Below are 140,338 nucleotides of genomic sequence, written 5' to 3'. Positions count from 1 at the left end.
AAAGCTTGCATGCTGCTTCCATTAATTTTCCAAAGTGTCCAGTCTGCCTTTTGGACTTTCACACCAAGCATCCTTCAGAGACACATGCTAGCATATTTTTAGCCACAAAACATGGAGATGCTCACACACGTTTCTATATCTATTTGAGTGTGTGTGTGTGTGTGTGTGTGTGTGTGTGTGTGTGTGTGTGTGTGTGTGTGTGTGAGAGAGAGAGAGAGAGAGAGAGAGAGAGAGAGAGAGAGAGAGAGAGGAGACTCAAATCATACAGCCACAAAAGAGCAGAGATTCAGATACACACAGCTAACTCTGCACAAAGACATCCACTGATTCAATCACACACAAGGTCAGAGTCACTGCTGATTAAGATCTGAGTGCACTACCAAGCAACCAACCCAGGAGAGGGCTGAGGATGCGGACCACACAACCACAGGCGACACACTCATAGGAACACAGGAAGCTGCCTTATAGAGAGTGGGACTCTTGCTCGATCTAGGTTAGTATTGTCTACACACCAGGGGTTCCCAACACCAGATGATGCTGAACTACAAACCCCATCACCCCCAGTTCAGCAACATCTGGAGCACCACAGGTTAGGAACCCCTGGCCTACACGAACTGGCAGAGTCTCTCCAAGGTTTCCCCAGCCCCACCTGGAGATTGAATGTGGGGCCTTCTGCACGCAAAGCAGATGCCCTCTACTACTGAGCTGCGGCCCCATCCCCTCAGGGGAATATCTCACAGCACCTACACATAGTCCCCCATCCAAATGCAAACTGAGGCATACCCTGCTTAGCCAAGGGGACACTTGAGATTTGCTGTCCTCCCCATACATGGGAGGCCTCCACAAAGAACCAGCACACTGTTTTATGCTCGCAACCCCGAGTGCACATTTCAGGGATTCTTCAGCACACTCTCACCATCCTGTGCTTATGGGGCCTCTTGTACAGACATCGATTACTGAGCATGGATGCTCGTCTCTACAGTACACAGAAAAGGGATTCTCTCTTATCTTCTCTGCTTTGATTTCTCTCCCACACATGGTGTGGGGAGTGTACACCCCTCCCTCTGCTTTCTACATGCTTCTCTGCCCCCCCGAAGGCTCTCCTCTTTCTTACACACACATCCACACTGTGCATTACATTTCCCCCCCTCCCTATATGTACACATGTATTTCTGTCCCCCTGCGGGGCAGATCCCACCCAAGCATTTGAGAACCACCCAAGTGTTTGAGAAGTTCCCCTCATTTTACTGAACGCCCCCTCCCGCCAGACCTAACAACCCATATCTTTAATCCCCAAAGCATATTTTTCTCTCCCCCACCAAAAATTGAAGTGAGAAGTTGCTTCTCAAGTTTCCCCTCTGCCTGCACCCCTATGGCAGTCTACCCACTAAAGCCAAAACTACCTCCCTCATCCATCTAAACACACACACACACACACACACACACACACACACACACACACGGAGTTACCTACACCAAAGCACATCTTTCTCTCCCTTCTTCTGCTCTCACATGCTCAGGGTACTAAGCCCCCTTGCCAGCCCCACCTGCTCTCATTTCCTCCCCGCCCCCCGCAATTCCCCCTGCACGTTGGACGCCTGCCTCGTCAGGAGAGCTTAGCATCTTCCAGCCCTAACGGTGCTCCCTGCCAGATGCATCCCTGTCCCTTCTTGGGCATCTCCGTCTTCAGCCTCCGGGGCGCTCTTGCTCCCGCACTCTGGCCCCGGAGGAGAAGGGTGGCCGTTGAAGCCTTGAAGACGCGGTGCCCTTTGGCAGACCCAGGAGGGCTCCCCCTGGACCTGAATCGGTCCCGGGCTGTGGAGGCGGCCGGCGAGTCCCTAAGGGGTGGTCTCTGCGTCAAGGAGAGGAGGCGATGCCAAGGCGCAGCTGAGGAGGCGGAGGCAGCAGATAGAGAGAGGAGCATCTGTCCTCCTTGCTCCTCCGCTCTCCTCCGCAGCCAGCGCCGAGTGTCCTCTGGCGTCGGCCCCCTAACCTTTCTCCGGCACATCCCCTGAAGGCGGGCGGGGGCGCTCCCTGCCTTTCGCCTTTCTTTGCGCATGGCAGGCCAGCCCCGCTGACGGGCGCTTCAGCACCAGGGAGAGCGGCCGGCGCTCCAGCACCGCGGACAGCTCCCCACTCGCCAGGCGGGACTTCAGCACCGCGGACAGCTCCCACCCCCCCACACCCGCCGGCCGAGCCTTCGCAGGGCCGGACTTCAGCACTGCGGACAGCGGCGGCGGAGAAGGCACCGGGAGGAGACCCGCCGCTGGGAGGGCCCCGGGGGAGGTGGGGGCCGGACTGCAGCGCCACCCAGCCGCCCCTCCCCACCCCGGACCACCAGCCTCCCCCGCCCCCGCCGCTGGAGCCCCCGACGCCTTGGCCTGGGGAACCCCCCACGGCAGGGAGGGCGGGCAGGAGCGATGTGCCCCGCCTGAGCAGAAGATGCCGCCGCCGCCGCCACCCGCCTCTATGGCTCTCCTCGCCTGCCTCTGCCTCTTTGGGATCCTGAGAAGTAAGTGCCTCCCTCCCTGCCCCTCCCCACGCCTTGCGGGGGGGGGGGAGGCCTGGGGGGGCCAGTTGCAACCCCAGCTTTCCTTCCCCACCTCTGCCCCCTTTCCTCGGAGGGCTTTGTTGGGAAGAGGCAAGAAGCACCTTCCCCTCCTCCCTCCCTGCCCCCCACCCCATGGCAGAGCTGTCCCCTGATATGTGGCACCAAGGAGGGGGGCGGAGAGGAGCCATTGCCGGCAGCAGCAGCGAGGAGGAGTACGCTCCTGTTTTTATTGTGCCTCTCTGAATTATGGGCTGGAAAGACGTCAGTTACTCCGCTGGGCTGAGATTTCACACTGCAGGCCCCTGCCGGCTTCGCCAGATGCCTCCTCGTGCCTTCCCAGGGCTTGGGCTGCTTGGGGTCCCTTCCCTTGGGTCAAGTGAGTCATGCTGGAGGTTGGGTCCCACACACACACTCCCCCCCCCCACACACACACACAACCTCACTGCCCTGTAGTCATTCAGAAAAAGGATGAGGAGGGGTCCTTCTTTTGAGTCTAGCCTTCTCTTCCAGCATCTGGCCTGCATGAACTGGGAAGTCAGCGAGCGGGACAGGAGGATGGAAGGGAATCTGCAGGGTTGAAGTTAGGAAGCTGCTTCCTACCGAGTCAGGCCCTTGGTCCACTGAGCGGAGGACTGCCTGCACTGACTGGCAGTGGCAGTCCAAGGTCGCCGGCAGGGGTCTCTCTCCCAGCCCTTCTTGGAGAGGCTGCCAGGGATTGATACTCTCCCACTGAGCTACAGCCCCATCCTCTATACAGGAAGCTGCTTGATACCGAGTCAGACCCTTGGCCCATTTAGTACAGCATTTTCTACACTGACTGGCAGCGGCTCTCCAAGGTCGCAGGCAGGGGTCTCTCCCAACCACAACTGGAGCTGCTGCCAGGGATTGAACCCAGGACCTTCTGCAGGCAAAGCAGACGCTCTGCCACCAGGTTATGGCCCGGTCTCCTAAGGGGAAGATCTTCCCGTGTTCACACATAGTCTCCCGTGGTAGTGAGCTGGGACAATCTGCTTGCTCTCCAGTTTGGGAAGACAGCAGCTGAGCACTTTGGGCTGACAGGCCTGGACCAGTTCTGAGGTCCCTTTCAGTGAGAGGAGCTGGTCTTTGGGTAGCAGGCATGACTTGTCCCCCTAGCTAAGCAGGGTCTGCCCTGGTGGCATTTGAATGGGAGACTAGAAGTGTGAGCACTGGAAGAGATTCCCTTCAGGGGATGGAGCTGCTCTGGGAAGAGCAGAAAGTTCCAAGTTCCCTCCCTGGCAGCTTCTCCAAGATAGGGCTGAGAGAGATTTCTGCCTGCAACCTGGGAGAAGCCGCTGCCAGTCTGGGTAGACAAAACTGAGCTAGATGGACCAAAGGTCTGACTCAGTATTTGGCAGCTTCCGAGGTTCCTAGGTTGTCCCTTCCGCATTAGAAAAGTGGGCCATTCCTTAATTCAAGGGGCCCCAGATGTTGTTGGACTTCAACTCCCATCATCCCCTTGTGGCTGGAGATGATGGGAGTTGTACTCCGGCAACATCTGTGCACCTGAGCTTAAGAATTCCTGCCTTAATTCACAAGACAATTAAGCGCCAAGGCTGCTCGTAGCCCATAACCTCTACACGCAGAGGCTGCAGGGCACAGTCATATCTGGGGCCTGTCTTCTCGTGTTGCATTTCGGGCGTCAAGATCTCCCTGCTCGCTCGCCCCAACACTTCTGGCCGTGGGTCTGCCTGCTGTCCTGCCATCCTTCTCCTCGCCAAATTCAACCTGGCCCTCGCAGGAGCCGGTTGCCTGAGTGAGTTTATGCAACTCGGGGAAATTAAGCCATTCCAGAAGCTAATGATTTCCCTGCAAGGAAATCCTTAGTCTTTAATCTGCGGCCTGCTCCCTTCTGGCAAATAGCCGCGAGTTTTGCTGCAACTATGTGTTTTAAGGAGAGAGACTGAGAGAGAGAGAGAGATCTCATGATATGCTTTCTCCACAAGGCACCTGGCCTTATGCATCTCTCCCAAGCAGCACCTTATAAATACCTTGCAAATTCAGTTTTGGGACACGTGTGCTGGTAGGCAGACACGAGCAAGGTATGCAAAGGCCCCAAGTTCAATCCCCGGCAGTGTCTCCAGTAGGGCTGCGAGAGACTCCTGCCTGCAGCCTTGGAGAAGCCGCTGCCAGTCAGGGTAGACGGTACTGAGTTAGAGGGACCAAGGGCCTGACTCAGTAGGTGGCAGCTTCCTGTGCTCCGGTGCAGTGTTGGAAGCGGCTCTGCGTGCCTCCCTCCGGCGCATGTCAAGAAGCATCACATTTAATTACGTACAGTTCTGAACACCCAGACGCAAGAGGGGATTTTGGCCCCGTTACGGAAGACGGTTAGTGCAGTCTAGTGACCAGGAAGGAAAGCACCCCGCTGGAAGTGGCCCCTGCTGTTTCCCTGCAGCACAAAGAAGTCACGGGGCAGAAAATGATAACGCTCGCAGCTAACAGCTGAGCCACATTTCTTTTCTTTTCTCTTCCCTCTTCTCTGCATCATCCAACCATCCGTCTTCTCTGCATAGCTATCCTTTCCTTGCTTCCTTCCTTCCATCCTTGCTTCCTTCCTTGCTTCCCTGTCTGTCTGTCTATATCCCCTCCAGTGCAGCACCCCACTCAGGGACATAGGAAGCTGCCCTATACTGAGTCAGACCCTTGGTCCATCTAGCTCAGTATTGCCTACCCAGACTGGCAGCAGCTTCTCCAAGGTTGCAGGCAGGAGTCTCTCTCTCAGCCCCATCTTGGAGATGCTTCCAGGCGGGGAACTCGGGACCTTCTGCATGCAAGCAGACAGATGCTCTTCTACTGAGCTATGGCCCCATCCCCTAAGGGGAATCTCTTCCAGTGCTCACACTTGTAGCCTCTCATTCAAATGCTTAAGGAAGGAGACAAGTGGTGCTTGCTACCACAAAACCAACTCCCCTTCAGCCTGCTCGCCACAACCAAACAAATTAAGCAATATAAGACAAACACCACTCAGTTAAAACTAGACCCAGTGAGAACCAAATCTTCAGGTTAAAAGCCCAGTGGAACAAAAGCCCCTCTAAAAAGTCAAGCCTTGAAGTGTCACCTTAGGAGCAGAGTCAATCCTCGTACAACTCTTATGCCAGCAAATCCCACTCCGTCCTTCTCTGGGGAAGGGGCAGCAGCTCACTAGCCCAGCACATGCTTTGCTTGCTGAAGGGCTGGGAAAGACCCCGGCCTGAATCCTGCGAGAGCTGCTGCCTGTCCGTGTAGGCAATACTGAGCCAGACAGACCAAGGGCCAGACTCCGTATAAGGCAGTTTCCCGAGGTCGTATATGTTCATGGTGTTCAGTGGTGCTCACTCCTAGGTAAGCAAGCCTGCATCAAACCATTTCCCCTCATCTCCAACCTGCCCTCCTCCTTGGCAATGGAAAATAATCCTACTGGCCTACCTGAGAAGTCTGTTGTTTGCACCCTTAAAAAAATGTGTGCAACACACATTCCAAAACACACAAAATAATGCATGCTACAAACGCTAAGCAGCGCTCACTGTGACAGGGCAGGCAAAGTTTCGTCAAATTAATCTGCGAGGTAAACTGGTCAAGAAACAGCAGCCCTGATTAACTGGGCAGTGGGTTTTTAAAAAGGTTTTAATTCCAGAATTTTTAATTCTGGAATACTACTTCTGAGACACACACTCACCGCCTCAAGCAGGGCTGCACAGGCTCTTGCAGATGTTGGACTAAACTCCCATCACCCCTGGCTATTGGCCAATGTGGGGGGGGATGATGGGAGCTGTAGTCCAACAACAGCTGATGGGCTAGGGAGTTGTGCAGCATTGATCGAGATTGTCTCCTTCCCCCTTCAGAACGGGCAACTTCACCCTTGTGCACATGTAGGCAGATTTCATCCATCCACACCCCTGCAACTGATCAGCGGAGACCTCTCCAATTGTGCGGCAGCCCTAATGATGTCCTCGTTGCCTTTGGGGACTGGGGAAGTGTCTCCTTCAAACAGAGAGGAGCCCTGAATGCCCTGCTCTCTGTTCCGCTCACATTTTGGAGGGGTGGGGGAGAGGAAGGTTGTGCACACAATCTAGCCACGAAGGATGGAAGAAGAAGAAATGAGAGGGAGTGACAGTGAGTGGCAGATCTTCTCTGAGGCCTGAGTGAGAGGGCCTCCTCATTATCCAGGGGTTATGATGGGCTGGAGGGGTGTTCCTGTGTGGTGTTCCAATTGAGGTCAGACAACTGTGCCTTTGGCAAGGGTGGTTTCCCCCCTCCTCCTTCCAATTTCTGTCAGTGCCTCTTCTGCCTCCCCACCCTGCCTCGACCCATCTGCAAGCTCTTTCCCGTGCCTTCTTAGCTACGTAGCTGCTGCCTACCGAGTCTGACCCTTGGTCCATCTGGCTCAGGATTGACTGCACAGACTGGCAGCAGCTCTCCAGAGTTTTAGGCAGGAGTTTCCCCCAGCCCTACTTAAGGCTGCCAGGGATTGAACCTGGGGCCTTCTGCCTGCAAAGGAAAACCACGCTACGGTCTCATCCCAAAGCTGGCTTCCGTTGAGTTATGTCAGTGTTGACAATGCTGAGCTAGATGGACCAAAGGTCTGCCTCTGCGTACGGCAGTGTCTTAGCTTCCTAGCGCTGGTGGTCGTGTGTGTGTGTGTGTTTAAATGACAGCCCTTTTAGGACAAGGAACTGCCTTTTTTTTTTAAAGCTACGTAAACCGCTTGGAGAATTTTGTTGTTGTTGAAAAGCAGTGTATGAATAAATACTGCTTAGTTATGCACGTAAATAATAGGATTATCATTATGAATAATAATTATTATTATTATTAAAAATGATAATGTCAGCAGCTATTGGCAACCTACCCTCCACGCGTGTTTCCGTTGAGGAGGGGCCCCTAACTCAACGGTGGAGCATACCAGCCGTAGGTCAGCCCTGGCCCAGTTGCTGGGCACCTCCAGTGAAAGGACTGAGTATCAGGGCAGGGAAATGCCCCTCCCCACCCTGCCCCTGGAGAACGGCTGCCGGATGGAGCAGACACACCAGCTACGGCCTCATCTCCACCATAAATGTGTGATTTATGAGTTTGGACAGTGGGGGGCGAGTGACTGAAGTGATCCACAGGGGGCTAAGTGCGCCGCCCCGATCCTCGATATGCTTCTCTTGGCTTGGGTGAAGAGCAGCCAGGTCAGGGGGGCAGCGGGGATAGGCTCGGACCCTCTCCCTCGGGACAGTCCCGGTTGGAAAGGGGAGTCCTGATTTCTATTTGCAGTTCCCATTGGTGGAGTTGCTGGAAAGAAAACAAAGAGTTCCTGAAGGCACCACCATATAGGAAGCTGCCATCTAACCGAGCCAGACCCTTGGTCCCTCCGGCTCAGTGACGTCTACACTGACTGGCAGCAGTTCTCCCAAGGTTTCAGGCAAGGAGCCTGAGACCTTCTGTGTGCAAAGCAGATGCTCGGCCACTGAGCTACGACTGAGTCCCCTAAGGAGAAAATCCTACAGCGCTCACATGTACTCACCCATTCAAATGCAAACCAAGGCAAACACAGATTAGCAAAGGGTGCTTGCTACCGCAAGACCGGCTCTCCACCTCCTAGGCCGGGCGGGGGGGGCAACTTTTGGCACTCTATGGGGATGATGGGAATTGTAGACCATGTTGCCCATCCCTGTCCTAGACTCTAGACCCTTTGGGGAGGCCCCAAGAATGGGTCATCTGCCCCAGATGATGCCATGGGCCATCCTGGCAAGTGGCCACTGCTCACACCGCAACGAGAGAGCCGTGCCTACCTTCAGATCCTGCCTGCCTCTCTCTCTCCCACGCCCCTCTCTGGGAAATATATTTCCTCTCCAGGACATTCTCTCCCTCCCTCCCTGATCGATACTTCGAAGGCCTCTTCACTCAAGCCAGGCCTGTGTTTATAGCTCCCGTCAGCCACTTACCAAAATTGCAATTAAGCTGTCAAGGAGTTACGGAAACGTTTGCGCTTGCCGCCCGGGTGGAAAGAGAGCCCAGCAGAGAGGCAAGTGGGGAGAGGCCAGATGGGTTGCAGGACTGGGACGGAGGCAGGCGGCCCCTGGGCAGGGGAAGGGGCGAAACTTTCCCGTCACTAGGCTAACAGTGTTTGCCCACTTTTTTTTCCTGCCTTCGAGAGCCTTCAAAAGAGGTCCCTACCCTCCTCTGGCCTAACTGGCCTCCCCAAGTTGTTACGTGGATTATTTATTTATTACTCACAATTTTATACTGTCCGCTATTCTAGTGCCCCTTGGAATAAAGTGGGGGACACAGGAAGCTGCCTTACGCGGAGTCAGACCCTTGGTCCATCTCGCTCAGTATTGTCTGCACTGACTGGCAGCAGCACTCCGAGGTCTCAGGCTCAGGGGTCTCTCCCAGGCCTACCTGGAGTTGCTGCCAGGGACCGAATGGAACCTGGGACTTCCTGCATGCCACTGAGATATGGCCCCATCCATGCACAGAACCCTGAGCTCCTTCGAGGAAGGGTAGGCTATAATTCAGACAGAAACCCAACTGGTAGAGCATCCACCTATGGTGACACTGAAGGCTGGGTCAAGCTGCACCTGTTGGATTTCTAGCATGGCTGCTGAAAGCACAGCACCACTGCTGAGGGGCAGCCTTACCCGTTTGCCTCGGCCCTATTCTCTCTTTCCCCCACATCTATCCCCTCTGCCCCCTAAACAGCGGAGGAGCTGGCAGCAAATAATATTTCATTTCCAGCTACTGGCTGCATAGTGCGGGTGGAAATCTATCAATTTATTTATCTAAAATATCTATATCCCATTGCGGCTTGGAGTGGCTTACGGCAATAGCAGAACAAAACAGATAGAACAGTATAACGTGGTTTTTTTTAAACAACAACAACAACAGTAAAACAGGCACAATACTGAACGGTATGAAATTGACAGATGGACTGAAACAGACCCAATCAAAACTGGGTTTAAAAAAAGAAAAAGAAAACCCATTAGGTACAATCTGCATTAAAGACATTACTCTACCAGCGGGGATTTGAACCGGCAACTTTCTGCTTGTTAGTCAAGCATTTCTCCACTGCACCACTTAAAGCATTACCTGAAAGGAACAGGACTCTAAATTTAAGATGACACACACACACCCGCCCCAGTTTTTAACATCAAATAACTTGGAAGCAAATACAGTATAAACCCTCTCTAAATAAATGAGTTACAAGATCCTTTAAAAAAAACCAAAAAAACAGAGGTCATATGGATGTATGGACATTTCTACAGCCTCTCAAAAGATGCTCCATCATGCAGCCCAGACAGAGTAGTCAAGTGCCACTGAGCCCCATGGGACTACTCACAAGTAAGACGACGTCATTTCCCATCATCTCTATACCTTGAAGTCACCATTAATTGCACATAATACTCAGAGTACTTTGTTAATAACTATGAGGCACAGAGTTGCTCGCAAAGAGGGCTTGGATGCCTCTGCCCTCCCAGGACGGGACATGCAGCCAACTTTCCTGCCTTTGTTAATTATCCTGGCGCCCCACGCCGAACGGAGCACTCAGGGTGGCTGACATCATAAAAACGCAGCATAAATACAAAGATGAAACCCTTCCAAGCAGAAACCACGGCCAACTCAGAAAGAAACAAGTTTAAAACGTCGGGAAGGAGAGCAAGGAAACCGAGCCAAGAAGCTAAATGGAACGAAAACACATCAAACTTAGTGCTGAAAGACCATCAAAGAGCAGGTAATGTGGAACTCCCTGCCTCAAGAAACTGCCCTCAGTGAGGGCAATTTCTTGAGGCAGGGAGTTCCATATTCCGGCACCACCATAAAGAAATTGCTCTCAGTGAGGGCAATTTCTTGAGGCAGGGAGTTCCATATTCCGGCACCACCATAAAGAAGGCCCTTTCTTTCCACTGAGCATGCCTCTGGAGGCAGAACATGCAGAAGAGCCACTGACCGCAGAGGGAAATGTGGAGGAACAACCCTTATGGCAAGGGTTTGCAAAGCTGGGCCCCTACATGCTGCTGGACTACAACTCCCATCATACACAGCATACTTCCAGTTTGCTATGCATATTCTCTCAGCACTGGATTCTGCTGTCTTTTAGATGCCAGGAGAAGTCCTTTGATTTTTGCCTGAGCTTTCAATTTGAATTGGCTGCCTGGCTCCAATCAGAGTGCTGGGTAGATGCATTCTCTCTGCTTTCGTTTTGAAAGAGGCATCCACACCATCACTGCATGCAAGGTTGTTTCCAGTTGTGTTTGGAATCTTCCTTGAGTGGCTTTTGCGTTGCTGTCATTGTTATTATTGACCCTTTTATTCCCTCCTATATCCTCTCCCTCGTATTGCCTCCAGAGACATAAGTTTTGGGCAGTATAGAAATATGTTAAACAAATAAAATAAATAAAATATGGACCACGGGCCTTCCAGGCGGGCTTTGCCATGCGGCAGGGTGAAGCGGGCCATTCCAGGCAGGGGATTGTGGGTTATTTGTTCCTGGGGAGGTACAGCACCGTGTGTGTGGCTGACCTAAAGAGGAAGGCAGGCAGGCAGACAAGCTGTTTTTCCTCTTCCTTTCCCAATAGAAAGGAAATAAAGTACTACTACTACAAGTATTTATATACTGCTTTTCAACAAAAGTCCCCAAAGCTGGTTGAGAGAGAGAGAGAGAGGACACGGAAGAAAGAAAGAAAGAAAGAAAGAAAGAAAGAAAGAAAGAAAGAAAGAAAGAAAGAAAGAAAGAAAGAAAGAAAGAAAGAAAGAAAGTAGGTAGGCTCCCTGTCCCCAAAGGGCTCATCATCTAAAAAAGAAACATAAGAGAGACCCCAGCGACAGCCACTAGAGGGATGCTATGCTGGGGATGGATAAGGTCTCTAACACTAGATGTCTAGGGACCAGTTATGTTTGATGAATGGGGCAGGAAAGGCACTCTGCCCATGCGCAGGGGCATTCTCGGTTACTGCTCATGTGTTCTACCATTGAGCCTTACAGGTTCTGGGTCCAGAGGGAGCAGCTAATCTCTCTTTCCCCAGGGCGGGTGGGTTCTTGTCTCTCAGTCTCAAATGAGTGCCTGGAGAACCTGCTGGATTTCTGCCTACCTTAAACTTGTAGAAGGTCTTTTCTTAATTTTATTTTTAATAACCCTACAGACGGAGAATGGGCTGACGCAAGGATTCCCAGCCGTGGGCCTCCCGACATTATTGGACTACAACTCCCATCATCCGCAGGAACTAAGAGAATTCGCAGGGCAGGGGGCACAGAGAAGAGGCTTCTGAAACAAGCCTTAACAGCTGCATGGCAGGCAGGACATTCCACAGAGGAGGCTTTCCCACCACTGTGTGTCCCCGGCCAGGAGAAGCTTCGCCTGTTGGTTTCTGCCTGCCACACAGCTGCTAAAGGCTAAGGGACTTCCCCAAGGGGAAAAAAGTTGGCCAGCCCTGCTCAGTTTAAGACCCAGGGTCGAAACGGGGGTATCGTGTGCAGGGCCAGGGCCAGAAAGGGCAAGCAGACAGCCACAAACCTGGCTCCAGACACGGATGCCGGACCGCGGCGGCCGTAACTCTCAGCAGCCGGGAGCGGGTGACAGTTTAACAGCCTGCCACAACGGGCCTCATGAGCGCCTGGATTAGCCATCCATCAGGAGGCCCAGTGGGAAGCCAGCCAGCCAGCCAGCCAGCCTGGAGGAGCCGGCTGGTGGCCAAGGATCGGCACAGCTGCTGCCCCGTCTTGTGCGAAGGGAGATGGGCAGCCGGGCCAAGGCAGACAAAAGAAAGGGCTTCTTTGCTTTAGGTGGCTTGTGGGGGGCAGGATTTGTCATATTCTCGGAGATGGGGGGCGGGATCCTATCGGGGCCCATTTGCTAGGGCAGCTCGGTGGAACCTGCAGGCACAGGTGCAGTCTACCTGTGACAGCCAGTTGCTGGGGAGGGGCTAAAGCGAGAGAGAGCTGTAGCCTTCATGCTGGGCCCGTGAGCTGCCTGGAACTGCCTGGCTCAGGGTGCTGGGAGTCGACTGGCTTTTTGGTCCACTCTGGCCGAGAGAATCTGATAAGGGATGCAAGAGCATAAGAAGAGCCCTGCAGGATCAGGCCCAAGGAGGCCCATCTAGTCCAGCATCCTCTTTCCCACAGGGGCCCTCCAGATGCCTCTGGGGAGCCCACAGGCAAGAGGGGAGGGCGTGCCCCCCTCCTGCTGTGGCTCCCCTGCAACTGGGATTCAGAGGCATCTCACCTCCGAAGACTAAAACCCCCATCGTCCCCTGCCAGTTGGGGTGATGGGATTTGTAGTCCAGCTGCGCCTGGGGACCTGTTCTGTTCTGTAAGGTGGGAGGCTCTCTGGGCCTTTGTGGGGAGGGGAAGAGGGTGTGCACGGGAACCACTGCTTCTCCTTGGGGTTTCTGAAGGGGGCCCTGCTCAACCTGGGTCTTCTCCCTTCACCCCACAGGGAGCTTGGGGACCGACACGGAAGAGCGGCTGGTAGAGCATCTCCTGGACCCATCGCGCTACAACAAACTGATCCGTCCCGCGACGAATGGCTCCGAGCTGGTGACGGTGCAGCTGATGGTGTCCCTGGCCCAGCTGATCAGCGTGGTGGGTACTGCGGGGAGGGGGTGGTGGGCCCACACGGCCAGGGCCTGGTGTGGGGCCGGAGACCTTTCCTGGTGGGCTTGGTCCCGATAATTGGAATTGGCAGCCGTGCCTTTAAGAGGCAGGCGATGCGCTTCTGTTTGCATTTATATCCCGCTCGTCCGCCAAAGGTCCCAGAGCGGTGGACGTGGTCGTGTTTATGTGGCTGTTTCGATTGTGAGCCCTTTGGGGACAGGGATCGATCTCTCTCTCTTTATTATTTCTCTATGTAAACTGCTTTCGAAACTTTGTTGTTGTTGTTGAAAAGCGGTATATAAATATTTGTTGTTTCCTCACAACAACCCTGTGAGGGGCGGAGAGAGAAGTGGGTCACCCAGTGAGTTTCATGGCTGAAGGGGGACGTGAACCCGGGTCTTCCTGGGCCTAGTCCAACCCAGGGGTGAGCAATCTCGGCCCTCCAGCTGCTCTTGAACTACAACTCCCATCATCCCCAGCCACCATTGCGGCAGCTGATAATGGGAGTAGTATTATTTAAGTTTATTATTGTAATCACAAGTCATACGAAGGCATGATAAAACAAACTTCCCTACGTTTCTATGGGGACGCCTCTGCTAGTTCTGCCTCCAACCATTTCCCAGCAACTGGCCAATCGGGGCAGCCAGTGCAGCAGATCCAAGATGGCGGCAGTCACGTCAATGAAGACCTTGCTTTCCATTTAAAAACTTCACCTGCGAGGACACATCTGGCTTACCACCCTCGGGCGGCTACAATACACTTCGATACCCAACAACCAACCCATCTTCTCCTGGCGGCTTGTTGGAAAAGAAACGGCCAAAGGCTTCCAACTGGCTGTCGATTCCCCTTTTAAAAATTGGCCCAGGTTGTCTTGCCAGCAAAGGCTCCAGTCTTATGCATATTTCCCACACACCCCCCGGAGCCCTCCCCACTGAAGGCAGTGGGGCTACTTTGGAGTCAGTGTGCATAGGGCTGCTGGCAACCCTGTGCTTTGGCTCAACAGGGCTTCCTTCTGAGTAAACAGGCGTGGCAAGCATTTCCCTCCCAAACACAGCTACTACCACCACCCCTCTGATCCTGACCTGAGCCGCCCCGGGGCTCAAGTTTTACATGGGGGTGAGGTGTGTGTGTGTGGGGATGATGGGAGTTGTAGTTCAACGACAGCTGGGTGTGTGTGGTTGTGTGGGGAGGTTTGGTCCACTCATCTGGGCCTTCTCTTGGCAGTTGGGAGTCAGGGAAATGGCCAGCAGTGAGCAGAAGGGAAGCCTCCAGCAATGCCCTCTCTTGACAAGAGTTGCCACACCTGCAGCCAGCCAGGGCCCTCCCCGCCCCACGGCACCCCCCCCACCCCAAGGGGGCACTCACCCCTCTTCCACGGGCTGCTCTGAGGCCTCTTTTCTCTCCCTCTCTTGACAGCACGAAAGAGAACAGATCATGACCACCAACGTCTGGCTGACCCAGGTGAGGCCCGTCTGCTCATTATCCCCTCAGGGCAGAAACAGGAACCAGCCGGCCAGCTGAGGGAGATCCCAGGGCCCCCCACCCCAGCCTGCTCAGGCCCCACAAATGGGTCTCTGCACCTCCTTTTTGCCCAAGGAAAGTAAAAATGTGCCATTGAGTCAATTTCGAATCCTGGCCACCCCCAGAGCCCTGCGGTGGTCTTTGGTAGAGTCCAGGAGGGGTTGACCATGGCCGCCTCCCGCTCAGTGTGAGGTGAGGCCTTTCAGCATCTTCCTACATGGCTGCTGCCTGATATAGTACCAGCGGGGATTCAAACCAGCAACCTTCTGCTTCTTAGTCCAGCATTTCCCTTCCGTACCACTTAAGGGGACCACTACCACTTTCGGAATAGCTGCTAGGAATACTGGTTAGGCTCTGTGTCCTTTTTTTAAATTTTAAAGTTACTAGTCTTGGGTAGCTTGCTTTTGGACTACCACTCCCATTATCCCCAGTCTTCAGCCACGGTGGCCAGGGACGATGGGAGTTGTAGCCCAACGTGTTTGTTTGAACATTTCTATCCCACTCTCCACGTTCAAACCCTGGCAGCATCTCCAGGGAGGGCTGGGAAAGGCTCCTCCTGCCTGGAACCCTCGAGAGCTGCTGCCAGTCAGAGTGGGCGGGACTGAAATAGATGGGCCAAGGGTCTGACTCGGGATTAGACAGCTTCCTATGAGTCTGTGCTTGTTAGGGGAGGAGGGATGGCCTTGTGGTAGCAAGCAGGGATTGTCCCTTTTGCTAAGCAGGCCCCACCCTGGTTTGCATACAAACGGGAGACTGCATGTGCAAGCACTGTAAAGATATCCCCGAGGGGATGGGGCCACCTTGGGAAGAGCACCTGCCTGCCTGCCTGCCTGCCTGCGGTTCCACGTTCCCTCCCTGGCGGTAGAGTTCCCTGTAACGGATTTCCAGATGTTGTTGACTACAATTCCCAGAATCCTTGGCCAAAGGCCACTGCAGCTGGAGATTCTGGGAGCTGTGGTCAACACCATCTGGAAATCCCTGTTACAGGGAACACTGCCTGGCGGCATCTCCTAGACAGGGCTGAGAGAGACTCCTGCCTGCAAGCTTGCAGAAGCCGCTGCCAGTCTGGGTAGACAATACTGAGCTAGATGGGCCAATGGTCTGACTCAGTATATGGCAGCTTCCTATGTTCTTAAGGAGTGGTGTACATGGTTATATTTATCCTCACAACCACCCTGCGAGGTAGGTTAGGCCGAGAGAGAAGGGACTGGAACAGCACTTGCCCCTGCTAACTTGGCAAAGAGGCACCTTTTACTGTGGCGATTCTCTTTATTTAGCAGGGGGAGAGCAACTGGCCCTATCCACCCCTAGCACAGCATCCCTCCAGTGACTGTTGCTGGTGTCTCTCTTATGTTTCTTTTTTAGATGGTGAGCCCTTTGGGGACATCTTTATTCATTTATTTATCTCTTTTGTCAACCGCTTTGGGAACTTTGGTTGAAAAGCAGTCCATACCTATCCGTCTTATTCGCATGATCTTGCATCCTACAGGAATGGGAAGACTATCGGCTCACCTGGAACCCAGAGGACTTTGACGACATGAAGAAGGTGCGGCTACCTTCCAAGCATATCTGGCTACCGGATGTCGTACTCTACAACAAGTAGGTTTCCCGGTATCCTGATCTAGGAGTGGTTTGTGGCTGCTGGATAAATCTGGGTCAATCTACGCAGCGATCCACTCTCTTAACTGGTGGTTTCCAATCTTCAACAGCAAGTCTTTAGGGTCTCAGCTGGGATGCAGAGCCCCTTTTGTTGTTTGCATGGAAAGGAGGGGATGCTTTGGCAGTTCTGACACTTGATTCCAGCATTTAAAATCGGGCCACAGCTGATTTGCTTACCGTTCTTCTGCGACAAGCAGTATCCTCCACCCTTCCTAGCTGACCATCCAGGTTCTTGTGGGTGAAGACCCACATGAGGGCCCAGCTCTCGGTTGGGTTAGGATGCTTGCTGTGGCTTCTTGAAACAGAACCACACACCACCCCCATCTAAGCAGAGGGTGTGGCCAATGGGTGGGCGGGGCCATCAGGGTGGGCGGGGCCACATGTGCTTGTCATGGAAAGGGCTCGCGCACTTCAGAGTTTGTGACAATTAAAACAAGCGTAGTCCTGTTTCCCACAGGGGCCAATCACCTTATCATCAAGAACACGTATACACCGCTTTTCAGCAAAAGGAGTTCTCAAACTGGCTTCCAGAGCCGTAAATTAAATAATACACAAATAAAACCACAGTCCCCGGTCCCCGAAGTGCTTAGTATCCCAAACCAGAAAAAAAGACAGGCTCAGGAAAAAAGGAAGATCTGTGCTACGGAGGGCAGTTTCTTCCCCACTGCTAAATAGGTGAGACCCTCCGTTTAAAAGGGGCATCCTTTGTTCGATAGCTTTGCTCTTCAGTAGTGTAAGGATACCAAAATGAAAAGTGTAACTTTTGCCCACTTAACGGCGGATGTAACTCTGTAGCCCCTATACCCTAGGTACAAAAAGGCAACACTCTGACCCTCCTGAGAACCCCCAGCGGTTGCTATTTAGGGGTATTTTGCTTTTGAACATGGGAGGTGCCACATTTTAATTGTTATCAAAACCCACTGGTAGATCTCTGCTCCTCCACAAATCTCTATCATCCTTCTAACGTTATCTAAGCCACGGGCATCAAATATATCCCATCTATTAATGCCATAGATCACCCCGCCGCCCCCTCCATGTAAATAAGGCTTTTCGCCTTCCAGATCCTTTTTTGTGCCATCTAAGCCAGGGTCACCTCCATATCTTGTATCAGTGAGTTCCACAGGGCCCTTCCCACCCCGCCACTCAGACAACCGGCTCTAAAAGCAGGCTCCCCTCCTTTCTCCTCAGTGCGGATGGGATGTACGAGGTATCCTTCTACTCCAACGCAGTGGTGTCCTACGACGGCAGCATCTTCTGGCTGCCGCCAGCCATCTACAAGAGCGCCTGCAAGATTGAGGTGAAGCACTTCCCTTTCGACCAGCAGAACTGCACCATGAAATTCCGCTCGTGGACCTACGACCGGACGGAGATCGACCTGGTGCTGAAGAGCGAGGTGGCCAGCCTGGACGACTTCACGCCCAGCGGCGAGTGGGACATCATCGCCTTGCCCGGCCGGCGGAATGAGAACCCCAACGACTCCACCTACGTGGACATCACCTACGACTTCATCATCCGCCGGAAGCCGCTCTTCTACACCATCAACCTGATCATCCCCTGCATCCTCATCACCTCCTTGGCCATCCTGGTCTTCTACTTGCCCTCCGACTGCGGGGAGAAGATGACCCTCTGCATCTCCGTCCTGCTGGCCCTCACCGTCTTCCTCCTCCTGATCTCGAAGATCGTGCCCCCCACCTCGCTGGACGTCCCGCTGGTGGGCAAGTACCTGATGTTCACCATGGTCCTGGTGACCTTCTCCATCGTCACCAGCGTCTGCGTCCTGAACGTCCACCACCGCTCGCCGACCACCCACACCATGCCGCCGTGGGTCAAGGTGGTCTTCCTCGACAAGCTGCCCACCCTGCTCTTCATGAAGCAGCCGCGGCAGAACTGCGCCCGCCAGCGGCTGCGCCAGAGGCGGCAGAACCAGGAGCGGGCGTCCGGGAGCTACTTCCTGCGGGAAGGGGCCCGCTCCTGTACGTGTTACGCCAACCCTTCCACCGTCAAGAAGTTTGGGGCAGGGGGCAGTGGCAGCGGGAATGGCGGGGGAAGACCCTTCACGGAAACGGCGGACGGGGTCAACGGTCTCCGGGACCGGCCGGGCCAAACAGTGCCCCTGGGCCACTGCTGCTGCGGTCTCGAAGAAGCGGTGGACGGCGTGCGCTTCATCGCGGACCACATGAAGAGCGAAGACGACGACCAGAGTGTGAGTTGGTTGGCGGGAGGGCGTGGGGCCTCCTTGGCTTAGAGCTTAGTGTGGTGGGCCGTTCTCAAGAAGGGGCTGGAATTAGGGACAGAAGAACCCTGCAGGGCTCTTTAAAAGGAAAAGAGCCCTCTAACGCAGCCTTTTTGGGTGGTAGCACATCTGCTTGCTTGCAGAAGGTCCTGGGTTCAATCCCAGGCAGCATCTGGTTAGGGCTGGGAATGAAAGGCCCCCCCCCACACACACACCTGAAACCCTTGAGAGTTGCTGCCAGTCAGTGTAGGAGATACTGAGCTAGGTAGATCAAGGGTCTGACTCCGTATACGGCAGCTTCCTCTGTTACTATGTAGGGGGAACATTTCCAATTTTCCCTGCATGGAATGAGGCCGGCCAAGCACCTACTTTTCACGTAGAAGGTCCCACATTCAATTCCTGGCAGTAGCCCCAGGTAGGGCTGGGAAAGCCCCTCGAGTCTGAAACCTTGGGAGAGCTGCTGCCAGTCAGTGCAGACAGTCCCGAGCTAGATGGACCAAGGGTCTGACTCAGCAGCTGCCAGCTTCCTATGTTCCTACCGAAGCCCACAAGCAGACAAACTTTGGGTCAGAGCTGGAGGGGTTTTTCCCCTACGTTCTTCTCCAATCTACCAATTAAATCTTACTCAAAAAGGAACGCACAAAGAACTCCCAGCCTGGTGAGCAGAGAATGGGAGAAACTGCCTTAATTTTCCACCCATCAACTCTCTGGCCGCTCGCAGGGGGCCACGTGTGCCGTCCTCCGCCGGAGCCGTGAGTCACAGCACCTTGTCCTTTGCTGACCCGTCTCTCCCTCCCACCACGGCGCGGCGGCGGCCGCATCCTCCAGCCATGCAACCCAACTCCGGAATCGATATTTCACTTCTGCTCGGCTGGATCCCCATGCTGAAGGCCCATGAAATATTCATGCGCAGGGAGGGTTAGACACGTCGCAAGCAGACGACTTTCCCTTTGGGTGGGTGGGGACGATTCCTCAGCAGAGAGGAGCGTAGCCTCCAAGCGTTGCAAAATGGCGACGGGGCGGAGTTCGGCACCCGTGAAATCCCCCCTTGTCCCTTGCTAGCGTGGCCGTCTTCCTCTCTTTCCCTACCCCAAACAGAACGCCTCTCTCACCCCACAGCCCGGCCAGACTCTCTCGCTCTGCTGCAGCTGTCTGAGGCCCGCTGGACCAGAAGGTGCCAAGGTTTAAGTCCTGTGTAGTCGCTAGAGAAACCAGGAAGCTGGAAAAGAGCCGGCTGATGTCAAGAGCTCCAGGCAGTCCTGCCAAGATGCAGGATTCTGGCCAAGCCGCGTGGGCAGCAGTGCGGGGGTCAGACCGAGGAAGCTCCCTTGATGGCCCTATAGGTTTCTGGCGTGTGTGGGTTTCCCTCCCCTGCACAGCCCAAGTGCCAGAATCGGGACCCAGCATGGGGGATAACCTTTGCTTTGATTTAAGATAAAGCTAAGTTGCTAGTCCTTGTGGTCTAGTCCTCCTAGTTCTAGTCCTTGAAGCTAGAGTGGGAAAGTTGTGGTCAAAGAGCAAACAGTGAAGCCGATAAATGCAGGGGGGGGCCTGTTGAGGTGATCTGCACAACTCCAGCATCACAGCCTGTCGTGCTTGCGGGCGCTTTTTTGAATTCATACAAAAGATCGTACCCTTTATTCTATACAAACCAAGGCCGTGTATGTATCCAGTGTCCAGTACTCTCCTCAGCCATAAGGAATATGCTCTTTTAATTTATGTATATAAAATCTAAAATAAAATATTTTTATTTAAAACATTTCTCTACTGCCCCAAACCTGCATCTCTAGGCGGTTTACAACCGTACAGAGAATTCTCTTGTACAGAGAGTTCAGCTTTCATTTAAGGACACTCGGGGGATTCCTGAGCTGAAGGGTTGTGAGAGAAGGGGAAGAGGTATTAAAAAGCAGTTGGGAAGCCCCTGATCTAGCTCAGTCTTGCCTACCCCGACTGGCAGCAGCTTCTCCAAGATTACAGGCAGGCGTCTCTCCAGGGAGTGGGCATGGGACCTTCTGCACGCCGAGCAGACGCTCGGCCACCACCGATGTCCCCCAGGGTGCCAGAGGGCAGGTGGACCGTGGGCGGCACTTACAGAGGAAAGACGGCTCCGGTTGCCAGGGGCTAAGCCTGCTGTTCTTTTTCCCCGTCCAGGTCAGCGAAGACTGGAAGTATGTGGCCATGGTGATCGACCGCCTCTTCCTGTGGATCTTCGTCTTCGTCTGCGTGTTCGGGACCATCGGCATGTTCCTGCAGCCGCTCTTCCAAAACTACGCCACCAACTCCCTCCTGCAGATCAACCAAGGCACGCCCGGCTCCAAATAGAGGCTGGGCCAACCTCTCCTCCACCAGCCTAATTGGAGGAGAGAGGAGGGGGGAGAGACGGCACCCACCAGGCCCCGTTGTGGACACCGTCCCGAGGTGCTCTTGAGGAAGGGCCACGGACCCACCCCAGACCTTGCGCGAGTCCCAGCAATGGAGCCCGGGTTTGGAAGGGCCACAGACTGAAAAGGAGGACACCGGATGGCCCCTCTGGATGGTGGTTCCTGCTGGGAGTGGCCCCAAGGGCAAAACCGGATTTCTGAATGGCCCCTGGGGTGGATTTGGAAGGGCAGCAGGGACACAATCCCCGAATGGCCACTGGCCTGCAATCCTGGCTTCGGGACGGCCCGAGGAACCCCACCCGGCTTCCCAATGGCCACTCGAGGGCACGGGCTCCTTCCAGAGAGCCCCCTTGCCAAATGACCACCGGACGCTTACGTGCCGAGGCGAGAGGGGGCTTGTCCAGTGGGCCCCGGGGAAGGGGCCGCTTGGGAGAAAGACCGCCTCTCCCCCCCACCCCACGCCCAAAGGCCCCGGCGTGTGCCAATTCTGGGGTGCCAGCTCCCAACTCAGGGAAACATAGATATGTACCCTACAACACATTCACCGGAGAGCCGTGGGGTGGCGAGGGGCACTCTCCGTCAGGAAGACACATGCCATTTTTCAGGGTCCGGCTGGAAGCCCTGGCCCGCCTTGGGGCAGTTCAGAGAGCCGCCCTGGGGCAGGCCCGGGGAAGCAGCCTCACCCCTCCTCCCGCAGCAGAAGGAGCCCACCGGCCCCGAGGAGCAGTGAAGCAGGCCTCTGCTGACCCCACATGGAGAAGGGCTGCAGGGGGGCGCGTCTCTTCTCCTTCTCCGTCTCCCCGACCAGATGATGGATTCCAAGATGTCCTTCTCTCTCTCTCTCTCTGTGTGGGGGGGGCATATGCTGCCGCAAACAACAGGGGAGGGGGCGTCCACACCAGACCACCACCACCACCACCACCTTCAAGAGAGACCAACGCATCACCACCGTTCAGCCCATGGACTATTCCGCCCGCCCCCCAGCTCCTGGAATTTGATGCTGTCACCGCAGAAACAATAAAACTAGGTCACTTAGATGGGGGAAAGTGTGCTTTGTCTCGGTTCTTTTGATTATTAAATAGAAGCATGGCCCCACCCCCCTCTAAATGGTGCGTGCAGACCCTGAAACACGCAATCCTTCCGAGAAGCAGGGCTAGAGGAGGTTCTGGAGGGAGGACCAGAACACAGGGGCAGATCATGGAGGAGATTCCCAGTTCAATCCCCGGCACCATCTCCAGGCAGGGCTGGGGGAGACCTGTGCCCGCCTGAATCCTTGGAGCTCACTGGACCCAGGGTCTGACTCGGCAGAAGGCAGTTTCCAATGTTGCTTAGGGACATAGGAAGCTGCCGCATACTGAGTCAGACCCTTGGTCCATCTAGCTCAGGATTGTCTACCCAGACTGGCAGCAGCTTCTCCAAGGTTGCAGGCAGGAGTCTCTCTCAGCCCTCTCTTGGAGATGCTGCCAGGGAGGGAGCTTGGGACCTTCTGCAGGCAAGCAGGCAGGGGCTCACACATGGAGCCTCCCATTCAAATGCAAGCAAGGGCAGGCCCTGGGTAGTAGCAACGGGGACCATTCATGCTTGCTGCCCCAAGACCAGCTCTCCTCCCTTCCCTAGAATTTCAACCTGCTGGTTCTAATTCTGCCCTCAGGAGCAACAGGGAACAACTGTGACTTCCAGAGGATGGGGACAGAAGCAGCTGGGGGCAGGGGGACTGGGAGGCCGGTTGACAGTAAAGCGATCGACCCCCCACATTTCCGGATCAGGAAAAGGCAGCTATTTCTGGAGGACAAGATGCGACACAGCTGGGGAAGGGTGGTTCCTATTGCACGTTGCTTGCTAACACCGGGGTGCGGAGCTGGGTGCTACTGGGAGCCGAAAGCCCTCGCCAGACAGATCCTGGTTAGGACGCCGTTTGGCGAGCTGCCCCTTTTCTTTTTGGGGGGAAAATAGAGAGAGGGGAGGTACCTCATTCTCACTACTTTGGGTTCCTCCCAAGTGGGGACGTTCATTGCCAATGCCTGCAGAGCGCTAAACCCGGAGGCCGTCGTGGTCACAGGTCCGTCGGAGCACAGAGCTGCCATTGCTACAATAGAGCCTCCATGTTCAGAGACAACATACCTCAGAGTACTGGCTGCTGGGGACGAACCAGAAGCGAGGGCCTCCGCGCCCTGCCCAAGAACCTCTGGAGAGCCTGTCGCTTGATTCATTCAAAAGGTCTCCTTCCCTTCCTCCTGCACCCCAGAACCAACAGCAGAGACCAGGGCGGCCAGGGGGGTGGAGCCCCCTCCTGCCTCCCAGGAGCCAGGCCGACCCCTTTGCTGCCTTCCTGGCCAGGAACGGAGCTGGGTGGGACCATGTGTGGCGGGGGGTGGGGGTGGGGAGGGGAGGGGTGTGTGTGCATTTCGACTAACCTGGTACGGACCTCACTCTGCCCCCCTGCCTTTCCTTGCCACATGGTCTGGGACAGGAAGAGGCCCGGATCATTCCGCCTAATCCGAGCACGCTGTGTTTTCTAAGAGGAATCTGGCCCATTTGCTGAACGAGGCTGGAAGTGCCAAGCAAGCTGCATTAATAAAGGGAAACAAACGAACACGACTGTCTAGCCCAACCCTCCCTCCCCCTCGCCGTGTTCTTGGCCACCCCCCTTCCTCCCCCAGACTCACGGTTCTAGAGCTGCCCTTGAAGGGGCCGATGGGCTACTTTAGGGCCCTTCGGTCGGGCCCGCCAGCCTCCCCTTCTGCTCTTAGAGCCAGGAAAGAGAGTAACATAAATCCGGGGAAGGGTGGCACTCACCAGCCAGCTGACATTCCGGCGACTCTGGGCGTGCTTCGGACGTGTCGTCGCAATGACCACGTCTTCTCCGGAAGCGCTTTCATTTCAAAGGCATGACAAAATAGTTGCCAACCCACTCCCTGGCGCCCCTCCCAAAGAATCACACGCCAGGGCAACCGGTACAGAAAAAAAAAAATTTATTTCAGGCGGAATGTGATGTCTTCAAAATGTCAACATGACCGTATCTAGAGGGGGCACTTAAAAGCAGACTTACCAAAAAAAAAGGGGGGGGGAGAGAGGAAAAAAAAACCTGAATTACGACAGTGTCGGCGGCAGAAGAGGGGAGAAGGAAGTCAGATTTTGCTATGAATAAATTTACATCTGCTCGCTAAGAGTCTTCAACAACTAGTGGGGGGCGGAATTATGAACTGCGTGGGGCAGGGGAGCGCTGGGGGAGCATGGCGGAGAGAAAGACGGAGAGGAGAGGCGACCTCCAGGTGGGAGACGGCGTCTGCATAAAGAGGGGTCCCCCAGAAACACCACTACAGCAACGGCCCGGATGCAAGGGGAAGTGGGGAGATGGAGATGGTAGCCTTGGAGCAGTCTGTGGGGATTCTGCCTTTCCGGACATGCCCTTGGAGAGGATGAAGGTGGGGCTGCCGGGAGCATCGGGGCTGGGAGGATTTCACCAAGAGCCAACTTGGGGGCTGCCAACAACCCAAACCGGGTGCAAAGAGGATTTGCTGGGGGTGAGGGGCAGAAAAAACACCACATCCTCCGCGTGTTGGCAGTTGCTAGCTGGACACCTCTCCCTCAGAGAGCCACAGGCTCGTCTGTGCCAACCGCACCTGAAGAGGCCAGCAAGGAGGGACCCTTGCCGAACTGAACGCTAAGCTGTACACACACACACACAGAGACCTCCCCACAGACAGAAAGCTAGCCTGGAGGGAACCAGCATGGCCTGCTTCCTGCCAGCTTAGTTTTCGATGGGCAGGGACCTTCCTCGCTCTTAATCCCGGCGGTTTTACCACAGGACGCAGGAGTGAGGGGGGTAAACAAGAGGGACCTTTCTCCCCCTCAAAAGTCCTCTTTGTGGGGGGGCGGAGGCCGCAGCAGAGCTCTCCCACAGGCGAAGACGAAGAAGACAGAACAGGATTCTCATCGACTGGGCGCGTGAGTCAGTCTGCAGTGCCACAGGCACAAGCGAACCACCGGCCCCTTCCAGCTGCTGCAGCGCTCAGCGCAACCCTCCCCGGCTTCCGTCAAGAGCCTTTCTAACGCCCTGGCCTGGCCGGGGGGGTGGGGAGGAGGAATATGGACGCCGCCCCTCACTCAAAAGGACAGTGCCTGGATCCACCGCCCCCCGAAGGCCTTCTGAATTGCCTTTCGATGGAAGCTCAGCGGAGGGGGGGAAGGAGGTAGGGCCCGCGGGCTGCACCCCATCTGGGAAGTCAAGGCAGCCTGAAGACGACAGCTGTCAGTGCACACCTGGCACCCAGAACGAGAGCCCGGTGAAAAAGAAAAAGCCGGCAAGGACCAAGGAGTTTGAGACAGGCTGGAATGCGGTTGGGGGAGGCTGGGGAATGGGCTTCCGCCTTGCACCTGGGCCCCACGCCACGGCTTCAGGGTTGGGGGCTGACCAGTAGAAACGTCAGCACGGCCTGCTGGTGACAGGCAACGGTGCTGGGGCCCCGAGGAATTGGGAGACGAAAGGGGCAGCGGGGAGGGAACGGCAGCGCACCCCCCAGCTCAGTGAAAGAAGAAAGGGGTCCTGTGACCTCCTCCAGCAATCCAGGCAGGGCAGGACAGCTGCGGGAAAGACTGACAGTGCCGCTCAGACAGTGCCCCGATTCACAGCTTGAAAAATCAAGGGTATTTCAAAGAGTGGATTTTCTGTACAAGCCAGGAACTGGTGGGGTGGAATGGGAGGGCAGCCTCCTGAATCAGGGGGTCACAGACAAGGGTGAATGCTGGTGGATCTCTCTCTCTCTCTCGTGCGCACACTCACACCTTTGCAACGTTTGCCAAAAAGGGGTGGGTGGGAATTTAAACACAGGGGGGAGGAGTTCCCTCCCTCCCTCCCAACCGAGTTAAAACGTGCTGTCAATTGATTTGGAAGGAAGGCCTCAGAAAATCCACCACCCTAAAATAATATCCCTGCTTCCACTGGAAAGAAACAAAAAACCAACCAAAAAAAAACCACCCCACCCTCCCTTCCCCCGCCAGCCACGAAGGGACGCCCGGCTGGCTAGACTTCGGCCAGGCCAAAGGTCTTCTCCTCCTGGGGCTTGCAAATCCAGCTGCCGTAGCCCATCTCCTGCAGCGCCCAGAAGAAGCTCTGCTTGGCACTCTGGTAGGCGGTGGCCGCTTCCTTGGCCTCCGAGTAGACGGTGAGCTTCTCCAGGCCTTTGCGATCCAGCTTGGCACACAGCGATTGGAAAAGGGCAAAGAGGCTCCGCTTGGAGACCCGGGACATGTCCAGTTTTGGTCTGGGGGCGGGGGGAGAAGGGGAGACCGAGGGCGGGGGAGAAAGGCTGTTTAGGTCACCAGAAGGCGGCAAGCGGAAAACTAAAGCGGAAGTCAGATTAAAAACAGACGTTTCCCCACTGTGGGGACCTCCAAACGTGACTGGGCTTTTCTCCGTGCTGGGAGGCCCCTTTAGGAGGCCGGGGAATATAGGAAGCGGCCAACTACCGAGTCAAACCCTGGGTCCACTTAGCTCAGGATTGTCTACACAGACTGGCAGTGGCTTCTCCGGGAGTCTCTCCCAGCCCTATTTTGGAGATGCTGCCAGGAAGGGAATGTGGAACTTTCTGCCCGCAAGCAGCCAGCTGCTCTTCCCAGAGGGGCCCCCTCCCTGCAGGAGAATGTCTCCCAGTGCCCACACATGCAGTCTCCCATTCAACGGCAAACCAGGACAGACCCTGCTTAGCAAAGGGGACAAGTCACGCTGGCTACCACAGGAGCCGCTCTCCTCTCTTAAGCGCTCTAGCAGGAAAGCTCTGGGAGGGACTACACTTCCCAGCATGCTGCGCACGCCTTCCAGGGTGGTTCAGAGGGTCACACACACACACAATTTCTCTCTCTCTCTCTCTCAGACTGCCCTGCACACCAGTGTTCCTTGGAACAGGGATTCCCAGACGTTGTGGACTACAACTCCCAGAATCCCCAAACCAAAGCCATTGCCGCTGGGGATGCTGGGAGTTGTAGTCAGCAACATCTGGGAATCGCGATTAGAGGGACGACTGCCCCACACCCAGGGAGAGGTCTACCGCCCCGAACGAGTCCCGCCACGTGCCCCCCCCCACTTACCCGTCGACTTTGCCTTTCGTCCCGTCCAGGACTTCGACGTCGTTGTCGTCAGGCAGGGCCCAGTTCACGCTGGACTCCTTGGTCTTGCCTGTCTGCCTCGCGGAGTCGTAGACGCTGACTCTGCCAACCTGCGCCAGCACGGGGAGGAAGAGGGAGAGGAGGAATTGAGCGGCTTGCATGCACAAGGCCCCAGGAGGGTCCATCCCGGGCAGCAGCGTCTCCAGGGAGGGCTGGGGAAAGGCCTGGCCTGAAACCCTGGAGAGCTGCTGCCAGTCAGGGTCGGCAATCCTGAGCTAGACGGACCGATGGCCTGACTCGGCACAAGGCAGCTTCCAACATGCCTAGCATAGGGCAGAAGACATGCAGCAGGAAAGGACTCGAAAGACGCACAAACGACGCTGGGAAAGAGGAGAAGACGCTGAGCAAGCGTAGGTACCTCTGGGTGATTGACGTGAAATGGCTCGGGGAGCCCCGCCTGGAAGGTGCTGCCGTCCCTGGACATGCGGCAGCAGATGGCACGGGTCAGGTGGCCCTGGCTGTACAAATAGCCTGGAAAGAAAGGAAGGTGGTGGGGGGGAAAGAAATGAGGAGACGGTGCTGATAAAGTATGCATCAACTCCATCATCAGCCTGGGGGCAACGGAGGTGGGGTGTCACATCACCACACACCCAGGGATGCTTTGAAAGAGGGACAGCTGGTCCCACACAGAGCGGGCAGCAGAATGCCTTAGAAGGGTTAGACCGTATTTACCCAAATAGGCGGCAACTCTGAGTGTAAGACGCTGCCTTAAAAAGACAAGAGGTTACACCGGTATTTACCCCGAAGAAAAAGGAGCCTGGTTCAAGACGCCCCCACCCTGTATTTAACAGGAAAGGGCTGGGGGGGACGGGACGGGACTTCATCTTGGTAAAGATGTTTAACGCCTGCTTTTCCCTCCACAGAAGCCTCCTTTCTGGAAGCACAGGCTTGGTACGGCTGTTTTCAAACACACACCGGCTGCATAAAGGGGCAGTTTTGTAGAGATTTCTCTCTTGGCAGTGTTGACCGCAAGCCGGTCTTTAACACCGAGGACGGGCCTGCCTGGGGCAAATCAGGGCTTTCCCCCAAGAGCTCTGCCCCAGAGTATCCTAGACCAGGCCCCGCGGTGAAATTTCTAGACGCCACGGCTCCCTGGCGCCTGGGATTTCTCCAGCCCTGGCTTACGACCCGGAGCACAGAGAGGGCAGTTCCCACACCCAGCGAGAACCAAGAGGGGGAAAGGCCATACCCAGCGTGACGGAGCGGAGATAGACTGGCTGCAAGAAATGCGACAGCAGCGCCCCCTGCAGACCCAGCACGTTCCAGCGCAGGATTTTGTCACTACAGGACATGGTCCGGAGCCGCTCGCCGTGCTGGATCCCGTCCCAGGTTGGCACGATGTCGCTCGATTCCACGGGGATCGTTCCTTCTCCTGCAAAGAAGCCGCGTCAGGGAGGCGAGAATCGGCTTGCTGGATCAAGCCAAGCTCTGTCTACGACAGTACTCCTTTCCAGATCTCTCTGGAAATTCAGAGTGAGATGGCGTCTCACCGCTGGTTCGCAGCACCCGGCATTCAGATATACTGCCTCTGTCCACGGAGGCTCCATAGCGCTATCATAACAGCTAATGGATGCTCCCAAATCTATCCTCCACAAAGCAGACTTTTTGAAAGGCCACTCAGCCAGTGATCATCACTACAGCTGGCCACCGTGAATTCCACAAGGAATTGATACTCATTAACCGGTGTAGTCTGTAGTACTTTTGTTTGGGGGGGGGGCGGGGGGAGCGGTGGGGAAACAGTCAATTGCCAAGAAGCTGCAGAAAGGACCTTCTTGACATTGTGCTGCACTAGAGTTGAAGCTCGTAGCTCAGCGGTAGAGCATCCGCTTGGCATGCAGAAGGTTCAGTCCCTGGCAGCAACTCCTGCTAGGGCTGGGAAAGATTCCTGCCTGAAACCTTGGAGAGTTGCTGCCAGTCAGTGCAGACAACCCTGAGCTTGATGGACCAATGGGCCCAGCAGAAACAGGTAGGGGTGTGTGTGTGTGACCGATGTATGCTCGTAGTCGGCTACCGCTATCCAAGTTCACGGGCCTGCGTGTGTGGCCTGTCTCTCTCAGCAACCGAGTGGCACCAAAATGCTGAAGCTGCTCCCTGCGCTAAGTCTCCCCACCTTTCTTTAGCTGCCATGAGGGCTAGAAACTTTATCTAGTAACGCCAATCATTATTTCCATCTCTTCAGAAAAATGGACACTGTATCTTTCTGGAACGGCGAGTTTAAGAGACGCCGTGCGACCACATCCATGACTTCCTAGAATGTGAATTCTGAATGCTTTCGCAGGATAGAATATTTCAATTATGCGAGTTGCCCGCTCTGCCGGGGATGCACCCTGTTTTTGTAACTCTGCACCCTGATCACAAGCGAGGAAGAGCTGCTGTCCCCGCTGGAAGTGCCCCCCTAGTGGGGGGCGGGGGTGAGCAATGCTGGCACTCACCGTTCTCCACCTTGGTCCGCAACTTCCCCTGCTTGGGGTTCTCGAAGAGGGGCTGGTGCTGACTCTCGCCCGCCGTGTTGGCCTGGTCAGTGCAGGACTTGTCAAAGAGAGCCCCGTCCCCACAAGGCGCCGTGCTGGGAAACGAAAGCCACGAAAAGCCAGGCCTCGCGTGAGCCCAAGGCCATCCAGTGCCTGCACCGGCAGGGATGCCTACTGACTACAACTCCCATCATGCCCAGCCACTGCAGCGGTGTAAACCAAACCCACGGGAGGCCCCCGCAACCGACCCTGGGAGGGACCCGGTGCTGGGCTGACGGGGGGCAAGCGTTTCCCGCCCAATACAAGGAAGCCACTGTTTCCTCCACCCTCTGGGTCGCTCCCTGGTATAGCGACGGGAAGGGCAGTCCCCCCGCCCCCCCCACCTCAGGCCAGGCTGCAGGTGACCCCCCCTCACCTGATGTAGAGGTGGAAGGTGACGTCGTCCTTGATCTTGAGCTTGCCGTCTTCGAGCGGCTGGAAGATGCTGTCGTCTGGGGCAGAGGGGTCGTACTTCGTGAGCTCGTTGTACAGAAACCTGGAAGAGGACGCGGCAGCGGGGAAGGTGGGCTGTCGCCCTGGGCAGACCTGGAGCGCCGCGCCGACCCGCTCCCCCAACGTGGGGGCCCAAGGGGTCAAAGCAAGCGTGGCAGGGTGCCCGCCTCACCTTATGAAGCCCCTTCTGGCAATGATCTCCGCGTGGCAATCGTTCACCGTCTCCCCCTTGAGGCTCAGCTCTTCCCCCTTCACGCAGCGGTTACCTGGGGGGCGGGGGCGGGGGGGGGGTGAGAACGGAAAGCCAGCAGTGAGGAGAGGCTGACAGCTGACCCGAGGCTGGGCGGAGGCACTCGCTGTGCTGGGGACCCCCAGCCTGTCACGGGAGGCTCCTTGGGGATTTATCTTACGTCTTCGTTGCAAAGGCTGCTACGCCCGCCGCTCTTCAGACATGGGTCCCTGCTGGCTTGCAACCGCATTCGTTTTTAAAGCGCAGCCAAACCCAACCAAGAGAGCCGCAGGAATGCAGGACAAAGCAATAATCCAGACAGGGCAGTGACAGAGAAATGTGTAGGGTTACGGGACGGCCTGCTGGAACCTAAAGGAGGATTCAGCTTCTGCTTACAATTAAGCAGGGAGGGGATCGAGGGGCAGGGAGTCCCCGAGAGCCGGGGCCACCACTGGGAAGGCTGCCGCACAGGAAGCCTGGCCCGACACCCAGGAGAGTGTCTCTGCGTGATCTCAGTGGCAAGGCAGGCCTAGCCGGGAGCAGGCGGCCTTTCAGATATTCCGGCCCTATGTCATGAAGGGCTTTAAAGGCCAAAACCAACACCCTGCGCTCCGTAAGAGAGAGACAGGGCAAGGTGACCCGCGGCTGACACCACCTCCGTTCAGCATTGCCTGCAGACAACTTGAGGTCAAGAGTCGGTTATCTGGCAGCAATCCTGACTTGGGGAGCTGAGAAGGGCCTGGGAGCTCGTTGGGCGAGTGTCTGCTTGGCCTGCAGAAGGTGCCTGGCAGCATCTCCTGCCCAAGACCCTGGGGAGATGCTGCCAGGGACCTTCTGCAGGCAGTGCTGAGCTAGTTGGGCCAATGATCTGCTTGGTAGAAGGCAGCTCCCTAGGGTCTGGGATGGGGCTGTAGCTCAGTGGCAGAGCCCCTGCTTGGCATGCGGAAGGACCCGGGTTCAATTCCCGGGCAGAATCTCCAGGCAGGGCTGGGAGAGAGGCTCCTGTCTGCAACCCTGGAGAGATGCTGCTGGTCAGAGTAGACAAGACTGAGCAAGGGTCTGACTCCATATATGGCAGCTTCCGACGTTAATTCAGAGGCATATTGTCATCATGTAGGGGCCTTGAGACCCCTGCTAACTGGGCAAAGAGGCACCTTGGTGATTCTCTTTATTTAGCAGGGGGAGAGCAAGTGGCCCTCTCCATCCCCAGCACAGCATCCCTCCAGTGACTGTTACTGGTGTCTATCTTATGTTTCTTTTTAGACTGTGAGCCCTTTGGGGACAGGGAGCCATCTTATCTCTATATTTATCTCTCCTAGGGAAACCAGTCGCTCATCCCATGTGTGGCAGCTCTAGCGAGAGTTCACGAGCAGCTGCCCATTAGCGACAGGATGGGGATAAAATAGAGAAAATAGGAGCGGCTGGCCTGGCCACCAGGAATTAGTAGGCGGAGGTGGCGGGCCGGTTTTCGGCTGGCCCGCCAGCCAGAAACCGCAGGCAGGGGCGCAGATGCTCTGTGCCCAGCCCAGCTAGCTTACTTATTATTTCTCTACGTAAACCGCTTTGGAACTGTTTGTTGAAAAATGGTATAAAAATATTTGTTGTTGTTGTTAAGCAAATGTGAAGAAAAGGTGGCAAACAAATCAATTTCACTTGGGTGAGGCCCAAAGAGGAAGGAAGACGAAAAAGCTTCGCTTCAAACAACAAACCAACCCTAACCCTTTTGGAAAACAAGATGCACAGCCGGCCAGGATTAACCCTAAGCGACTGAGGACGATGCTGGCGATGGCCCCGGGCAGGGCTGCACAACTTCAGACCCCTACGGATTTGGGGGTCTAAAACTCCCACAATCCCCGGGCACTCTGGCTGGGGGTTATGGAGTCGAAAAAGGGCTGGAGGGCCAACGCCTCCAGCCAGGGCAAAGATCCGGCTCGGCTGAGCTTCTGAACCCAGGGATGACCTCCGGCTCCGAGCCGGCCTCCTTACCTGTCCCGATGCTCACCACGACCCCCAGGCCCTCCTGCCCTCGCCTCATGATGATGGCGGCCAGGATCTTGCGCCCCAGTAAGCTGTGCTGGATGCGGGCGGTGAGCGCGTTGAAACGCTGGTGGCTCAGCATGGCGATCTGGTCGTGCAGGGTGCTTCCGCTGACGGGCAGCTGGGAGAGGGAGGGGCGGAGGACACACATTTTAGCTAACAGGGGAAGCGGAAAGCACGGCCACTACTCAAGAGTGGGGCATCACCGTCAGCGGGCCCAGGGACACCCAGACGCTGCTGACTACAACTCCCCAGCTGCAATGGCCTGTGTCTGGGGATGATGGGCGTTGTAGCTGGCCACCTCTGGAACTCCGTTACACTGATCACAACTGGCCAATTCAAAACCAACCAACGTCTCCGATAGGCTCTTCACTTCTCCTTCCAAGTAACCTTGTGCCAAGTGAGCTGGTCTTGTGGTGGCAAGCACAAGCGCACCCCCTTGCTAAGCAGGGTCCACCCTGGTTTGCATTTGGATGGAAGGCGACACGTGTGAGCACTGTAAGATATTCCCCTTACGGGGTGGGCAGGCTTGTTTGCAGACAGTTCCAAGTTCCCTCCCTGGCAGCATCTCCAAGAGAGGGCTGAGAGAGACTCCTGCCTGCAGCCTTGGAGAAGCCGCTGCCAGTCTGGGTCGACAATCCTGAGCGGGATGGACCAAGGGTCTGACTCAGTATGTGGCAGCGTCCTATGTTCCTATGACCCAAAGTTTCCCAGCAGGGCACTGGCAGTGAAGTCAGATCTCCTATATCTAGGAACTGGAAGGGATACCCAGAACTATGTCGCAGAGGAGCTGCTGAATTAAGGGAATATGGCAGCATCCAGGCGGGGGGGGGGGGTGCAGGGAGGAAAGTCCAGCCGCGGGGGCCCAGGGCGAGGGAGGGAGGCGTACCTCTGCGATGGCCATCCCTTCGGCGTGTTCGGCTTTCTCCGTCTCCCCAATCAGCACCCGGAGGGCCATGTCAGCTGCTTCCTGCTTGCCTTGCTTCTTGCTGTGGGCAGTGACAGCCGGGAACCAGCGGCCGCCCACTTTGGCTTGGAACACGAATCTTATCAGGGGAACGGGGGGGGCGGGGAGGAGAAAAGGAGGCTGTGAGCTCCACCAGGAGAAGAAAAAGCAAGCCCAGGCTGAGCGGGGAAATGAGAAGTCAGGCACCACTCCACTGTGGTTTTGTATTTATCTGTTGATTTACTTACTACATTTCTATCCCGCTGTTCCTCCACGGAGCCCAGGGTGGCGTGCACCGCTTATGTTTATCTTCCCAGCAACCCTGCGAGGTAGGCAGGGCCGAGGGATGAGTGGCTGGCTCAGTGCCACCAGGTGAGTTGTGTGGCCGAATGAGGATCGGAACCCGTGTCTCCCCGGTCCTAATCCAGCATGACACCGCGCTGGTGTATTATGCTCAGGATCGGCTGTGGGGCACAGGGTGGTGGGCCCGAGACGGAAACCCTAAGAGGGGCACACGGCGCAGCCCGCCCTTGCAGAGGGGGCCACCTGCAGCCGGCCACCTGCTCTGCAACTCCCTCCCCCGTCAGGACCTGCAGTCCCAGGCAGGCAGCAAGAACAGGGGAGCCCCGGGTGGGCTGCCAGAGCCATGGTGCAACGGAGGAAGGGTCGTGCACCTGCATCTAGTTCAACAGTCTAACCACAACACCGGTCCCCAGGGGCCCTCCTAAGAAATATGCGATGGGGACGGGACCTTGGCTCTGGGGCAGAGCCTCTGCTGTGCATGCAGAAGGCCCCCCGGTTCAATCTCAGGCAGCACCTCCAGGTAGGGCTGGGAAAGACTCCTGCCAGCAACTGGGGAGAGCTGCTGCCAGTCAGAGCAGCCAATACTGAGCTAGGTGGTCCAGGGGCTTGACTCAGCAGGCAGCAGCCAAGTCAAGCCACTGGCCGTAGCGGAGTGAGGGAGCATCTGCTTTGCATGCGGGGGGTGGGGTGGGAAGGAGCCAGGAAATCCAGCTAGCCACACTTGGGAAGACCTCAGAGCCAGAGCCTGCGAACACCACTTGCTGGTCAGACTGCCGTGTTTCCCTGCACTGAAGACGGCTTCACATTTAAGACAACCCCCTTAAAAATGGCCAGAGGTTTTACCCGGAAGAAGGTTCGGAGTTGCAGGTGACTCCCGGATTTCTATCAGCAACCCACCTGGGGAAAACCCAGGCAAATCCGGTGGCCCGCAGCAGGCGAGACAAAACCCGAAAGGGCTGGACTCATTTCCGTGCGGCCAAGACCCAACGGCGGAGACAGGCCGGTAGGCCAGGTGGGGCAGCGGCAGCTACTTACTTTGGGTCATGGGGCGGCCCAGTCTGGTCGATCAGCTTGAATTCGGCAGCAAAGCCGTTGGCCCGGGCGTACTCGAGCAGCCCGCTGACTGGGTTGGAGTTCAGGTACTTGATCAGCTCCCCGACGCCCTGGGGGCTGGCCGCCTTGGTCTCGTCCACATTCGCCGCCGGGCCGCCAGGTACCTCGGGGAGCGGCTCGCTCTGGCCCTCCAGCTGAAGCCAAGCCGAGACGGAAGAGAGAGGCCCGTTAGGAGGGAGGGCCCGCCGCGGAAGGGCCGAGGGGCAGCGGGGGGGGGGGGAGGGCTCTACCTGTTCAAGCGAGGCGCCGGTGTCCCCAGACAGGCCCCTCATGGCCACCTCGGCCGCCATCTGCTTGGCTCCCTTCTTGCTGTTCGAGACGACGGCTGGGTAGACGCACTCGCCCACCTTCACGCAGTACTTGAACCTGAATGGAGACGGGGAAATGCCGAGCTCAGGGCCTGGGGCCGTGCCTGTACACAGAGAGGGCCATGGCTGCAGGCAGGCAGGCAGGCAGGCTGGCCTCCTCCTCCGCCCCCCAGCTGCCCTGGAACTGGCAGGGATGGGGCCACCGCCCAGGGGAAGAGCGTCTGCATGCTGGCACACAGAAGGTCCCAGGGAGAGGTCCCAGGGCGTCTCCAGGGAGAGAGAAACCCCTGCGCCTGAGAGCCACTGCCAGGCTCTCCACACTGCCAGCCAGTGTGGACAATCCTGAGCTAGAGGGACCAAGGGCTTGACTCAGTAGACGGCAGCTTCCTATACTGGGGGGTGGGGCCGCAGCTGATGGTTTAGTCGCCCAGTTCTCGCGACAGGGTGCTCCTCTGGATTTGGAGGGGAGGGCTCTTTCCTAGCCATACCAAGCGATGCCAGGAATCGAACCCAGGACCTTCTGCACGCAAAGCCAGGGCTCTCTCTACCCAGTAATCTGCCAACCTGGATTTCCTATCAACCTGGCTTGAAGGCCCACCTATGGAGGATGTCTGTTCATTTCCAAAAAGCCCAGAATGAAGGGGACAGGCCTAGTCGCCACCACGACCCTGCCTGGCATATCCAGAGAGACATGCATCAGGCAGTATATAAATATCAATACATAAAATAAAATATCCACCCAGTGTGGACAGAGGGATGGTCCCTGAGCTGCTTTTGGGAGGGCAGGCAGGAGGCGATTATCCCAAATTTCCCCCTGTCACTGGGGTTCTCCAATATTGTTGACTAGAGCCCCCATCATCCCCAGCCAAAGGCCGCTGCAGCTGGGGATGATGGGAGTTGTAGTCCGCAACATCTGGGAAGCTCTGTTGCAGGGAACATCAGACACGCCACCCACCATAAAAAGACGGGCACCAATCTGTCACAAAGGAACATCCACTTCTTGCACACCGGCTTCTTCCCCTGTGCCAAGCTCAAGCCACTCTACCGAGACTCAACCCAGCCTTACTTGGGATCGTGGGGCGGCCCCTCCTGGGAGAGGAGCTGGAATTCACAGACGCTTCCCGACTTCTGTGCATATTCCATCAGGGCACTGATGGGGTTCTTCCCAGAGAGCAGGGTGAGCTGGGGCGTCGTGGAGGCAGGCTCCGGCTCGGCTTCCTCGGCCTGGGGAGAGAAGGAGGAGAGGGTGGAGGGGGAGAAGAAAGAGGCCGAGGAGCAGAGGAAGCTGCCTCTTAATGAGGCAGACCCTTGGCCGGCCTAGCTCAGGATCGTCCACACCAGGCTTGCTCAACTGAGCCCCACCCGCCGCAGCTGTTTTGGAAGGACAACTCCCATCATCCCCAGTCACAGTGGCCAACAGCCAGGGATGATGGGAGCTGTAGGCCAACATCTGCAGGAGGGCTGAAGTGGAGCAGCCCCGGTCTTCACAGACTGGCAGCGGCTTCTCCCAGGTTGCAGGAGATGGCCCCATCACCCACACATGGAGTCTCCCCTTCAAATGCAAAGCAGGGCAGACCCTGCTTAGCAAAGGGGGCAATTCATGCTGGCTCCCACAAGACCCGCTCTTCTTCCATTGCTTATTTTATTTCTGTACTTTCCATCCAAAATGGTTCAGGGTAGGTCACAAGCAAAAGAAACTAACAGGCGTACATTTGAAACACTGACTCATTAAAAACTATTTAAACCTTCTATGGTTATATTGTGCCTGGTTTTTAAAACAAATCTTTTAATCAAATCTGTATTTTTATATTCTAGCTAACATGTCAATTGCGTGATTTTTGTAGTTTTGCTTTAAGCTTTCGTGTAAACCGCCTTGAGATGGTTCTAATGGAAGGTGGTATAGAAAATTTAACAAAAGAAATAAACACCATTAAAAGGCACACTAAAAAAGCCAGTCTTCATAACTATTTTGAATGCCTTTAGGGATGACAGACTTATTTGCGTGGGGGGCGGGTTCCACAATGATGGGCCTCTCCCGATGAACTTAAATGAGTGGTGGGGATCTCACAGGAACACAGGAGTCAGACCACTGGCCCACCGAGCTCAGTGCTGTCTACACTAAATGGGCAGCAGCTGCCCTTGTTGGCAGGCAGGAGTCTTCAAGCATTCTGGTTCTGACGTGGGCCTGCGGTTCATTTTTTCAAGCTGTGGGAAGGGTCGCTTGCCCGCAGCCTCCAGTCTTTGCCCTGCTGCCCGCCAGCCCGCCTCCTTCCCTCCCAGGGCCTCTCACCAGCTCTGCTTCGTTGGAGGAGGTATCCTCGTAGGAGGGCTTCTCCAGCACCATGCCGTCCTCCCCTTCGTGCTCCACTTCGTACAGCAGGATCTTCATGGCGTTGGCCGCGGCCTCCTGCTTGGCCAGTTTTTTGCTGCCCGCCTCCGCCGGGGGGAATCGGCGGCCGTCGATTACGGCCTGGAACTTGAACCTTGACAGACAAAGGGGTACAAAAAGGGTGAGAGGGAAGGGCAGTGGCATTCGGGGTGTGTGTGTGTGTACGCGAAGGGGTCTCTCCATCACCACTCCCGTTTTTCTGTTTACGTGGAGAGCAAGCTGCAGGTGTGACCTCGCCATTGGGGTCTGTCCTTTGGAAGCTGGTCCCGACTATGTCCCGCTGAAAACTGACTCAAGTCAAGTCACGACTAACCCATTTCATGGACTTCTCTGGCGCGTAGACAGGAGTACCTTGCTGAGGCTAGAAACCTTGTACGTGTGTTTGCTTAAGAGCCTAAACTCTGCATCCTGATCTCTTCAGAAATTGATTAAGTGCCGTCAAGTCGGTGCCGACTCTTAACGACCACATAGCTCCTCTCCAGAATGACTCCTAAGAGATACTGTTATTTATTTATTTATTATTAATATTATTACTGTTAATAGCAATAATAAACATTCAACAGTAACAACAACTATTATGGTTGTTGTTAGGAAGCTGGGTCTTTCCTGAGCCCTCTGTCACTGGGCTGTCCCCACAACTGGAAAGATTTATTACGAAGAAGCTGCTAGTTGAGCACTTTTAAAAAGGCGGCACTTGGGGATGGACTGACACCAACGAGGAAACCAAGGCAGGCAGATTCCTCCTGGTTGTGTGGGTTCACCACCTGCCCGAACCAGACGGATGCCACCAGGAAATGAAGAGAACAAGCCAGGCAGCCCCCAGAGTGGACAGCAAGCTCTGTTGTTCAACACAAGTGGCGAACCATCCTCCCTGAAGCAGAGGGTCATCCGACCCTGAAAGTGTCGGGCTGGCTCCCAGAGCCAGAGGAAGTTTACCGAGACGCGTCTTAAGCATCCAAATACCCAAGGCCAGATGACTCCGGGGTCTACAGCACCCAAGTCTTTCTTCCCAGGAAGCTGCCTTATACCGAGTCAGACCTTTGGCCCATCTATCTCAATCTTGTCTACTCTGACTGGCAGCGGCTCTCCCAGGTTTCAGGGCTCAGGGGTCTTTCCCAGCCCTACCTGGAGATGCTGCCAGGGATTGAAGCTGGGACCTTCTGCATGCAGAGCAGACGCTCTGCCACTCAGCTACGGCCCCATCGCTCTTCCATTAGCTGCGCCAGGCTCCTCCGAGCGCATCTTTTTCCTGTGGCTCGGAGAGATTCGGCTTTCATTCTAGTCTCAAGGGGATGTGGGGGGGGGAGGGGGGGAAGTAGGCCAATTTTCCTGTCTAGCGGGTCTATTGACATACCACAGGGTGGCACACACCACAGGGCCTTGTGCTGGTGCTCTGGAAGCAGCGAGAGACGCCAGGCGTGGGTGTTTTTAGCACAGTGGCTATAAACAGCAGCCACGCAGGAGCACAAGCATAACATCCAGTGCTTCCCGACTGCTCAAAAGTGACGTAGAGCAGCTGCTCCGGGCTCCTTCACACAGCATCCAACAGGGAATGCGGGACTCCCCCCAGCCACGCTCAGATGCACAGGGGGGAAATGGATTTCCCGCTGCATTTCTACCAGACATCCGGAAGGCAGGCTCTTTAGCAGTGCTCCCTGCAAGAAAGGATTCTCAGAGCTTGTGGACTACAGCCCCCATCAGCCCCCGCCAAAGGCTCTTGCAGCTGGGGGTGATGGGACCGCAGTCAACCTCCAGGAAATCCTGTGAATGGGAACAAGATACCAGTTGCAGGGGAGCCACAACAGGAGAGAGGGCATCCACATACCTCTTGCCTGTGGGCTTCCCGAAGGCATCTGGTGGGCCACTGTGGGAAACAGGATGCTGGACTAGATGGGCTTCCTTGGGCCTGATCCAGCAGCAGGGCTGTTCTTACGAACAGCGACCTTGTAGGGCATCGAGCGTTGTTTCCTGTAACAGGGATTCCCAGCGGTTGACTACAGCTCCCAGCACCCCCAGAAGCAAGGGCCTTTGGTGGGGGATGATGGGACTTGTAGTCAATAGCCTCTGGGAATCCCTGCTGCAGGGAACGCTGCTCTGTGCCCTACAAGGTTGCTACCAATAACAGAAGACTCTCAATTGGTGTTTTTAAAAGAAACAAAGAAGGAATACCTTCAACGGCTTCTGCCTAGCATCTCCTTTCACATTTGGAGGAAGGAAGTGGGTGGACAGCCACCATGCTGGCATTTCCTTCTCCATTTCTTTCTCGCCCACCCTCAATTCTTCTTCCTCTTTGGCTGCAGCAGGGCCAGTCGACAAAGATGTTTCCTAGCCTGTTGACCAGCATTCCCGCTAACAGAGAATTCCAGAGGTTGTTGACAACAACTCCCAGCATCCCCAGCTGCGATGGCCTTTGGCTGGGAATTATGGGAGTCGTAGTCAACAACCTCTGGGATTCCCTGTTAGAAGGAACACTGCTGTCTGTCTACCTGCACCATTCAGTTGCAGCAGGCAGACACCATCCGGTCTGGTTTCTCTGCCCAACTGCCTGGAGGTGATTCTCCTATTGTGGAGTGCCCATTTGCAAACTCGGGCAAGCGGCAGGGAGAAAAAACATTTATGCAAAGCACTTAGTAAAGTGATGCACATGTACATTTTAAAAGACACAAAAAGAAAAAGCCAACATAAAGCTAGGATACAACACAAACTGCCGCCGCCGCCACCACCACTGAAATTAGCAAGCAGATTCAATTTCCCAGGATTGTTCTGCCCAGTCACAGGCCTGGTGAAAGAGAGTTGTGTTCACAACCCACCAGAAAGTGGCGACAGAAGCAGCCGGGCTGGCCTCACACAGGAGGAAGCACCAAAGCCCAGGTGCAGCCACAAAAAAGGGGTTCTAGGTCTCCATCTGCTGAAGATGCAAACTGGAGAAGGGCCTTCCTAAGAACAGCCAAGAAGGCCTTCCTGGTCCAGCACCCTGCCTCCTACAGTGGCCCACCAGAGGACTCGGAAAAGCCCACAGGCATGCCCTCTCTCCTGCTGCTGCTCTCCCCACCCCTGCAACTGGCATTTCCCTGCAACTGGCATAACCCTAACCGGGTTCCATACAGGTGGACTTACTCCAATGATGTATTAGATCTACAGTGAGCCTTTCTTCTATCGCAGGACTCAAGACGGCACCGACCAGACCCAGACCTGCTTAGCTTCAGCAAGACGGCCACATCACGTGGCCACCCCAATCTATCTGATCATCCGCCTGTCACCCCGCCAGCTTCATGGAACCTCTCACTGACCATATGGCCACATCGCCATACTAATAAGCACAAGTCCCCGGGCCTGCTGCAAGGACTTCAGGGCCCTCCGTTTAAACGCAGCCTGGCTCTCAGTCCCGGGGGATGCTAGACCACCAACCTGGCATCAGGGAGACAGAGACGTCTTAAAGACAAAAGCTGGAGGGAGGAGCCCCCAGAAGAATTCCAGGCATTTTTTCTCAGCGGCCCAGGAAACCGCTTGCTTGCCTAGGAGACAGCGTAACTTCCGACAGCAGAGATCCAGGTATCCAGGTCTCGAGTGCTGGAAATCAACAGCTGCCCATGCCCCGCGTGTTTCAACCTCGCCTGTGCATTGTCCTTACCCTGCCCTCCACAGTGCCGGAACGAAAACACACACCCCCCCTGCAGAGGAAGACACACACACACAAACACACACACCCCCGCAGAGGAAGCCCCCTCCCCAGCCCCCAACAGGTTCTCTCTTACCGTGGCTCATGTGAGGGGCCGCTCTGCTTCAGCAAGACGAACGCGCAGTTCTGGTACGTGTACTGGGTGTACTCGATCAAGCCGCTGACGGGGTTCTTTTTCTGGCAGGCCACGAGCTTCTCCAAGGGGGTGCACAGGAAGGCCGTGTCGAACTGGGCGGCGTAGCTGGGCGACAGCGGAGACTCCATGATGCAGCGCGACTCGTCCTGGTGGGTGATGGCATTCAGGTCCTCCGGGATGTCGTCCGTGGCCCACTTGCCGTTCTCGAAGTTGTCGTAGTTGGGGAACCAGTGGTAGCGGGCCCGCTTGCTGCGTGGGGGGGCGGCGGGGGGAGAGGCGTCGCCCGGCTCCGTGGACTCCGCCGCTTGCTGCCCGTTCTCAACTTTCTCCTCCTCGTCCTCTAGCAACGGCGGTGGGGGAGGCGGCGGCGGCGGCGAGGGCGAAGGAAGAGGAGGAGCCGGCACGCTGGCAGGCAGCTCTGCTCCCAGGCAGGGGGCGGGGGGCTTGGGGTCCGGGTCCGGGGGGGCCGCCTCCCGGACCTCTTCGGCCTTCTGCTTGAGCTGCATCCGCTTGCGCTTGTGGTCGGTGAGGGACCACTTGGGGGGGGCCGTGTTCTCCCGGTGCACCTCCCCCATCTTCTCCAGGGTCCCCAGGGTGGCGTTGACGTCCCTGGCCTTCGACAGGCCGATGCTTTTGGCCAGGTTGTGCGCCGTGGAGTCCGCGACGTCGAACAGGAAGCTGCAGATCTTCTCCTTGAGCTCGGCCATGGTGGCGGGGTCGGGGCCGTCCTCCGAGTCCGAGGCAGAGCGGCTTCCTCCTCCCCCTGCGGCCCCCGGAGCTGGAAACCGGAAGGGCGCTCTCTGCCCGGCGGAGCTTCCCCCTCTCACGGCGCGCCGGGGATCAGGACCGCCTGCCAAGCGCCACAGCGGAGGGGTCTCGCCCGCCTTGCTCAACTGCCCTCGCTCAAGGAGCCTGTAGAGCTGCTGGTTGACCTCCTTCTTCTTGACCTCGAGTTGGCGGGCCAGGTGGCGAGCCGAGACGCTCTCCCCCGGCCTGAGCTGTCCTAAAAGCTCCAGCAGTCTCGGCCCAAGGTCTCGGCCGGCTAACGTCAGCCCCTGGAAGTCCGAGACGAGCCAGTCGACGCCGCTCCTCGGGTTTCGGCCGCCGTACCTCGGCCGGGGCTGGAAAGGCTGCTGCGGCTCCTGCCAGCTGCGACGGGGAGGGGTCCGGGCGGCACCCCAACTGCTGGGCCTGTATGGGGGGGGAGCGGCTGGGGTGGGGATCCTGGGCACGCGGCAGTAGCCCTGGCGGACGGGGGGCTTCGGCGCTGGCTGCAGGGGCGCTTCGGGGAGCTGTCCGTTGAGGAAGAGGACCTGCTGGCGGTGCCAGTCCTCAAAGCCACCTCCCTGCGGGACAAGAGGACCGTTAAAGAGAGCTGGGTGAGGGTGGCCACTAGGTTTGGGGAGGGCCTGCTCTGAACCTCTGCCTCGGAGGGCACCTCTGCTCATAGCGCGCTGCTGGAGCACTGGGGTGAAAGCGGGCGCGCGCACGCCAGGCAAGGGGCAGCCGCGGTTCGCTCGCACGGGTGCTGCTGCGCAGAGGCCTGGCAAAGAGAGAAAGACAAGAGAACAAGGCACGTTTCAGACCTCGGTCACACACTCAGCGGCGTCCCGAACGGTTCATTGGGCCAGCCTCTCTGCCAACACTCCCGAGGTGCCGGCGGACGATGGCTCCCGCCCTAGCAGCCGCCTCCTCGCAGACGGAGCTACGCTGCTGAGAGGAGAACCCGCTGTCCTCGACACGAGCAACCCAGGCGTCCAGGCGCCGGAGGCCGAGCCGAGCCGCGTATCAGCTCAAAAGGTACATGTCGCCTAATCTGGGGCTTTTCGGGACAACGAATGGGAACCGTGCAACATGACTTGGCAAGCGCGGCCGTGACTTGTAATTTCATCTCTGGCCCAAGGAGAGCAATCTCCTGGCCTCTGCTTGCCCCTTCATGCTAGCCCTCCATGCGATAGGGATGGGGGTGGACTCAAGCGGCGTTGCCACAGAGCGGCAGCGCTCAGGCGCACGAGCAGGGCAGCGGGCGCCACTGCAAAAGAGCAGCCCTGCCGGACCAGGTCAAAGGTCTGTCCCAGTCATCGTCACTCGTTTTCACAAGGGGGCCACTTGGGCAAGCAGCAAGGACTGCACTGGCCTCTGTGCTAGGCTTTCCCCAGCGTTGGGGGCCCCTTTCCAAGAAGGCATGCCCAGAGTACTGGGCAGCGTGGTCCTGCCCGCAGCTTTCTCCCCAGGGGAACGTGGCGGGCCTACACTTCCCAACATTCGGTGCACGCCTTCCAAGATGGCGCTGGCGCTCAGAAGGGCTCTGCTCCTCTTCAAGCAGGGCTTTCTCAAGACAAAAGGGGCTGCCTTATGCGCACACACACAACCAACAGTATGCAATTCGTTCAAGGAATTCCCCCCAGACCAAACTGAATCTAACTCTGCAGAAGAGTGCAAAGCAGGACCACTCACGACGGTGGCACACCCCTGCCAAGCATTTTCATTTGCAAAGTTATTTCCAGTTCCTCAGAGCCAAAAGCCTATTTTTAGTGAGGGGCAAACTGTGCACAGCGCCGAGCAGGTGGGGGGGAAGCCCCACACTGAGATGTCTCGGGACTAGGATCAAACGAGCCGGGGGTGGACTAGAAGGTCTCCAAGGTCCCTTCCCATTCCCATGTTTTAGGATTCTGTGAAACTTGCAGCAGCCAAGACAGGTGCTTGAGGTTCTTCCCAGCGTAATGATGAGATTATTACCATTTGGTTCAACCACAATTTGTGTACAGCTGGACGAACCTGAATAGCAGACCACCCACAAAAACAAAGTCAGGCCAAAGACCCGTTGAGCTCAGGACTGCTGCAAACTCAACTGCCACCAGGCTGTGAACCCAGGCCCATGAGGGACATATTACAGGAGGGGCTGCCTGTCACGGAAACCTTGTGCCAGGCCACAGAGCTGTGACTCCCCCATCCCAAGGAGGGGGGAGCAGGTCTTGTGGTGGCATGCATGAATTGCCCCCTTTGCTACGCAGGGTCTGCTCTGGTTTGCACTTGAATGGGAGACTACCAGTGTGAGCATTGTAAGATATTCCCCTTAGGGGATGGGGAAGGTCATCTGCGTTCTTGCATGTGGAAGGTTCCACGTTCCCTCCCTGGCATCTCCAGAGGATAGGGCTGAGAGAAACTTAGAGCAGTTTCTCTAAGCCTGTAAGCTTAGCGAAGCTGCTGCCAGCCTGTGTAGACAATGCTGAGCTAGATGGACCAATGGCCTGACTCCGTATAAGGCCTGTGCTCCTATGTTCCAAACGCAGCTAATGAAAAAGAAAGAAAGAGAGCAACGTCTTAAAGGGTTCACTGTGCTACACTTGCTTTGAAGCAAGTCCCGCCGAGTTCAATGGGCCTTGCTCTCAAAGAAGCGCAGCCAGGACGGCTTGCTTCCGTCTCTTGGGAAAACGCACAGACGAAAAGGTCTTGTGGAACATCTGAAGCAGGTAAGAGGAGCTGTGCTGGATTAAGGCAGAAATCTATCCAGCCCGGCGTCCGGTTTCCCACAGCAATCAACCAGTTCCCTCCAGGAAGTCCAGAAGTAGGGCAGAGCACGAAGGCAAATAGCCTTCCCTTGCTGTGACCCTTCTTCTTAGCCACTGGGATTCAAACGGTGACTGCCTCTGAACATGGAGGCTCCACACCATCGGGAAATTCCCCTACTCTGCTCTAAAAGCCACCTGAGTTGGTGGGCATGGCTACAACTTGTCACAGGGCATCCCACATATCTATGAGGCGTTGTGGGGCTCCTGCACATCTCCGAGTACCTCAAAGCCTGTCTTTCTGTAGCTACTGGGAAGGTGTTTCCTTCTCTCTCTTTTCCACCCCTCCCCAACCAAAAGAAAGCCTCCAATCTGCCTGGAGCTTGTCAAGGGGAGAAGGGGAAGATTAGAATACCCTCCCTGCGTAAATCAAAAGCCCTAGAGCAACTAAGGAGCAACAAGCCAGAGGGGGGGAAAGCGCTCTGGCATCTTCAAAAGAGGCCAGCTGGGAAGAAAGGGAAAGCAGCCGAGGAGGACCTTACCTCGTCCTGTTCCACGGTGGTAAGAACCAGGCATTGCATTGATGGCCAGAAAGAAGAGAGGGAAACCCTCTCTCAAGCTAAGGTCTTCACCCGAAAGGAAACAAGAAGGGACTCAAGGGGGGGGGGAGAAAGAGGAGCCCCAAGATTTCCAGAAAGAGAGAAGGGCTGGGGCGGGGGGGGAGTAGAGAGAAAGGAGCTCCGAGGAGGGACACAGGCACCTCTCCCGCTCGCAGCAAGCCACACACCCACTCCCCACACACTCTGCACTTGCTCCAAGACAGGAGCTGTGCAGGACAGCCCCCCCCCCCGCCCTCCACAATGCAGCTGACAGGCTGGGACAGCCACTGAACATGGCTCCAAGATAAGTTTCGCTTTCAATTCTCTGCCATCCGGCCTCCGCCACCACTGAGTGTCTGGTTACAGGCAGAGGGGGTGGGGCCACGGTAGAGCCTCCAGTCCTGGGGCTTGAGGCAGGTGGTGGGGGCGGGAAAGCACCCGGAGCGGCGGTGGGGTGGGGGGGAAGGCATGCTTGCAGGAGGCTTGCATCATGTCTCCCCTTCGGTTCTGGTTCTGGTTCCCCTTCGTCAGTGGCTGCTGGGGAGGGGCGGGGCTTCCAGATCTTGTGCCTGGGGTCCGTTGCCCTGCCGGCCATCTGTGTGTCCCCCCCACAACCGGCCTGGTGCCTTGCCTGGCGCTGCGGACACCCCTCGCTCAAGCAGCTGTCAGTAAAGCGGTCTCGAGCAGCACAGAGGAGAGCAAGGCACCCGCTCGCCACAGTTTCGGGCTGCTGCTCTTCTGGCCTCGACTCCCAAACCGCAGGCCCCCAGGGCACCCACAGGCGAGGATACTCTGCTGCTGCCCCTCTGGGCTTGCCAGGTTCCAAGCTGGGGCTGGTAATCCTGCTGCGTCTCTGCACTGGGTGCGACTGGATCGGCTCCAGAGCAGTGCCTGCTGCAGAGCAGAGAGGAGGCCAGCCCAAGAGGCAACCTTGGAGCAAACACGACAGGTCTGGGCTGCCCCCTCAAAAGGTGAGCAGCGACAGGGCCAGGCGGGAGTCCTGAGGCAAGGCGTTCCAAAGCCCCAGTGGGAGAAGAAGAAGAGGCCTTGTCTCTCCCCCACTCCCCGCAGCAACGAGACCCAGAGCAGGACTTAGTGGAAGCCGTCCAGCAGATCTGCACAGGCGAGGGCAGTTCTTGAGACCAAGCCCTAAACGGCCAGCCGCCAGTGCCCAGGGAGACACTGATCGCCAGGGCAGATCCTACAACCTTGGAGTACGGCCCAGGTGTGGTCAACTACAACTCCCATCGCCCCCAGCCCAAGGCTACTGCAGCCGGCAGTGGGGGCCAACACTTGGGGATCTCTGCTACCAGGAACACGGCTTCTGGCCGACCGCCTCTGAATCCCAACCATCTTCACAGGTGGCCCCATGGCTACCTGGCACCATGCCTGGCACTAACCTAACCACAATGCAGCCAAGGGCCCTGGCCCATGTAGGGGCCACACGTTTTGTAGGCCCGGTCGACAAATACTCGCCTTCCAGACGCCTGTGCCTGCAGCGGACTAAGCTGTGGCTGGCAGACGCATGATCCAAGCCAGGTCCAGGCACTTGTAACCTTACCCCTGGGAGAAAAGAAGCCTCCCTGGGCACAAGAGTGCCGTGTGGCTTCCGTTTTAACAGTGGCCGGGGGGAAGAGGAGGGTCCTTTGGCTGCTGCGGGTACCTCCAGGCAAGCACACCGGCAGGACTCTTATAAAAATGGGGCAGCAGACCCAATATGGACGAAAAGCAACCTCCTCCGAACGCCAACAGGGACCTGCAGACCCCCGGGGCAGCTGGCAGAGCCCAGGCGCCAAGAGCCGCTGAGTACGGAGCGTGACGCAAGTCGGGTCAAGGGCAGGCTGTGGAGGCCGCTGCCGCATACGCTTTCCTGCCCGGTGTTGGTTGACAGGCTCAGATAACCCGCTCGCCTCTCCAGGTGCAAAGCGAGACACGGAGGAGGTGACCGCGGAAGATCGCGCGGGTCAGCCCACACGGTGCCAGGGATGCACAGGTGTTAGGTGGGGGAGAGAGGCTTGGGGAAGCACCTGTCCCACGGAGGGGGCAGGCCGCCCAAAGCGTCTCTTTGAGAGGCCCACTCGGTCCATGCTAGCTGGCACCTTGGCTGAGCTCCCATGCTCAGTTCGCGGCAGCAGGATCCAGGGCAACTCAAGGGGATCATGCTGCCGCCCCCACCTCCTTGGCCCAACACCAACACCTTCTCTCACCAGCAAAGTTGGGAGAAGCCCTCCCTGCAACACACGCCTGGTGAATGGCATCCCAGCTGCAGTGGGGAGGGCCTGCCCTCCGCTCTTGCCAGTGGGCTTCCTAGAGGCTTCTGGTGGGTCACTGTGGGAAACAGGACGCTGGATGAGATGGGCCTCCTTGGGCCTGATCTGGCAGGGCTGTTCTTGACGGGATGGGGATGGAATCGGTCTATAATGGACTGCAGATTCCTGGTCTGATTGCTCCTCCACACAACACACAAAACCTCCCTGTCATTAGTAAACTAGCGTTCCAGGGAGAAAGGCTCCAGCACAGTCCTTTTGCCTGCCCTGCTGGCTTTCTCCTTGCAAGGAGTGTTTTTAACCACTGAGCAGGCATTGTGGGAAACCTCCAGCCCTAATGGACAGTGAGGGTGCCTGCTTTAGTCTCTATAGGGAGCCAGCAATCAAAGGCCCATCCACACGTTATTGTTCAACACTAATACAGGTGTACACAGGTATCCATAAGCTATACTGACCACAGGTACAGCAGTATGCTTCCTAGCTGTACCATGCATCTGAAGGGCCTGTATCCAGGTTCACTTTCAACATGAACGCAGGTACAGCCATTCACACGAACAGATGTACAAGTGTGCAGACATCTGTACACTGGTACAGCATCATGTCTGAATTGGGCTGATGTCCCTGATGGCTGTGGCACTTCAAGAGAAGCGCTAAGCACCTAGGGGCAGGGAGGCATTGTATGACTGAAACCTCCTTGAACTCCTGGGTTGGGAGAGGGCGAGAAATGCTACTAAGCAAAGGAGAGAACCTCTGCTCTCCTTCCTGCTCCCAGGAAGTGGCCCGACAGACAATCCCGTTTGCCCCTCGGCTTTCTGTGAAAGATACCAAAGCCTGGCAGCCACAGTTCACTTCACTTGCCTCACCTGGCAACTTCAAGAGCAGCCTCTCCTCACTCCTGTTCAAACTATCTGATCACTTGAGCCAGGGAGGTGAAATTTCATCCCAGCCGCAGTTCACTCTGTGCTTTCCAACAAAGTTCGGGGTGGGTGGGTAACTTTATCCCAGAGAGACAATGAATGCCCATTGCCCAATATGCATAGCACCTCCAAACACATTCTGATGATTTAGAAACCAACTCCCTCGTGGCCGTTCTGACAAATCCCATTTCCTCTACTACTGAGCCCACACATTTTCCAGGCGTCCCCCATTTGGATTTTCTACACGGAGGGTCTCCATAGGCAGCTTGCTAGGGCAAGATCCAAGTCCCCACAGCCTTCGGCCTAGGAACATAGGAAGCTGCCATATGATGAGTCAGATCACTGATCCATCTAGCTCAGTACTGTCTACCCAGACTGGCAGCAGGTTCTCCGAGGTTTCAGGGAGGAGACTCTCTCCCAGCCCTATCTGGAGATGCCAGGGAGGGAACTGGGAACTTTCTGCACGCAAGTTGGCGAGTACGTAGGACGAATAAACATAGCTGAGGTTTATCACTCAGTTTTTTGTTTCCTTTTGCAGGAGCCCCCTGCTGTTCTGCTCCTACCTCTGCCTTGGATCACGCTCAAAGCCTGGGAGCCAGTGGTGGCTCCCAAGTGTGGCTCTGTGACTACTTGGGCAATTCCAAGGGTAACAGAATCAGGCACATTACCACTGTTCCCTAGGACAATAGCCCTAAACATGTTTTCAAGTGGATATTATATATACCCACTGGCAAGAGAACATCTACTAGAAGTCTGTGTTTTTACAAAACCTTTAAATATTATGATGTTGGACACGCAAAATATGCAACGGAATCAGAATGTTTAAAAATATTTCTGATTCCATTACAAACACATTTCAGACATTTGCTATAATATTTGAGCGTTTTGTAAAAACATGGCCTTATGGTAGATGTTCTCTTGCCAGTGGATGTATAAAACAGTAACTTGGGGACATGCTAATGGCTGCAGTCACTGAAAAAGTGGTAACATGCCTGATTCCGTTATTCTTGGAATGGCCCGACTGATTGTGAGGCCTGTGCGGTGCTTCAGCTGCTGTGCAGAGCATTCACCTTTGGCCAAAGCTTCGCTTAGGCCTCATAAACATTCTGGCCATTCCCACGGTATGTGCTCTACATGGAAGTAGAGGCCTCCCAGTGCTGGGGAAAGCACAACGTCGTGGAACTCAGTGTAGTGGGAAACAGCTCATACACTGAAGGGTTTTTGCCCAAGCATCCTCTCCCCCCACCGACCCCACTTAATGTGAAGTTTGCACGTTTGGAGGCATGCTGATGCCTCAGCAGCAGAAGGCTGATGCTTTGTGTCTTGTGGCTGGGTTTCTCCAAGAAATCTGGTTGGCTCCAAGATCCTGAACGATTTGTTTATTTATTACATTTATATCCCGCTCTTCCTCCAAGGAGCCCAGAGCGGTGTACTACATACTTGAGTTTCTCCTCACAACAACCCTGTGAAGTAGGTTAGGCTGAGAGAGAAGTGACTGGCCCAGAGTCACCCAGCTAGTCTCATGGCTGAATGGGATGAACTAGATGGACCTTTGGGCTGACCAGGGCTCTTATGTTCTTATTAGCAACTGGAGCTTCCAGAGCCGGAAGCCAACAGCACATGCCCTTCTCAGGAGTGGCCTTCCTGTCAAATTAGTAGCTGATCTAGTTCCTACACCAAGGCTGTGGGTTACTGCAAGATGTAGGTACTGCCACAAACACTGTATTTATAAATAGAATGTGTGTGGCATGAATATCTATGCAAACCACTTTTGATGAAGAGCAGAATATAAATTATTGTGTTCGCATACACAGTCATACTGCTCCTTAACCAGCCACCCCAAAGAAATAGAGAACCAAGACGCGCATGTACCAGGGCTTGACAATCCCAGGTGCCAGGGAGCCAAGGTGTCTAGAAATTTAACTGTGGCACTTAGACCAGGATACTCGGAAGCAGAGGCATTTAACAAAATCTTTATTTGCCCCAGGCAGCCCTGCTTCTGTATGTTACCCATAAAGGGGACTTCCTGGTTCACAGCTCAGTGTCTTATAGCGCAATCTATTCATGTTATTTAACATAAAGTTGTGCCATCGAGTTGGTGTCAACACCTGGTGACCACGGATCAAGACATGGGTCTAGCCTAGGCCTGCTCAACTTAGCCCCCCACTGATGTTTTTGGACTACAACTCCCATAACCCCCAGCCACAGTGGCCAATAGCAGAGATTATGGGAGTTGTAAGCCACCTTAAGTGGCACAGTGGGGAAATGTTTGACTAACAAGCAGAAGGTTGCCAGTTCAAATCCCCACTGTTATGCTTCCCAGATTATGGGGAACACCTGTATCAGGCAGCAGCGATACAGGAAGGTGTTGAAAGGCATCATCTCATACTGCGTGGGAGAAGGCTATGGTCAACCCCTCCTGCATTCTACCAAAGACGACCACAGGGCTCTGTGGGTGCCAGGAGTCGAAATCAACTTGATGGCACACTTCACCTAAGCCATCATCTGCAGGAGGGCCAAAGTTGAGCAGCCCAGGTCTAGCCAGTCCAGCCCCCATTTCCAACAATAGTTACACGTGATGCCAGGATGGCCACAACAGGGAATGAAAATGCCAGCCCTACTCTGTCCACCTTGGCAAGCTGCAGGCAAGATGTAGGCTACTCCTGAACCGGGAGGTTCCCCCTGGCTAGCGGCCATCGGTAGCCCTCTCCTCCTCTAAAATCCAGCCAGATCCGCTCTAAAATCCATCCAAGGCTGCAGCTGTGTATGTCCTCAGTCCAACGGAACCCGGCAGGATTTATTCCCGAGTTAGCGCATGGATCGGGCTCCTGAGCCCGCGACCCTCCTCACCGCAGCCCGTGGGAGCGAGTTCCACAGGAGGGGGCTGCCTGCAAGGGGGGGCCTTTACCCTCGCCTCCCCGCGGGACGTCGCAGCACCAGGCCGGGAGGACCCAGCGAGCTCGGCCTCCCGCCCCTGCTGCCTGCGGGCGGGCGGGCGAGCGATTGGGGCGGGGGAAGGCTCCTCCTCCGCGCCGCCGCAGCGCAGCGCCGCCAGCCCCGCCCTCCCCTCCGCGCCGCCGAGCCTCACCTCCCCGCTCTAGCCCGCGGGCGCCGCCGAAAGAGGCCGCCTCTATTGTGCGGGGGGAGCGCCGGCCAGGAGTGATGACGCAGGCGCGGCGCCCCAAGCACATGACCCAGGAGCGGGCAAGTGGTGGCCGCGAAGCAGGGGCCGCCGTCTTGGGCGAGGGCAAGGAGGGCTTCGCTCCGAAGGGAGGGACTCAGGCAAACCCTGCAGTGCAGGCCTCCTTCCCCGGGAATAACCCTCTAAAGCAGCGCCCCCTCAGTTGCTGTTGGACTACAACTCTCATCATCCCCATCCCCGTGGCTGGGGATGATGGGAGTTGTAGTCCAACAGGTCGAGAACCCTTGTGCTAAATAGGGAGAGAAAGAGAAAAGAGGACCAGCCGCACGCCTGGATAACGCTGCTCCTCATACTTAACCAGGTTCCAATATATCCCCCACAGACTCTCCCAATAACACCCTTAAATTTCTCAAAATAAAACACACTCAGCACCTTTTCTTAATACCACCCAAATTCCAGGATAAGGGCACAGCTTCAGGCTTATCTTCAGGTCACACACTAGCTCACTCCCTGGCCAGCAAATGCTGGGGTGTGATTTTACCCTTGAACAATAACTCTCCCTGCTTCAGTGCCACAGTGCACACTGGCACCTGGGATGAGGGTACTCAGCCACAGTTTGGCCCAACATCATGTGGCAGGGAGTTCCATACAGTCAGGACTTGTTGCATGAGGTAGCCCCTATCCCATTCTCGATTTGCTTACAGTATGCCCTGCCATCAATGGAGGGGGGGAAAGTCCCCAATCCTGCAGAAGCTGCCCCCCATTATGCACAAACTACTCAGTTTCTGCAGCAGCTGCATTGTGGCAAGAAAGGTGTTGAGTGAGCAAAGAGGGAAGCTAGAAAACCATCTGTTGGAGCCCGTCTAGCTCTGGAGTTCTTGCACTGAGCAGTGGGGTGGGCTACATGGCCCCTTCCAACTCTACCCCTGGTTCTTTTTCAGGCTGATGATGTGTCCGCAAGTGGTTTATGCTGGTATGCACTGACATTAGTGGGCTACTGAAAGTATCCACAGGCTATTTAAAATAGTTGCCCAAGGTTTCTCTCTTAAGAAACAGCACATCACGAAGCACAACGAAAGAATGCATGCAGGTCAGTTCCAAGACACAAAGGCCTTGACAGAAATCTTGATGTCAGGAGGCAACGATCCTCCTGGGATGCTGGGAGTTCTCATCAACAACATCTAGGAATCTTTGCTACAAGCAACACTTAAATGCAATGTTTGAAAAGCCTAAAGGGTCAGATTCAACACACACACACACCAACAAAAACCAGGCTTTGCCATCCCAGATGTCCGGACCACAACAGAGCTGTTCCTCCCTTTTCTGCATCCCCAAAGGACTGCTCAGCCAGGTATCCGTGTTCCACTGTACAATAAAAGACATTTGCTGTAGTGTACGATACATCTGGGGCTACCAGCCTAACAAATGACAGTCAAATGCTACGGATTTGCCAATAACCAGACTTTGCAGTATGCCGTATGAATGCCTCTACGGCCTATGGCTAATGCAATAAAATCACACCCCTATGTGCAAACTCATTCACATGAAGGGAGCAAGGGAACAGAAGGGAAACGGCATGGCCATCCATACAACCAGATTCAGGACTGCTGAGTTGCTACCTGACCCTACCACCACCTTTTGTCCATAACTATTTATAGTAACCTGCAGAGAGAACGGCCAAATTCACCCCAGAGCTCAGCAGCAACACACACATGGAGTGATGAACACAGGGAGGCAAAAGGCGGGAGGGGCGTGCAAGAGATTTATTAACAAATTAGGAACAAATGCCCACACTCTGCTAACTAGGATCTGATCCCAGGTCTGCACCCATAAGCTTGAAGCCAGTGTTCTCTCTCATTTTTTCCATCTGTGTGAGGAATGAGTTTTGTTCTGGGCGGCAGTATCCAGGCAGTGAGTGCACACTTACATTCAGAGTAGGGCCTTCCTGATTCAACCTGAGCGGGATCTAAAACTGACTGAGCGGACATTAAAAACCGTGTGAGTGCGTGCACACGTGCATGCCTTAAAGCAGGGCTGCTCAACTTCGGCCCTCCAGCTGTTTTTGGACTACAACTCCCTTAACCCCCAGCCACAGTGGCCCATCATCAGGGATGGGAGTTGTAGCCCCACATCTGCCGGAGGGCCAAAGTTGAGCAGCAGTGCCTTTGAAGGAACACCACTTGAAGCCTGAAGAGATTAAAATGCTGGGGATGATGGGAGTTGTAGTCCAACAGAAGCTGGAGGTAGCACAAAAACAAGGGGTGGGAGGTGCCAAAACTGAAGCCCCCGCTAAAGACGCACAGCCCGGTCCCACGCAAGGCCAAGGAGAACCGCTCCCCGCCCGCTTGGCTTACTGGCTGCACCATCGTTGCAAGCAAGCAAGCAACCCGGGGTAGGCTAAGCGGGGCGCATGCGTCATGCGCCGCGCGGCCGGGCCAAGGCAGGAGGCGCGCGCGACAACGGCACATCCCTCGCGGCGCATGCGCCCTGCGGCTCTCGCCGCCGCCTCGGCCGAGCTCTGCGCATGCGCAGCCCCCGAGCGCCGCTTTCCCGCTCTGCTTCCCCCCCTTTTTTGTTTTCCCAAGCCCCGGACGACGCGGCGGGCTTCACCCGGCCTTTCCCCGCCCTCTCCGGGGCTTCCTTACCCGCTTCGCCGCTTCCGGTTGGGCAGCTGTCCGGCGAAAGGCGGCAACAAAGCCCTGGTCTCCTCCCCCTCAGGAGCCCGCTTGCTCGCTTTTTCTCCTCAGCGCCGCCGTGCCGGGCGCAGAGTGATGGCGTCACGCAGTGCGCCGCCGTGCGCGGGCCACGTGACCCAGGCCTGCCTGGGTGTCACGTGACGGGCGGCTGGCCTGGAGAGAGAAATAAATAAATACAGCAAAACGGTTGTCATTGTTGGTTTATTTCATGCTATGGCGTCATAGTAATAAGAGGAGTCACAACATCCAGGATGGGGGGAAAAGCACTCAAGAGTAGTAGTCCCTTGGAATTAATGAATTGGCATTTTAATCTCAATGAGATTCATGCTTGGAGTACTTTCCCTCATCCTGTCAGCCAATATAATAATAATAAGCTAACGTGATGAGTTATTATTATGCAAGCTCTAGCAGTAAAAGCCAAGGAGCACAGTGAAAAAATGGGACTACAGCAAAATGTCAAGAAGACTAAACTGATGACAACAGGCACAGCAACCAGCCTCAGAATTGACAATGAAGACACTGAAGTGGTGGGTAGCTTCTGCCTTTTAGGATCGACCGTCAACAGTCAAGGATCCAGCAGTCAAGAAATATACCACAGACTAGCACTTGGTAGGGTTGCAATGAAGGCCTTGGAAAGGATATTGAGATGCCAGGAGGTGTCTATACCTACAAAGATTAGAATTGTTCAGTAGTTTTCCCTGTGACACTCTATGGATGTGAAAGCTGGACTTGGAAGAAGCAAGCCAGAAAATTGATGCTCTTCAACTTGGGTGCTGGTGGAGAAAACTTTTGAGACGACTGTGGACAGCCAGGAAAACAAACCAATGGATCCTAGAACAAGTCAATCCAGAATTTTCACTCGAGGCACAAATGACTAGGCTCAAACTATCATACTTCGGACACATTATGTGAAGATCCAGCAACCATGAGAAGTCCATACTGCTGGGGAAAGCTGAAGGAAAGAGAAGAAGAGGCTGGCCAGCAGCAAGGTGGATGGACTCGATGATGACAGCAATGAATGCACCACTGAAAGACCTTAAAGGCCAAGCTGAAGGCACATAATCCTGGAGAGAATCTATCTATGTGGTCTCTAAGCGTTGACACTGACTTGATGGCTCTTAATCAATCAATCAATCAAACAAACAAACATGATGGGGGAAATGGCTCAAAGTGGTCCCACTGAAATGAAAAGGACAAGGTAACTTGTCCTTTTCATTTCAATGGGACTACACAGAGTCAATATAATTATGATAAACAATTACAAAACTGTTATTATCACCCCACCCACAAGGAATCCACTATAGCAATCATAATTTATAATAAAAATTATGATTTGCAAGTCATTCTTATATGCTTTACAACAGTACTTGATAATCTAAAATTCATGTCATGCGCATACATAGTGCTATATAAATCATTTACAAATTATTACGTATTATAATAATATGCATACAGGTGGTGCTGTATTATTGATAATCATGTATAGGTGTGTATATACAACAGTCTACAAATTGTTATAAATATAGCATGATCCTGTGCATGACAGTAGGAGGCAGATTCTTGCCCAAAGGGGTCACAATCACAGTTTATAATGGTCAATAATTTGTATTTCGTTCCCTACTATATTTGTGGGAGAAAATGGGAGGAGAGCACCTTTACCTGCCCAGAATAGGAAGTGGCCTTATAACACGGGTCCATGTAGCAGGACATTGGCTGGCTGCCCACAGCTGCCCTCGGCAGTGATCCTGCCCACTCCAGACTTTCAATGCACGGGTCCCAGAGAGGACAGGTCCAAGTTCATAAGGTAGTTTATTCTGAATGGCTACCCGCCCTTCAATATCAAGAGGTATGTGTTGGTGTGTGTGCTGTTTCTAGTTCTTCCTCTTTGATTCTGCCACAGTTTCAGAGGAGTCAACCAACTTCCCACTCTGTCTATTTATTTACATTCTATACTGCCCGATTCTGAACTGAAGGCTCCAGGCGGTTCACAAACCATGATTACAATAAAACACAATAAAACAAAACAAACATGAATACAACAATTTAAGACATTCAAGGATGACGAAAAGCCAGGCTAAAAAAAAAGTGTCTTAAGGGATCTTTGAATTCTCCCCTACTCTGACACTTCCCTCCTCCGATCCAGACACACCCCACAGACTTCTACAGGAATTGTACCTGGGACCTTCGAGCAACTGGCTGTATCCATCCCCAGCACAGCATCCCTCCAGTGGCTCTCGCTGGTGTCTATCTTATGTTTCTTTTTTAGATGGTGAGCCCTTTGGCAACAGGGAGCCCCAAAGTCTCCACCATCACACACCCAGTTTTCTTCTCTCCCCCTTCCTCCACCCCAATTTTTATTTTAGGAACATACAAAGCTGCCATATACAGAGTCAGAGCCTTGGTCCATCTAGCTCAGGACTACACAAACTGGCAGCAGCTTTTCCAAGGTTGCAGGCAGGAGTCTCTCTCAGCCCTATCTTGGAGACGCTGCCAGGGAGGGAACTGGGAACCTAGATGCTCTTCCCAGAGCAGCTCCATCCCATAGTGATCTTACAATGCTCACGCATGTAGTCTCCCATTCATATGCAACCAGGGTGGACCCTGCTTAGCAAAGGGTCATGCTTGCTGCCACAAGACCAGCTCTCCTCACTAAAGTTGTGCCGTCGAGTCAGTGTCGACTCCTGGCGGCCACAGAGCCCTGTGGTTTTCGTTGGTAGAATACAGGAGGGGTTTGCCATTGCCATCTCCCACGCAGTATGAGATTATGCCTTTCAACATCTTCCTAGATTGCTGCTGCCCGATAGAGGTGTTTCCAGTGGGGATTTGAACTGGAAACCTTCTGCTTGTTAATCAAGCATTTCCCTGCTGCACCACTTAAGGTAACCAGCTCAAATTTTCTTTGCCATCCAGTGTGATGAAGAGCTCTGCACAACTCAAAAGCTTGCCACTTTTCCGTGGGTCCTGATAAAAGCATGACCAGACTGGGACTCAGGAAGGGAAGTGCCAAAGGGTGCCTAACTGACACTTATTTGATTCTCTGCTGCTGCTCTTTATAATCTTTATTGCTTTCATGCTTTTTGTTTTAAATTTTTAAATCAGATTTGTTTAATATTTTCCCCCACTTAATATTTTAATTGTGTCTTTTTACCATCTTGTGTTAATTTTTTTTTTTTGCTGTAAACCACCTTGGGATTGCTTTAATGAAAGGCGGCATATAAATTTAACAATAAATAAAAAAAATTAACTGACTGCTGCATGCATTCTCCATTGCCTGGCAATCCCGCCATCCCATAGCTTTGCTTGCTTTAAATTCTTCCCATGACGCTTTCCAGGAACCGTGGAGGCAGATCCATCTAGTCTGGTTTTCGAAAGGGGAGGGTGGGAGAGAGGACGGGCTTCATCCCCAATTAATTTGGATTCGCCCTTCTGTCTCTCTCCTGTAAGGTAAACCCCTCTTAATTTGATTAGTACGCAAACTACTGGCACCAAACAGATTGTTCTTGTCAGCTGCGTTGCTGCTTTCCTGTAAATAATGGTGCGTAATTTACCATCTGGCAAGGAAACTGAAGTCTCTGGGCGGCTCACTGCTGCCTGCATCTTGATCTCTCGCTCCCTGCCCTGTCAGGAAAGTGACTCTGCAAACAGAACTTATGGGCTCAGATTGTTGGGGACAGCCTGACTCCAACATTAAACCCAGAGTCACCATCCCAGAGTTAGGAACATAGGAAGCTGCCATATACTGAGTCAGACCCTTGGTCTGTCTAGCTCAGGATTGTCTTCACAAACCGGCAGCGGCTTCTCCAAGGTTGCTCTGACACTATCTGACACTGCTCTGACACCCTTTGAAATGTAGATTGGTACTCTTAGGGATTAACTTCCTTCCTCTCTCTCTTTCCTACCTGTTCCTTCTACCTTGCAACATGGCAAGCTCCTCTCCCTGCACCATGTGTGCAGAGAAGATGCAGAATCCAACTGCATCCAGCTAGATAGATAGATTAGAGATCCTAACTCCTCACTTTCCTATCTAGAATGGAGTTCCTTAACAAATGCCTTATATATTGATTTGAAACTATGAATTGGCTCCAAGTTACTTTACTCTCAGCATACACGCATGCCTAAGTGAATTCCGCTGTGTTGTGTCTCTGTGCACTCTGCTATAATGAGAAAGGGATTCTCTCACCACAGAGAATTTCCAAGGTTGCAGGCAGGAATCTCTTTCAGCCCTCTCTTGGAGATGCTGCCAGCCAGGGAGGGAACTTGGAACCTAGATGCTCTTCCCAGAGCGGCTCCATCCCCTAAGAGGGGAATCTCTTCCAGTGCTCACACTTCTAGTCTCCCATTCATCTGCAACCAGGGCAGACCCTGCTTAGCTAAGGGGACAAAGTCAGGCTTGCTACTACAAGGCCAGCTCTTCTTATATGGAATCCAGGCCTGTGTTTGCTCTGTGAAGGAAGATGCAGCCTGGCATTTTTTCTTAATGTTTGTGAAATGGGTAATTTCACAATGGCCAGGCTTGGTTTCAGGTGACTCACACATATCCAAGTACTCTCACTGTGGAATGCCTTTACAGATGCGTGGCAGGAATATTCACACACACACACACACACACACACGCAATTTGGATATGTGGGTGCCCTTCTCACTCGTGTTGAATCAGAACTCATAGCCCAGCAGGCCAGATTTCTGATCTTTGCCAGTACCACTCAACTCCTTGCGACAGGAATTCAAATGGAGCAAAATGATTCAACTCCCCGCAAATTGCCTAAGCTTTCAGGTAATGTCTGTGGGGGGAGCTAGGAGCTGGGCTCTCATTTCCTCCTGCAAAAAAGTCTGTGTTAATCATTGGCAATTGCTCTGCTTTGCCCAAAGGGGATAATCCTGTCTCTCTCTCAGAGACATTCACTATGTAGAATTAGAAGTATTGCTGTCTTTCGGAATTCCACCCTAGGTAGATGTAAACAAAAGAAAAAGATCTAATCAGTGTCTCACATCTGTGGCTGATTCTTCTTTTGTTAACACTTTTAGGGACCAGCCAGGTGCCAGAAATCTGGGGACAAGAAAAGAGGCCCATTTGCAAGCTCAGAGATGCAGATTTGCTTTGGGCAAATCTCAATAGAACAGCTCCTCCCCAAAACAGCAGCTCACAGGAGATGGAGCTCACCCTGGACTGAGCTAATATCCTGACTAATATTAATACTTAAAAGACAATATCCAGAGGGTAACAGCAAATTATCACCTTTTGGGGATCCAGGAAGGATGAGGATATTTTGAATAGACTCTATGGAGATCAAAGGTAGAAACAACTATAAGGATGGAGCTAGCAAGCTTTGCTGAACCAGCAGATTTTAGGGTTTGCTGCTCCAAGCCGCGGGACTAAAGCAGGAACTCTTTCGAGGGAGAAGGGACTGTCTGTGACCTCTGCTGTGCACTGAGAAGTCAAGACTCCCCCCTCCCGCCCATGCTGTTCTCACTCCCCACTTCGTTCTGAGCATCTGCCCCCAGCCTGCTTGACTGTTTGAAGCTTGCACCCACACACTGCCAAGGCTAGCCTGTCCATTATTGGCCAGACCTTTGTTTTGAACCCTTTTGTCCAGGTTTGTAAACCAGAATGGGCTTCTCCTTCCTTTGGATCAGTTGTGTTGGGTGCTGGGCATGCAAATAGGGCTGAGGGGTCTATGGAGAATGCTCGAATAGCTCCCACTTCCACTCATGGAGTCACTCTGACATTAATGGCTCTATCAAGCATTGATTTTCCCTCATGGAGTTCCTCAGGCAAAAAGGAATGTCCTCACCAAAAGGTTTCCAGTTTCTCCAAACACAATGTTATTTTTTCTTCCATATCACAGAGTTCTGATGTTCATCTGGTTTATGGAATTCATTGCCAAAGGGGTGTGGAGATGGCCACAAACGCAGAGGGCTTGAAAAGGGGATGAGACAAATTATTGGAAGATTAGAGGCCTATCCATGGCTGGGAATGGATCAGTGGTAGAGCATCTGCTTTACATGCAGAAGGTCCCAGGTTCAATCCCTGACAGCATCTCCAGGTAGGGTTGGGGAGACTCTTGTCTGAAACCTTGGAGAAGCTGCTGCCAGTCAATGTAGACAGTGTTAAGCTGGTTGGACCAAGGATCTGACTCCGTAGGAAGCAGCTCGCTATGTTCCTATGCGCACCTCTCATCCTCACAGAAGTTGCTTGGTAAATGCTGCACAAATCTGAGTTGGCCTTGAAGCCGTTATTAATTTCCGTGCCGTTCCCAAGAGGTGCCAGAGAGCTCTCCCTCGCCGCGTTATATATCTCTTTGGAATTATCTGTAAGGGGTTTTTATAAGCCTCTCTCTATCATCACTGGGCATAAAAATCCTTGCGCACGGAACAAAGTAATCAAGGCTGGCTTACCATTCTCCTGATTTATGGGAAATTGGCAGTTCCCAAGCGTCCGTCAGTAAGCAACGAAGTGGCAGAGAAGAATGCGGTGACCAGAGCACATCTTTTTTTTTTTTTTTTTAACACTCTGGTTGCTATCAGTTTCATTAAGCAAAAAATCTTTAATATCCTCCTGGTGCTACAGAGCATTAATAGAGCTGGCATTTCCTTGCTGGCTTTGAAACAGGCCGGGGAGGGTGGGCTGGGAAATTTATCAGGAGATAAAGAGGCAGCCAGCCCAGGGAGACACCTGTTAATATCTGTGGACCTGAAAGGATATATAGCAAGTATTTGGCCAGTTGCCTTTGGCACTGAATTTCTTTTATTTTAACCCAGTGATCTATTCGGCCTTTCTCCCACAAGTGGAGGCAGCATGGGCTGTGGTTTAAAAAATGCCCAGTAACGAAACTGCAAGTCGGACCCCAGCAAATTCAAAGCTGAGGTCTCCAAATCATTTCAAGAGGGGCCACTCAAGTCTTCCGGATTTGTCAGGCAAGTTGAGCTTCGGTCTGGGTCACTCCAGATCTCCGCGGCCCACCCCACGCTCAGGGTTTTCTTCTAGAGAAAACCCCTGCTGATGTCACAGAGAGGCTATGAAACGGTGCTATGAATCAGGGAGCCCTTGTGTTGAATCCTGCCTCTGCCTCCCGGCTTCTCCATCTGGGAGCTTGTTATTAAAAATATTTATAAGCAACAAGAACAAAAGGGCTCGCCATCTGGAAAGAAAACGCAGACACCAGCAAAAACCACTGGGGGGATATTCCGCTGGGCTGAGCAGGGACAGCACAGCTGCTCTCCCGGCCTGAAAGATGAAACAGCCTGAGCCACCACTTTGAAAGGTGCCCCCTGGCCCAGCTAGCCAGGGGGATTCCCGAACTATCTGCCACAAGGTGGTTTCCTGCACCAAAGGGCTCACGATCTAAAGAGAGATACAAGAGAAGAAGCACCAGAAACAGCCAGGATGCTATGGTGAGCTGAATGGGAATAGTTTATCCCCTCCTGCTAAATATAAGAGAACCTCCAGATTGCAAGGGGGCTAAGTGTTGGAGCTGGGACTCATGCAGAGAGGCAACAGGGAGCCTCCCATCCATGTGGGCAAGTATTTCTTCTGCATCAAGAGTAGCCGATGGCCCCGTAACACCCAAAGTAAACAGGAATCACCTGATCCCCAAAGAGGCTGATTGGTTATCAATTCATCAAACTCTGTTATGGTCAAGGACTAGCATAAATTACAGGGCAGAAAACGGGTAAAAGGATAGATTCCATAAAAAGCATCAAAGCCATCACAGTGATGTGGCTATGTTGATCCGATTATGATGAAGCGATTAAGATTTTAAAAGCTATCAGAACTATAAAATTTGTAAGAGTAACATGAAGAGAACGAGAAAACAGTCCCTGCAGAGTTATGAAATGACGATGGCTTACTTATGACTCAGACAGAGACACGACAGGATGCCTCCTCAGAGGAAAGGCTCTAAGGAGGAAGGGCTCTCATTTTGTCCGTTTGTTCCTCCCAATGGTCCTGGGAGTTTCGCTTCGCAGGGGACGCAGGCCGGGAGCCTCAGAGAGGTGAGCAGAAATCCGTGCGGCGAAAACAGACGAGAGGAAGCAGAAAAGAGCAAAATCAAAGAGGCGGATTAATATTTTTCTAGGCCTTGCAGGATAAGTTAGAATAGATATATTGCAAGCCAAGATTCCAGGGCCCCAGAGCTGCCAAGACCACGGCATTTAAAGCAGTGGCTGCAGGCTCCACGAGAGAAACTGGGGAAGGAGTCAGAGAGTGGCGAGGACCTCCCCCGGCCACAACTTTTTAAGGACACCCATCAACTCACATGTTTCCTGTTCACCGTATCTCAAAAAGGAGATTGCAGAGCAGGAAAAGGTGCAGAAGGAGGAAGAGACACAAAGGGTCGGGTGGGAGAACAACTTCCTTACAGGGCAAGGCTACAACACCTGGGGCTTTTTGGTTCAGAAAAGAGGCGACCCACGGGGAGACACGGTAGAGGTCTGTAAGAGTATGCATGGTGTGGATAGAGAGACGTTCTTCCCTCTCACAGCACTAGAACCAGGGGCCATCGGATAGCCAGGAAATTCAGGACTGACCATAGGAAGTTAAAAAAATAATAATAATAATAAATAAACACAGCACATAATCTATAGAATTCTCTGCTACAGGATGTGGTTATGGTCACCATCAATATCAGCATCGCCAGGACGGTCACTGGCCAGAAGAAACACATAACAGCCACACAGGTGAAGACTAACATAAAAACATACTCATGGATCTACTGTGATGGCCACCAGCTTGGATGGCTTTAGGTGGGGCTTAGATAAATTCACGGAGGACAAGTCTATCAACGGCTACTAGTCTTTATGGCGACAGGCTACCTCCAGGCTCAGAGAGACTGAATCCCAGTTGCAGGGGAGCAACAGCAGGAGAGGGGACATACCTTCATCTCCTGGTTGTGGGCTTCCCAGAGGGGCCACTATGGGAAACAGGATGCTGGACTAGATAGGCCTTGAGCCTCATCCAGCATTGCTGATCTTAATCTTAACCATCTCCAAAGTGGATGATCTCAACCAGGGTACCAGCCACCTAATAATGCAGCAGGGAAATGACTTCATTAGCAAGCCAGTGGTTTCTGGTTCGAATCCCCACTGGTATGTTTCCCAGATTATGGGAAACACCTCTATCGGGCAGCAGCAACATAGGAAGATGCTGAAGACATAATCTCATACTGTGCGGGAGGAGGCAATGGTCAACCCCTCCTGTATTCTACCAAAGACAACCACAGGGCTCTCTCTGTGGGCACCAGGAGTTGACACTGATTCGACGGCACACTTTTCCAGAGCTGTGCATACTGCCTGTAGCCACAAGATGGCAGCATTGGCTAAGCTTTCCAGGTAACAGAGAATAAAGCTTTCCTTCTCAAAGGACAACCTCCAACTCTATTTTGGCTTTCTTGAACTGGTTCCTGCATCTTAAGATTCCTCTTGGTAAACCCATTTAAAAATGAAATGCTATGGACATTGTTATTTTGGCCATCCCTCAATATTCTGAGCACGGCCGAACGGATGAATTTTATGCCACCCTTCTCCTTGCAGACAAGAAATCTTCTATCACACACAAGGTTGCTAAAATTTGTGTGGTTGCTGTTAAGATCCGTCAACAATTAATTTCTACCCTTTAGATCTTACCATAAAATGTTTACTTTGTTGGTGTGTTGAATGATAGATTTCTTATCTGAATGTCGTATAATTTGTTGCGTTTATGTCTGATCTATGATTGTAATAAAACTGAGCAGGTGATTTAGATTTTTATAATGAGAGCTGATGCCCAGACAAAGAGCCCTTTAGTGGTTCCTTGTAATCATGCCATGTTTAGTCAATTGACCGAGTAACTGATCCATCAACTCCCTGTCCATTGGCATAGGAGGAAAAATGAGTTGTTCCAAGGAAGGAAAAGGTACCTTGTGTTTTGCAGAAGCAAAGCTCCAGAAATTACCCACAACTTCTCAGGGTAACCAATTGCACAGCCTGTGCACCTGGTCTGGGCTGCAGTACCCCCTCTGGCCATCACCAGGGTGGAGCTGTTGCACAGCCAAAACCCGGCCAATCACGCCCTCTCTCTCCAAGAACTGGCCAGAAATGCAAGGAAGAATCCATCGTAGGCTGGTTTCGAGTGACCCCAGCTAGTAAACCACCCCTAGTCTGGCACCTTACTTTGCCCAGGTACCAACAGTGTAGATGTGGGCAAGGTGACACAGTTTACAGGAGAGGCTGGGCGTGTGCAATCCTGCACAGATGCATTTTCCTTGCTCCCCCAGCGTCACACTTAATCTGGGCTCAAGGGAGCCCGGCTTCTGATGTGCAGAAGGCCACCGGTGTGGAAAATATATCCGGAAAGAGAACGGCAGGTTGGACTGGAGGGGCAGGCTGAGGAAAGGGAATCGAGGCCCAGAGCCTGGAATGCTGTTGGCTTCTTCAGACATTGTGTGAAGATGAATAAGACAAAGATCCAGTGTGGTCGCCACTTCTGAAGTCCTGGGGCTGGCAAGAGAGGGTCCAAAGCAGGGCTGCGCACTTTCGGCCCTCCCGCTGTTGTTGGGATACAGCTCCCATCATCCCCAGTCACAGTGGCCAACAGGGATGATGGCAGTTGTAGTCCAAGAACTTTTGGAAGAGCTGTAGTGAAGCAGCCTGTTCTAGAGCGCGGGGGAAGATTTTGTTGGGGAGCCCTCAGTATTGAAGACTCGGGGGGGGGGCTTTAGTGGTCCCTGGGGAATCGGGGCTGGCCTATGCCAGGGCTACAACAGGGCCCCAGGAATTTGTAAGCTCTACACGGCTTGGGGTCGGAGTACCTGTGGGATCTCATTCACCCAGACGAGCCTGCCAGGGCCCTCCGCTCATTCTCTCAGGCCCTGCTCATGGCCCCGCCACTGACAGAGATCTGGTGGGCGGGGACTAGAGGCAGGGCCTTTTCGGTGGTGGCCCCTCGGCTTTGGAACGCCAATGAGCTTCGCCATGCTCCCTCCCTCGGTGCTTTTAAAACACAATTGAAAACACATCTTTTTAACGAGGCTTTTAAATGTCCCATCTCTGTTTATAGCTGGTCGGTTCTTTAGGTGGGTTGTGTGTTGTCGTTTTAAATAGTCCTCAGTTTTCAGCTTTTAAAATAACTTTTAATTTGGAACCTTTAAAAAAAATGTAATTTTAAATGTGGTTTTAGCCCGGTTTTAACTTGTTGAACTTAAATGTGGCTGACTTTATTGGTCTTATTTTATATGGTCTCTTTCTATTAATGTTGTGAGCTGCCGCACGCAGTAGTGTACTGGAGAGGTGGGACATAAATATTGCAAATAAATAAATAAATAAAAACAAAATAATCACTGCCAAAAATGCTGGGCCCCATTTTTAATCTTCGGTAAAGAGGCTTATCAGATCCAAGCAGATCCTCCATGGATAGCAGAGAGAGACCGTGCAGGAAAATCTCGGTTTAAGTACATTTCAGGTTCATTGAAAATATGGGCGTCTGTCTGATTTGCCTGCTTTTAATGCTGCGGTTATGGCTTCCCGTTATAATTGGGAACAGTTTTATAAATGGGGGCCGATACAAATGCAGCCGTAGAGAAAAGGACCCCGCAGCCCTCTTGGCATCCCCCCCCCTCCACAGGACGGAAACGAGGGTTTTTGAAGCAGCTCCTTAACGATGTCGCAGACAAATCTCATAAGCCAGCATTTATTACATCTTAAATCTGCCTTGCAAACAAAATGAAACATTTTATGAGCCGGTGACTCAGCTAGGAAGAGAAGTTGGGTGGGGTGGGTGGGTGGGTGGTGTGGGGCGGAAGCTGCCTGAACAGGGCAGTTGGTTTCCAAAAAGAGGTGCTTAAGGGCCTCTGACTCTGATGTCCTGACAGACAGACCCGTAATCCCAGACATGTGGCAGAAGCTTGGGCTGGCTGAGTAGGGACAGAAATGCAATCTGTGCATGCCCAGAGGCAACCTCTCCATCCAAATGACTCTGGGACGCTATGTTAAGGACATAAGAGCAGCCCTGCTGGATCAGGCCCAAGGCCCATCTAGTCCAGCCTCCTGTTTCTGATGCCATCAGCCCACCGTCAGCCGTAAGGGCCGTCCCCAAACCATTTCCTGGGCCTGTGTGAAGAAGCTTCACCAAGCGGAGCACTCTGCACGGCAACTCTGGACTCCCTGCAGCGATGACCATGCCTACCCAAAATGAAACCGCGGCCATCTCGGGCCAGCTAGTGATGGACACCCAGCCTGCTCCTGAGGTTAAGTAGGGGGCGTTAAGTGAGGTTAAGAGAGGAGAGCTGGTCTGGTGGCAGCCAGCATGACTTGTCCCCTAAGCTAAGCAGGGTCTGCCCTGGCTGCATATGAATGGGAGACTAGAGGTATGGGCACTGATCTTCCCTTCAGGGGATGGAGCTGCTGCTCTGGGAAGAGCAGAAAAAGGTTCCCAGTTCCCTCCCTGGCAGCATCTCCAACAAGACAGGGCTGGGAGAGACTCCTGCCTGCAACCTTGGAGAAGCCGCTGCCAGTCTGGGTAGGCAATACTGAGCTAGATAGACCAAAGGTCTGACTCCAGCTATGGCAGCTTCCTACGTTCCTATGACTGGAGAGTGGGACGAGGGCAGGACTCGTCACCCTAGAGGCCAGATGGACAGGACCTAAAGGACCACACCTGGCAGCACCTGGAGCCTATCAGCACAATTTCCAGACCCCCCCCCCCCGAATACACCTTACCTGATCAAGCATAGTTCCTACTGGCCAACGGGAATCACTGCTGGCATGTGTGTGGGGTGTGCTTCAGATCAAGGCTCTGGTCCGGGCTGGTCTCCTCTTCCGCTGGTGCTCTGTGCCCACTGCAAGGCTCTGGACCTCAAGGGTGCCCCCCCCCGCCCCAGCCTGTAAAAGCCTCATGCAGTCAGCTGACCCGTGAGGGCCAATCCCTGTCCATCAAGCCCTCTAAAGTCCCAACCGCAGAGTCTAATGAACGAGCCATTCCAGGGATGGGGGACCTGCTGATGTGGGCTCCTTGGGCCCCGAGCCCCTGCTTCAGGGGGGGTGCATCTGGTTCTGGCCTACCCAGACAGGCCCCCACTGCTCTCTGGCCCGGACCAGGGTGGACAGCTCTGAGGGGCAAGGGTGGAGCATGCGGAAAGCCAGCCATCTCGCCCCCTATTTTCCGGCTCGGACCTTCAGATTGTCTTGGAAGGCCCCGCTCCGAGTGCCTCTCCCAAACGAGGTGAGGCAGGCGGGTGCAAGGGAGAGGGCCTTTTTGGTGGTGGCACCCCATCTAGGGAAGAGCCTCCCCAGTGAGGCTGGCCTGGTGTCATCACTTTGATCTTCCAGATGCAAGCTGAAGGCCTGTCTCTGTTCAGTCGGACTTTTAAAAATGGATTTATTATTATTTTTAAATGAGCCGTTAGAATGTCTCGCATTGTATTATTATTTTTAAAGTTGTGTTGTACATTTTTATGTTCAGTGTGTCTTTAACGTTGGGGTGATGTGAAAAGCCCAGAGGACAATTTGTTATGGGACGGCTAACAGAGCTGGTGGTGGTAGTGATGAGTTGGGAAGGGCCAGAGGTTGTGGGGAGACGGACTGCGGCCGGTCAGGGTTGACCTGGGCGGCACAGCTCTGGCTGGCAGCTGTCGAACTGCAGATCCCATCAGCCAATATTCGGGGATGATGGGAGTTGTAGTCCCAACATCTGCAGGAGGGCCGAAGTTGTGCTGCCCTGGTGGGGACAATATTGAGCTAGAAAGGTCTCCAACTTGGGAGAAGGCAGCTTCCCACGGGTAGGGGCCACCCTCCCCAGCAGACCCTCCTGAGCCCCTTACAAAACCAACCCCTTCCATGCTGAGAGCCTTCCGCCCCCCCTTCCCAGTGCTATCAGGCCAGTTCTGGCAGCAGGCCAGGGAAGCCTGGACCCAAGGGGGAGCCTGGACCCAAGGGGGAGCCTGGATCCAAAGGGGAACGGGAGACTGCTGGTCAGAGGGCCCTTTAATTTATTTAAAGTCTAGCAGGTCTGTCCACTCAGGAAAGCAGAGCCTACATAAGAAGCTGCCTTCTACCGAGTCAGAACCTTGGTCCGTCTAGCTCAGTATTGTCTACACTGACTGGCAGCAGCTCTCTAAGGTTTCGGGCAGGGGTCTCTCCCAGCCCTACCTGGAGATGCTGCCAGGGACCGAACCTGGGACCTCCTGTGTCCAAAGCAGAGGCTCAACCACTGAGCTACGGCCCCCTCCCCAAAGGGGAACATCTTACAGCGCTGGCATGTAGTTGCCCATTCAAATGCAAACCAAGGGGAGCCCTGCTTAGCAAAGGGGACAACCGCTCTCCGCTCCAGCCTGGTACTGGGGCCCAGGACCAGCCCTTTACCACCAGCGGCACTCCACTCAGGATTGGACATTGAGTCGACTCTCAGGTTGCCGGTCATGACCTCTGGATCGCCTGGACCCTGACAGTGGGACAGTAAAATACTGTGTGGTTGGCAACCTGAACCCTGGGGTCTCTCCCTACAGTTGGTGACCGCAGGGTTAGGAGGTGTGGACCTACTAGGCAGGAAGGGGCCCGACTCCCTCCCACCTGGCTGCCTATTTTCTTTCCCCATGGAAATGTCGCTGTACCCTCCAGTCAAGCAAAGGGGGTTCTGGCAAAGTTACCTTCTCACTTCCATCTCTCCAGGCACCTCGAGAAACCAGTCGCTGTGGCCAGCACTTGGACCAAGCACAGATCTATCACCGGCTTCAAGGTTCCCCCCTTTTCTTCTTCCAGAGTGCGGCATCCAAAGCTCATTCCTTTCAACATCAACGGGGGAGCCGGAATGGAAACGGCTGGCCCGTGTCCGCAGCGATGCTTCGCCGTATCGGATGAGAGCGGTCGCGGTTCACGCCTAACTCTGCCCGTCCTACCCGGTGATTCTGGGCATTGGTTTTGACAGGATCTGGGGGGAGCATTGTGGGGCAGATGACGGGGCCGGCGCCAAGTCTGAAGGGAGTGTGTCCAGTGCTCCTTTTAACACGGGTTCCTGGAGGTTGTGGACTACCATTCCCATCACCCCCACCACAGGTCATTGCAACTGGGGACTCAGAGGGTTGTAGTCAGCATCTGGGCATCCCTGAGGATACCAGCGCTGGTTGTGTCCTGTCCCGCAAGAAAGAATTCCTTGAAGGTCAACAGTCAGCAAGGAGAGATCAGTTTCAGGACCCTGGACAGCTCTGTATGAGCAACTGGCCCCAACAGGGACCCGAGGCGGGGTGGGGTCTTTTAAGTACCCCTCCCAGACTTGACGGCACACTTTGCCTTTCCCCAGACTCTGCCTCTCTGCTGGGAGTTTGGAGATCTAAATAAAAGGGGTAGGCTTTGGCCCTCAAATCTAGTACCCTTTCTCCAGTCCATCATGAGCCTCCCTGGGCTGTTGGAGCAGCTGTACAGACTTGGAAGAGCACCCAGGAAGCTGCCTTCTACTGAGTCCGACCCTTGGTCCACCTAGCTCAGGACTGTCTACTCTGACTGGCAGCGGCTCTCCAAGGCTTCAGGCCTCTCCCAGATGCACCTGGGGATGCTGCCAGGGGCTGAAATCTCGGACCTTCTGCATGCAAAGCAGATGCTCTACCACTGAACTACGGCCTGCTCCCCGTTGAGGTACTTAGGGTGCTTATTTCTTGGGAACTTGGGCTCAGGGGAAACCTGCTCGGGGGAGTCTCCCGTTATGGGGTTTCTGGCTCTGGGGCTTCCTGGCTGGCAGGCCCCATCTCCAGGGTCTTCTCGGAGCCTGAAGTGGGTCTGACTTTCCACCTGGACTCTCCCGCCCCTTCTCAGAGTCTGGCCCAGAGCTACCACTCAAGGCAGGGGTCATCACGGAGGGCGCCCTTTGCAAAGTCCCCTGTGGGGGTCACCCAAACACTGACCCAGCGGAGACCCCCCTCAGAGGAAGAGCCCATCCCAAGCCTGGACCCTGTGACCGCTCCCACTCCAGAGCCTTCTGAAATGGTGGCCCCCTCAGAAAGAAGAACCTTAGAGGCCTCTCGACCCAGTGTGCCCTCCTGGTAGCAGGAGACCCCCTTTATCCCAGGGGCACCCACTGTCGGGTGAAGGCATACCTGTTTGATCGGGCTTCTAATCTGTGCCTCCCTTTGCCACCACCTACTACGGAGGTCTTCTCAGCTCTGGCCTCCCTTTTCCTGTCCGCCACGCTGCCTCTAGCGAGTCCCGAGTTCTGTTTTAAGTACACTACGGTCCAGAATGTGGCTAGCCTCCTCGAGCATCCATCCATGGGGGGGTTGGAAAACCGGGATATAAATGGCTCCCGTGATCAGTTCTCCTCCATCTGGGCTGAGGGGAGAGGCCTTCCTGGACCCAGGGAGGCAGAATCCAGACAGACAAGTTAGTTCTCACTTTCAGAAGGAAACAGTGCACCCACCACCCGGCAGTCAGGTGATTTACCCAGGGGATTTACCGCGTTCACCCAAATTGAACTAGATCCTGGATTTAAGACGACCCCCTTGGAAAGCAGAGGCGAAATACAGGCTACACCTGCCTTTACTCCAAAGGAACAGGACCCCAGATTTAAGGTGACCTCCCAATTTCTAATACCCCCCCCCCAAAAAAAATTCCTTGGAACCAACTTAGTCCTGGATTTGGGTAAGTCATACAGTCACCCACAAGTCAGAACTGCAAAATGCAGTATTTGCCTTCTAGTTGCAAGGCGGCGGGGGGGGGGGGGGCACACGACACCACCTGGGAAAGCGGCTTAGCATCTCTGTGCCGGATTTTCGCAGGGGTCCTTACGAGGGCCTCTGAGGGATATGAGCCTTCCCTAATCCCAGATTTCATTCCGCTTTCTGAGGTGTGTCTGCTCGCCCTGGCGGTAATATTCGGCTCTAAATTTATTACGCCGCCTTAGCGATCCCCTTTGTCTTCCTGGCTCTTTCTCCCCACCTGCTGCCTGGTTTAATATCAAGCCCGATTCAGCCACGCCGAGGCGGCTTTTGTGCTCAGAGGAGGCCTCTGAAATTCGCCAAGATGGGGTGCTGGTGACGTCCTCCGCCATGGCCAGCTTAAATAATTTTCCTCTGACGGCTTGCTAATGGTCTCCCCTTTCCGCTCTGCAGGACCCTCCTCCTCCAAGTGAGACAAGCCTGGGGGAAATCTCGGGGTTGCGGGGGGAGATGCAGGGATCCTGCCCCCCCACCTTCCCCCATGCTGTTCCCAGCTTGTGAAAATTTAAGGCCTGCCGCAGAACAAAGAGACTCGGAAATGTTCTACTCTGGGAAGCCGGTGTAGCCGAGGCCTCGAGGAGAAATAGGCCGCGGTTATTTCTGGGTCCCCTGGGAAGCCGCGATTCCTCTCTCCACACCGTACCTGCCAACCTTTATTTGCAAGCTGGGAAATCTCTCTCGTCTACTGCAGGGTTTTGAAGCCGGCGAGTAAGACCGGAGAATGCCACACCCCAGGTTCCAGTGGAGGCTGCAAAAAGCCTGCTGTTGAGGTGCAGGTCCTCATTGAGGTTCTCAGGCCTCCCTTGTGCGTACATACAAGCTAAAACTGCAGAAGAGGGAAAAGCTACTTTAAATACCTCTCAAAGATGCCAATGTTTTCGAAACAGATCAAATACAGATTGGGGGTGGGCGGTGGGGGGGAGGGCTTTGGCATATCAACCCAGCATCTAGGCCCGCTTAATTATTATTTTTTAAACTTCTGAGCAGTTGAAATGTTTGTGAACGTTCCGTAACACCTCAGTGACCGAGCCAATGGCCAGAAAGGGCTCTTTTCAGCGGAGCTCTTACAGTCGGCTGCTAGGGAGGTTTCCACCACTGCGGCCTGATCTGATTTTTGGAGTTAAATCAGCAACGTTGCTGCTTTGCTGTTGTACTATACTAACACGCGCAGTCTGCGATCGGATCGGATTGGATACCTCAGTCCCGCGTCGAGTCTGCCAGGAGCCTCCGAGGATTATCCAAAGCCAGAGCTGACACTGCAGATGTACGGATTCAGGAAAGACTTGATACATTAAAAGCAAAGGAGGAATGAGTGGGCAGGTATCTCCCACCCCACCAAACTGGAGAGACCCCGAAAGAACAGAACAGCAGAGACCAGAGAGACGGAGCGTTTCAAAGCCTTTATAGCAGGGCTGTCTACGGTGTATATTTCTGTGCGTGTCTATGTAGGTAGCTACATAACTCGACACACCCACATAGGTAAAGACAGATTAGACCGACCTCTTGAGATTACAGTCCAAGGCACTTTTTCTGTGTTTTTACTTTTTTGATTCTTTACAGTGAACAGGTTAAAGCCATTAGGTGTGGATTCAGGCATGATTGTTTCTGGGGACAGAGCCGGCCCGCCTGGCGACGCTTGCAGGGTGGTGCCCGCGGTCCCTTCCCACCTCCCTCCCCCGTTCTCCACCCCCCACATCTTAAAGGACAAAAGCCCACCCTCGAAGCTCAGACCTGTGTACAAAGAGGCACACTTGTGATGGGAGAATGGGCCCTTGCCTACTTGTGTGGGGGGGGGCTGCCAACCTCCTCAGATTAAGTTGGTCTTAGGGAGAGGAGCAGCCCAGGCAGCTCTCTTCGGGTCAGCTGGCAACCCTTAAGAGAACACACACACACCCCCGCCTTGCAACTAGAAGGCAAATCTGGCTGCTATGTGAACAAACCTCCTCCATTCCAGAGGAGAGAAAAGCGAAAAGCCCCATCTGGAAATGCTCCTTTCCTTGGGGGAAACACGGAGTTAAACAGACTTGGGACCAGTTCCCATCTGCCACGCAGACGTGCCGCTTGCCCTCTTCTCCGCCCCGGCCCCGTACCCCAGGAACAATCATGCAGGCAGCAACGGTGGTCCGGCTGCCCGTCTAAAGCCAGCTTGTTAGATTTTAAAAAAGTACTTGAAAGTTACAATAGTCTCCTTTATAATATAGCAATATATTTCATAGGTAAAATAAACTATGGTTATGCTTTCCCCTAGTAATCTTATTTTTTTCTCTCCTCCTGTTAAATAAAAAAAGTGAGCGGTGCAGAGCTCCCTACGCCGTTTCTGCACCGAAGCCCGGCGTCGTCTGAGAACAGCGAGCGTCACCGCTGGCGAGGTGAGCGGCTTTTCCGGCTGCTGCATCGGCCCCTCTCGGATGGGACGGAGCGGGTGGGGGAGGCGTTTGTGGGCCAAAAGGGTGGAGGACTGCTGGAACGGCCTTGGGACACAAAGGAACCCTCTTGTTGCCAAAACCTTCTCGGTGGTGATGGTGCAGAAGCTGATCTCCCTGTGGTCCTCTGCCCCTTTCCGGACGTTGGCTGTCTGCAGCGTTCTTTCCACAGAAGCATGAATATATCCTGGCTCATTGCTGAGAGGTGGTGCTGGAAAGCCCAGCTGACGCAGGAGGCCAAGCACGGATCCGTGCTGAAGACGCAAGAAAATGCGGGATTCTGGGAAGGGTGGATCATCGGGGCAGAAGGCAAGGATTGTTTGGGGATCGTCGCCGCCCGTTTGGAAAAGGATCTTGTGCTTTTTCTTGACCAGATGTTTCGATGTGCTAACCCTTCTGCTGTGGGGGGAAAAAACCCCACCATCTTCTCTGGGCACGGTCCGCCCTTATTTGCAGCTTTGTGTGCCTGGTTGGCTCAGGGCCAGCAGCTTAAGTGATGGAGATGGCTTGTTAAACATTTGCTCAGGGGCTCCTGGAAGGTAAATACTGCTTGGCATTATATTTCCTCTTTGCTCCAATGTACATGTGCAGAAAGAGCACCTGGGACCAGTGTCCCCTCTAAATCCCTCCCCCTGTCTGTGTACAGAATGAGTTTTGTTCTGGGCAGCAGTATCAAGGCAGTGCGTGGGCACCTGTAGTCAGAGTGGGGCCTTCCGGATCCAAACCGAGTGGCATCTAAAATTATCGGAGTGAACGCACACTTCAGAATCTTCCCTCCACCTAGCAAGGTTGTACAAGAGGAGGAAGTGAAGACAGACCTTTTCTCCACTTTGCCGACAAGGCAGAGAGCTTCCAAACACGAGGGGCAGTCAATCGGGCGATTTACCCCACCTATAATGGTCACTGCTGAAAGACCTCCCCTCCTGCCTTTCGTTCACGTGCACATCAGCTGCAAGCCGGGTAAGGCATCATAGATGCAACTACTTGATCAAGGGTCTCCTGGTAACATCTTCTATTCCGCACAAAAGATCTGCAGAACGTGCTCTTTTGACGAGCAGTCCTGGAATGCTGTTAAGCGTGGTGCAGCCCTGTGTACATTCCGTCCCCTCACAAACCTAATCTGAGGTTGGCTGCCCAGTCGGAGAAGGTTGTTCAGTGGAGTTCACTGGAATTTTCACCACCGCCTGTTTTTACGTTTTGCCTCCTGGGCCCAATGTGACTGGATTGGCACCTTCTCATTTCCAACCAAAGTCAGCCATTTGCGTGGAGGCCAATGCAAGGCAAATCAGGGGCACACACCATAGAGATGCAGGGATAGAGCGCCTTCTCCATTTGCATGACGGTCCCGCCGGCCAAAGGATCTGTTTCAGAAAGGAACAGGAAGTGAGGGGCTGTCCATTGCTGCTGCTCGGAAATCCCTGCCATGGGGGCAGGAGCGGTAGGAGAGAGGAGGCAGATTCGAAAATGAGGCACTGCCCTCCCCTCCCCCCGCCCGGCGGGCCACCAGGAGCAAATGAAAGGCTCATCCAGGCCTCCAAGCTGAGAATTTGCTCTTTCTTTGGGTCCTGACTAACCACAATTCACCAACATTGGCTTGTGGGGGCAGGCAGGCAGGCAGGCAGGCGTGTTCAAAGCCATTCAGTCCAGAAGCAAACTGACTCTCAGCCGCGGTGCTGGCAGAACGGGCCCTTTTCCCTTTTCCTATGTCACCCCCCCAACCAACCACCCCCCCCCCCCCGCTGCAAGCTGCTCTGATTTCTGCTTGGAATGGAGGAGAAAAGAATTCAGCACTAAATGCAGCTTGAGCTGGAGGGGGGCAGAGTTTGATCCGGAGAATGGCTGGGGATACACACCCCCACTCCTCGAGTTCCGCGCGCCCAAATCGGCAGTCCCTTCCCTGGCTATGCCTAGTTTGCAGGAAAGAGAGAGAGACTAGAAGATCTGAGCACACAGACCCTCCTGACAAAGCGTGGCCCTTATTTTTTAAGGCTGGGAGGAGATTTTTTTTTTAACCATTTTTAAAGAAATGAGGTAGAGAAACCTTGCTTGGTCAAGGGGCGGGGCCTCACTGCTGTCCAAGGTGCTGAAACGGAACAAAGGTCCATCCCAGGCTGCAGCCCAATCACAGCTTCTACTTGCCTAGCGAAACGCAAATCCCCTCTTCCGATACTTGTGTGTGTCTATATCAGGCCTGCTCAACTTGGGCCCCCCCAGCTGTTTTTGGACTACAACTCCCATAATCCCCAGCCACAGAGGACAATAGCCAGGAATTATAGGAATTATATTGTTGTAGGCCAACATCTGCAAGAGGGCCGAAGTTGAGCAGCCCTGGCCTATATCTTTGAAGGGAGTCATGGGGCGGAGGGGAGAGAACCCAGCCCAGATGTTCTTGGCAGTAGCTCCGAGCCTCCCCATCCACCAACATGCCAGGGGGCTACTCATCAGGAATTTCCTTGGCTTGAGTCCGGACTTCCCCCATGAACTCACTCTCTCGGCCTCCAACCTTCTTTTTTTCTGCAAGATCACCCTGGAAAGCGTGCACGGCATGCTGGGAAGTGTGGCCCTAGAGCTCTTCATGTGGGGCAGGGGCCCCCTCCATCACTCCTAAAGGGCCTCCCCAGCCCTGAGAGAAGCACAGTACTGTGCAGAGGCCAGCACGGTGGTCACACAGGACGCGGGCCCGGGTGGGCCCGATCCAGCCAGGCGTGCCTTCTGGTCTAACCTTGGCACAGGAGCCAAAAGCAAGCCGGTGGGTGTCGAATGCACTCGTCCCTAAAGCTTGGTCGGTTTCCTAAGCAACTCCCAGCCCAGGGAACACGCCACTTTGCGCTGTCGATCAGAAGCGGGCTGCCTCTCCTCCCTCCGTTGAATCCTTGGTACAATTTGGAAAGCCATGCAGCCGCTAAAGGGAAGGGAAATTTGACAAAAGGTGGCCGGTGGGGGGAGAGAAGGCATTGCCGGCTTCTGGGCAACCCGTCGCTGGCTTTTGCCGGCAATTAACTGGCGCCACGGGGCAGCCTGTAATTAATACCGCCGAGCAATTACACACTGGCGTTGGCTGTTCAAAGAGACATGAAATGTCACCTGCTCGGAGGAGCCCAAGCAGATCTCCGAAGGCTCTGCTGACGGGAGGCCTCCCGGCTGAGCTCTGGACGGCAGCCAGCTGAATGCATTCGGCCAGGAATGGGAGGCAGGGCAAAGGCTCCAAAGTGGGAGGGCTCTTTTGTCTGGGGGGGGGCTAGCGGGTGAAATGGAGAGGGAATTTGGCCTGTTGCCTTACAGGGGGGAGCAGAAAGCTCCGTCTGTGTTTGGCGAGAAGAAAGAAGGCGCTCCAGTGGGGGAGGGCCTGATCCACCACTAAGGCTGCGCGTGCGACGGAGCAGGGTCCCACTCGAACTGGAGGCTGTGCTGTGGGCTTGTCGACTAGCCCGTCTGACAGCAAGAGGTCAAACGCCAGGGATAAACCAATGCGAGAAAGGAAATGGGTCGGCCAGGAAAAGGTAGACAGAGGTGTGGGTGGAAAAGCCTCAGCAAAGACTGGCACTGAACGTTTGGGTCCTGTCTTCTCATTAGAAGACAGAACAGAGGAAGCTACTGAGTCAGGCCACTGCCCCACCGAGGGGAGGATTGTCTGCACTGACTGGCAGCAGCTTCTCCAAGGTTCCAGGCAGGAGCCTTTCCCAGCCCCGCACTGGAGATGCTGCCAGGGAGGGAACCTGGGGCCTTCTGCATGCAAAGCAGAGGCTCTTCTAAGACGGCTCCTTACAGCAGGCAGGGCTCATGGGTAGTCGCCCACCCAAACACAAACCAAGCCAGGCGCTGCTTAGCAAGGGGGCAATTCACACTCGCCACCGCAAGGCCGGCTCTCCTCACCCCTGCCCTTAGCTTGGGAAAGGAGTCCCCTCTCTCCGGAGAACTGCATTTCCAGAACAAAATCCTCTAGAGCAACTCACCTTCTGGGCAAAGTTAGTGCCAAACTGTGAATCTGTATATCTATGTAAGCAATAGATTTTTCAGAATTGATCTGGTATAATAATATTATTATTATTACATTTATATCCCGCTCTTCCTCCAAGAAGCCCAGAGTAGTGCACTACATACTTAATGTTTCTCCTCACAACAACCCTGTGAAGTAGGCTAGGTTGAGAGAGAAGTGACTGGCCCAGAGTCACCCAGCAAGTCTCATGGCTGGATGCGGGATTTGAACTCGGGTCTCCCCGGTCCTAGTCCAGCACTCTAACCACTACACCACGCTGGCTCTGCATATGAATGCAGAAAGCTACATTATACAGAGACAGAACCCTGGTGCACTAGCTCAGTATTGTCTTCACAGACTGGCAGCGGCTTCTCCAGGGTTTTAGGCAAGGATCTCTCTCAGCCCTACCTTGGAGATGCTGCCAGGGAGGGAACTTGGAACCTAGATGGGAATATCTCTTGCAGTGCTCACACTTCTAGTCTCCCTTTCATATGCAACCAGGGCGGACCCTGCTTAGCTCAGGGGACCATTCATGCTTGCTGCCACAAGGCCAGCTCTCCTCCCACAAGAGCCTCAAGACCCTTGCGGAAGAAGTTGGGTTCTTCTGGCCTCCACTGGGTTCTTCTCTCCCAGTGCCCCACCTGCTCTTTGCAACAGACCCAACTGGAACCTTATGACAGGCAGGAAGCACAGCAACCTGGGGAGGGGGCAGGCAGAGGGTGCTCTCACAAGGGGGCGGAGATGTGCATACATGTCCAGAGGCCCAAGGATGTCCCTATTCTACGAGGGCCGGAAGGGAGCTTTCCCTTTTGCAAAGCAACAAGCTTCTGGCTGTGAAGAGTGAAAAGGCAGGCTGTGGGGATAAGCCTCTGCTGGCTCTTCCCTTGCCCCAGGAAATGGGCGAGGCCTACGACTCTCTTCCAGGGGGCTCTCAACAAAGCTACAGTGCCCAGGATTCTCTGCAAGAAGCCATGAGGATTAAAAATGGCACAAATGTGAAACAGGTTTGTAGCGAAGCAGCTAACGAGCGCCTCCCCCCACCCACCCCGGGGCTGCGTGATTTTAATTTTTAATTCAAATCATGGATTTTTAATCCACTTTTTAGCTACTTGCACTCTGCTTCATGGCCCTCTACACCCACTGAGACATTCTGGGGGTGCGTCCACACTGCAGATTTAAACCAGTTCCAAACCGTTTTCGAAAAAGCCGTTCACGCTTCTCAGCGCCAGAGTCCTAGGAACGGACGCGCTGCGCGGGAAGCCTACCTTTCTAGCACTCACAGAACAGCCGCTATTTCCAGGATGGTTTGGGGGAGGCCGTGGCAGCGAGCAGGGGCACAAAACCGGGTCCAGGTCTAGAGAGCAGCTAGGAGCTTGGAAATCCCGTGACCATTTAAGACGGCACTGTGGCAGCCTCTCCGGCCGAGAGAACACAACTGGAGATGACCGCCGACACACGGCGAGGAATGTACGTTGGAGATGGTGTCCTGTGGGAAGACGTCAAAGCAGCGGTGCTCAACTGAAAGGGCCTGGGGTGGGTCTCTGGCAAGGCCACGGAATCTCCACCAACATTTCCAGACGAACTCACTCAGTCCTCTCTCGGGCCACCAGGCTGATCATTCCGCTGGGAGCACCAATGCCAGCTCGCTCCGGCATGCTTAAGGTGCGTCTTTGGCATGTGGCAGACCTGCAGCGTCCCGTTCAGCCTCCCGCGTCGACGCTGAGGGCCACCTCAGCTCCGGAGGGCACAGCCCTCGCCGGGTGAATGTCGGGCCTGCTCTTCGGCCTCGGCAAAGGTGATATAAAAAGCCAGAGCAGACCTGAAGGGAGGCCTTCTTTTGCTGGCGGTTGTGCAAAACGTTTGGTGCGTGGCCTACGGGAGGAGCCAGAAAGCGCCCGCACGAGGCCTCGATCCGTTTCGGAGCTTCCACGGAGGGGAGGGGGGGTCAAGGGGGCGCTTCTGTGTCTCCGAGGATTCCGCCGTCACTTTCCGCCGCCCTTCTTTGACAGGACGCTTGACAAACAGAGTTGGGGGAGGGAGGAAGCTGAGGAGGGGAGGGAGAGATGGGAGACCCCGTCGCCAAAGGCTCGGGGGCCACACAGTGGAATGGTCCCCCCCCCACCCCACTCCGCCTGGAGTGCTCCTGACCTTGGGTTGGCTTGTTTTCAATTTGAAGACCTGAGATTGAACGTGGATTCCCGTCATCCACCGGACGCCGAGGCCGCCACGGGGGGCTCAGCCGCACAACCACGCCCGCCCCACCCGCCCCGCGTCGAGGCACCAAAGCGAGAGCCTCTTGGGCCAGGCCTCGGGCGGCCCGCGGCCCACGACCCACCAGGGCCAGGCTGCCTGGGTGCAGCTCCCAAGACCCCCCGCGCGGCTTCCGTTGGTCCCGGCTCAGCAGCTACTGGAACTGGTGTAGGGGGTGGGGAAGGAGGTGGAGCTGACCCCGAGGGGGCTGTCCGAGAGCGGGGTCTGGGGGGCGCCCACGCCCACGCTCACCCCCCGGGCTTCGAGGATGGTGGCCAGGAGCTGCTGCTGCTGCTGGCGCAGAGCGTCCGTGATCAGCAGCGGCAAGGAATGGAAGCTGGAGGCCAACTGCTCCAGCTTGGACTCCAGGCCTCCGATCTGCTTCTCCAGGTCCTCGCTCCGGTCGCTCAGCTCGGTGATGAGGTCGTACATGACGTTCTGCATCTGGAACGGAAAAAGGAGAGTGACACACACGGGTGGCCTTCCTCCCTTGCAGGAGGCAGAGGGAGGCTGCCGGAAAACTCTCCCTTCCGTAAGAGGAGCCAGAGTAAGGTCAACAAGTTGTTGTTATTAATTATTATTATTATTAATAAATTAGTCATGACCTGACTTTTTATCTCTTTTTATGGGTGCTGCTGTTTGGTGCTTTTATGCTTTTTATGGTCTCCATTCATTTTAATACTCTAAAGTGATTTTACTACTACTACTATTACTACAAATATTTATATACTGCTTTTTGACCAATGTTTCCAAAGCAGTTTACATAGATATAAACAAACAAACAAACAAGTAAATAAGAGAGATGGCTCCCAGTCCCCAAAGGGCTCACCATCTTAAAAACAAACAAAAAACCCAAGATAGATCCCAGCAACAGCCACTGGAGAGATGCTGTGCTGGGGATGGAGAAGGCCAGTTCCTCTCCCCCTGCGAAATACAAGAGAATCGACACTTTAAAACAGCGCCTCTCTGCCCAGTTAGCAAAGGGGATTTTACTTTATTTGATTTATGTTTCTATACCACCCTTTGTCCTGAGACCCCGTGGTGGTTGATGGCAAGATAAAACAGTAGACTTCAGTCGAAGACAAGATGAAACAATAGAACTCAATTTAAAAACAGAAACACAGAAACAAAACGTAGCTAAAAACGTTAAAATTGCAGGGACAGCCCGTTGCCCAGAAGTCAGTGGAATTTTATTGTATTTACGCCTTGGGATGAGTTGTACGAAAGGCAGTATGTGAACCGAACAATGAACTGAATAAAAATAACTCCTGTTCCCTTGATTTCAATGGGACCTAGCCATTGACTTGGATCCGGCATTGCGGCAATCACCCAGTTAGATGCTGATCAACAGGATTACAAGCCTAGATGGGTCCACAGAACACCAGAATCCTAGAGCGCTGAAGTTGGAAGGGACCTCACAGGTCTCCTAGACCAGCCCCCGCAATCTCAGTGCAGGATGCCGCTACAGCAGGGCCAGGCCACCTCGGCTCTCCAGCTGCTGTTGAACTACAACTCCCATCACCCCCCGCCACACTAAATCATGCCTGGGGATGATGGGAGTTGTAGTTCCTGCTAACTGGGCAAAGAGGCACCTTTTACCGTGGTGACTCTCTTTATTTAGCAGGGGGAGAGTAACTGGCCCTATCCACCCCCAGCACAGTACTTCCAGTGACTGTTGCTGGTGTGTGTCCTATATTTCTTTTTAGAATGTGAGCCCTTTGGGGACAGGGAGCCATCTTATTTGTTTTATTTCTCTTTGTAAACCGCCCTGGGCCATTTCTGGAAGGGTGGTATAGAAATCGAATTATTATTATTAATAATAATAATAATAATAATAATAATAATAATAATAATAATTCAACAACTACAGAGAGAGCCCAAGTTGCCTAACCCTGGAGTACAGCATCCCTGACATATGTTTGTGAAGGAGAGCCCGTTACTGCAAGAGGCAGACTGTTCCGTTGTCAAACAGCTCTGAGTGTTTGGAAGCTCTCCTTCATGTCTGACCTTCGTTCTTTCGCCCATTTAGCAGAGAAGCCCAAGTCAGGTCCTCTGGGGCTGGGAACCGTTTCTAGACCCCCCGCTTTCCAAGCAGACGGGAAACCTGAGCACTTTTCGTTTTGGAAACCCCATGAACATGAGGACTAGGGACTTGGCTGGGGATGTGATTTTCCCAGGAAGCGCTGGTTCCTCAGCAGTCTCCGGCCAGAAGGGGAAGTATGTTCTGACACTTGACGGGGCAAAGCGGCCACATTCCACATTCCAGAGTTGTTTTCGAGCGATGATTTCCCAAGACACAGCCTACCTTTGATTGCTTCTCCACACAGCCTCCCCCACGCCTGTGTGACTCCGTACAACCCAATGGAGGCCAGCAACAGGAGGAGGAGTGGATGGGAATCTTAACAACACGTGGGGGAAGAGCAAAGAATGGAGGGGGGGGAAATCATGCAGAGCGGAGAGAAGCTGAATCGAAGGGGCTTATTTAACAAGCACGACGCATAATATCGCCGCAGCTTGCCAAAGGAACTCAGCTTTGTGCAAAGGACTGGGGGAAAAACAAGCCATACAAAGACCTCCCCCCAGGAGCAGAATGGCCACAGAGGCAAGAGGCAGCCACCAGGGAGCAAGGAGGGAGGCGTCACGCGGGTGGCGCAGCGGGATCAGGGCCAAAGCCGGCACGGTGTGGGAGAGCAGTGAACAAATCTCCCGAGGTTTTTGTTTTGACTTCAAAAGCAGCCACGGGAGGCCGGGGGGGTTAAATCTTGATCTCAGCAGCACTGCTGGCCAGTGCGGGGGGGGGGACATCTTTAACAACCCCTCCCAACAAGGCATTTCCAAGCTGGAGGTCACACAGAAACACCCTGAAGGCCCCCTAGAATTCCCTCCCACCAACTCGACGGAACCACTTTCCTTTCCGATACAGGGAGCTTTGTCTCCCGTGTAGGATGGAAAGCACCCCGTGGGGCGTATTGCGATCTCCATCACACAGGAGAGAGAGGAACCGAGGAAGCTGCCTTCGAGTTCAGCCTTTGGCCGATCTCGCTCAGTACTGCCTACCCAGACTGGCAGCGGCTTCTCCAAGGCAGTAGGCAGGAGTCTCTTCCAGCCCTGTCTCGGAGATGCCGCCAGGGTGGGAACGTGGAGCCTTCTGCACGCAAGCAGGCCGGGGGTCTTCCACTGAGCTACGGCCCCACTCCCTATGGGGAATCTCTTCCAGTGCTCAGGCATGGGGTCTCCCATTCAAATGCAAACCAGGGTGGACCCTGCTTAGCCAAGGGGCTTGTGGCCACCACGGGGCCAGCTCTCCCTTCCCGTTCGAGGCCCTCACACCCAGCCCTGCTGCTCTGACCCCAATTCTTCCGTGGCTGCTTTGAAGGAAAGAAAAGTGTCGGGACCAGATAGACATTGTCAAGTGGCCTGGGGACCCGATTCATGGGGGGGGGGTGTGTGCGTGGGTGTGCCCGTATACCAAGGTCTGGGGAGGGGACCCAAAGTGTCCCAGTTTCGGATGGGGGGGGATGCTCACTGCTTTCACACGCACACCCCAAGCGAGAGAGGCTTCACTGCAATGCATAGATGGATGTTTTCTCCCCTCCGCCGCTTTGGCAGGCTGGAGCAGGGAGAGGAGGAGGAGGTGTGTGTGTGTGGGGGGGGGAAGAGACCAGGATTGCTTTCTTCCCCGGGGTTGCCTGGCAACCCAACGCCGGGGAAGCCGAATGCAGTGGAAGGTGCCAGATCTCGGCAGGCTCCCTCCTCCTCCTCCTTGTGGCTCCCCCACCACAAGCCACATGTGGACTGGGGTCCTTCCCGACGCAAAGCATTCCCAGCGGACTCTACTGCGTGCCATTCTGGCTGCAGCGGGAAACAGGGGGGGTCCAGACCGCAGGAGGGATGGGTGGGGGACCTATTTTGGAAGACTGGGTGACATTTTTTTAAATCCTATGCAGAAAACAAGCCCCCCAGGCCAAGCAGAGCTCCCGGCGGAGTGGCTTCCTTTTTCTGCTTGGGCATGTCTGATTTGCTTGGGCAAGCATCCCCCCATGTGACCCTAAAGGGCTACAGGTCCCTCCCACCTCATCCAAGCCCTCTGGGGGTCGGGACGGGGGAGGCAGGAAGGGGAGGATTACCTTGGAAAGGTCGACCAGGGTGTTGGCTTGATCACTCAGCTTCCTCTGCTCCATCTTCACACTCCTTAACCTGGGGGGAAGCAAACCACAGCGGGCTGGGATCAGACGTTCCCCTGACCCTCTCCCGGGGCTGGGTGGGCCTTTGGGGCTGGCCCCGAGCGGCCCACTGGATCCCCGGGAGGGCCAGCAACTTGGGGACATAGGAAGCTGCCTCATGCGGAGTCAGACCTGTGGGTCAATCCAGCCCAGGACTGTCTACACTGACTGGCAACTGGTAGGGATCGAACCTGGGACGGGGCCAGCCCTCCGATCCTCCCAGCAGAGTCTCGTCAGCTGCGGTCCTGTGATCCAGGCCTAAACCTCCCGCAGACGTCCACACAGAAGCAAAGAGAAGGGGAAAGGAGTGCCTGCCTGCTTACTGGTGAATGGCTTGGAGGAACTTCCTCTGGTGCTTCCGGACTTTGGCATGGTCGATCTTCTTGAGCAGCTTGGTGTGTTTGTAGATGAGCCACGTTTCCCGCAGGACGTTGGCGGCAGCATTCTTGATCTGCAAGCAGAGAGAGCCCACCGTGGGGTTAGCCAACACCTACCAGGCCAGGGGGTTGCTACTGACAAGAAGCTGTCGCCTACTGAGTCAGACCCTTGGCCCACCTAGGTCAGTATTGCTTACACTGACCGGCGGCAGCTCCCCAAGGCAGGAACAAATTGTCGCTGGGGTTTTTGGGAGTTGTAGTTCAGCAAGAGCTGGAGTACCACAAGTTGGGGACCCCTGATCTAGTCCATCAAAAAAAAAGTTATTTGTCAAGAAAGCTTACCCCCTGTACTGAAATCTAACAGGGCCATGAAAAATTATGGGTCCAGTTCATCAGGAAACATTATCCATCAGAAAAGTTTGCCCTTGTATTAAAATCTAGCAGACCAAAGGAAGAGTATGCGTTGAGTCCATCAGAAAACACTGCCCACCAGAACAGGTTACCCTGGTATTGGAATCTGACAGGGGACTGAAAAATTTCACCAGCACTGAAATCTGGAAGAGTAATGAAAAGTCATCTAGTCCCTCATAAAACTTTCCCACGGTGCTGAAATCTAACAGCTTAAGGGAAAATTAGGTTCTTGTCCGTCAGAAAACATTAGCGGGTAAATTAACCTGACAGGGTAAGTGAAAATAACAGGGCGCCGGCCTGGGGAAGGCCCCAGCCAAGGTCAAGGAGGTCTCTCTTTCTCTCCCGCCATCTGACCCCAAATCCTCCCACAGGCCTCTCTCTCTCTCTCTCTCTCCCCCTCGACTCATCCAGAAATGGACCGGCTTGTCAGAAAGTAGGGCAGGCGTGCTCAGATCGCCTCTCCCGTCTCTTTGCACCCTGTTCTTGGGAGATGCAGCCAAAGCTAAACTCCTCAAAACTCCCCCTTTGCAGCTTCCAGCAGGAGGAGCGAGAGACAGCTGGCTGCTTCAAAGCAGGGAAGACCAGCTCTGTCTATGAATCACGCTTGCTGCTCACGAGGGTTTCTTTGGAGCCTCGCTGGAAGGAAATGGAAAAATAGAGGTGGTGGGAAGAGACAAGCCAGGAGGGCCGCAGGTTTTCTGTGTGGGTGCCGGGCCAAGGCGGGTCTCGGCTCCGCTGAGCGAGTTTCCTCGGCCCCAAAGCAGAACCACACTTATGGGTTTTAACGAGGCATGCCCGGCTGTTCCGGGATGTGACATTCAAGGTGGCTGGCGCCTGCCAACGTTAGACATCAATAAAAAGCAATGCAACAACAGAAAACCAAGAAAGAACTGGAGAAGGTGCAGAAGAGGGCAACCCAGAGGGTCGGGGGCCTGGAGCACCTTCCTTATGAGGCGAGGCTACAGCATCTGGGGCTCTTTACCTTGGAAAAGAGGCGACTATGGGGAGAGATGGTAGAGGGGTATACAATTATGCAGGGAGTAGAGAGACTGGGCAGAGAAAAATCCCCCCACCGTCACCACACTAGAACCAGGGGTCACCCCATGAAATGGATTGCGGGGAAATTCAGGACTGACAGAACTTTTTCACACAGCGCACAGCTCATCTATGGAATTCTCCGCCACAGGATGATGGCCACTAGCTTGGATGGCTTTAAAAGCAGGGCTGTTCCTATGTATGTTCTTAAAACTTCCATAGCAGAGATGGCGTTTAATTCAAGAACAGTGGGCATAGTTCCTGAATGGATTAAGACCCTGCTAGAAAATTGGCCACCTTAAGTGGCGCAGCAGGGGAATGCCTGACTTACAAGCAGAAGGTTGCCAGTTCAAATCCCCGCTGGTATGCTTCCCAGACTATGGGAAACACCTGTATCGGGCAGCAGTGATATAGGAAGATGCTGAAAGGCATCATCTCATACTGCGCGGGAGATGGCCATGGGAAACCCTTCCTGTCCAACTTGACAGCACACTTTCCTTTACTTTAGAAAATAGAATGATTGTCGATCTAGTGCCGGATGATGGACCTCTCAGGTCGGATGGTACTCAACATGCTATGACCAGCAGCCAGGTGGGTGGACTCGATGACGACAGCAATGAATGCACCACTGAGAGACCTGAAAGGCCAAGTTGAAGACAGATCATCCTGGAGAAGCTAAGACTTGACGGCACTTAATCAATCAATCAGAAAAAAAGAGGGCAGAACACAAGGACAGGTGTGGTTTGCCTGATCTCACAGGGCAGGGAGTTCCACAGGCTAAGTGTCACTATAGGGGGAAAGACCCCTAAGGTTCACACCACCACTTGCTGTTCCTTTTCGCAGGATACACACACCGCCCAAATCCTGGGCGGGTGTATGTCGAAAGAAAAACCAGCAGTTTTACTGCAGCTTGCTCCAAAGCAAGTGCTAAAGGGGGTGTGTGCGCTGCATTTTTTCGTTGCGCTTTGTCCATGAGCCAGCTGGGATGGTTGTTACCATCTGCAGGGGATGAATACTCTGCTCATCATGATTTTTGACGAGGCCTATGAATACGACGGATATATCTATATACCACTTTCCTACAAAAGTTCCCAAAGTGGTTTACATACATAAATGAATGAATGAATGAATGAAAGAAAGGATGAAATGGCTACCTGTCCCCAAAGGACTCACAATCTAAAAAAAAGAAACATAAGATAGACATGGGGGCCTGGCTCATGGGCTACGCTGGGGAAGTTAAACAACTGAATTAGTTTATTAATTCGCGAGCAAGGAGGCGGCCAAGATGGGGTTTACCCGGGACAAGTTTCTGATGTCTTGGTGCTGCTCCCACCCCCACCCGCCAACTTTAGAGGCATTCAGAAGAGATTCTCATGACCTTCACATGGAGATAAGTGCCAGAAAGCTTGTCATAAACAGAGCCTTGGGGTAAACAGCTCCCGGCGAGTTCATTTGCTCCAGTGCTCTGCTGACGGACATGTCCCACGCCCCGCTCCAGAAAATACACCTTCAATGCATCTTTATTCACAATTTGGCAGTTGTCCTAGAAGAGAACCTAAGACAGCCGCCTCCCCCACTCCCCACGGCACCCCACAGCTCAGGGATTTCACAATGCTTGCCCTGGGGAAGGGAGGGAGAGAGAGAGATTGATTCTGTCTTTCCACTCATCTAAGAATGGGTGGTGGGGGGGGAGAAGAAGGCTTTTGTAAGCAAGCGAGGAAAATTACCAGGAGTGACTGAAGAGAAAGCAATTTAGATAATGAACCTGGAGAGGGGAGAGAGGGTCTGGGGAGGCAAGGCGGAAACAGAACAAGAAATAAGCCAGCCAAAAAAAAAACCAGGTACAAATCTCGCCTGCTCCATTCAGGTTCATCCAACATCCTGGCAGAACAGTCAGCTCTGGCCACCTGCAGTGGATCTGTCCGGTTGCCAAGAGCTATCAGCTATCAGAAACGCGGTTCGTGGAATCGCAAGGCGATTTGCAAGCGGAGAGCCTGTGGTTTCCTTTTAAACTGGCATGAGCTCAGCCAGGAACGAGCAAGAACCCTATCTGCGACACGAGCACAGCAGCAGCAAAGGGACCCGGGAAGAAGTCCCAGAAAAGTGACCCACAACCAGAAAACAAAGTCTCTTAGCCAAACTGGCCCCATAATATAAGGTCTGGTCCCCCACACTTGCCCTCCCTGTAAAGTTCCTGCAGTTAAATGTTTTGGTGGGTGGAGAGAAGAGATACAGGGCTAGTTGGACTTCTTGGTCTGACCCAGCAGGGCTCTGATGTGAATGGCCAAGAGAGTTCGGCGTGGAGCCTCCATCTGCAGGGGCAGCCCACCTGTGCTCCGAAGACAGATGCTGGGGCCTAACAACAGAAGGGAACTGCTGCCTTCATGCCCTGCTTGTGAGCTTCCCGGAAGGATAAGGTTGGTGGAGGGAACTAGATGGACCTTGGGTGCAATATATACATAAGAACATCGGAAGCTGCCTAATGAGTCAGACCCTTGGTCTATCTAACTCAAGATTGCCTACATGGATTGTCAGCAGCTTCTCCAAGGTTTCCGGCTCCGGGGTCTTTCCCAGCCCTACCTGCAGATGCTGCCAGGGAGTGAACCTGGGGCTTTTTGCATGCCAGACAGGGGCACTCCGACAGCGCCATGGCCCATTCCTATCACAGGGGCTCTTGGGCGGGGGGATTCTCCCATCATGCTTCAGGCCTCCCTCAACTCAGCATATACTCCTTGGCACTCTTGGAGACAACACCGATCCACAGGATGTCCTGGGCGGGGGGTGGGGAAGAGAGCCCCTTTCTGCGAGGAAGGATCCACCACCACCCCCTCTCCTGGGCTGCTTACCCGCTTGGTGAGTTGGGTGTCCATCATGAAGTTGTGGACGTGCTTCTCCGCTTTGGTGAGCTCCAGTTTCCTGGCCACGACGGCCACCACCAAGGCAGTGCAGCCGGCCCCCTGGCAAGGGGAGAGAGGAGAGTCAGGCCACTGAATTGCCGGGGAATCCAACTCCAGAATAAAAGAGCACCTCTGTTTACAGAACATGTTTATCCTCCACCTTCCTACTTGCGCTGGCCACTCGGGAGGGTGTCTTGCAATATCATCTCCCTCCCTCCCCTGCCCTACACCCAACAACTAGCAAAATAACAGATAAGCTGCTAACACCGCCCCCCCCGCAAACACCACCAAGAGTTACATTTGCAGCACAGATCTTAAAGCACAACAGATCAATTTATTGAATTCGTTCTCAGCCCCGATCAATACGAAACTCTATTAAAAATACAGAGGCCCCAATTGCAGAGTCCAATAATAAAACGTCGAGAGTTCTGATTTAAAATAAGCACAGAAAGGGAGCAGTTAAATAACTCACTGCTGCAAAAACACTCTCTTACCAACTAATATGGGACATGCATGCAGTACTCTGAATGCACAGCTTTGATCAACCAGACATCAAAATCTGCAATAGTCTTTGGTCATTTCTTTCCTAATGAGAGAGGCTTTTGTTGCAAATAAAGCTATTATTGTATGAGTTTTCTCTTTGTGATAATAATTGTTCTCTCTTGAGCAACATAACACTTTGTTTTCTTTTAAAATGAGTTGGACCCAAAGCTGCTCTTCTGTAGTGGAAGGCATCTTCGGCTCCCAGAAGAGCAACTTGACACCTTGCATGAGAATGCAGGGCTGGAAACTTCAAACTAACCCCAAAGAGGAACTCAGGAAGCTGCCTTATGCTGAGTCAGACCCTTGCTCCATCTAGCTCAGTGTTGCCTACACAGACTGGCAGCGTCTCCAAGGTTTCCGGCAGGAGCCTCTCCCAGCCCTACCTGGAGATGCTGCCAGGCGTTGAACCTGGGAATCTCTGCCGGCAATCAGCTGCGCTAACACTGAGCTTTAAGGGGAAGTTCTTACAGCAGAAAGCGCTCACATGTCATCACCCATCCAAAGGCAAACCATGGCAGACCCCGCTTAGCAATTCATGCTTGCTATTGCACAACCCGCTCTCCTCTCCAAAGTCACAAGAAAATCTCAACTGTAACTACAGAGCTGACCCGTTGGGCACCGCAAATGTGTTTTTGGCCAGGGTGGGGCACAAGCAAGCTGGCCCTCAGCCCACAGTCCTTTGGAGCCAACCCAACTTTTCTAAACAGAAAATAAACAGAAAATAATTAAGAAGAATTAATTAAAATTATTAATTAATTCTGAATGATTTTTAATTAAAACAATTTTAAAACAAAATAAACGTCTCCTAAACATGAAGCGGACATTCTCATGCCCGGCAAGTCAAATGCTCCATTCCTGCTGCCCATAAATTGAGTGGCTCTTGATAGGAGCCTCTGTCCATGGTGCTGAAGCACAGACTCTGCAAGTTGGCTATAACCTCTCCACTGTGAAATCGTTGAAGAAATAGCCTTGGATACAGGCTTTACTAACGGAAGGAAGAAAAAGCTAAACAAGTGTTGTAGTGATGGGGGGGGAGTGTTATTAACAAGCCAGAACAGTAGAAACAAGCAAAAATTAAAAAAATAATAATTCAACACCAGCAGGCTTGAAGGAAATAGCGATAGCTCCCCCACTGCCTGGATTTTGAGACAGACTGCTTCTGGACCTGGAGGTTCGATTCCTACCTGTCACAGACTGCAGCTAGACTGCCTTGGCACACTGACTTTAGAACAACAGGGCGAATAACACATTTTCCAAGTGAGCACCTGTGTTCTTGGAAAATCACTGCCATCCATTACACAAACCACGCACCTTGTGAAGGAGAGACACGCGGCGCTCGCTGTGCTATGGGCGCCGATCCACAGAGCTGTGGCCATTTGGGGCACCCCTATGTATGTTTTAGGGAGGCGAGCTGGCCTCGTGGTAGCGAGGATGAAGTGCCCCCTTTGCTAAGCAGGACTCACCATGGTTTGTATTTGGATGGGAGAGCACTGCTCAGTGGCCGAGCCTCTGCTTGGCATGCAGAAGGCCCCAGGTTCAATCCCAGGCTGGCAGCATCTCCAGGTAGGGCTGGCAGAGGCTCCTGCCTGAAACCTAGGAGAGCTGCTGCCAGTCAGGGGCAGACAATATTGAGCTAGAGGAACCAAGGGCTTGACTCAGGACTCAGTATAAAGCCGCTTCCTATGTTCCTAGGCCTGCCATTTGACCCGGCGACATTTTGCCGACGGCATCACAGCAATCGCCACAAAAAGCCTCAAGTGATTTCATAAGCAACCAGCAAAAAAGAGATAGAGGAGAGAGAGAGAGAGAGAGTATGTGTCTTGCTCTGTCCTCTTCCCCTGAATGTCAACAGCTGGCCTGTCTCTTTATCCAAGCAATTACATTGCCATCAGGACCCGCTGGAGCTGGGAGAAGACCCATCTGCAAGAAGGCGAGCCTGCAAGGGGAACCTTTCCCTCGACAGGCAACATGGACATGAATCTGCTGCTGAGCTAAGTTCTGGGTGTGTAATGGAGAGACGGAGAGAGCAAGTATGTGTGCGCATGAGCAAACTGTGTGGCAAGAGAGGTAGGGGTGTGTGTGTGTGTGTGTGTGTGTGTGTGTGTGTGTGAAAAACACAGGTCTATTTTTCTCTCTCCAGCCCACACCCTGGAGATTAGAGACTCCGGCAAGCTAATCTCAGCACTACAGATTCTTTAATTAACAGCCTGAAATGTGGAGCATCCCCCAAAGGCCGGGCCGCGTATTAGAGCCCCTCTGCACACCCACACCCGGCAAAACCCCCTCCTGGACTCGCAGCATGCAGAAAAGATTTCAGCTCTCTCTTTTGATTCTTACAAGACAACGCCAGGCAGAGAGAGAGAGAGAGAGAGAGAGAGAGAGAGACTAAACCCCGAGGGTGCAGGCATGTGGAAGCCAGCCGTTTTCTAAAGATCCTGCCCTTGGGGGGAAATAAAAACACGGCAGCTCTTCGGCGAAGGCTCTGAGGGAAACCAGGATCTCCGAGAGGGAAGGCTCAGAGCCATTGGGCTTCCGGGCAGCTGGCCGAGGCGGCAGGGCTGGGGGAGGGCTGCCTGGACGGTGACCAAGTCAGACCTCGGGCCCATCGAGCGGAGGACTGTCTGCTCTGGCTGGCAGCAGCTGGCCAAGGACTCAGGCATGGGGGCGGCTTCCCCTGCCTTCCTTCTTCTAAGCCTCGAGGGCCTTAGAGGTTAGCATCAAGCCTGCACATGGACCGGTGAAGCGGGGTGGTGGTTCTTAACCTTTCTGCACCTATGGACCCCCTCCCACTGCCAGATCCTCAAGAGTTGGCCCGCAGAGGCCCACCACATGTATACCATCCCCATAAGGCTCCAGTGAAAAAGAAAAGAAGAGGAACTGATGATGTCGTTCAATTCAAGACGGATAGGAATGAACGCATCAAACCCCTTGCTAAAAAATCCATATTATACCGTGGCAGAACTTGCAGGCTGCTGTGAGAACCCTACAGAGGCCTGGAACAAGATGTCGATGGCAGTATTGCCTTCACGGTTCATCCATGTTTATATATCCCATTGCCCACGGAGCACCTGGGCCTCGCTAAGAACCCCGCATGGAGTGGGGCTTTAGCTCCGTGGAAGAGGACCTACTCTGTATGCTGAAAATCCCAGATTCACTCCCTGGCAGCATCTCCGAGTAGGCCTGGGAGGGACTCCTGCCTGAAAGCCAGCAGAGCAGCTGCCAGTCAGTGTAGACAATGCTGAGCCAGATGGACCAAGGGTCGGACTCAGTAGAAGGCAGCTTCCTGTGTTCTTTTGGGGTGGGTGGGGGGCTATTCAGCAGTGGAGTATCTGCTTTGCAGGCAGAAGGTCTCAGGTTCAAGCCCCGGTATCTCCAGGTGGGGCTGGGAAAGTCATCTGCCGTTCGCCAGGGGAAACCGCTGCCAGTCAGTGTAGACAACGCTGGGCTAGATGGACCAAGGGCCTGACTCAGCAGGCAGCAGCTTCCCACGGCCTGCGCTAGATTAACACTGAAGTGGTCTGCTTTATGCAGCGAGCCCCAGTGAGACATCTGGCTGTGAAACTCTGCCTCAGTGGAAGACCCCAAACAGACCGGGAGGCACCCCTCCCCGTTCAGCTGCTGAGCGGACCCATCAGGCTGGAGAGGCCAAGGGAGACGGGGATGCAGCCCCCAGTCGCTGGCTCCGGCCTGCCGCCCGCTGGCCGCTTCCAAGCAGGGATGAGAGACGGAGCAGCTGCTCCCCTCCCTCCTGCCGCCCCTGGGGATCCGGGCGCGTCAGAGCCACCAACCGGCCCGGCTCTCGCTTGCCAAGAGCTGCCATTTGGCATGTGGGGTCTGGAGCTTGGCAGCTGCTCTCGGCCACCCGTGCCAAGGCACTTAGCCTACCTGGAAATGATCTCCGCGGGGACGGGACGGTCGGGGGCTTGGGCAGCGCGTTTTCCCCAGGGCCCGAGGGAGGGTGCAGATTGTGTGTGCTCGTGTGTCTGTGTCAAGAATATCGGCACTTCTCTCGAAAGAACTAATTCTGTGCCGAGGACAGCCAAATTACCCGGCTGGCATGCAGGATGCAAATTAAGCCAATCTGCATATTTGTTTGCAATTTATTCGGCTTCCACTAGCCACGGGATGAGGCGGCAGCATGGTGCTTAGGAAGGGGCCCTGGCTCCTTGGCATGCGGACGCTTCCAAGTCCCCCGCCTGGCAGCATCTCCAAGATAGGGCTGGGAGGAACTCCTGCCTGCAACCTTGGAGAAGCCGCTGCCAGTCCGTGCAGACAATCCTGAGCTGGGCGGACCCATGGCCGGACTCCCCACTGCCCCAGGGGTCATAGGCACTCGCCTACCCTCCGTCTCTGGCTTCTGAACTGGCAGTCACTTGTGCTGACCCACCCCCTTCCCCACCCCATCTTTGGACGGCAACGGCTTGTCTGCAAACTGGCCTGGCCATTTTCCGGGACACCGACTGGGGCACCCGACGCATCATTCCGCGCTCGCGGGGTACGACTGCCGGATTGCGGAGTGGACCCAGGGATCAATCACGCCTGCAGAGACGAGGCGGGAGGGGAAGCCGAGCTCAACGCCGCCGGCTCAGAGGAATCGAGCACAGCTGTCGAGGAAACCCTGCTAGACCTGAGTACGAGTGACCTTTCCCCACCATCCACCCAGAAAATGAGTCTTTTAGCACCTGAGGATTCCTCGCGGCGGCGGCTGTCAGCTCTCAGAGCCGCAGAGATACAAATGGCATCTGCGGCTGAGTGAGATCCTGCCACTCCAGGGTGGAGAGGGAGGGAGGGAAGCAATCCAATTCCTCTCCAGATCATCAGAACTCTGCTTCGGAATTAAAGCTATGGGACTCTCCACACACCAGGAGCGTCCCCAGACGGTAGGCTTCACTGCAAGTTCAAATTTGTCACCCCCCCACCAAAAAAAAACCCCACCCCGACACAAAAAGTTGATTTTTATACCCTGGACATAAATTGGGCTAAGCTCAAACATGCAGTGAAAAACCCCAAATTGTGTGTGGAGTGCTCCCCAATATCTTGCCCGGACTTTGGTGCAAATGCAAAGGCTAAAAGCCCCATCTGGAAATGCTCCAGGTTTTTCAGTGCACCCTGAAAAAAGGAATATTGGGCATGCATTTTTAAAATCCTGATAGCTGTTGCCAGTCTAGGCCAGACAACCCTGAACTAGATGGACCAGAGGTCTGACTCCACAGGAAGCAGCCGCAGATGCTCCAGAGCAAAATCAGCCTGACTGAACCCTGGCAAGCTCAAGAAGCCTGTCTGTTGACCGGAAAAGCTTACGGATGGTTTGCAGAATCCGCCCAAGTTATGCACTGGGAGGTCACACGGGTATTGCTTGGGGTCACGGATTTAATGCGGTCTCCAGCTGCCTGCAGATGGGTCCCAAGGACAGGGTGCCAGAAGCACTCATGAATCCGTCAGACACTCCCCGGCTCTTGGACGGATGGGTCTCCCAGAAAGAGGCAGACGGACAGAAGGGAAGCACTGAAACAGCCCAGGCGTTTCCAGAGGAAGCACTCGGCACTTTTGGTGGCGAGGAATTAAAAGGGACGTTGCAAAAAAGGAAAGCAAGAAAAAAAAGAAACCACAGCCACAGATTCCCGAGAACCAATCTCCATGGAGTCGATCGGTAATAGTGTTTTTAACACCACACTGGCACCATCTGAGGCGGGCGGGAAAGAGGCTTTCTTTTGAGGTGAGGAAGGGAAAAGGCCAACTTTCAGCTTTCTCCTGATGACTTTCCCTCCTCCTGAACACTGAAATATTATAGGAGAATCTAGTGGTCGGTCGGTCGGTTGGGTGTGTGTGTGTGTGTGTGTGTGTGTGTGTGTGTGTGTGTGTGTGTGAGAGAGAGAGAGAGAGGGGGGGGGGACCTTGCACAGCTGCTGCCAGTCAGTGTTGACAATACTGGACATGCTGGACAAAAAAGTCAGGCTCTGCACACAGAAACTCCTTGAGAATGGCCAGAGTTCAGTATTTTGCACATGTTTTGCACACAGCAAGCACCAGGTTAAAACCTCTCAGGTCTCATGAATGCCAGTTAGCTGCCTTCTGCCGAGTCTGACCATTGGTCCATCTAGCATAGTATTGTCGAAATCAGGGGCGCAGAACTTCAGCCGTCCAGCTGTTGCTGTCAGACTACAACCCCCATCATCCCCAGCCACAGTGGCCAAGAGTCAGGGATGATGGGAGCTGTAGGCCAACAACAGCTGGAAGGCCAAAGTTGCGTCATCCCGGTTCTACACTGACTGGTAGCAGCTCTTGAAGGCTTCTGGCAGAAGTCTCTCCCAGCCTTTCATGGGGATGCTGCCAGACCCCACCACATGCAAAGCAGATGTTCTGCCACTGAGTGACGGCTCCATCTCCTAAGGGGAAGTTCTTACAGTGCTGACAGAGGTAGGCACCCATCCAAATACAAACCAGGGCAGGCCCTGCTTAGCAAAGAGGACCCTTCACGCTCGCCGCCACAAGACCAGCTCGCCTCCCCATTCGGGAGGTTTTACTCAGCTGCCTTTCTGGCTCCCGAAATCACAGCAGACGTCACATCAAAACGTCCCTTTGCAGCATGAGGGCTAGAAACTTGGTGCTTTCAACAGACGCCGAGTTTCTCCAGACGCTCAGCTCTGCACACGCTGCCCGCCCCCGCCCCCTTGAGGTTTTTCTGCCCTTCTGCAGGACTGAGGCAAGCACACACGGCTGCAGAGAGGTCTCCCCTCTGGCTGCCCCTGCAGACAAAGCGTCAGACCTCTCGACGTGCTCCCTGCCTAACCCAACAAACACTGCTGGCAGCAACCTCTCCTTCCAGTTGCAAAGCTTCAGCGGCGTTGGGAGGGAGATCCACGCGCTGCTGCAGATTCTCCCCTGGGGGCAGCCTAATCAATCTTATTAGCTGAGCGGAAGATAAACAAGAAAAAAGCAGGGAGGGAATTAATATAGGGAGGCCGCTTGCATTAATGGACAAGGGTGGTGTGGGAGAGGGGAGGCTCTACATCTGGTTCCTGGAATCCAGAGGACATCTGCAAGCGCTCTGGAAAGATGGGAACCCGTGGAGAAGGCGCTTCGGAGGACGTCGGAAAAGTCCCGTTGGATCCGAACGCAGATCCATCAAGCACACCGCATCCTGTTTCCCACGGGGGCCAGCCAGGAACTTCCAGGGAGCGCATAAGCAGGGCTTCGAGGCAAATGGCAGCCCTCTTCTGCCACTGCTCCCCAGCTGCAGGTATTCAGGGACAGACTGCCCCCGAACACGGAGCTCTGCACAGCCAGGATGGCCAACACCTCCTGACTCTAAGAGGGGCCAAACTGCTGCCCAGCGGGACACCCACAAGCAGGGCGCGGGGGCAACCAGCAGCCCTCTTCTGCATCGCTCCCCAGCAACGGCGATGCAGAGGTAGACTGCTCCTGGACCTGGAGGTCTGCAGAGCCAAGATGGCTAGCAGCCAGTGACAGACTTCCCTCCCTCCGTACTTTCGTCTCGGACCTTGACACATCTTCTTTGGATCTAGGAGCCTGTCCAGAAATTTAGTAGCCAGACGATAGCCAGACCTGGTGATGGACACTGGAGGCAGGTGTGTGTGTGTGTGTGTGTGTGTGTGTGTGTGTGTGTGTGTGTGTGTGAGAATACGACGACCCAGAGTTATATACTGCTTTTCAACAAAAGTTTCCAAAGCGGTTTACATAGATATAAAATAAAATAAAATAAAATAATAATTTAAAATAAAATAATAATTAAAAAAAACAATTTAAAAAAAACATGGCTCCCTGTCCCCAAAGGACTCACCATCTAAAGTAGAAATATAAGATAGCCACTGGAGGGATGCTGTGCTGGGGACGGAGAGGGCCAGTCGCCAGCCATTTCCCCGCGGCAGTCAGCCAATGCATCACAGGAAGCTTCCTTCTGCGGAGTCTGACCCTTGCTCCGCCCAGCTCACTCCTGCCACACTGGCTGGCAGCAGCGGCACTGCAGGGTTCCAGGCGGGCGTCTTTCCCAGCCCTGCCCGGAGATGCTGCCAAGGATTGAACCTGGGAGCTTCTGCGTGCAAAGCTGATACTCGCCCTCTGAGCGAAATCTGCTCCTCGGGATGTTTCTAACTGAGGAAGTGCTGCTAATTCAGAACGGCATTTCAGCCGACCTCCGGAGCCAAGGGGTCAAGGGCACCCACTGGGCACTCCTGGCACCCCAGTTTGACTTCAAATCCCTTTCCAATTCTCTATTTCCAGGGGTGCTGGGAGGTCTTCCTCTCTCTGGCTTCCCCACTCCCCCTTCCTCCCCCCACCCCACGCATGTAATTTCACTCCATGCGCGGGCCCAGCCGTGACCTTCACCGTCGCCACGGCAACGAGGCAACGAGGCCTGCCGTTATCTTAAGTAATTACCTCGCAATAATTGCTAGGAAACAAGGAAGGGCCCAGGTGCGGGGCAACCTGGAAGGAAAGATGGAGGGCAGAGGGAGAACGGGGGGGGGGGAATGCTGTTATTCTGCAGGCATCCGCTTTGGGCTGAAAGGCCCCCTCTCTCACAACACTAGAACCAGGGGTCATCCCATGAAACCGACGGCTAGGAAATTTAGGACCCACCAAAGGACTTTCCCCCACACAGCACATAATTCGTCTGTGGGATTCTCTGCCACAGGATGTGGTCATGACCACAAGCTTGGATGGCTTTACATAGGAATAGAGGGACATAGGAAGCTGCCATATACTGAGTCAGACCCTTGGTCTATCTAGCTCAGTATTGTCTACACAAACTGGCAGCGGCTTCTCCAGATCTCCCTTCCTGCAGGCAGGAATCTCTCTCAGCCCTGTCTTGGAGATGCCGCCAGGGAGGGAACTGGGAACCTTCTGCTCTTCCCAGAGCGGCTCCATCCGGCACAAATTCACGGAGGACAGGTCTATCCATGGCTACTAATCCTGGGCCCTTCTTCCCCGGCTGCATGCCATTCAGCAGTAAAATGCTTGGCCGGATCGTTTCGAAAACGTAAATTGCTTGCGTAACCCTCCTACCACGGGAAAATGCAGCTACTTTTTTGCGACGCACATGCAACATTGTAGGACTAAAACGCCAGGATGAAATCTGAAGGAAGGCATCAGAAACGTGCACGACACCTTGCTGGCAGCGCAGGGACTGTGACATAAGCCATACGGAAGCACATTTAATGGACAGAAGTGACACTGTTGTAGCGGGTAATCTGGAAAGCACCCTGATGGCTAGAGGTTACCTCCAGGTTGAGAGGCGAGATGCCTCTGAATCCCAGGTGCAGGGAAGCAACAGCAAGAGAGGGGGCACGCCTTCACCTCTTGCCTGTGGGCTTCCCAGAAGCATCTGGTGGGCCACTGAACTAGATAGGCCTTGGGCCCGATCCAGCAGGGCTGCTCTTACATTCTCCTATTTGTAAATTTGTCATGTTTATATACTGCCTGATACGTGCATCACTAGGCAGTGTACACAATTTAACGATATATTGTTTGGGAAACTCTTAGATGTTTTTCAAAATAAACACTTTAAACACACACACACACACCACAATGGAGCCTCTCTGGGAAGAGCAGAAGTTTTCAAGTTCCCTCTCTGGCTTCTCCAAGATAGGGCTGAGAGAGATTCCTGCCTGCAACCTTGGAGAAGCCGCCACCAGTCTGGGAAGACAATACTGAGCTAGATAGACCAATGGTCTGACTCAGTATGTGGCAGCTTCCTATGTTCCCCCACAAGTCTGTTCCATTTGTGTTATAAAGCCACACCGTAAGCAAACGCGTTTCGTATTATCCCACGTGAAACTGGTCTACACTGGTTCAACGTGTCTGAATCGGTTCCCGAGCCACTTTTCAAAGTTAGCATCCGAAGCAGAGAATTAGGGAATCGTGATAAGCCTGAAAGGAAAACACATTTGTAGTGGCTTTGACTCCCTGGTCAGAACTCTCCAGCCTGTGAGAAAATATTGAGATGGCAATATTTGAATTGCACATCGAAGGTCACCTAACCCCGGAATGTGGGGAGCGGACAAAAACCTCCAACAAATCAGAGTTCAGCTGACTTCCTCTCCCAACACACACACACACACACACACACACACACACACACACACACACACACGTTTTCAGTTGTCTGAGGAGTGTGCCACAAGAGAGTTCTTACCATGATCCCCGTGAGCAGACAGACGCCCTTGCCACAGTACGTGTTAGGAACCATGTCTCCGTAGCCGATGGACAAGAAAGTGATGGAGATGAGCCACATGGCCCCCAGGAAGTTGCTGGTAATATCTTGCTGGTCGTGATACCTGGCGAGGAAGCAGAGGCATCCGTGGTGAAATTGCGCTGGTCAGTGCCTGAACTGAACTAGAGAGCCAGCCCCACAAATGTTGGCCATCGGGACCACCTCGGGGAATGGTTGCTCACAGAGATTCTCGGCAACGTCTACCCTACTAGAGATGGGGATGAAAAGCAGGTGGTAGTATTATTGCACTTACGGCTTCCTGGGTCTTATCACCCCTTCTTTATCGCTACCCCCACAAACCATTCGGGTAAAACTGCCTTATTTTTCCAGACAGGAAAGGGTCAGGCTAACAATGAACAAATGGTCATCCGCTCTCCATGGAACCAGCTTTGGAGGACATTTCTACTCCTCTGAATAGAAGGAATATTCCTGCTCCTTTCATCCCACTCTATTCCTTTCATTCCTTCCATCCATGAAATTTAATTAATTTTTATTAGAAAATATCACATGAATACATTTAATATAAAGCTGCAAGTTCCCCAAAAGGGGGTGGGGGAACCCACAAATATTACCAATTACTACTATTAGGACCTTATTAACATGAGAAATGTATTTCAAATTTGCATTCCCTTTTTCTCTTCTTTTCCGAACTCTCTCTAAAGAAAGGAAAACCTTGCGAGCACAGAGTCGTCATCCGGCAGAATACTGTTCCAGTAAGTAGCCTTTAAGTTGGTGCCGTCTCTCCAGAAAATCTCACCTGCCCCCTTTCTCCCAACGTTGCTTTATAAAACGTTAGGCCGTAGAGTAGTCTTTGTGTTTTTAAAACCTAGCTTTTAAAGCACTATGGCAAATGTAGTGGCTGCAGGCCGGATGGTCAGGACAAAGAAAAATAAACAAGAGAACACACTGAAAGCAGAAAATAGCACATATAATGGGACGACAGGGAATAAAAGCTGTTGACGCAGGGGGTGCCAGAAGCTTGTCCTCACAACACAGAGCCAGGAGTGCTGGAGAGGGGCGAGGATTGCTGAATCAACTGGAAAAGGGTGGTGGTGGGGGGGAGGAAGCAATTGCCGTGGGCTTGCCCGACTGAGCTTGACAGGTGTTGAAGGGCTGTGAGGAGCAGGAAACGGCTGCCTTGCCCGGCTGAGTGGCAGGCTGTTGCCACGATCACACACCCGCATCGCAGAGAGCAACACGACGGGATCGGACCGACAGCTGAGCAGCCCGCTTCGGCTCGTGGCAGGATCGGAAGAGACCTGGGAGGGATTGGGGCTCTCGCTGACTTGCGGAAGGCTCCCTCCCTCGGCATTTATCCAGCTGTGCTTCCTCATCCCCGTGCTGGAGGCAAATTTCACTTGAACCAAGAGGGACCCGGACTGTTGGCGCTTAAAATCAAAAAGGCCGCAGAGCAGCTTTTAGAATGATGCCCGGCGGGGTTGCCGACAGGACCTGGGTGGGATCTGGTTCGGCAAGCAAAAATCCCCTACAGTGTGGGGATGCACACATTTCGGATAAACTAGAAGGGATAGAGCGGAGCCAGGAGTTGAGCAGAGGGGGACACAGGACAGCTGGCCCAAAAAGGACAAATGATGGGAAGAGAGACAGCACGTGCCAACACCAGGTGAGGGACTCGGCGTATAGCTGTCTAGATACCAATGGCAGAAGCCTCCGAGCGAAGATGGGCGAGCTGAAGTGCTTGGTTACTCATGAAAACATAGATATAGTGGGTGGAACGGAAACCTGGTGGAACGGTGAGAACCAGTGGGGCATGATTATTCCTGGATATAAACGCTACAGAAGGGACAGGGAGGGAGGATTTTGGGAGGAGTAGCACTGTATATCAAAGAAGGGATAGATTCCAACGAGCTAGAAAACCTAGGTGGACCAGAGTCCTCCACAGAACCATTATGGGTGACCAACAACCCACACATAGTCTGGGTAAATTCCCATTCAGGTAATGAAAGAGAAACCAAATTTCTAGACATGCTAAAGGACTGTGCCTTAAAACAGTTAGTCACAGAACCAACCAGCGAGACGGTGACGTTGGACTTAATCCTGAGTGGTGCCCAGGACCTGGTGCGAGATGTCAAGAGTTGCAGAACCATTGGGGAACAGCGACCATTGTGTGATCCAATTCAGCATATACGCGAGTGGAGAATTGTCAAGGAAGTCCAACACAGATGCGCTGGACTTCGGAAGAGGAAATTTCTCAAAAATGAGGGGTAAAAGGAAGCTGAAAGGGAAAGTCAGGAAGGTCAAATCACTCCAGGAAACATGGAACTTATTTAAAACCACAATTCTAGAAGCTCAGTAGGAACGTATACCAAGGAGGAGGAAAGGTACCACCAAGTCCAGGAGGATGCCAGCGTGGCTATCAAGGAGAGTCAGAGAAGTTAGAAAAGGGAAGAAGCCATCCTTCCGGGAATGGAAGTCCTGCCCAAATGAAGAGAACAGGAAGGAACAAACATTGGCAAAGGAAATGCAAAGAGACAATAAGGGGTGCAAAAAGAGAGTTTGGGGAGCATATCGCTAGAAGTGTCACGGGGAATGACAAAAACTTCTCAAGTTTAGTGGCTGAGGGACTGGGCCAATTTGAGGTGACAAGGGAAGATGTTCTAAACTGTCTTGGAAAATGAAAACTTAAACAAATCACCAGGGCCAGATGGCAACCACCCAAGAGTTCTGAAGGAACTCAAATGTGAAACTGCTGATCTCCTAGCAAAAATATGTAACTTGTCCCTACAATCAGGCTCCGTACCAGAGGACTGGAAAGTAGCCAATGTAACTCCGATGTTCAAAAAGGGATCCAAGGGGGATCCGGGAAATTACAGGCCAGTCAGCTGAACTTCAATGCCTGGTAAATTGATGGAAAGCATACTTAAGGACAAAATTGTTCAACATATCGAAGAAAAGGCCTTGCTGAAGGAGAACCAGCATGGCTTCTACAAGAACAAGTCCTGCCTCACTAACCTTTTGGAGTTCTCTGAGAATGTCGACAGGCATGTGGATAAAGCTCATCCGGTTGAGTTAGCATACTTGGACTTCCAAAAAGCTTTTGACAAGGTTCCCCAGCAAAGGCTCTTGAGTAAACTTAGCAGTCATGGGATAAGGGGACAGGTTCACGTGTGGATCGGTAACTGGTTGAAGGACAGGAAACAGAGGGTCGGAATAAATGGACAGTTTTCACAATGGAGGGAGGTAGAAAGTGGGGTCCCCCAGGGATCCGTACTGGGACCAGTGCTCTTTAACTTGTTCATAAATGAGCTGGAAGTTGGGGTAAGCAGCAAAGTGGCCAGATGTGCCAATGACACTAAACTATTTAGGGTAGTGAAATCCGCAACAGAGCGACCTCGTCCTCTAGGGCAGGGATCCTCAGACATTGGGCCCCCAGATGTTCTTGGACTTCAACTCCCATAATCCCTAGCCAAAGGCCACTGGGCCTGGGGATTATGGGAGTTGAAGTCCAAGAACATCTGGGGGCCCAACGTTGAGGATCCCTGCTCTAGGGGGAATATCTGAGAATGTTGGACTAGGACCGGGGAGACCCACGTTTAAATCCCTGTTCAGTCCTGAAACTCACTGGGTGACTCTGAGCCAGTCACTTCCCTCTCAGCCTAACCTACCTCACAGGGTTGTTGTGAGGATCAGCATAATCACGCCCACCACTCGGGACTCCTTGGGGGAAGAGTCAGATACAAATGTAAAAATAAATTAAAATAAACCAACGTCAGCTCTCTTGGGCTCCTGTAACTCCTGAGTGCAGTTTCCCCTTCCCGGTGCACAAAAACCACAGGCAAAAATGGATTCCCGCCCTTTATTCTCCCGTGCTCAGGCTGCCAGGAGGCCCCTATCTCTGCACCCTGGGCCATTTGCTGAAGAGGCCACAGCTGCTGGCTCCTGGTGTCCGCTCTCCTTCCCAGGGCATGACTCCCTCTTTCTCTCCGTCTCTTGCAGCCTCTCCACTGGGTCGTTAAAAAGGCAAGAAACAGATGGAGTTTCTGGGACTTTCCCCCTGTTCAATTCGTCCAAGGTTCTTTGCTTGTAATTCTCTGAATTATAGGGGTTTTTCCCCCTCCCAAAATGGAGCGGGGGGGGGGGAATAAAATAAAATTCTAATCCCTCCACATCTCCTGGATGTGGAGCGATGAATGAAATATGGGGACACAGAAGTGAAAAACGGCAAATGTAAACAAACATTTCAGTACTGAAATGAAACACTGCCTTCCCAGAATGTGTGGGTGGGGGTGCTGAGAGCAATTTCTCATGCATGAGAGTGCTCATGCCCAGATCACAGGCTTGAGTAAAGCAAGCTGGGGGGCCTGAAAGCAGATCAAACCCTGGACTTGTCCTGCGTGTATCTTTTTTAAAAACAGCATGTCAGCCTTCCAGTGCCACAGAGCTCTTCTTAGACACATGCAAGCTTTCAGGTTATACAGAACTCTGCCTCAGGGCAACGACCTTTCAGCAGGGCCTTGAAGGCACTGGTGTTCGGCTTCGAACTGAGTTGTGCCCCAGCCTAAGGTGGGTCCACACCAAAAGAACTCCCTCTGTTTTCTTTACCGTTGGGTGTTGTTTTAAGCGAAGAAGGAGGAAAAAGCAGGAAAGGAAGGGGAAGGAAGAGAAAACGAGAAGGGGAGAAAGACTGAAAAGGTGCAGCAAAACTGACCTGTGTGAGAAGCCGCCCCTTCAGTGCCAAATTGGACGCAAGATACCTGTTAGATCTAGGGGATGTGGCCAAGGAAACTGCAGAGTGCGCCCCCTTTTTTTGGCAGGATGACGTTTGAAATGGTGGGAGATGGTTGCGTTCGGTCCCCAAGAGAAAAGGCTGGGCAAAGAGGCCCCCCTCCCACTGCGAAGCTGCGTCTCCCCACGACTCACACCAGCCACTTGCAGACACAGAGGGGCGGCACTTCCGTGAGGCAGGGTGAGGCAGACACCTCCAGTGGCGGATTCTTCGGGGGCCAAAAGCCCACCCACCTGCTGTTGCCATTGGAGCAGCTCTTCGGGGCAGACCCAGCACAAGGAGTGGAGAGGAGGCTGCTGGCAACCTTCCCTCCACCCTGACCCCAGTCCCCACTTTCAAAGCTTACAAGGGTTGGTTTTGAAGGGGAGATTGGCCCCCACCAGTGGATGTGGCAGCTCGCCTCAGGCACTGCAGTGCCATGGGCCGTCCTGAAGGAGAGCATCAGCCCTGATTGTTAAGCCGAACTTCCATATGCAGGAGCAATCTACCACCATGAACCGGGGGGAGGTGGGCAGACCACCAAAGGAAGGCTACCTTTTGCCCCTTTGGGGTCGTCCATCTCTCTGTCCTCCAGCCGCTCTGCCTTTCTCTTTTTATAGTCGCTGCTTTTGGCATTTCTATATTTCAAGGTGGCTTTATGGCATTTCAGTGTATTCACTTTGGTGCCGAGATGAGGTTTGATGAAAGGTGGTATATACGTGGGACAACTGGGTGAATATTGGACCGCCCCCCCCACTGTGAGCACGGATGCAACTTCCCACGGCGCCTGTGGGTGGGCAGGCCTTCACCCCTCTGATGGAGAGCGAAGCCGAGGGAAGATGGGGAGAAGCCGGACCCTTCCCTAAGTGACTTCCCTTTGGGAAATCCCCGCCCCGGGGGCCGCCGAAATGCAGCAGAGCCGGCTGATCCACCCAGCTTTATTTCTGTCTGGAAGAAAAGCCCCGCTTGGATTCCCCACGCCGCCTCGGAGAGGCAGGCAGCGAGATCAGGGTCACCGCCCCGCCAGGGACGGAGCTGCTATTCCAGGCGCAGCTGGTAGGGCTTGGAGGCATCAACAAGGGGCCAGGTCTCGTTATCGAGGAAGCTTCTCACGGAAAAACACACGCCCAGAGACGGCTGCAGATTGGGAACCGAGGGGTGTGTGTGTGTGTGTGAGAGAGAGAGAGAAAGAGAGAGAGAGAGAGAGAGAGCGCTCAGGTCTAAACTGCAAAGGAGAACAGCTCCCAACACGGCAGTGAGAAAAACCTCACTCTCTTTGCCTGGCGATAAAAACCAGACACAATCTTCGATACCCGAGGAGCCAGGCGGATCTCCGCGCTCCTGTCAAGGAGAGGCGTGGGAATTCAGGCCTGCCGGGCAGCCCTGCCCATCACCCCAGTTCTGCAGAGACGGGCTGGAGGCTGTTCACACTTGGTGCATGCTCAGGGGTGCTCTCTTTATCATCCCCCTCCCTTGTGGAGTCCAGCAGCACCGAAGACTGGCAGGCTCCCCGCTAAACAAGGCGTGCCGAAAACCTCTCCACGGCTCAACAGGGAGCAGGCCTCTGCAGCTGACAGGTGCCTCTGGATATGCAGAGGAGGGATGAGGATTCAGCAGGTGGCAGCCTTGAGCCAAAGCCCATGGCACACTCCTTTTCGGAAATATATTTATTTATGTGTTTTTTAAAAACCCACCAAAGAATCTCCAAGGAGAAGGGAAACCGCAGCTCATTAGCAACTGTGTGAAGGACGGGCCCACGGTTTGGGCCCCACAGCCAGAACTCACATGTAGGGAAGGACAGTTTGTTTCAGAAAGAAGCCACAAGCATCAGGATCAAATACCGCATTTACCCAAATCAAAGACTACTCCGAATTTAATACACCCACCCACCCACCCCGCATACGACTTAAAAAGTATTGGTTACAGCCAGGTGAGACCTGCATTTACTCCAAAGGAGCAGGACTCTCTGAATTTAAGACAACCTCTCGGTTTCTAATACCCGAAAAAACCCTAGTCTTGGATTCAGATGCGGCAAGGGCCCAGCGGGGCACTCTGTATGTGGCCAGGGGCGGCCTGCCTGCAGCTGCAACCAGCAAGCCCATCCATTCAATCGACCCACTTCCCGCCCCCCCCATCTCTTTCCCTTCTCCTTCCCAGCTGCACGCCGATTATGTCGCGGAGCCGTTCTGCAGAGCAAGCGGCTGTTCCTGTCTCTTTTCCACGGTTGCCAGGGAGTCCCGCCTACACCCTCCGCGTACACCACCAGCTCCTTCCCCCCGCCCATCTCCTCTGCACCTCTTTGGTAAAAGGCTGGTTTGTAAGGCAGGCTCCACGAAACCCGTGAGTGTGAGCGAGCGAGCGAGGCTGGCTGGAATCACACATACCACCCAATGTGGGTTCCCTGCCTTGTATTTGCTGAGTCACGAGAACGGGAGGGGGCATTTTTAAGAAGAGAAGCAGCAGGGGGGCGGGGGGGCTGCTTAACCCATCTCCCGCCCACCTCTTTTCCTCTGCCATCCGGCCCCCTGCCTGTTCCTCTCTCAGCAGGGCGGCGAGATTGGAAAGGAAACCAGCCAGCTCAGGCGAAAGAGCCTGGGAGAATTACTTGCAGAAGCTGGCTGCTTGTCCCTAGAAAACGCAGCCCCTCCCGAGAGACACACGCACGCACGCACGCTCTTTTGCAAACATGTCAAGAACGAGGGGTGGATGGATGGAAACCGTTTGCTGGGTCTGTCCGCACACGCCAACCGTGAAAGCCGTTTGGCAAAAAAAGCAAGATTTCGCAAGGGAGCGGTCGCGGACTCGGCGTCCCCAAAGAGGATGGAACATGTGGCCCATCTCATCCTTTTCTCCTCCCGACCCCAGTGGAAAATTCCCCTGGTGTGGCTGCAGCTCCTAAGGTCCAGATTAATGCAGCCACTGGGCACTCTGCAGAGCGAGGCCTGGATGAATCGAGACTCCTTTCCTGGCTTTTATCGTCTTAAAAGTCATCGGTGAGTGACTAGTCGGGTGGCCATGGGCCACCTCCAGCCTCTGAGGCAAGATGCCTCTAAGTACCAGTTGCAGGGGAGCAACAGCAGGAGAGAGGGCACGCCCTCCCCTCTTACCTGTGGGCTTCCCAAGGGCATCGGGTGGGCCAGGATGCTGGACTAGATGGCCTTGATCCAGAAGGGCTGTTCGTATGACACAAAAGACTGCTCATCTTAATAGCTCCGTTTCTGTCATCCCAGGCTTAGTCGAACGGCTGCCTTCTATCTTACCATCCCAGTCTACGTGTTATAACTACTTTAAGAGGCTTTGAAAGGGGCTTAAACAGATTCATGGAGGACAGGCCTATCCATGGCTACTAGTCTGGTGGCTGTGGGCCACCTCCACCTTCCGAGGCATGATGCCTCTCAATCCCAGTTGCGGGAGAGCAACAGCAGCAGAGAGGGCATCATGTCCTCACCTCTTGCCTGTGGCATCTGGTGGGCCACTGTGTGAAACAGGATGCTGGACTAGATGGGCTTCCTTGGGCCTGATCCAGCAGGGCTGTTCTTATGTGTTCCCTTTCTCACGCCTTAAAAATCCCCTGCAACTTGGAATACAACCAGACATCTACAAATCCACTTAGGAACATAGGAAGCTGCCATATACTGAGTCAGACCCTTGGTCCATCTAGCTCAGGGTTGTCTGCACAGACTGGCAGCGGCTTCTCCAAGGTTGCAGGCAGGAATCTCTCTCAGCCCTCTCTTGGAGGGGACGTTGAGTCTAGATGCTCTTCCCAGAGTGGCCCCATCCCCTAATAAGGGGAATCTCTTCCCGTGCTTACACATCAAGTCTCCCATTCATCTGTAACCAGGGTGGACCCTGCTTAGCTGTGGGGACAAGTCATGCTTGCGACCACCAGACCAGCTCTCCTCTCCACTTGCCAGCTGGGCAACTGCCCCCAGCCCCCTGGTGAGCAGGACACCCAGGTCTCCTCTCCAGAAGCCTAGTTTCCACTGCTCCTTTTGAGAAGGCAAGAAACCACAGGGTTCCCTTCTGAGCAGCAGGAGAGGAGTCACCCTGTCCCTGACCATCTCCACCTCCCAGGGCGAAAGGCAGAAGACCCGCTTCTCACCTAAGCCCGCCGCCTGTGTGTCAGAAAAGGAGACAAAGCTAACCACGGCTGGTTCGTGTGCTCAGCCCCACGTTGTGGACCCCTGAACAGAAACGACTCTTGCTCTGCCACTGAAATGCAGAGGAAGCAGCGGCTGTGCCAAGGCACATCTGGAGAAAGGGTTATTTCCCAAATCATTTGGCTCCTGCACAGCCCCTGAACCTACTCTGCTCTCTGGGTGCCCACCAGAAACCCACCAGCAGCCAGATGGTAAGAGAGTCGTAGCTCAGTGATAGGAACACGAACACACACACACACACACACACACACACACACACACTTTGTAGGGGTGTTGCTAGCTGTTTAAGAGCTTCTGGGCTTGGGACCACCGCCCTCCGACAGCTTTTTTAAAGCCCCTAAAGACACATTTTTTTCACCCAAGCTTTTTAACTAGGATTGTAGTTTCAAATTGTTTTAATGTCTTTGTTTTGATTTGTTTTATGGGGCTGCGAACTGCCCAGAGATGTAGGTCTGGGGTGTTATACAAATACAATAAACAAACAAACTGATCCAGGGCACGTGCCCAGAGGGCCCAATGCTACCTACGCCCCTGCTCCTGCCCATGCCAAAGGCCCCCTGGCTCAACCCTTGGCAGCTTCAGCACGACTAGGGAGGCCGCTTGGCCATAACCACAGACAGCGGCTGCCAGCCAGGGCTGGCAATACTGAGCTAGGGCCTGACTCAGTGGGAGGCAGCTTCTTGTGTCCAGAGGAGCGTGCAGAGGGCTGTGTGGAGCCACAAGGAGGCTGCTCCAGAGTGGGATGGCTTGCCGCGCAGACCATCAAGCCTCCAACCTCTCCCTTCCACCATCAAACCTTTCCCCCTCCCCTCCCCAGCATTAGAACGCTCAGAGGGGCGTTTTCCCCTGCACCAGCACTCCAGCTTTCACAGCTTACAGCAGGGCTTTGGTATCACTGTGGAAAATCTAGCTAGCTTTTTTTTAGAAAAGCACAAAGCAAACCTCCAAGCAAGAGGATCACTGCGAGCTGCACTCCGAAGAGCTCTTCCTGAAAACCTCAGAGAGCAGCGATGAGTCGATATGCTGCCGCTGGGGGGGGGGGGGGCGCAAGATGACTCAGCAAAAGCCAGCTTGGCTGCGTTCACCGGAGGTGGGGGGCAGGGGTCCTTTGGCAAGGAGAAGCGAGTGGAGTTTGCAGAAGCCCGCCCGTGTGGGGAGGGGGCCGCAGCTTAGTGGCAGAGCATCTGCTTTGCATGCAGAAGGTCTCAGGTTCAATCCCCCCGCCCCCGGCAGCGTCGCCTGGGAGAAACTCCTGCCTGAAACCTTGGAGAGCTGCTGCCAGCCAGTGTAGACAACGCTGAACTAGACGGCCTGGCGCTCTCTAAGGCAGCTTCCTACGCTCCTATAAGCGAGGGGGAAACCAGCTTCATGCGTTGCCTTTTGGGTTGTTTCATTCGGCCACCGTCCCGATGGTCTGCACCGTTTGTTCGTCGTGGGAGGGCCGAGAATGCCGTGACCTTGACTCTCTCCCATGATCAATCAGGTGGAGCCCAATTAGCGAGGATTTGCCTTTGTTACACTTGCTCCAGTTCTGTTTACTGGAGAATAAAGTGGCTATTGTGTTGCCAGGTCCTTGCATAAACACACACACACACACACACACACACACACACACACACACACACACAGAGAGGGAAAGCAATGGACTCTTTCCAGAGTAAGCAAAATTAACCCTTGGTCAAGGATGCAGGAAGAGCCACCCTAGCCTCACAGGCATCTTTGCAAACGCACTGACAAAGCGCTGCCCACCAATCATCACCCAGGGCCTAATGACGGCCTGGCAAACAGCAGCATTAGGCCAGAGGGTGGCACGCTCCCCACTGCCAGGGCTCGGGGGCCTTGCCCCGCCCACGACTGGCCAAGCCAGAATAGAGCGTGCCACACAGCAGTTCACAACCCAGTTCATAGGAACATAGGAAGCTGCCATATACTGAGTCAGGTCCATCTAGCTCAGGATTGTCTACCCAGACCGGCAGCGGCTTCTCCCAGGTTGCAGACAGGAGTCTCTCTCAGCCCTATCTTGGAGATGCTGCCAGGGAGGGAACCTGGAGCCTTCTGCATGCAGATGCTCTTCCCAGAGCGGCCCCACCCCCTAAAGCAGGGATGGGCAACCCTGGCCCGCCGGCTGCTGCTGAACTACATCTCCCATCATCCTCAGCCACAGTCCCATTCTCTGGCCCTCCTGGGCAGAGCACCTTCTAAAGCAAACATCCTCCCCATTCCATTCCTCAGGCCGCCTCTCCACTTCTCCAGCAGAAAGCCCCGCAAAGCTGCACTCACTGGACCCTGGCAAGCAAAGGACTCCGAGACGAAAGTGGAAGCAACCTCCTTGCTGAGCGAGGAAGACTGCCCCGCCTCGGGCCTCCACCCCGGGCAGATCTGCACCCAGGCGCCGACTCACCGTTCGCACACGCGCACCGTCCAGGCGGCAATGATCCACAAGGAGATGCTGAAGACCAGCAGCACAGTCCCGGGACAGATGGTCATCAAGGTCTTCATGACGAAGCGGGTGTTGAAGTTGATCTTGTTCAGGGCCCCGATGCTGCGGGACGAGGCGTCCGTGAAGAGTTTGCTGTGCAGCAGCATGACCCGGGCGATCAGGTAGAGGCGCAGGAACATGGGGATGGAGAGGATAATGTCCACGTCGGCCTCCGTCTGCGAAGGCGTGTAGGAGAAGGCCAGCCGGGCTGTCCAGAAGAACCTGTACTCCCCGGGGATGGGGTGGATCGCACACACCAGCATCTCCAGGCTGATGTAGAGGATGCGCTCGTAGGTCATCGCGATCCGCCAGTCGTCGGCGCCGTTGTCGATCACGAAGAGCTGCCGGGAGGAAAGGGAAAGAAACACGCACGTTTCGGTCACGTGTGTCTCGACTGGGTGGTTGGGCCGGCGGACTAGGATCGAGGGTTAGGGTTCTCAACCCTACAAGGACCACCAAGATTTATATCCCGCTTTTCAGCGAAAGGGCTCAAGTCCTTGACACAGAAAAGGGAGGGAGTGGATAAGATGGCTCCCTGTCCCCCAAGGGCTCACCGTCGAAAAAGAAACGCAAGGTAGACACCAGCGACGGCCACGGGAGGAATGCTGGGCTGGGGTCAGATAGGGCCAGTTGCTCTCCTCCTGCTCAATACAAGAGGGGCGCCACTCCAGAAGCGGCTTCTTTGCTCAGTTTGCAGGGGTTACCCGCCGCGGACAGGCCCAGAGTCACCAAGGATTGGCATCTGTCTTCAGGTGACTCTTAAAAGCAGAGCTGCTCCACTCCGGCCCTCCTGCAGATGTTTGCCTACAACTCCCATAATCTCTGGCTATTGGACACTGTGGCTGGGGATTATGTGAGTTGTAGTCCGAAAACTGGGGGGGGGCTAAGTTGAGCAGGCCAGCTTAAAAGCAATCACAGGGATGGGGCCGTAGACCGGGGGAGGGGGGGAGGGGGCGGAGGGCAGAGCATCTGCTTGCATGCAGAAGATCTGGGTGTTAATGCCTGGGCTCAGCTCTCGGGGAGTGGCCAAGGTCAAATGAGGCCCGGCTATTCCGGGGAACCCCACGCTCGCTCCGTCCCAGCCTGCCATGCTCATGCCCGGCACTACGTCCCCGGCAGGGCCACCTGCACATCCCGCCGGCAATTAGCCCAATTCAGAGGCCTCTTCAGAGCATGCAGCCCACCCGACAGGGACCACTTGAACTTCAAGGGCTTCTGCAAAGCCACGCTCGGCCATCCCTTTCAGTTGCCACAGCAACCCGGCAGGTTCACTCCAGGCGACAGCCAGGCCCATATCTGGGGGGGCGGCAAGGGTGGACCTGCCTCCCTAAAATATTTTACACAAGCTGCCTGCCGCCCCCCCCTCTCAGAAAATGAGGAAAACGGTCATTTTGCTCCCCCCCCCGGTCTGTCTTCACCCACCCTTTGCCGTTTGCTTCCAGCATCCATAAACCAGGCCAGGGACCAAGCATTAATTAATTAATTAAGGGTCCCTGTCCCCAAAGGGCTCACAATCTAAATCTTCTCTTCTCTTCATTGCGGTGCGGGTATTTTTTATTGTGTTTCCTTGTATGCCACTCCAAATAGCAGAGTGCCGGAGGATTTTTTTTTTAAAAAAACACATTTTGAAATAAATTAATAGAACTCCCCACAAACTGCAGACTCCCAGGGTCCTTCGGGAGGGAAGGGGATGCCGTGAGTTGTATGAAACTAGTATAAAACCACCATAAGATTGTAGAGCGGAGATGCATTTGTTTCTAAAACAAGAGCTGCTGAGACTCTTTTTAAGATCTAGGAATGCAGGAGCAGCTAGAATATTTTAGGTTCTTTAATATGACTGACCACAGTGGCACCGATTCTAATACCAATCTACTACCATCATAATAACAATGCCCACATTTTCCCGAATAGAAGACGAGCCTGAATTTAAGATGACCCACTTTAAAAACAGAAGTTAAATAAGGTTACACCTGTATTTATCAAAAAAGGAACAGCACTTGGGGAAAACCTAGTCTTGGATTCAAGTAAAAACAGCACAACTAAAAATCAGACTTTTTGCTTCAACTTGATACTTTCTATTGTTATCACCACCGCCACATTTTCTAATAAAGGAGTAGGCACACTGATGGACTGATCTATCTGCAGCTATTAATTTGGAGAGCCTCCAGCTTCAAAGGCAGTCTATTTCCAAGGGCCAGAGACCAAGCAATTAAAAAACAACAACAGGGGGAAGGCCATTGTGTATATTATCTACTTGCAGGATTCCCAGGGGCATCCGAGTGGCAACTGTGGGAAACAGGATGTTGGATTAGAGAGGTGTTGGGATGCATCCAGCAGAGTTGTTAAGTCCCTGTTACACAGGAAGCTGCCTTCTACCTGAGTCAGAACCCTGTGGTCCATCTAGCTCAGCATTGTCTACACAGACTGGCAGCAGCTTCTCCAAGGTTGCAGGCAGGAGTCTCTCTCAGCCCTGTCTTGGAGATGATGCCAGGGAGGGGACTCAGAACCTTCTGCAGGCAAGCAGGCATGTGCTTTTCCCAGAGCGCCCCCATCCCCTCGGGGGAATATCTTCCAGTGCTCACATGTAGTCCCCCATTCAAATGCAAACCAGGGTGGACCCTGCTTAGCAAAAGGGACAATTCATGCTTGATACCACAAGACCAGCTCTCTTCCTTGTTGTGTGGGGAGGCGCAGGGTCCAGGCAACGGCAAATTCTGGCTGGCTAACAAGCCCAGAACTGTGACTTCAGTGAGCATATCACACACACACACACACACACACACACACTGCACCCCACAGGAAAAATGCACCCCACAGGAAACAGCTTTTCTCCTCCAACCTGGCCTGCGTGCAGCCCACACAGAACCAGTGCCAAAGTGGCCCTCTCCGCTCCCGTTTGGAAACTTCTCTTTGCTTTGCAACAAACACTCCATTGTTTAGGCAAGAAGACTGCAATCTATTTAAAGGACTGTGGGAGCCAGAAGCCAGCCAGAGGCCTGGCCCTTCCTGCCTGCCCGGAGTGCCACAGACCCGACCCAGAAGAAAGACAAAACTCTTCTTCTTCTCCCAGACCCTGCCACGCAGTGGGTGTGGAACTGCTTCTCCCTGTGACAATCCCACAAAGGGCAGGTGTGTGTGTGTGTGTGGGGGGGTCTTTTCCCAGTCAGAGAGAGAGAGAGAGAGTCTTGAGCGTTGCTACCAGGTTTCCATGGCAACCACATCCGCAAGTCCAGCGGTACCTAATTAGTCTTCCCTGATGCTAACTTGGCAGCAGGGGAAGAAAGGGTGGGGGTTTTGTTTGTTTGTTTGTTTTTGCTTTTAAGAGTACAGAGCAAACGTGTTAATACCCAAGGTCCAGAGTCATCACCCGAGGCGGCAAAAGCACCAAGCAAAAGGCCGGATTGCATATTACATCAAGCACACCGTGGCCGTGTTTCCCGGACTGAGTGGAATGGCATCAGCCACCGAAATCTGCCTGGGTCTTCTGAATCCCACCCAGCAAGCATAAACTGCCCCCTTTGCTAAGCAGGGTGCACCCGAGTTTGCATTTGGATGGGAGACGGCATGTGGGCCCTAAAAGATATCCCCTTCAGGGGATGGGGACGCGCTGGGAAGCGCACTTGCCTGCTTGCATGCAGAAGGTTCCCGGTTCCCTCCCTGGCAGCATCTCCAGGTAGGGCTGAGACAGACTCCTGCCTGCAGCCTTGGAGAAGCCGCTGCCAGTCTGTGAAGACAATCCTGAGCTAGATGGACCAAGATGGACCTATGTTCCTAAGTACAAAGGAATACAACATGACAACTATTACAAATATTTATACACCGCTTTTCAACAAAAGGTTCCCACGGCGGTTTACATAGCTATAAATAAACAAAATAAAATGGTTCCCTGTCCCCAAAGGGCTGACCCTCTAAAAAAGAAACATAAGGCAGACACCAGCAACAGCCATTGGAGGGACGCTGTGCTGGGGACGGATAGGGCCAGCTGCTCTCCCCCCTGCTCAATACAAGAGAATTGCCACTTGAAAAGGTGCCCCTTCTTTGCTCAGTTATCTCAGACAATAGTGAGCTCGGTGAACTGACTCGCTATAAGGCGGCTTCCTATGCAAGAGCTCCAGCGAAGGCCTGATGCTCCTGCATGAGCCCCTTTCTCGGCCCGAGGGGGTGGAGGAGAGCAACGAAACGCCACCTCAGCCTCTTTGCCTTAATCAATTCTTGGCTCAGCGTGAATCCCACAGGCCTTCAGTGGGCAACACCCGGCACTTGGAGGCGGAGAAGTAATTGCCTGGTTAGAATTCCGATCAGCTGGCAGAGAAGATCCCCACCCACCCACCCGCAGGGCATCCCTCACTGTCAAGATTCCCCCCTCCCTCCCACAAGCTAAATGGACCCCCCAAGGTCGACAGCTGCTCCTCTCTGGCTTCCCCTTCTAGGGCTGCCAGCCTGCCAGGATCGGCCGAGAACCTCCAGGACTCTACATCCATTTCCAGCTAGCCTTTGAAAGCGACCGGGGTGGAGGGGTGGGGTTGTAATGGCTGGATCTTGAGAACAATGTTGAGGAGAGACCTGGGTAGGTGGGTGGCGGGGCGTTGAATCTCCCGGAATAGTTGGCAACCCTATTTCTAGAGCGGGAGTTTAGTGTGGTGGCTGAAGCACTGAGGGCAGGATGACGCTCAGCCCCAAGGCTTAGTGGATACCGTTTGGGAGCCAAGGATTACCCCTGGTCCTAACCTACCGTACTGGGTCGTTGTGACGACGGGAGGGGGACCATTTCCCCCCCCCGACCCTTCATTTCTTTTGCGAGGAGAACCCCTTTGAGAACTGTATTTATTCACTTGTTTGTGTACCGCCCAAAACGCAGGTCTCTGGGCGGTTTACAACAAAACAATGAAAACAACAAATAAAGGTTAAAACATTACAACAATAAAACATTTAAAACAATGTTAAAATGATTAAAAACCATCAGACTATTAAAAGAGTATCTAATTGGCCCCCTGCTAACTGGGCAAAGAGGCACCTCTTTAATGTGGTGAATCTCGTGATTTAGCAGGAGGAGAGTCACTGGCCCTATCCGTCCCCAGCACAGCATCCCTCCAGAGTCTGTTGCTGCTGTCTATCATATGTTTCTTTTTAGGTTGTAAGCCCTTCGGGGACAGGGAGCCATCTGATTTGTTTATTTGTTATTTCTCTATGTCAACCGCTTTGGGAACTTTTGTTGAAAAGCGGTATATAAATATTTGTTGTTGCTGTAATTAAAAGCCTGGGTGAACAAATGTGTCTTGACTGCCTTTTAAAAAGTTGCCAGAGATGGGGAGGCTCTTATTTCAAGAGGGAGCACGTTCCAAAGTCCAGAGGCTGCAACGGAGAAGGCCCAACCCTGAGTAGCCGCCAGACAAGCCGGTGGCAACTGCAGACGAACTTCTCCTGATGCTCCTCCTTGGTTGAAAAGCAGTATGTACATAGAGCAAATAATAAATACGGCTACCACCACCAAGAGTCATTTGCCTGCACCATAGTTCTGGACGCTTCTCTCTCCACCCCAAACTCCTTGGCCTGACCTTGAAGGCCACCCACTCTCACTGCCCTTATAGAGTGTTAGAGCTGGAAGGGACCTCGGGAGGCCTTCTAGTCCAGCCCCTCTGCTCAGTGCAGGGAACTGCTACAGCATCACCAACAGGCAGCCGCCTCAAGAATTGTAGAGTCCAGTAGCCTGTTCCCAGCGGTGGCCCTGGGCCAGATGCTGCATCTAGGAAGCCCGCAAGCCGAGGATGAAAGCAGAAGCCTTCCTCTGTTATTTGTTCCCAGCACCAGGTACAGCTCACTTCATTTAATTAATAAAATGTATTATTATTTAAAAGATGGATATTTTTGAATCAGGAGGCTCGACTTAGGCATCAAGGCTGATGGACCTCTTCTCTTCCAGGAATCTGTCTAATCCCTTTTCAAAGCCAGCCACATTAAGCCCTGGGGCGCACACAACACCTGACAGAACTGGCAATTCCCTTGAAGTCACAGTTTGCACTCTCTGCCTTCATAGTCCAAAAACCCTCTCTCAAAACACCCTGTGCATTTGCCCGTTCAACCTCTTTGTCCCATCCTAACCCCAAACCTCACCCTCCCTCGGCTTCCAACTTAGAATGTAAGATCTTTGGGGCAGAGATCTAGATTTTGATCCTTGTATTAAGGAAGCACAGATCTGTCTCAAGTGCTTTAAAAAACTGTACCTCCTCTGTGCATCAGCTTTGCCCTTTTGCACAGGGCACACATTCACATTCTCTCTCTCTCTCTCTCCCCCCTTTTTTTTCTTGTCATTTGCACAATGGAGGGACTGGAAACCTCATCAAATGGGCACCAGCAAAGCAGGAAATTCTCAAACTCCATCAGAATCCAGGGAGGAGAGCTGGTCTTGTGGTAGCAAGCATCAATTGTCTCCTTTGCCAAGCAGGGTCAGCCCTGGTTTGCATGTGAATGGGAGACTCCATGTGTGAGCACTGCAGGATATTCTCTAGGGGATGGGGTCGCTCTGGGAAGAGCATCTGCCTGCTTGCATGCAGAAGGTCCCAGGTTCCCTCCCTGGCAGCATCTCCAAAATAGGGCTGGGAGAGACGCCTGCCTGCAACCTTGGAGAAGCCGCTGCCAGTCTGTGTAGACAATGCTGAGTTAGACGAACCAATAGTCTGACTCGGTAGGAGGCAGCTTCCTATGTTCCTCCTCAGCCAGCCATGTATTTCAAACCAACACACACACACACACACACACACTCCGCTTGCCCACAGTGGCCACAACAGCTAGCAACCTCACTTTAAAAAAGGTGGGGGGAAGCCTCAAGGGCAAATTCCGCCCAACTTTTGATGCTGCGCAGTAGAACACAGACAGCCCTGGGTGCACCATGCAAGTACTGAAGGGGAATTGCAGTGTTAAGACAGGAGGAAAGCAGATGCTTGGGCTAGGGAGGGTAGGATTAGAGCCCTCCACAGCTGTTGGGTTTATGTTTAGTTACACGGAGCTTATTTCTCTCTCTGGGCCCAAGTTGAAAGGGCAGCGGAGAGGAGCCGGCGCAGGAGCCGGCCAGGGCAGCCGCGAGAGAGCCATCTGCGTGCTGCCGTGCGAGCGAGCGAGCGAGCGCCAGCCAGCCTGGGCCCTGGCCTGCACAGCCCTTGGCTGGGTTCCCACCGAAGAGACCCCCCCCCCTCGCACGGCTGCCCAGCTCGCCTCCGAGGACCCGCAGGGCCGGGGAAGCTCTTGCGCTGGAAGAAAAGCTTGTCCTTTTGCTCTTCAAGGCAGCCGCTAATGGAGAGGGCTCTACCGCGGGGGCACAGACAAACCGTCGTGATGCCTCAAGCATCACGGTGGACTAGAAACCCTGCAGAAAGGCCAGGTTGTCGAGAACCAGGGCCAGCATCCCTAACTTCCTGGCTGAGCGGCCCACCGCGAGCAGCGACGAGGAGCTACAAAAGGGAGGTCCTGGGCCGGGGCGGCCCTTTCATGAGGCAAGAGGAGGCATCGGCCGCAGGCGGCAGATTACTGGGGCACCAGCAGGGCGGCAAGAGGCTCAGCAAAGCATGAGAAACCAATGCCTGATCTACCGCTTGCAGGAGCAGCCCTTTCATGAGGCCGGGTGATGGAGTCACTTCAGGCGGGAGCTTCTTGGGGCACCCCCGGGGGGGGGGCAAAATTCGCAAGCCAGCAGAGCAGCCCTCTGGGACTGATTTGAGCTTTGCGAGCTGCACCTCTCCTCACCTGCTCTCCGTGGGAGGAGAGCCGGTCTGGTGGGAGCAAATCTGAATTCTCCCCTTTGCGAAGCAGGGTCCATCCTGGTTTGCATTTGGATGGGGGACTACATGATGTGAGCACTGCAAGAGATTCCCCTCAGGAGATGGGGCCACTCTGGGAAGAGCATCTTGTTCGTGTTTGCATGCAGAAGGTTCCAGGTTCCCTCCCTGGCTGCATCTCCAAGATAAGGCTGAGAGAGACTCCTGCCTGCAGCCTTGGGGAAGCTGCTGCCAGTCTGGGTAGACAACTCTGAGCCAGATGGACCGAGGGTCTGACTCAGTAGAAGGCAGCTTCCTATGTTCCTATGCTGATGGGCTCTGGTTCCCCGGCAACACATGAAAGGCTCTTTGCACGTGCCTCGATGTCCCCAATCAGCGCTCTCAGCCTGATTACAGGTTCAGACACCCCAGAGGATTAAATCCTGCCTCTCCCCCCCACCCTCGACAAAGACCCTGAGGGTTACATCTTTCCATCCTTGTGCCTCTCTGTTGGGCTTATGCATGCTGACAGTTGCCTGACATAGACAAATGAGACCCTGTTCTCCCACTCTGGTGGGGGACACATTTAAACAACAGGCAAGCTAGTGGACTCACTCCAAATGGAGATAGACAGCTCACTCCTAAGCAGAACACGTTCCCGCGTAAAAGCTGCAATCCATCACACGCATCTGATTGACACGGGGAGGCAAACACACTTATTAGAAGCCCAGATTTCAAAGGGGTCGCCAAATATAATATAATCTAACCCCAGAGTGGGCCACCAAGTCCAAGTGCTGTGCAAATCCCATGCGTGCAGGGAAAGAAGCAGGTCTTGTGGCAGCGAGCCTTCATTGTCCCCTTTGCTAAGCAGGGCTTGCCTTGGTTTGCATTTGGATGGGTGACCACCGGGGCTGGGGCTGGGGCTGGAAGAGCTTCTGCCCTGCAAACAGGACGTCCCACATCCAATCCCTGGCAGCATCTCCAGGTAGGGCTGGGGAAGACTCTTTTCTGAAACCTTAAGAGAAGCTGCTGCCAGTCAGAGTAGACAACACAGAGCTTGCTGGACCAATGGTCGGACTCTGCATAAGGCAGCTTCCTGTGTATGTGAGCCAAGAGGAAGAACACAGTTTCGTCTGGCAAACAAGCATGGCTGAGATGCCGAAGAACTGGAGGTCCATCTCAGGGCCGTTCTGAAATGGTTAAGCATGGAACATAGGAAGCTGCCATATACTGAGTCAGACCCTTGGTCTATCCAGCTCAGGATTGTCTACACAGACTGGCAGCGGCTTCTCCAAAGGTGCAGGCAGGAGTCTCTCCCAGCCCTATCTGGAAATGCCAGGGAGAGTATTTGGAACCTTCTGCAGGCAAACTGGCAGGTGCTCTTTCTTCCCAGAGCGGCCCCATCCCCTCAGGGGAATATCTTCCAGGACTCACTGGTAGTCTCCCATTCAAATGCAAGCCAAGGCAGACTCTGCTTAGCAAAGGAGACAATTCATGCTGGCTACCACATGCACCTTAAGTGGCGCAGCGGGGAAACATTTGACTAACAAGGAGAGGTTGCTGGTTCGAATCTCCACTGGTACTATATCGGGCAGCAGCGATATAGGAAGATGCTGAAAGGCATCATCTCGCACTGCGCGGGAAGGAGGCAATGGCAAACCCCTTCTGTATTCTACCAAAGACTACCACAGGGCTCTGTGGCCGCCAGGAGTCGAAATTGACTCAACAGCACACTTCACCTTTACCACAGGACCAGCTCTCCTCCCTGGAGAACTTATGTTCAGGTCAATTTCACACACACACACACGGCTTGCCCAAAGGCAGAAGTCAAATTGCATCTCAGGGGATTCAAGCAGGTACGTCACTGGACATCTGCCTGCTCAGGAGAACCTCAAAAATGCCTTGTTGGATCAGGCATGATCAGCAGAGGGACACATCCACCACCTGCACTGAAAGTCTTGTCTTTGAGGGGATGAGAGGAGAGACGACATCGTCGTCTGATCCGCCTTGGGCATTTCACATACTCCAAGCAACCCTCAAGATTAGAGTTGCCAGCACTGTTTCCAGATGTTGACTACAACTCCCAGCATCCCCAGACGCCATGGCCTTTGGCTGGGGGTGCTGGGAGTTGTAGTCAACAACATCTGGAAATCCCCGCTAGAGGATTTTGGTTGCCAGCGCCCTGTGTGGAGCTGACGAAAGAGACGTCAAATCCAGTATCCGGTTCCGAAGTGGAGCCAGAGATCTCTCTCTGGAAACCGCCAAAGAATGGCACAGAAACAAGAGGCTCTGTTTGTCCCCAAGCACCTGGCATTCAAAGATAGACTGCCTCTGATGGTGGAGGCTCCGCTTCGCTAATGGGCAATGAAGGAACAGTCTTTGTCCATGATCCTGTCCACTTGGTCCCGCTGCAGTCACGGAGCACTGCAGAGGCTCCTCATAAGATCACTATAACATGTTTACCATTTCGCAAACAGCCTCGCACGCCACAGCGGCTGTGCTTCCGATGACAGTCTGACAGGCAGAAATCTCCAAAGCCGACGTCTTCCCCGGCACGGAGCCTAAGTGGCAATTTCTATCTGTTCGGAAGCCGTTCAAAGGCACCAACGCAGCAGCCCCAAATCCCACTTGGCACAGCCAGTGGGTCACTGCCCTCTGGTGAGCGCCATGAATTTGGGGGCTGGACAGGAGAGGGAGGGGCAGGCATCCTCAAAGCAGTTGTGCTGGGTTTTGCGGGGGGGGCACGATCGCAGCAAAAATCCCCCACCTCTCTTGAGAACAAGGCCCCCACCCCACGAGGGAAAGGGAGGAAGCAGGATCCTGGCCACCCCCAAGTTTGGGGTTGGCAAATAAGGGCAGCCAAGATTTGTGGGGCCCCCTGTGGGGAAGACTGGGGAGGCATCACAACTGTAGGCAGTCCGACCCATTTTGCACGCTGATCACAACTGCGCGACAACCCCTCACGCAAGCCAGCTGGGCCCAAGGGGGTGCAGACCAGATGGGGCCAGGCCTAGGCCCCATTCGGGTTTGGGGCCCTCCCCAGCCGCAGAAGCAGCCCTGCCTTTAAACTGAGCCACACGGGTTACTCATGTGCAAGCCCGGCTGGATGACCAATGCATGACTCCCCTGCGCTGGTGGGAGGATCTAGTGGCAGAGAGTGCCCAGTCTATGATGGGGGCCAAACGCTCACACTTCAGAGAGGAAAAGAGGCTGCCGGGGATTGGGAAATCCAGCCAGAATGAACACCAAGACAGGCCATTCCGACTCTAGAGAGGGAATGCAGCACGACATAATCATCTCCTTATACCACTGCAGAACACAAGCAGGAGAGAAAGGAAAAACGCCCCTGCTCTCTTCTGGCACTGTTTCTAAGCCCCCCCAAGCACAGCTGCCCTACACGACCACCTAGGTCTCTGCCTAATGGACAGGGCCGACCAGAGCAAGAGCCCACAGCTGCCCACTCGACAGACAGCAAGAGCAGGGCCCAGAGGGCAGCCAGCCTGCAGACTGGTAGTTCACCAGGTGACGCCACACACCCTTCTGAGCAGGAAGCTGGCACAAGGGGTGGAAGCCGACGGCCAATATTTATAGACCGCTTTTCAACCAAACTTCAAACCACAGCGGTTTACGTAGCTACAAATCAATAAATTAAACGGCTCCCTGCCCCCAAAGGGGCAGAAACAGAAAAAAAGAAACAGAAGGCAGACACCAGCGACAGCCACTGGAGGGATGCTGTGCTGGGGATGGAGAGGGCCAGTTGCTCTCCTCCTGGTAAATATAAGAAAACCACCACTTTGGAAAGCTGCCTCTTTTGTTCCATTAGCAGGGTCTTCAAAGCCTACGCCCCCACCCCTGGTGCCATCCCGCACTGTAAACTCAGCCCTATGTCTGTTCTGTGGGGGCGGGAGGTAGGCACCGGGGCGGGCAAGCCCCACTGAAAACAGTGGGACCTACCTCCAAGGAAACACTCCTGGGATCAGGCGGCCAGCGCTGACGCTGCGGTAATCCATTTGTCGCACTCGTCCCTCTCGCTTCCTTCCGGGAGGATTCAGCGCTGGCACGATCGCGTGGGCTGAGGGGATGAGACAGAGGCTCACGCAGCCAGGAGCCTGCACGCCCTAATCCCCGCTGTGACACAGAATTACTGTACTGCCCTGGGTGAGACCCTCAGCTCCTGCTAATCACATTCAAGACACACACACAAGCAAAAAGCATCTCTTGGAAACTTTGGCTCATCTGCAAAAGCCCCTTTGAAGCGAAAGCCATGTACGGTCAGCGTCTGGGCACAAGCGCTCCCTCAGTGGGAAGGACAGGACCGCCAGCCTGCCTGAGGATCCCCCACGCTCTCATTAGGCCAAGTGAATCCTTTCGCTTAGCCGGGGGGGGGGGGCAACTTTCCCCGCTAGCTAGGAGGTTTGCTGGAGGGCGGAGAGGATGTATAAACGTTCTGGCCGACCCCGGCTTCGTAAGCAGAGATTAAAGCAGCACGGAGAGAGTGGGTGGCTGCTTAATGAGGCGTTTGGGGAGGCCTGCCTGCCTGCCCCAAATATGCCCGCCCCCCCCATCTCTCTCCGTGGCTCTGCCATCTGGCAAGGAGCCTGTGAAGGTTCCCTGGTTTTGCGCAGAAAGGAAGTCAGAGGTGGTCCCGAGAGATCTACCGCCCTCCGGGGGGGGCTGGGGGGGCTGAAGGGCCTACAGGCTCAACCTTCACCCGTCTTTGGGGGTCATCGCTACCTAACGGGGCAGTCCGAGGCTACGGGGCGACAGAGGTGGACGTTGCCCCGTTTCTCTCGCCCCAAGGACGCCAGCCGCTGGAAACACAGATCAAGGGATCGGGCCAAGGAGAACAGGGCGCCTGTGCTTTTAAGAGGAGGCGGAAGAGAGAAATTCAGTCAGTGGGTAGAAAAGGCCTGACCCAACCCACATCTGGCAACATCCACTTCTTCTCTTCCTCCTCTTTTCAAACCGTAAGTATTTACATTATATCCTGCCCCAAGGAGAGATGGTTTTCTCTCCTTGCAACTCTGGAATTGCACGCTGCGTCAGCATTCTTAAGCATAAAGTCCCATTTTACAGATGGGGGAAACTGAGGCTCAGAGAAAGCCAACTTCTCGGCAAGCAAACCTATCGACATCTGCAGCCTTGTTGAAGAAGAAATTACAGTCAACAACCAGCAAAACACAATAAGCATAGCAAACAATTAACAAAGCAAAACAAAACAGTTAGATAGCAAAACAGTAAGACAGCAAAACAGTAAACTAGTGACCAGTAAGCTACGACAATTTAACCAACTCTTGGCAAATTTTACAAACTATAAAACAACATTTTGTTTTATAAAACAGCCTTGTTGCTAGTGTGACATAATTGGTAGTCAGAAATCCTTGTTAATCTACTGCAAATTACCACGAGGTCCTGATCCACTGCCTGCCTGCCTCCAGAACATGCACGACCTATGCCTAACGCAAGCCACATTTAGAACATCTTGGCCTACCCCAGCCTACCGCAAGGAACACTTAAAAGAAGACCCAGTTCCATCTGGAGGAGATATCTGCTTAACAGGCATTGAAAACACACATAAAACACTCATTCCTTGCAGCTGATTTTCTGGCATGCTCTAGGGCTAATAAAAGTTTACTGGGGAGGACGGGGAGGATGACCAAAGGGGTCAGGATAACCCCAGCAAGGCCTGTATTGTGTAAAGAGATGGGGTGGAAGTTCTAAGCAGAGGCTGCTGTTGAAGAAAAATCAGAGCGATTTCGCAACGGCTACCAAAAGGGTGCTGAGGCTCTCTCTAGAAATGCATTTTCTAAAAGGCGTGTGTGTGTGTGTGTGTGTGTGTGTGTGTGTGTGTGTGTGTGTGTGTGAGAGAGAGAGAGAGAGAGAGAGAGAGAGAGAGAGAGAGAGAGAGAGAGAGAACTAAAGAGTCAATTCCCCTCCCCACCCAAGTGGGCAACTTTCTGGCTAACTTGATTGCCACAATTTCATCTCCTCTCCAGGGGCTTCTAAAAGACCAATCTCACCGTGATCAAACCCCCAAATATTTTTCAAACAGGGGCCAGCATTTCATCTGAGCAGCAGTGCTGGGGTGGGTGCATTTAACCCTGCATCGTTTCCCCCGGATAAAATGACCACTGCCCCCAAACAGACCCATAGCACCCCCCTATCTTTCTCTGCCTCCCCCTTTTTTAAAAAATAAAGAAATAATTTTTAAATAACTGGAGATTGCTTGCACTTAAGACTGATGGGGTTTAGACAAGCTGTCCCCCCTGTTTAGCCCCCCCCCTCAAACTTTTAGACTAGCTAAAACCCTGCTAGCCGCATTGGAGAGAGAAAAAGAGATCCCACCACCATCCCATGCAAGGATAGAACCAGCTCTTTGGAAGGAGGACATTTTAAATTCAGGAAGAAGGCAGCGAGAAAGGTGTTGTGAGTTTTCAAAGCCTGCAGCACGGCAGCTTTGTCCTAAGGACGGCGGGTACCTCCAATAATTGACCAGAACATCGGAAAATCAGCTAGGCAGTTTCTCCACTTGTCTCTGCGTCATCCTCCCGCCGGTGAGGATGGTGTGAGGTGGGGCCGCTGAGCGGGCCAGGCCCTTTCCAGCCACAGCCCCTGGACTGCAGGGTTATTCCGGCCCCCTTCGTTGCTGGCTTTCTTGTGGTGAGCCAAGGTGCTTCTTTTGGAAGGCAGCTGGGAGAGCAGATAATTTATGCTTCCCCATTTAATTGCACTTCCTTGCTGCGGCATCCTTTTTGCCTCTGTTTGTATTGGATCGCTGCTTCGTGTTTTCGTTGCTTGTTTCTGCTCAGCTGCCGTGGGGACTGAAAGGCTGGGAGCACAGATTTCAAATAGCGCACAGAGGAACTGGGTCGCCAGTCGGCAACCCCACGCATACCTCCTTGGGCCTCTCCGAGGGGGCACTCTGCACGCGCTCAGAGGCACGGCCCACTTCAGGCACGGGTTAAACCAAACTGCCCCAAATTGCTCAGGAAACGCCTCAGGCTCAAGTTCGGGTGAAGTGGTGGGAGTAAGCAGGCCTGGAGTGATGTTGGGGGTGGGGGTGCAGGTGAGTGCCCCCCTCAAAAGAGCCCCATTGAAAGCAACAAGGCTTAAGCCCATTAGGCGTGGGGTCAGAGAAGACTATGCGATGAAAAACAAGTTGTTCTAGTAAGAACTAACCAGCCTGCTTTCCTTTCACTGTCTCTACAACTGGACTCTGATTCAAATCGAGGTACTCAAATTGCACCTCAAATGTTCCCGCCTCCGCCATCTGGGATCGGGGTGGACGGCATCACCGCAAACCGCACCACTGAGGTGCCCCAAACTTGGTTCGAATTGGTTAGACAGTCCTCAAAATGGAGTTTCTTTGGTTTTCTAAGCACCTCAAAGTCAGCGCACTTGCGCCTCAAAAGTTCACGCATCCGCCATCCTGGACTGCGGTAGACGGCATCATCACCAACTGCGCTGTGGAGGTGTCCCTACATCACTTCAAACCGGTTAAGCGGTTCACAGGTGGCGCCTCGAAGGTTTAGGGGTCCACCATCTTGGATCGAGGTGGATGGCATCTTCACAAACTAGGCCGTTCAGAGCTGTCCCTGTCATGTCCCTACAACTGTACCCCCATTTGGTTCATACTGGTCCAGGCGTTGTGAAGTTGATAGGGGGGGCACACACACACACACACACACACAATGCCGGGTGATCTCATAAGCCTACTGGAAAGTAGGCTAAAAAGTGTGTGGGGGGGGAAGAGACTTTCAATGCCAAGAAATGGCATCAGCTGCTCAGGTAACCATGGCAACCTACAGCCAGACAGTGGCGACAACGGGGCTTCGGCCTAGCTGCCCCCCCCGCTTGGCCACCGAGGGGGGGCCCCCATCCTGTCCCAACCCCCACTCCCAAACACCGGGGGAGGGGGTCACGCCATTCAGGCCAGGGGGCACCCAGATCACTGTCCGCACCCCTCCAAAAAAAACCATTCAGCACATGTGGGGCAGAGAATGCCGCCCCCTCCGCCTTTTAAGAAGCCTCAAAGTGGGTCTGCCGCGCTGTGCACGCCGCACCCAGATCTGAGGGAGGCAGAGAGGCAGGGAGGAATCCGGTTTCCATGGCAGCTGTCTCTAGGCCCAGCCGCGCACATCGTCTTATCTTATCTGGAGACTGGCAAAGCGGGGGGGGGGGGACACGGGGCAGCTGAGGCAGGCCTGCATCTCCAAAATGAAAACCCAACAGGTGCAGCTCTCCCCCCCCCCCATATCGCAGCACTGTGCAAGCTGGGATGTGTTCTTTTACACACACAGGCTGTGAAATGCACAGAAATCAGCGACATTGCTATGCCAGGCTCCAAGCACACGAGAAACGAAAGCACAGTGAGCATCTCCAGAAACAGACCCTAGTGACCATCGCATCTGCCTGGCTTTGCTATGCCAAGAGGAAAAGAGAGAGCAGACCCTGGCCTTGACTGAGCCCCAAACCAGCAGACTCCAACTGGCCGCTACATTTTTAGTCTGGCAGTTTCGCAGCGCTGCCTCTCCCTCCGAAGTCCTTTCGCTGAAGGACAGCAAGCCTGAAGATGGAGAAGACGCGCCCCAGAACGGCCTGCATGCAGCTGGAGGAAGGAATTAATTCCTAGCAGCTGTATTTATTATTTATCCCGCCTCCCAAGTCCTCCAGGAGACCAGAGTGACCTACACGGAGTTCTTCCCCCCCGCACTCATTTTATCCTAACAACCCTGCGAGGCGGGTTAAACTGAGGGACAAGGGCAGGCCCAAGGTAACCCAGAGAGCTGGCTGGGGGGCCCAATTCTGGTTTCCCGAGTTCAGCTCCAGCAGTCTAACCACTACCTCACACTACTCTTCCCAAACCTTCAAACAAATATTGGTGTGTTCCCCCCCCCGCAAAACCACAGAAGCAATACTACTCCCTCTTCCAAACCGCTGGCCGTACCTGGACTTCCCGGGTGTGGTAGGCGATGATAAGTCCCAGCAAAATGACAGTGGAAAGGCTGATAAGGCATTTCAGTGCCAGAGAGAACATGGAGCCCTGTAAAAAAAAAAAAAAAAGGAAGAGGAGACGACTGCAGGTTAGCTATAGAAATGCCACCACAGCACAGTCTGAAACCGACATAGAGAAGATCCCCGTGCAAACACCTCAGGGTGAAAAGCAGTAGGGAGTCACCCTAAAGGAGAGGTTCTCAAACTGGGGTCTCCAGATGTTGCTGGACGACAACTCCCACTATCCCCCACCACCATGGTGACGGGGGATGATGGGAGTTGCAGTACAACATCTGGGAGCCCCAGTTTGCGAACCTCTGCCCTAAGATGTACCAGCAATCACCTAAAATCAAAGCACTGGTCAAGGAAAAAGACTTTTAAGGGATTCAAGCCAAGCCCAGGAATCAACAACCGTTAAGGCCAAGTGAACAGATGCATTTCTTCTGTAGGGTTTTGCATTGCTAATAGCTACAGCTGTCCCATTAATTAGCACGGATGGCCAGAAGATGCTGAAGGATACAGAGAGGAGCTCGGCTGCATTAGACCAAAGGTTCATCTAATTCAGCGTCCTGTTTCCCACAGTGGCCAACCATCTGCCCCAGGAAAGTCAACAAGCGGGGCATGAAAGCAGCAACCCTCTCCTGAAATTCAGGGGTAGACTGCCCCTGAACACGGAGTTCCATTCTTCACATTCAATGGCTAGTAATACAATCCTCTTGTCAGTAGCCAGACAGACCTTCTGCAAATACGCCCAACTCCCTTTTAAAGCCATCTGAATTCACCACACCCTATGGTAGCAAACTTCCACAAATCAGTTCTGCACCGAGGGGAGAACGGCTTCCTCTTGTCCATCCTGAATCTCCTGAGAATCAGTTTCACTGGGTGAACCTCGCTCCCCAAATTTCTAGCATTATGGGTGGGAAGGGGAAAGAGAGAGAAATTCTCTCCCAGGGCCTGAGAAATCCCAGCACCTCAAAATTTAGCCATGGCACCTAGAAATTTAACCATGATGCTGCCTAGACTAGGATATTCAGAGGCTGAGATCTTAAATAATATTTGACCCACACAGCCTGTTTCTGTTCTAGATCTGTTCCTTGTAAACGGGGCAAAGAGAAGCCCCCTCCCCATCACTAAGTCAAGCATCTTTTGCCAAATGTCTGTTGCCCAGCTCCTAAATTTTGGGGCCCTCCAAATTTTTCTCCTCGGGCCAAAGAAAACTTGTCAAGGCCTACAAGGGTACCCACGCCCTGCTCTTTACTGGGTGAATCACAGCAGCTCAGGTGGAGAGAAGACATTTCCCCAGGTCAGATCCGGCCAAAATAAAACAGAAGGCCAGCTGAACTGTGTGCAGATTGACAGCCAAGCCATTTAGGAAGTTCTAAATTCTAATTCTAAGTTCTAAACAGGAAGTTCTGAATGCATGTGTCTATATGCTTGCTTTCTAACAGCTCAACTTATATTTTGGCAATCTAAAACATATTGCAAACAACCCATAAGCCTTGAGGTCCACACACCTGCCAACAAGTCCCTATTTTCCCATTCACCTCATATTGGCAGGTATGGGTTCACTGCAAATCACTGGTCCTGGATCGACCGATCCTAACGCTCAGGGTCACAACAGATCAGAGCAGATCTCAAAAGAACACAGGAAGCTGCCTTCTACTGAGTCCAGCCCTTGGTCCAGCTTGCTCAGGATTGTCTACCCAGACTGGCAGCGACTTCTCCCAGGTTGCAGGCAGGAGTCTCTCTCAGCCCTATCTTGGAGATGCTGCCAGAGAGGGAACTTGGCACCTTCTGCAGGCAAGCAGGCAGGTGCTCTTCCCCATCCCATGAGGGGAATATCCTCCAGTGCTCACATGTAGCCTTCCATTTAAATCGGTGCCACAGCTCCCTGGCGCCTGCAAAAAATGGCGGTGCAAGCTTCATACCTCTCTCCACCGATGCGGACAAAATCTCAGCACCCTCTCTGCCCCATGTGCCCGCTTTTGGCCCCCAGGTAAGTGGGGGAGCCAGGAAACAGTACAAAATATTCAACCCCTTTAACAATAATTTGCGTTTTATTGGCTGAGAGTCATAAAAGAGGTAAAGCTTTCACCATTTACGAGAGTTCAACGAGAATGCAAGAGAATCCATCACGATTCTCATTCATCGCCTCTGTAAATGAGTGGATATCCCTGACTGATGTTTGGTTTTTTAACGATAATTGTTTCTGCGGCTGCCTGGAGGAGCCCTCAACCCCATTAACTCCAGCTATTATTTTGGTAATCACCATGTTCCCCCGCCCTCCCCCACCCCAGTGTGTTTGAATCAGTTGTTCATCGGCTCTCTTCCTTTAACCAAGATTTTGTTTTACTGAAAGAGAAAGAGATGAAAAGAAATAAATGATGCCAATCAGAGCATTTTGTTACTTTGTTACTTTCCAGTGAGATTCATTTTTTTAAAAGAGGAAGGCATTCTGTGCATTCTCAGGGGTTCAGCATCTCATGTGGATTTAAGCCACGATCCGCCCAAGGAAAAGGAACGCTGTTCATGCTCAGACGTACTCAGCTCAAAAGTGCTGGGGGAAACATAAGAAGCTGCCTCATGCCAAGTGAGACCCTTGGCGCGTCTAGCTCAGCATTGTCTACTCTGACTGGCAGCAGCTTCAAGGTTGCAGGCAAAAATCTCTCCCAGCCCTACCTGGAGACAAGAACATAAGAATCAGGTCCAAGGCCCATCTAGTCCAGCATCCAGTTTCACATAGTGGCCCACCTGAACCTGGGACCTTCTGCATGCAAGCTGAAGCTCTGCTACTGAACTACAGGCTCTTTCCCCTAACATCTTGCTTCCCTCCCCTGTAATCTCCCTTCCAAAATCAAACCAAGGTGAACCCTGCTTAGCAAAGGGGACAATTCCTGCTTAACACTGCAAGACCAGCTCTCCATGCCCCATCTCACTCTTCTAGTTTCACGTTACCCCATCCCGCCCTGGCATTCCGGGTTAACTTTTGCCCTCTTTAAAAAAAAAAAAAAGCCACCCTATACTTTAAACAGTGGCTGGAACTCAGCCGCTGAAGCAAGGAGGAGAACGCTGCATGCCAGCTGCTCTTAGCTGCCCAGCAAAGAAGTTGGCAACCCTGGGGAGAGAGAAGGCTTGAACAGTTCCTGATGACGGGAGAAATGGGCGCTCCTGCAAGGTTGCACAGCAATCCTCTTTATTATGGGCCATCGATTTTCCTCTTAAAAGAGGAATTAGTCCTTGGTTGGAAGGAACTCTCATTTGTGCATGGAAATACACACACACACACACACACACACTCTTCATTGGACCTCGTGCCAGCCACAGAGTGCACGCCACATTCCAGCACAGCATTCGATGTCTCTCGTTCAAGTCCAGTGCAGAGCCTAATGAGCAACAGCCAGGGGCGAGAGAATTTCCCGTGTCCCTGACCCCTGCCACACACTAACCTCCGGAGATCAAGCTGTCCAAAGAGTCAAAAACAGCTGGGGTCTCTTTTCTGGCCTTGGATTCAGCACCTAAGCCTGCTGGAGGAGAGCTGGTCTTGTGGCAGCCAGCGAGTGTGAAGGGCCCCCTTTGCTAAGCAGGGTCTGCCCTGGTTTGCATTTGGATGGGAAGCTCCATGTGTGAGCACTGCAAGATACTGCCCTCAGGAGATGGGGCCATAGCTCAGCAGAAGAGCGCCTGCATGCGTGAATGTTGACGATCCCAGAGTGGCACCCTGGCAGGGCTGGGAAAGACTCCTGCCTGAAACCCTGGAGAGCTGCTGCCAGTCAGAGTAGACCAGGGGTGGGCAAACCTGACGCTCCAGCTGCTGTTGAACTACATCTCCCATAACCCCCCCAGGCACAATTTACTGTGGGTGGGGATGAAGGGGGTTGTAGTTCAACAACAGGAACATAGGAAGCTGCCATATACAGAGTCAGACCCGTGGTCCATATATTGTCTACCCAGACTGGCAGCGGCTTCTCCAAGGTTGCAGGCAGGAGTCTCTCTCAGCCCTATCTTGGAGCCGCTGCCAGGGATAAATAAGGCGGAGTGAGACAGCTGGAGGGCCAAGTTTGCCCACCCCCTGGCGAAGACAATACTGAGCTAGATGGTGAAGGTAAAGGGGCTTCACTTTATTATTATTATTATTATTACATTCATATCCCGCTCTTCTTCCAAGGAGCTCAGAGCAGTGTACATACTCATTTTTATCCTCACCACAACCCTGTGAGTTAGGTTAGGCTGAGAGATAAATGGCTGGCCCAGAGCCACCCAGTGAATTTCATGGTCGAATGGGGATTCAAACCCGGGCCCAGCACTCTAATCACTACGCTATGCTGTTATCCTCTTTAGACATCACAGTCTTAAAATAGGAAGAGGGCTGCCTGGGACAAAGGAAGATTGTATTGAACAGTTCCCAATGACGGGAGAAACACAATCTCCTAGTCTAGGCACCAAATTCCTAGGCACCCTGGCTCCAGGCGCCTGGGATTTGCCAAGCCCTCTTCTACCTCACAGTATTGGGGGGAAAGGGTTCCAAGGCCCAGTGCCAGTTCTAGAAAGTGGCATCCAGGTCTCCTCGCCTTCGTTCGGCATCCACAAATAGAGTCTCCCAAAGGACGCATACACCCCATGCCAGCTTGTTCTAGCAACCCCCGAGAACCCCAGCTGTGACTGTCCGTTGGCCTTCCTTGGAGAAGCCACACCAGATGGCAGGGGACTCCTGCCAAGTGGATCCTCTGGGCCCAGGATGCTATTCAGGATGGGCAGTTGGCATTTTGTCGACAGGAGCGAAGGGTTGGGAAAGAGGTCTCCTGATAGCCGGGGAATCTCTCTCTGTGCATTGGAATGAGATACTCCCTAACCACATCATAGCAGGGCAGGACCAACCCAGGAGGCAGCTGCTTGAGGGGGCAGGATTCCAGAGGCATCAGACCAACGGGGGAATATATTCTAATACTTCTGTAAATTATATCAACTGATAAGAAGGGAAGTCTAGCTGATGAACAGAAACAGAGTTGATGAACAGAGATGAAAACTACATACTGTATAAGTTAGAAACTAGATTTTTTAAATTTTGTTATCCTGCCTCTCCTGCAAGGAGCTCAGGGCAGCAGAGGAGGTCCGCGTGGCCCTTGCTTTTCTCTTCACCACATCCCTGCGAGGTAGGCCAGGCTGAGAGATTGGGACTGACCCAATGCTATCCAGTGAGCTGCATGAGTGAAGGTGGGTGGGGATCTGAACCCAGATCTTCCCAGTCCTGGGCTCTTATCCACTATAGCAGGGATACACAGGACTCAAGGATGGGAATCCCTGCGCTATACACTCAAGTGACACTCACCCCCGGATACCAAATTTTGTCCTTCTCACATGCCAAGAGTGGAAGACCTGCGAGGAAACAGCCCCCCAACACACACACACACACACACACACAGACAGTTTTATTACTGTGCTTTGCAATTTAGTAGTAATAGTAAGTTGACTGCGGTCACGGACCAGATTTGCAATTTAATATAGTAAGGAGCCCCCTTCCTGAAAGCTGCCCAGCAAACATTGCCGAAAGACCTTTTGGCACACAAGTCAAGCCGCCAGTCCTCACTGAGGACAGGCTGCCCTCACTATCTCCTCGGCTCAGGGCCTCTCCACTAAAACAGGGTGACTGGCCAGCACACACACACAGCCCCCACATCTGCAGCCCTGAAGCGGGGCAGAAAAAGGGGCAGGAGAAACGGGGCAGAGCCATCGCCGTGGGGCAGGACACCATGGGTTTCTCCAAAGCAGCAATAAGGGCCCTTACGAGAACGCAATGCAGGGGCTGGCTGGCAGGCAGCCACTGGGACCGGAGCTGGTGGAAGGGAATTCTCTGCCCTCCTCTGCGCACAGCTGTTTGCCCCCCCCACCGCCCACGCTTAGGGTACTCCAGCCAACAAGGGATCCGATTTCCTGAACACAATAGGACCGACTGAGTGCAGGCAGGCAAGGTTGGGTGGGGGGGAAGGAAGGGAGAAGAACTGGTGTTTGCATGGGTGTGTGGGGTGTGTGTGTGTGTGTGTCCCCCACAGCATTATTTATAGCTGCCCAAGCCTCAGTGCAATGCAGACAGCTTGCCCGGACCCTCAACCTTAGAGCAAATGGGGAGGGAAGACAGTGTGTGTGGGGAGGGGGGCAGGCGGGGCGCTCCCTCTCTTTTAGAACCAGGGAGGATTGGTGCCCTCTCATTACTCGCTGCTGCCAGGCTGGAGGACTCCTGGGCAGCGCGGAGAACAGGAGAAGGGATGTAAATAAACTGTGGGGGTGGGATATCGTTCAGCATTTTAAAACAGGCATTGGAAATCCTAGATAGCGGATGCTGCTAGCCATGCAGTCGTTCCCAGGTTCCCTCACTGGCAGCATCTCCAGGTAGGGCCAGGAGAGACTCCTGCCTGGAACCCTGGAGAGATGCTGCCAGTCAGAGTAGGCAATAGACTGACTCAGTATCACACAGCTTCCTGCATAAAGGGATTTTCTGGGGCCGCAGCTCAGCGGTCGAGTATCTGCTTTGCATGCTGAAGGTCCCGGGTTCAAGCCCTGGCAGCAGCTCCAGCTGGGAAATACCCCTGCCCGAAAACGTGGACAGCTGCTGCCAATCAGTGTAGACGGCCCTGAGCAAGGCGAAGCAAAGGTCTGACTCAGAAGAAAGCCCCTTCTGATGTTCCATGGTTGGATGCCTCGTCTAGTCCTACCCTCCACGTAATTTACATTATTGCAATATTTTTTTAAATATTATAATGTATAATTAGTCACATTTCGTCCTACCCTTCCCTCAAGGAGTCTCGCACCCCTTGTTATCTCCCCTGTTCCGTTTTGGACTCACAATAACCCTGAGAGGTAGCCTAGGCAGAGAGCAGGTTCACCCACTGAGCCCTACCTGGAGATGCTGCCAGGGATTGAAACCGGGACCTTCTGCATGCCAAGAAGATGCTCTTCTACTGAGCTACAGCCCCATCCCCAGGCAGTGATCCAAAACCAAGCTTCCCATGATATCTGCTCAGGGCCATCGCCTCTAGCCTTGGAACATGTGCAGAGTTCCGCTCCCGGGCTAGATTCAAGGTGCTGGTCTTGAGCTTTAAAGCCCTACACAGCTTGGGGTTAGGGTACCTGTCGGACCGCATTCGCCCATATGAACCTGCCAGGGCCTTCCGCTCATCATCTCAGGCTCTGTTGGGCGAGGAGTAGAGACAGCGCCTTTCTGGTTGTGGCCCCTTGGCTTTGGAACGCCCTCCCTGAATAGCTTCACCATGCTCTCTCCCTCTGTGTTTTTTTTAAAAAAACCCTCTCAAAACACACCTTTTTAAGGAGGCTTTGTAATGCTCCATTATTGTTTTGTTATATCTGGTAGCTTCTTTAGCTTTTTTTATAATTTTCAGTTTTAATTTGAACCAAATAATTGTGGTTTTTGATCTGACTTTAAAAAAAAATTAGTTAATTTTATTACTTTTATTGTATCTGTGCCAATCTTATTGTTGTTAGCTGCCCAGAGCAGTAGTGCACTGGAGCGGCGTGGGTATAAATATTTTAATTTTATTTTATTTTATTAATTTATTTATTTATTAAATAATACGGAGTGCCCTTCCTGTACCGAGCCTCTTCACCAAGGAGCGTCAGCTCTTTCCCAGGCCTTTCAGGAGCAAGAGGGCCTCTTGCCAGCAAATTCAGCCAGCACACATTTGGATTCCGCTCTAACTGAGGTTCCCTTTTAACTCTGTTCCAGTTCAGAGGCTTTGAAGCTGTCTGAGTCCATTTCATGCAGAACAACATCAAACTTATTGGCTTGCCATGGAACGCCAGCAAATGAACACAACAGCAGCTATTTAGCTTGGAGCGGGGGGGATATTTATTCTTCCTTAAACTGTTTATTTTTTAATTGTGGCTTTAACAAAATACTTGCACCAAGGGGGAAAACACACACACACACAACATGAAACTGAACCATGAATCCTAAGCTCTGACTACAACTATGCAGTCACTTCTTTTGGACCACTTTGGGGGAACCTCTGCAGCTGCCTACTCGGTCAGGTCCTTGGGCCATCTAGCTTAGCTCCATTTACACTGACTGGGGGCGGCTCATCAGGTTTCAAACAGAGCCCACTTTAACCCGTGGAACTCCTTGCCACAAGAAGTGGTGACGGCCACCAGCTTGGGTGTCTTTAAAAGGGAACGAGGCAAATCCACAGAAGGGAAGGCCAGATCTACCAATCTACTAGTCACGGGTACGAGAGCTGATCCTTGCAGGAGAAGAAAGCAAAGGTCCTGCAACCTTCCCAGAGTCTTGGGACCTGCCGCTCAGCTGCATGGCCAGCTTTTGGGCACACCAGCAGCCGAGAAGAGGGCCAGCGTTCTGCATGGCAAGGGTTGGCACAACCCCAGAGAGCCACCCTCCCCTCGGGCCCGTCCCCATGCCAAGGCTCCCTCCCCACTGAGAATGCCTCTTCCCCCAGCCTTCTAAATGCCTGCACTGAAATGCTATTCACCGGGAAACCTGGCCGTTTGGCCGGGGGGCACGCGTGAGAATACTTGGGGGAAACAGTCTTCAAAAACAGACATCGCTTTCTCAGAACGCTCCCCCTGAAAAGCCTTGGCAGGACTGGCAACAAGCCTGCAAGGTAGGCCCGCCTTCTCCCTTTCAGTCCCATGTACTTCTCCCACCCCGGATTATAGACTGCAGGCTCCTAGGGGCAGAGACTTGTGCATTGGCTTAAGTGGCAGCTTTAAATGTTGCCCACAGCTCCCCAGCGCCGGAAATGGGTGGCAGGAGTTAGTCCAGAGCTGTTGGTTTCAAGCACAGGTCTGTGCGTGTGGACAGCTAAGCAGAGCCTCCAGGTTCAGAGGCAGTATACCGCCCAGGTAGTGGAGGCAAATGAAGGACGCCTCTTTCCTGCCCTGTGAGTTTCCTAGAGGAACCGGACTGCTCTCAGAATGCGGGCCGGGTGGACCTTTGGTCTAATCCAGTAAGGCAATTTAAATGGGTAGGACCATAGCTGAGTGGAAGAGTCCCTGCTTTGCAAACAGAAGGTCCCAGGTTCAATCCCTGCTGCATTTCATTTCCAGGTAGGACTCCTGCCTGAAGCCCTGGCGAGCCACTGCGAGTCAGTGTAGACCATGCTGCGCTAGATGGACCAAGGGTCTGACTCAGTATATGGCAGCTTCCTATGCAATTCAGTTGCACATTGATAGTATGTGCTTCATCTCACGTTTCTTCTGCCTCTCCCTCCCTCCATGGCCTTCCTTCAGCAATAATGTGTAAGAAGTAAATTGCAGACTCATTGGGGCAGGGACCTCTCGGCGGCTTACATTACTTAAACAGACCATGAACACTGATGTTGTGAAAAATAGTTTATTATTAGCTGCCCACCCTTTCCTTTGGGGCTATCAACAAAAGAGTGGGGGTGGTTTGGGGGGGGCAAGGATTGCTGTGAACGAGGGCCCGTTTGTAGACCATAGGCCTTCAGCACCTCTCTAAAACCTCCAAGCAGCTGGACAGAATGGGGGACAGGGTTATGCCTTATGCATGGTTGCCCTCTGGAACCCCCTGCTACAGGACAGCACCCACGGGGCTCAAACGGGAGACCACCCTATCCGTAGGGAGAGTAAAGTCCTTCCACTGCAGCTTGGGTTGCATGGGGCTGAAGTGCCTGTGGCTAAACCCTCAGGATTCGGCCAAAGGCGGAGTGGCGGTGACCTCTGCTTCAGAGGCGGGGGGGTGGGTAGGGAAAGAAATAGCCCACTGGGATGGGGATGTGTCAGTTTGGGTGTTGGAATGTTGCTGCTTATGCACATCTGCATAAATATGCCTGTTTTCTCTTCTTACATTCTTGTGAGCTGTTGTTGCTGTTTGTGCCCTCGAGGACCCACATGTGGGGGGAAATACTGCCTGTGTCATGTGTGTATGTGGGGGGGGGATGATGTTTAACTTGCAGGAGGGGGGGGGCTCCCTAGGCCTTTAGGTCCAGGCTCCAAAATCGCCTAGGTGCACCTAGAACCCAACACCCCACCCAGGATGGGGGACCAGGCTGGAAGAGGACTCCCGGACCCAAGAGTTGAGGACCCACGTCAGCCCGCTCGCCTGATACCGCAGAAGTGTCCGGTCCCTGAAGGAATCCAAGGCGAGAAGGACAGGCCCAGGCCAAAGAAGGCAGCTGACCTGAAGGGCTGCGGCCACCCGGGATGGCCCCAAAGCGGGCAGAGAGACCTTTCCCTTCCAGATTTTGGGGCAAGCTCCCTGGCCCCATGAAGCAGCATCTTCTGCAATGGCCAAATTGGGGAGGGGGGCTTCCTAACAGCCTGAAGCCCGCACCCCCCCACCGGCCCTGCACACACCCAATCACAAGACTGCAGTCTCGGTGCAGACGCCGTGGCCACCCCCAGACCGACTCCCTTCGGAAAATCAGCAGCTGAGCACCCCACGCAAGACCCCAATGGGGGTGGGTGGAGCAGATCTGCCCCGTGCCCCCTCCCTGCAATATTCTAGCCAGGAGAAAGAACACAGATTATCTGCATCTAAATCCTGCTTTCCTCCCGTCTCCTGCAGCCATGGGGGGGGGGGCGTAAATCACAGCTTGGTGCTGCCCCTCTTCCCCCCCTTAATCGTCAGATGGGGACAGCAAAGGGTTACCCACAGAAAGGGGTGGCCAGTGGAGACTCTGCAAACTGTGGGGAAGGAAGAAGACCCCACCCTTCTGTCAATTCCCCCCTCCCTCTTCAAAATCGCTTCTCTCTTTCCAACCACCTGTAACCTTCTCTTAGCGGAGAGAGAGGAAGCAGGAAGGGAAAGGGAGAACCCGCCACCAGGGCTCCCCAGTCTCTGCTGGTGGGGGTGCAATTTGGAGCGGGGCGGGGGGGGGGAGGCAGGGGAACAAAGCTCCCTTTTCCATCTCGCACTCCAGCATCCCCACTGGGAGCCGACAGGCGGGGAGAGAAAAAGACAAACAAAACTTGCATTTGAGGCTGGCGTTGCTGTAGGAGAAACCCAGCACTCAGCTCTGGGGCATTCCCTGCCTCCCCTTCTTGCAGTTACCTCGGAAGCGGCCGCCTACGGAGTCAGACCCTTGCTCCACCTAGCTCGGTATGGTCTGCTGTGCCCTGACTGGCAGCAGCAGCAGCACTCCAAGTTTCCAGGCGGCTCTCTTTCTAAGCCCTGCCCGGAGATGCTGCTGCTGCCGCTGCCAGGGACCTAAGCCACCACGGAGCTCCCGCCTCCTCGCTTCGATAAGATGGTCCACAGACACCGAGGAAGCTGCCTTCTGACGCGTCAGGCCCCGGGTCCTCCTACCGCCGGCACTGACTGGCAACGGCTCTCCCGTGTTTCAGGTCTTTCCCAATCCGAGCTGCAGATGCTGCCGGCTGGGGACTGAACCCGGGAGCCTCTGCATGTCAAGCAAGCAGACGGTCAGATCAGCTCCGCGTCGAGCAGCCGCCCCAGAGCGCTCCCTCGCCCCGCAAGGGAGAGCGAGAGAGGGGACCCCCTTCCCTCCCAGATCTCCCCACAACCACACAAGCGCCTCTTCTCCGCGGGGCCGGAGAGGTGGCTGGGCTGGGCGCCTTCTTTGGGGCGGGCTGCCCGGCCAAGCCCTTCCCTCCCTCCCTCGCTCGGGGAGCGGCTGGACTCCGGCGCCCGGCGGCGGCGCGCCTACCTTGGAGTACAAGCCCCAGGAGAGCTCCGTCTCGATGACCATCACCACGATGCCGAACATGCCGAAGATGAGCGCGTAGTCGCTGAGCCGCTTGCGCTTCTCGAAGAGGGCGCGCCGGTGGCCCAGGCGGTAGCCGATGTTCTGGTTCTTGCGCTTGGGCACCTTGGCGAAGGAGGGGCCGCCGCCGCCGCCAGGGGCGCCCGCCGCCGCCGGGTGCAGCTTGTGCCCGCCGGCAGCCGCCCCGCCGCCCGCCCCGGCCGCGTTGGGGCGCAGCAGCCCCTGGGGCGAGTGGTGGTTGTCCTCCCGGGAGATGACGATCTCGGGCGGGGGCCCGCCGCCGCCGGCCGAGCCCAGCAGCTGGAGCGGGTGCGCCTCGGGCGGCTCGGCGTCCAGCAGGTTGCGGCGGGAGGCGCTGAGGCGGCTCAGGGGCTTCATGACGCCGCCGGTGTACTTGCAGGAGCTCATGGCGATCTCGGTGAAGGGGTTGCTGTCCCGCCGGTGCGCCAGCGGGCTGGCCTGCCGGTGCTTGCCGCTGCCGCCGCCCGGGGCCCCTCCGCCGCCGCCGCTGGAGCTGGGCGAGTGGCTCACGTTGGGCTGGCTGCCTTGGCGGGAGGAAGGACGGAGGGCGGCCGCCGCCGGGGGAGGAGCCCGCAGGGGGCCTGCCGCCGCCGCTGCTGCCGCTGGAGCCAGGCCAGGGGGCGCGGCGTCCCCCGAGGGCGGGCCCGGCAGGCAGCAGCGCGGCGGCTCCTCGGCATCCAGGTCGCCCACGCCCGAGCCGTGGAAGGGGCCCCCCGAAGACGGCTCCATCGTCCCGGCCCGGCGCGCTGCTGCCTCCTCCTCCTCCTCCTTCTTCTCCTCCTCCTCCTCCTCGCCCAGGGCAGGGGCATCCACGCCGCCCCCGCCAGCCGAGCCCAGCCTGGGGCGGCCGAGGACGAGGTGGCGGCGGCGGCTGCTCCTGCAGCCGGGCTGCCAGCGGGGCTGGAATGGGCAGCTCGCAAGCGAGCCGCCGCCGCCGCTGCTGCTGCCTCCCGCGCGCGCCGCCGCGAGCCGAGCCCACCTGTCTTCGGCCGCCGCTCATTGGCTGCCCGCGCGCTGACATCACCCCCTCCGGGCGCCCCCTCCCAAAGGGCGCCGACGGCACCGCGGGAATTGTAGGCGCTGCTGCTGCTGCTGCTGCCGCCTCGCCTCGCCTCGCCTCGCCCGGCGGACACCTGCCTGCCTCTGCCGGC

General features: G+C 54.1%; 3 protein-coding genes across 7 annotated transcripts; 1 reads left to right on the top strand and 2 right to left on the bottom strand.

Annotated features, from left to right (window-relative positions):
- Positions 1–1,713: 1,713 nt before the first annotated feature.
- Positions 1,714–21,946, top strand: CHRNB2 (cholinergic receptor nicotinic beta 2 subunit). Its single transcript, XM_053277339.1, has 6 exons — positions 1,714–2,512; positions 12,960–13,105; positions 14,534–14,578; positions 16,128–16,237; positions 17,486–18,500; positions 20,682–21,946. The coding sequence occupies exons 1-6, from the start codon at positions 2,443–2,445 to the stop codon at positions 20,850–20,852; spliced, it is 1,557 nt and encodes a 518-aa protein (XP_053133314.1). The 5' UTR covers positions 1,714–2,442; the 3' UTR covers positions 20,853–21,946.
- Positions 21,947–23,866: 1,920 nt separating this feature from the next.
- ADAR (adenosine deaminase RNA specific) lies at positions 23,867–42,525 on the bottom strand. Its single transcript, XM_053277338.1, has 14 exons — positions 41,120–42,525; positions 37,266–37,458; positions 36,042–36,199; positions 34,898–35,033; positions 34,590–34,801; positions 33,195–33,351; positions 32,255–32,426; positions 30,212–30,305; positions 29,963–30,082; positions 29,509–29,642; positions 28,266–28,448; positions 27,435–27,547; positions 26,999–27,126; positions 23,867–26,175 (listed from the first exon to the last, which is right to left on the bottom strand). Exons 1-14 carry the CDS (start codon positions 41,884–41,886, stop codon positions 25,935–25,937), a joined length of 2,808 nt encoding a protein of 935 aa, XP_053133313.1. The 5' UTR covers positions 41,887–42,525; the 3' UTR covers positions 23,867–25,934.
- A 29,838-nt stretch (positions 42,526–72,363) lies between these two features.
- On the bottom strand, positions 72,364–140,096 carry KCNN3 (potassium calcium-activated channel subfamily N member 3). 5 transcript variants are annotated; one of them, XR_008312164.1, is made up of 9 exons: positions 139,110–140,096; positions 127,409–127,504; positions 110,636–111,054; positions 99,271–99,412; positions 88,524–88,634; positions 84,178–84,305; positions 83,759–83,828; positions 78,647–80,075; positions 72,364–74,766 (listed from the first exon to the last, which is right to left on the bottom strand). XR_008312164.1 is itself a non-coding variant. In XM_053277569.1 (8 exons), exons 1-8 carry the CDS (start codon positions 139,914–139,916, stop codon positions 79,779–79,781), a joined length of 2,070 nt encoding a protein of 689 aa, XP_053133544.1. In that variant the 5' UTR covers positions 139,917–140,096; the 3' UTR covers positions 72,364–79,778. The 5 variants fall into 5 exon arrangements, 4 of the variants coding, with proteins under 4 accessions (XP_053133544.1, XP_053133546.1, XP_053133545.1 ...); XM_053277569.1 differs by having other exon boundaries at positions 72,364–80,075; XM_053277571.1 differs by lacking the exon at positions 139,110–140,096 and adding an exon at positions 128,700–128,737 and having other exon boundaries at positions 72,364–80,075.
- Between the last annotated feature and the right edge of the window lie 242 nt (positions 140,097–140,338).

The sequence above is a fragment of the Hemicordylus capensis genome, chromosome 14 (assembly GCF_027244095.1).
Source record: "Hemicordylus capensis ecotype Gifberg chromosome 14, rHemCap1.1.pri, whole genome shotgun sequence".
Classification (NCBI taxonomy): domain Eukaryota; kingdom Metazoa; phylum Chordata; class Lepidosauria; order Squamata; family Cordylidae; genus Hemicordylus; species Hemicordylus capensis.
The sequence above is the reverse complement of the archived record's forward strand: the minus strand, read 5'-3'. Positions and strand labels throughout refer to the sequence as shown.

What these genes read in the sequence shown, in the direction of transcription:
- CHRNB2 (XM_053277339.1), top strand. Translation starts at nt 2,443, where the DNA reads ATGCCGCCGCCGCCGCCACCCGCCTCTATGGCTCTCCTCGCCTGCCTC. An exon ending in CCTCTTTGGGATCCTGAGAA is followed by an intron (nt 2,513 to 12,959) that starts GTAAGTGCCTCC and finishes TTCACCCCACAG; the next exon opens with GGAGCTTGGGGACCGACACG. An exon ending in GCGAAGACGACGACCAGAGT is followed by an intron (nt 18,501 to 20,681) that starts GTGAGTTGGTTG and finishes TTCCCCGTCCAG; the next exon opens with GTCAGCGAAGACTGGAAGTA.
- ADAR (XM_053277338.1), bottom strand. Translation starts at nt 41,886, where the DNA reads ATGGCCGAGCTCAAGGAGAAGATCTGCAGCTTCCTGTTCGACGTCGCG. An exon ending in GGCCCCTCACATGAGCCACG is followed by an intron (nt 37,459 to 41,119) that starts GTAAGAGAGAAC and finishes TTGTCTGTCAAG; the next exon opens with GTTCAAGTTCCAGGCCGTAA. An exon ending in GCCAGAAGGGGCTTCATAAG is followed by an intron (nt 30,083 to 30,211) that starts GTGAGGCGGGCA and finishes GTCCTCTTCCAG; the next exon opens with GTTTCTGTACAACGAGCTCA.
- KCNN3 (XM_053277569.1), bottom strand. Translation starts at nt 139,916, where the DNA reads ATGGAGCCGTCTTCGGGGGGCCCCTTCCACGGCTCGGGCGTGGGCGAC. An exon ending in GTCTGCTCACGGGGATCATG is followed by an intron (nt 88,635 to 99,270) that starts GTAAGAACTCTC and finishes TCCCCTTGCCAG; the next exon opens with GGGGCCGGCTGCACTGCCTT. An exon ending in CCCTGGTCGACCTTTCCAAG is followed by an intron (nt 80,076 to 83,758) that starts GTAATCCTCCCC and finishes TTTCCGTTCCAG; the next exon opens with ATGCAGAACGTCATGTACGA.